This window comes from Enhydra lutris, unplaced genomic scaffold (genome assembly GCF_002288905.1).
Source record: "Enhydra lutris kenyoni isolate GAN:26980312 unplaced genomic scaffold, ASM228890v2 scaffoldscaffold14, whole genome shotgun sequence".
In the NCBI taxonomy this organism is placed as follows: Eukaryota; Metazoa; Chordata; class Mammalia; order Carnivora; family Mustelidae; genus Enhydra; species Enhydra lutris.
The window spans coordinates 17,315,709-17,459,887 of record NW_019154098.1 but is presented as its reverse complement, the minus strand read 5'-3'; the positions used below and the strand labels follow the sequence as shown (position 1 = coordinate 17,459,887).

The 144,179-nt window shown below is 39.5% G+C and overlaps 3 protein-coding genes and 1 pseudogene across 6 annotated transcripts in view; all 4 read right to left on the bottom strand.

Annotated features, from left to right (window-relative positions):
• The window catches only part of LOC111146552 (chromosome unknown C8orf76 homolog), a 19,822-nt gene extending 2,578 nt beyond the window's left edge, over positions 1-17,244 (bottom strand). Inside the window, exons 1-5 of the mRNA XM_022502138.1 lie at positions 17,110-17,244; positions 13,932-14,027; positions 13,003-13,146; positions 7,834-8,291; positions 3,501-3,633 (exon numbers count right to left, since the gene is read on the bottom strand). Coding sequence (XP_022357846.1) covers positions 3,501-3,633; positions 7,834-8,291; positions 13,003-13,146; positions 13,932-14,027; positions 17,110-17,226 — 948 coding nt within the window. The 5' untranslated portion in view covers positions 17,227-17,244. The remainder of the gene's footprint in view (positions 1-3,500; positions 3,634-7,833; positions 8,292-13,002; positions 13,147-13,931; positions 14,028-17,109) is intronic.
• Positions 17,245-26,674: 9,430 nt separating this feature from the next.
• LOC111146770 (zinc fingers and homeoboxes 1) lies at positions 26,675-50,692 on the bottom strand. 3 transcript variants are annotated; one of them, XM_022502451.1, is made up of 4 exons: positions 50,641-50,692; positions 43,711-43,823; positions 30,981-33,827; positions 26,675-28,275 (listed from the first exon to the last, which is right to left on the bottom strand). In XM_022502451.1, the coding sequence occupies exon 3, from the start codon at positions 33,600-33,602 to the stop codon at positions 30,984-30,986; it is 2,619 nt and encodes an 872-aa protein (XP_022358159.1). In that variant the 5' UTR covers positions 33,603-33,827; positions 43,711-43,823; positions 50,641-50,692; the 3' UTR covers positions 26,675-28,275; positions 30,981-30,983. The 3 variants fall into 3 exon arrangements, with proteins under 3 accessions (XP_022358159.1, XP_022358158.1, XP_022358160.1); XM_022502450.1 differs by having other exon boundaries at positions 50,554-50,680; XM_022502452.1 differs by lacking the exon at positions 50,641-50,692 and adding an exon at positions 49,587-49,639.
• A 17,623-nt stretch (positions 50,693-68,315) lies between these two features.
• On the bottom strand, positions 68,316-136,869 carry LOC111146629 (ATPase family, AAA domain containing 2). Of its 2 annotated transcripts, XM_022502263.1 has the most exons (28): positions 136,462-136,869; positions 123,463-123,611; positions 118,245-118,294; positions 116,810-116,975; positions 116,148-116,250; positions 115,668-115,755; positions 114,623-114,808; positions 113,874-113,991; positions 108,078-108,185; positions 105,846-105,954; positions 105,474-105,589; positions 99,140-99,314; positions 98,179-98,267; positions 92,067-92,226; positions 90,588-90,678; positions 89,596-89,910; positions 88,874-89,006; positions 88,342-88,528; positions 87,285-87,470; positions 81,313-81,448; positions 79,934-80,130; positions 79,206-79,365; positions 76,360-76,482; positions 76,090-76,233; positions 74,120-74,512; positions 71,365-71,498; positions 69,956-70,084; positions 68,316-69,122 (listed from the first exon to the last, which is right to left on the bottom strand). In XM_022502263.1, exons 1-28 carry the CDS (start codon positions 136,627-136,629, stop codon positions 69,078-69,080), a joined length of 4,158 nt encoding a protein of 1,385 aa, XP_022357971.1. In that variant the 5' UTR covers positions 136,630-136,869; the 3' UTR covers positions 68,316-69,077. The 2 variants fall into 2 exon arrangements, 1 of the variants encoding a protein (XP_022357971.1); XR_002640547.1 differs by lacking the exon at positions 68,316-69,122 and having other exon boundaries at positions 69,989-70,084; positions 74,120-74,507.
• Positions 101,495-101,903, bottom strand: LOC111146630 (annotated as a pseudogene).
• Positions 136,870-144,179: the final 7,310 nt, after the last annotated feature.

Here is a 144,179-nt window from a genome sequence, read left to right as displayed (position 1 = left end):
TCTAAAATAAATAAATAAATCTTTTTAAAAAGTAAAGATACAGGGTCATGATCATATCACAGTATTAGGTAAAAATAACAAGAGTATAAAGTGAAATGTACAGTTTGGCAATTCCTCACAAAGTTAAACAGAATCACCATAGGACCCAGCAAATTCCACTCTCAGGGACACATCCAGGAGAATTTAAATCAGGAACTCAAACAGATACTTGTATGCCGGAGTTCACAGCAGCATTCTTCACAATAGCCAAAAGGTGGAAACGATCCAAGTGCCAATCAACAGATGGATGGATAAAATGCATTGAGTATGTACGGACAGTGGAATATTATTCACCATAAAAAGGAACAAAGTTTGGACACATGCTACAATATGGATGAACCTTGAAAACATTAGGTTAAGTGAAAGAAGCCAGACATAAAAGGGCATATATTATAGAATTCTACCATTTGAAGTCCTAGTATAGGTAAATTCATAGCCATAGAAGGTAGATTAGAAGTTGCTAGCGGTTGGGAGGGAGGGCGGAATGGGAATTATTGCTTAATGGTTACAGAGTTGGTTTGGGATGATGAAAAAATTTTGGAAATAGTGCTGATGGTTGCACAAGACTGTGCACGTAATTAATGCACTATACACTAAACCATGATTAAGATGGCAAATTTATGTTATACATATTTTTTTTATCTTAAGAAAAGGGGAACTATTATAGAATAAAAGAGATGTAAGAGACAGAAGAACCAAATACAGTCTGTGGATCTTATATGGATCCTTTAATTTTTTTTTTTTTTTTTTAATTTAAATAGGCTCTACACCCTACATGGGTCTTGAACTCACGACCGGGAAATCAAGAGTTGGATGCTCTACCAGGTGCCCCTGGATCCTAATTCCAATAAAACAATGATTGAAAAAAAAAAAAAAGAAAGTATGCAAGCAAAGGAAATTTAAGGACACAGAGTCACGCTCGTGTCACAAAGTAAGGTTAACAGAGCACAAAATGAAATGTACACTGTAATCCCAATGAGGGCCCAGACATCTTTTTAAAAAAAGCTCCACAGGTACTTCACGAGCATTGTCCAGGTGGAGAACTACTATTCCACACAGTCCACAGATCTGCTGCACATGGGAAGGAGTATGAAGATGTTCGAGACATCTTGTAAGGATGTCTTCTTTGTAACGATAAACTTGCTTTATTATAAGGAAACCTAAAATCTAGTTGAAAAGATAAGACATACTCTTGTATTTTGGGGCGGGGGGGCAAAGTGCTATCCATTCAAGCAGTGACTGTCCCTGAGCTCAGAGGAGGGAGCCAGTGCCGGACGGGGACATTCGGGGAAAGCTTCCTAGAGGATGCGGGACCTTGGTAGGCTCTGAGGAGGAAAACAGTAAGCGGGTGGAGATGAGAAACCCAGGACAAGTTTGTCAGACACGGCAGAGGAGTCTAGAAGGATGCAAAAGATTTGCGTCAGGGAATTACATGGTCGTAAGTTCGGGGCTACTCTCTGGAAGGCCTTGGATATCACGTGGAGGCACATGCACTAGAGCTGACCTCCAAGGTGACAGTGACATGCTTGGTTTCTGAGCACGTAGATAACAAGCTCAAAGCAATGTCGTGAGATACACCCAGCAGCAGCAGGGTTTCCCACGACCTGAAGGGAGAGAGCAAGGAAGCGAGGAGAGCCGAGCCAGGAGGTCACTGGGAGCCGAGCACGAGGTCGTAAGGACGGGGGTGCTGCTGGTGCGAGAGAAACGGAAGGTGGGCCCGAAGGGAGGGTGGCTGCCTGCCTGCTGGAGGGGAGACTGGAGCGGAGACGGCTCACAGCGAGCGAGGTCCCAGCTCTGGAAAGAAGAATGACAGACGGGACTGATGAAAAAAACGAAGTCTAGAATGAAGAGATACTGCCAGATACTGACAGAAGGTTGACTGGAAAGTGTTCTGAGGAGCAGCTCCATTTTGTACCAGAAGAGACAGGAGGATCATCAATCAGCGCTTCGGATGTGTCGCTTAGGAGGTTACTAGTCTGAGACGTGAGACAAGTGTTTCAGAGATGGCGCTAGAGATACCGGTTAGAGGGTCATCGACCCAGACGTGACAGCTGAAGCCATGAGTGTGGGTATGATTTCTGCGGGAGGTGGCGGAGAGAACGGGAAGCTAAGTGGAACCTCAGGGAATGCCATGACTTAAGAGACAGAGGAAACAAGGAAATTCCAAGGGAAAGGAATATTAATAATACAGGAGAAAATCAGACTGCTGGGGTCCCTCGGAAGTAAAGGGAAGAGGAAACAAAAAGGGGGTGGCTGACAGCTATGAACACCAGGAAGATGAAGGGAAACAAAGCCTAAGGAAAGGCTACGGCAAACTTAGAGGAGAGACAGGCCATCCGCTGCGCTTGTCTGTGGGATCAAAGGAAAGGCTGAAAAAGGCTCACAAAGAAGAGACAGGAGAACACAGTCCCATAAGGGGGAAAAGGGGTCCAAGTGGGTGCTTAGTTTAGAGAAGGAAGAAAGGTGCCTGGCAATTTAGATGTGCCGGAAGTATTTCTTAAAACTGAGTGACGTGGGGCGCCTGGGTGGCTCAGTGGGTTAAAGCCTCTGCCTTCGGCTCAGGTCATGATCCCGGGATCCTCGGATCGAGCCCCGCATTGGGCTCTCTGCTCAGCCCGGAGCCTGCTTCCTCCTCTCTCTCTCTGCCTGCCTCTCTGCCTATTTGTGATCTCTGTCTGTCAGATAAATTTTAAAAAGAAAAAAAAAAAACAAAAAACTGAGTGACGTTAGGGTAGATAGGGTTATATAGACTTATTTCACGGGAGAAGTACCTCAATGATCAAGTTTCCATGACATACTAACAGGAACTAGTGTGAGTAACTTAAATACAAACACAGATCATCTCCAAATGCTATCTTAAGTAATTTCAACATCACTTTTTTAAAAAAGCTAATGAAGGTTAAAAACAAAAACAAAATACAAAACCCTGACATCTGAATTTCTCCGCAACCACCAAGCTAGTGGAAAGGCTTAGCAGAAAGAAAACGGACTTGCAGTGGGCGGGGCTCAGTTTGGCTCCGCTGCTCGAAATCCGGCCCGAGGCAGGTTCCAACCTGTGCGAGCCTCGCTCCCAGCTGCACCGGTCCCAAAGGCTGTTCTGAGCGTTATGGAGACAAATGGAGGAAAAACGTACAGAAGCGCCGCAAGAACGTCAACATTCACTCATTCGTTCAATCAGCTCTCGGAAAGCAACGATCGGACATTTAGGATGTGCAAGCAGACGGGGACTCACAAGCACTGACCGGAAAATGAAACAGAGCCCCTGACCGCAGCACTCTGCGGGAGAAAGATGACGACGACGCTGCTCTCGCGGATTAAGTGATCAAAAGCCACGTCAGGCAGAGAAAAAGTCCCTTAGCAGAAGAGAGTTGGTTGTTTTCTAAAAAACGGTACCGGAGCCAGGAAAAATACCTCTGATGCCTCGGTTCACATAAACCGCCAGGGTTCACGTGAACACTCACCTCGGCTATCAACAGCAAAGTGTCTTCTTTGAAGCTGAACCCTTTCATTTTATCTTCAATTTCCTGCTGAGTCCTTAAGTTCCTCTCCAAAGCAAACGACGTTTGCTGAGCCTGGGTGAGCTGAAGCAAGAGCCTGAAAAACAGCAAGTCCCAACGCGTGGGCGACAGGGAAGGGAAAGCCGAGGAAGGGTTCGCAGGGGTACTCGGCTGGGTGGGAGTCCTACGCGGCTAGGGGAGGGGACTCACCTTCATTTGAATCCCTAAAAAGCTTCCCACTTGAGCAAACTGAGCAAACTGTGCTGGAGAGTCATCTTTTCTAAAGTTCCTAGACCAATGCTTGGCAAAGAGATCTTTAGGGAGCAAAACCTCCACAGGGCTTCCTGTAGAAGTCAAGTGATTGAAAGCACAAACAATCCGGAGTGAAAGGAACAAGCTTCCTAATCAAAGGCTCCTCCTCCAAAATGCTGGGACGTGCTTCTCTGAAGTCTGTGTTCTGCGACCCTTTATATCCCCCAAACCTAGAGTCCCTCGACCTCAAGGACTAGTCAGAGCCTCCAGCAGACTTCCATTACCCAAAGCCGGGTCAGGTCTTTGACGAGCCTCTGGTGGCCCACCTTGCAACTGCCTCACCACGAACTTCCCGTCACGAGCATAGCCTGGTCTTCTCCTTCCGGCTTGCTCCTGTCCTGGGCACACGGCTCCTTCTCCTCCCTGTCGAAGTGCTGAATGTGGGGGCTCTTCGGTGGCCCCGTCTGCCGGGCGGCCAACTCTTGACTGCTGCTTAGATCATGATCTTGGGATGGTGAGATCGAGCCCCAGGCTGGCTGTGCACACAGCAGGGACTCTGCTTGAGATTCTCTTTCCTTTCCCTCTGCCCCCTCCAGACTACTGTGTACTCCAATGTCACATTCTATCTCTTTCAAAAAAATAGATATTTTTTAAATATATTGAATGTGTCGATTTTCCAGGTTCCCTCAGGACTCACTGGTCCCTATTTCTATTCCCACAAGCACTCAGCTCTCCTGTTCACTCATTTCATGTCTTGAATGAACCACCCACTACTCTAACCACTGGGAGATCCTGGCAGGCAAAACAGGTTTCTGCTCCATGGAACAGAGGGAGAGCGATCACAAGGAAGAAGACTTCAGGGAGTGAGGAGTGTTATGCAAAAAAGCAATCGATCACTCAATCAGTCCAAGCAGGGTGGCTAAGTACCCGCTGTTTAGGTGAACAGTGAAGGAGGACTTTTCCGAGTCATCGCTCAAGCTAAGAGCCAACGGTGAGATGGCTGCCAGAGTATCTGGGGGAAGGGGACGCTGACACATGAATTAGCTTGATGTGTTTGAAAATCGTGACGATCACTATGGCTGGAGCAGAGAGAAAAAAAACCCCATAGTAAACGAGGAGAAGGGAAAGGCAAAGTCAACGTCTCACAGGCCCCGGAAAGCAGGGCATTTATGTAAGGGTAACGGGAAGTCACCGGAGAGTCTGGAAGGAAAGCGTGCTCTGACCCACACTCCCCTGACTCACTCAAAACAGCTTATGCTACTACCTGGCCTCTGGAAGCATGTACATTTGTGACCCCTTTTCTCTCTGATGTCCTTGCTGTCCCCTCTTGCTCCTGAAAGGACTTGAAAATACAGCTTAGGGGTCCCTGGGTGGCTCAGTTGGCTAAACTTCTGCCTTTGGCTCAGGTCATGATCCTGGGGAGCCCCCCGTCTGGCTCCCTGCTCAGTGGGGATTCTGCTTCTCCCTCTCCCTCTGCCCTTGCTCATGCTCTCTCTCTAATAAATAAAATAAAATTTTTTAAAAAGGCAAAGAAAATAGAGCTTACACTTGCTTCTACCGTCTCATGTTCTCTCAGCCCTCTGCCCTGTGTCTTGTCACTCATCACTACTCAAACTGCCTTCTCAGAGGCTGCAAACGACCTCCTCACTGTCAAGTCCCCCCCTCAGATCTGATCCTACCTGACTTCTCACTATCATCTGGTTGCTGCTCTCCTTCCTGAAACTCCTTCATCTCCAGGTTCCTTCTTCTGAGCTCAACTCCTCCGAGGGAAAAGCTCCAACTGATGTCCTGTAGGTCCTTGAATCTCAGCACATCCAACCAAAATCTTTACTTTCACCGTAAGTCTGCTCTGCTCCTCCTCCCACGTGTCCTGTCTCTCAAAAGGTGCCACCATCCACCCACACACCCAAGGAAGACTCTTGTCTTGGACTCCTCTGCTCCCCTCCCCCATCCCTGTCTTTCCCACACCCTCCTTTCCTGACCGCTGCACGATCCTAGGTCAGGTCCTCACCGCCGCCCACCGATGACTCCACAGCACCTTCACTGGTGACGCACGATCCCCACTCCTTCCTCCCAAATCTCCTCCCAGCCACCAGATCTCTCTTGAAATCACAGCTCTTGTCACCCTGCTTGGACACTTAAAACTTTCAAATACTATTCTGGCCTTCAGCGTAAGGACCAAATTCTTCAAGATGACATTTAGCATCTTCTGTTAGCGGAAGTACGCCCCTTACCGAAGGCTTCCCACACACTGTGCGCTACACTCAGACGCCAGGATCCTAACCACCCCAGGAGGAAGGCCTTTCCCGTTTTCTCTGTGAAGATGAACATGAAGGAACTGGAGAGCAGAGAGTTTACGTAATTTGTACAAGGTCAGACCGCTAGGGAGCGGAGGAGTCCACACTTGCTCGCTCAGTATCAATTTATTAGATCCTTACAATGAGATCTGACTCCCAAACCCCTCCGACCCCTCACGATGTCATCCTGGCCCGCGGTCTGCCACCCACCTCTCCGGCTCCACCACCCACGCTGCTGTCACTGCAGCAGACTGTGTGACGACACCGCATGATGCGGGTCCCGTGCTTTCTTCCTCTTTACCTAGCCTGCCTCTTCTCATCTGGGGAACATTCCAGGGTCAGCAAGATACCCCAGAAAGAACTCAAGCTGTGGAATCAAAGGCCTGGGGTCCGGATCATGGCAGCATTTCAGAGCTGTGCCACTTTGGGCATAACGCTAAGTTCGTTTCCTAGTCTCTACGATGGCATCCCAACATCCACCCCAGGGAGGGGTGAGGATTAAAATGAAATAGTGCATGCAAAGCTCTAGTACACACTTCTCTCTCTGTAGCTGAGGAAGGTGCCCAGAAACACTGGGCAGAAGCGTCACTCCCCGGTAAAGTGTTCTTCCGGCTACACTGAACAGCTCCCGTTTCCTGTCCCCGTAGGGCTGCCACTACTAATACGCCGTTAGCGCCTGTGCCGCCTGTCACCGACTACACATCCAGTGTCCTCAACACCCTGCGTGCTGTAAAGGAAAGGGCCTTTAAAAAAAAAAAGATTTCCTTATTTTTAGAGAGAGAGCGAATGAGCACAAGCAAGGGGAGGGGCAGAGGGAGAGAGAATCCTCAAGCAAACTCCCAGCCTGACTCGGGGCTTGATCCCATGACCCACAGGTCATAACCCAAGCTGAAACCAAGAGTCAAATGCTCAACCAACCGAGTCCCCCAGCCGCCCCTAAAAGGGCCTCTTTTGAAAATCCTTATGATCCCAGCACCCAGCATGTGCCCGGCACATACCACTGGCTCAGGTACTTCCGAAGCAAAGTAACATAGTCAATGCGAAACATCTGCTGAATAAAGTTTACAATTTGCTTCACAGATACCACTTCTCGGAAAGCCTCACTGTTAATGTTTCTAGAATTCTCCAGAGTTAAAAACAACAGCAATAACAACAACAACACACTTTTGGCATCATTTGGGACCCAAGAGAATCTGTTTCTCTCATAAATTATAGAATTTGGTCAAGTGTATGCTCCCTTTTCCCTTAAACCTTTTTCTTTTTTACCCTTAAACTCTTACTAATATGGATTTAAAGTATCTGGAGTCCCTAAACCATGGGGATTCTCTGTAGAATGAGGTAAACATTGTTTATTCATATTATTAATAGTGATTCAAACACAAGAGCAAATTTTTGTCCTTAGTAGATTTCTGTGGAACCTGAGTGAAAAATACCTTGTTTATAAAATCTCTTCCCCTTCGTCAATGTTTTATACATTTAATTTTCTTTTCCTAATTTTAATGGTTTCCAATTTTAACATTTTATCTTGAGTAATGACACAAATAATATTCTTGAGCAAATACAGTTATGTTTCTAAATCTTACATACTAAAAGGACATGTTCAAAGGAGTCCATCTAGACTATAGGGAAAAAAAACCTCAAAAACATATCAAATTCTATCCTAGGACTTTTTGAAGATTAAAATCAGAAAAATAACACCTTTATCCTTGGCCTAGTACTGTGTGTTGTTTAATCCTTTCTTCATTTACCTGGTTCGTATAAAGGAGGCACATGCTTTCATCTGAGTCTCTAGCAACACTGCTTCTCTCTTTTCTGCCACACAGTTTGGAATATTTTTCAGAACTTTCTCATTCTTCCGGTTATTACCGCTGCTTGCTTCCACAGAAAACACAGAGCTCTCAGGCAGTGTTTCAGGAAAACACAAAAGACAGTCTTTTCCTGAGTGTGGAAAGGAGGATTTGGCAGTTTCGTCACTGGAGGTGAAATCTTTCTGTTTTTGAGATGATGCACACGATGCTGACAGAGCTGGCCCCAGATTCAGGTATGCCTCTGCCAATTTGCCCCAGTTCCAAGGATCAAAGGGATGCAAAGAAATTAGTTTCTGTAGGCAGAGAATTGTTTTCTCCAAGTTTGGCAGACTTGGACAAATACCCAACTGGAGGTAGAGCACAGCGGTTAAATGGTCTGTGTTTGTTGCTTTCTTTTCCTAAGGAGGAAAAAAAAAGTTAAAAACCTTATTTTTTTAAGATTCTATTTTTAAGCAATCTCTATGCTCAATGCAGGGCCTGAACCCACAACCCTGAGATCAACACCTGTACCCCACCCACTCAGCTAGCCAGGTGCGCAAGAGTTAAAAACTTTAACCTGCAGAACGTTTTCCATGTAAAAACGGATATGCCTAAAAACCCAAGTTGTGTATGTTGGAAATGAGAGATATCTTTCAATAGCTACAAGTAGAGAGAACTGCTTGAAGCTGTAAACCTAGAGAAATACACACGCCCTACCGAAATAACCACCAGACACTCCCAAACATCCTGTCATAACCGAAGCATAATTCATATGACAGCGGCCTGACGAATTTCAGCACCAGAATCATAAATGTCAGTTTATCTTCAAGTTTTAGTGTAATCTTTACTGTTTTAGCCAAACAGCTGAAAGACCCAAGCCAACTTTTCTTTACCCTGGGCTAATGGTCCATTTTAATATTCAAGGCTTTCTAAAAATCCAAATGGTAATTTCCTTGAGGATTCAAATGGACTCCATTTCCAAATGTGACTTGGCTTAGACATCTTCAACAGGATGGCCCTGAAGCTCTCAGCGCTTCATGCGGCGCCATAACTGAATCCAAATGCCGTCCCTGCTAACCATTACCAAGGCCAATTATTTTTGGCCAGAAGGGATTGCTTGGTTTCCTTCTGATCAGAAAATGCTTTTCAAGTCTCTTTAACCAGAGCCACCACCTCTTGCCTAACTTGCCATATGGCAAAAGCGCTGTGGGTTAGGGAAGACAAGGTTTCTTTTTCTACGTTAGTCTGTGGAGAGCAGATGGCCGACTAAAAATTACCTTTCAGTTAATTTTAAGTCTAAAGAAAACCTGGCCTACTAATATCCAGACCAGGCTCCTGCACACAGCTACAATGGGCAGGAAGTACAAGTAAAACTCCCCAGTGTGCAGCCTAAAGAAACAGGCCAGCGAGCGAAAGCTTGGGGAATATTCTACATATCTATATATTAAGTGAGAATACAGAAAATAAAGCTCCATTCGACCTATCTGGTGATACTGCACCTTCCCAGTGACAGAACAGATCTGGTTTTATTAATATTATTGTTCTGCACTCTGTCCTTCCTAACAGACCATTAGGTTCCAAAGGGGTTTTTTGGTTTTACTTTTTAAAAGTCATTTATTTCAACCTCATTCAGTTCTGACATAAAATTCTACGAAGTTTTCCCTTCAGAAAACTTCTACAATTTTTTCTTTTTAAGTTCTGTTTTAATTCCAGTTAGCTAACACACAGTGCTGTTAGTTTCAGGAATACAACAGAATGATTCCACACTTCCATACGTCACCCTCTCCTGAACAAAAGTACACTCCCCTAATCCCCATCACCTATTTCACCAGTCTCCCCACCCCTACTCTCCTCCCCTCTGGTAACCATCAGTTTGTTCTCTATTGTTAAGAATCTGCTTCTTGGGGCATCTGGGTGGCTCAGTGGGTTAAGCCTCTGCCTCCGGCTCAGGTCATGATCTCAGGATCCTGGGATGGAGCCCCACATCGGGCTCTCTGCTCAGCGGGGAGCCTGCTTCCCCCTCTCTCTTTCTGCCTGCCTCTCTGCCTACTTGTGATCTTTCTCTCTGTCAAATAAATAAATAAAAATCTTAAAAAAAAAAAAAAAAGAACCCGTTTCTTGCCTTTGCACTTCTCTTTTTTTTTGCTCAAAGATTTTTTTTTTTTTAATTCAATGCTGAATTCCTAGCAGAGAGCATAGCACCTTGGACATAACAGATGTTCAGTAACTAAGGAATACATCTTCATGTCCTTTATTTGTAAGGAGAACAGCATATACAGACTTTAGGAAATGCTACCTTCCTTCTACAACCAGGCAATAGTGCTTTATGATGTATAGTTAACATTTCATATTGAGAATGTATGTTGAGGTAGAGGCTGTTACATATAAACCATGATTTTGATGGGAGGGTTTTTATAGCATAAATAGTAAATAACTCTCTGGAAATTAAATTCCATTTAAGTGACTTTGTGAGATTTTCCAGAATAATGCAACTCCTTCTGAAATGCAATAATGATGATAAGAGTTAGTATTTATTCAGTGCGAACAGAAGCCAGGCACTAGTCTAAGCACTTTACTCATTTAATCCTCATGACAGTCTTTTAAAATAGATTCCATCATTACCCCCATTTTCATAGAAGAGGGAACTGAGTCACAACAGAGAAGTTAGAGAACTTGCCTGAAGTCACACAGCTCGTAAGTAGCAGAGCTACAGTCAATCACACGAGAAGGCACAGGATGGAGGGTACTTTGGAATGGCTGACGCATGTTAGCTGGCTTAGGGTTCTCCCTCCCGTTGAACAGTGTGTGTGTAGGCTATGGACATGAGTCTATCACCTTAGCACTGAACCCAGAATCGGGTACGTGGTGGGGCTGAAATCAATGTTTGTAGAGTGCACGCATTTAAAAGAGTCATTTACCATCAGAAGCAATGTCCTTAACCACAACTTATCACATGGGCATATCAGTTACGGTAAGATGTTTAATTATTTAAATAAGAAATAAAATATAAATAAGTTCTTTTTTTTTTTTTAAGATTTTATTTATTTATTTGACAGAGAGACACAGTGAGAAAAGAAACATAAGCAGGGGGAATGGGAGAGGGAGAAGCAGGCTTCCTGGTGAGCAGGGAGCCTGATGTGGGGCTCAATCCCGGGACCCTAGGATCATGACCTGAGCCAGAGGCAGGCACTTAACGACTGAGCCACCCAGGTGCCCCATATAAGTTCTTTTTTTTTTTTTTTTAAGATTTTATTTATTTATTTGACAGACATTGATCACAAGGAGACAGAGAGACAAGCGGAGAGAGAAGGGGAAGCAGGCTCCCTGCTCAGCAGAGAGCCCGATGTGGGGCTCGATCCCAGGATGCTGGGATCATGACCTGAGCTGAAGGCAGAGATTTTAACCCACTGAGCCACCCAGGCACTCCCATAAATAAGCTCTATTACAAAATTTTGTCCAAAAATCATTAAGAAGAGAGATGAATTAGAAGCTGTGAACATAAAGTGTTCATATCCCGACAGGCACTCCTGGAGGAGCTATTTTGTTCAGCGCTGTATACCGAACTGTCCCCTACAGAACACGAAAGGACAACAACTACCGAGACAAAAACAGAAAGAGGCCACAGCTAATAACGAAAGAGAAAGGTCTGTAAGTAGGGAAGAAATTTAAAAAACAAAACAAAACACAGGGTACCAGGCAATGAAAAACTATGCAAATCGGCGGGCTCCACTGAGATCATGTGAAGAGACCCAAAGAAAGGGGGAGACCCACTGGCCTACACTGCTGGTTCCTTCCCCAAAAGGATGCCTAAAAGCCTGATGGACGGTTTTCAGTCCTGGCAGGGGAGCTTAAGGTCTTCTGACTGGTCCTTCCTCCTGTTTCATAACATCCCAAGCTCTGGACACCTGGCACCTGCTGGCGGGCAACAGATGTTTCTCTGAGCCACAGAAACAGACGTCCTCAGCTAGAAGGAAGCACAGGAATTCTCCAGACACTGACGCCGCTGCCACTACGCCACTGATGAGTAGGTCAGGCAGGGAAGAGCAGAGCGGGGACATGTAAGAGATGCCAGGAAGAGGGAGGGGACAGGAGAGCACAGAACAGGAACGAAGGGCAGGTGCCTGATGCCTAGAAAAAGGTACCAAAAGGCCCAACGCTGCTGCTAATTTGCAGACCTGGGAGACTGAGAATGAACGCTGTCAAATCCCGCCAAGTTCACTGTGCCGTGGGCTTCCTGAACAAGGTACTCTCATCTTCCGGCTTAAGAATTAACGCACATTTATCAGAGGGGAGAAAAAGAAGAGCCAGACACAGCTGTTTTCCACATTCTAAAGACAATTTCCAAGGTTTCTTCTCACTGCAAGAGGCTGAGGTCCTAGGCAATGAACCCCACCGGCAAGTAAATTTAGGGATTTTTCTTAGTTAATGAGATGGAGGAGGACAGCTCAATTGCATGCATTCTTCAGGCTGACCTCTGGTCAACCTGATCCGCAGGGTTCACGATCAGTGTCTGGGCGCCTCATGAATTCCCTCTGAGGAAGAAAACGGGTCATCTATAAACTAAGCTTGGTCAACTTAGATCAATCCTCAAATAAAATTTACACACAGAAAAGCCAGAAATAAATAAAAAATGCCTTCATCTGAAAACAAAAACAAGCAGAATCTAGAATTGCAAATAACAGCTTTTCTTTATCCCTTAAAAAGGATTGTGCGAATTCCATTTAAGAATTAAAAAAGGCCGTTAAGCTTGGCTCAGTATGATATTTAGGATTTTTTTTGATAAAGTTCATTACAGAAATTTTGGAAAATAGAATCTAAAAAAAAAAAATTAAAGAAAAAAATTACTGATGATCCTCCTACTCTGAATGTTTACTCCTAACAAGAGTAAAAAAAAATTTTTTTTACAAGATTTTCAGGTAATGGAAGAATTTTAAGAAAAAATATTACAAGAAAATGACTGTCTAGAGCTCCAAACTGTTTATCATTAAAAGTTCTTACACCACTGATGATTTTCTACTTATCCAAACCCACAGATTTTCCTGCTAGCAAGTAGTTTTGTTTAGTTTTAGAAAATAAATTATTCAATGATCCCAGGAAAGCAAAAGGAACACAAGCAATGAAACCACTTACCAAGTTTGTAGCAATCTCCAATGCTTCTGTGTGCCTTCCCAGGTGAACCAGACACCGAGCCTGGCCTTCCTGGACATCCCTTTTCATGGCAAAATTTGTAGATGGCAATTTTTCAGAGATACTGGAATACTCTTGAAGTGCTTTCTGCCAATTATTTGTTAAATAAAGGAAATGAAGAGAAGGGATAAAAAGAGACGAATATATAGTAGAGAAAAGGATTCAGTTATAGGTATCATTTTTTTCTTGGCAGAGGCATTATTCTAACTGACTCCACAATGAACTATGGAAGGCCTGAGTATTTGTCAGTACCATTTTTCTAAAAGGTAGAAAAGAAATGGCTGGAAAATATAACCGCTACTACCACGGAAATTATCACCATATGATAGGAAGAGCATTTTGGAGCCAAAGAGACCGGGATTTGAATACTGGTTTTGCCACAAACTTGCTACACAACCTTCCTTCTCTGATCAGCAAAACAACAGTAAGACTCTTGTGAAGAAGAAATGAAATTTTCTATGTAAAGCAACCTGATATCTACTTGTTCTTCCTTTTGCTTACACATTTCGGGGTGCTCTGCTCCTGTGACTCCATGAGGCATCTGTGCTAGAGGCTCCCGCAGAATGGGGAGATATAGAACCTGGGGAAACAGACCTGCAAGGATCCCAAAAAGATCCCTATATTGTACACACAGGAAACAAAGTAAGTGATATAGAGCCATGGAGAAAAGGATAGAAACTAGGGATTCTGAGATTATAAACACTTACCAGAGAAGATTAAATTCACCCTCACAAATAACATGTTCATAACTAATGTGCTATAACTGATAGCATTGCTTATTACTGATTACCTGTTTATAACTGATTATTTGTAACTGTTTATAACTGATTGCCAGTTTCAAGTAGAGTAAGCTTATATACGCTGAACTCTACCTGATACTCTTGCCGTCTGTAGGCGAGGTCCCCCTTGAATTTCTTCAGTGTTAGAGCTTCAACATCATCACCGCTCTCTGTTTCTTCATAGAACCACTAGAAATTGTGAAAATAGCACATCACAGAGAATTAACTTACACTTTTCCCCCTCATACTCAAGTGGAAGCAATTTCCCATACGTAACTGATGAAATCTCAAACACTGACCTACTTCTTTAGGATGAGACACACAGGAAAACATCCAACAAGAAGAAAGTCAATTTTAGCAGCGATGGCTCAGTTTTCATTAAAGTCATCGTGAGTAATAAACATATCAATAGTGAGAAACGTCTCAACTGAAAAAGCAACTTAGGCCTATATGGTTCTACGCAGAGCATTTCAAGATGGGATCGTGGTGTCCGGGAAGCTGGATTTTAACTAGCACAGTTCCCACTGCTCCTTTAGCCTGAGACAGGTGTCCCTGTAGAGACGTTTTCAGAGTGGTTAGAACAGGGATTGACAATTCATTATGAAAAGGACAAAGGAAAGAGGAATTACCTTTACTTATTACGCTTTTATGAAAATGTCGTAAAAACAAAAAGTAGAATCTAACCAAATAGATTGAAATTAAGGCTGAAAGGAGGTTTCCATGCAATCAAATGCCAAAGACTTGTAGAAGAAAAGTTTGGGGTGCCTGGGTGGCTCAGTGGGTTAAAGCCTCTGTCTTAGGCTCAGGTCATGATTCCTGAGGTGGAACCTGAGGGGTCCCGAGATGGAGCCCCCACCCCTCTGCTCAGCGGGGAGCCTGCTTCCCCACCCCCCTGCCTGCCTCTCTGCCTACTTGTGATCTCTGTCGAATAAATAAAATCTTAAAAAAAAAAAAAGAAAAAGAAAAGTTTGGGGAAATGCCCATCTGGAATATTTTATTCACTTCTGTACTGATAGAAAGGAAAGTGAGACTGGGATTTCTTGGTTAGTGAGTAAAGAACATTAAGATGAGAAAACAGGTCTAACAAAAAGCAGTCTGTGTGCCAGTTTTTTCAGCCTCAAAGTAGTAGCTCAATCTCCCTTTTACTCACAATAAAACACAGTGAGGCTGACTGTGGTCTGTCCCCAGGTAAATGCTATGAAAACGCCACCGTGTTTGTGGTGATTCCACAATCGCGTCAAAATTGCTTGGTTCTATTTCTGCAAGTGTTGCCTGGGTATCATTTCCCTCCTATTATCTCAGTAAAATAGTTTCTCTCCTTCATCTGATCCATCACAGCGAAGAAAGCTGGTAACTGCTGTTTTTCTGTTGTCCCTCAAACACCGAGTAAGTCAAAAGTCCACATAATTTTCCTTCGTGCTCTACTGCTTGCCAGTCACAATGCCAGTCCCAACCTGCGGAACAACCACCGCCCAACTACAAATCTTCATCCAGTTTTCACGATCCCATGGGGAAGTGATTAAGAAAAACTGGCTTCTAAATGATTGTTTCTATTCTCCCACGTAACCTGCAGGCCTGCAACCATTTAGACGGGGACGGCTCCCAATCTCCCTTTCTGGTAAGAGGAAGGAGGGAAGATGTGAGCAAGGGCGGAATGAAGAGGTGAGGGGATGGATAACGCCGACCTCTGTCCCCCAGAGGATCTATGCAGGGACAACAGAAATCTTCCGACCCAAGCTCCTGGTTTTACCCTCACGGAAATCAACGTGATGTGAACAAGGCCTCTTTGAGTTTATGAGCAGCATCACACACCAAACAAATCCTAAAGACAAGTGATTTTTGGATTTTACTTTGTAAGCGCACAACACATCACACCTGACCAAGTATCTCACCCATTTCACTCCACAACAACCCCGTGAGCCAGCAAATCTTATTTTTCCCAAATTACACATAAGACTCTGACACTTTAATAAGGCAAGTGCTAAAGTGAAGGCTGCAATGCGGGGTCCTCTCTCATAACCATGGCTTTTACTGCTGCACCACATGCCTTCCCAGGTCCATTCCTGTTCTCAGTGTACCTGAGCAACCACTACAGGTAACTCTGAAAGACCGTATGTGGAGGAAAGGTAAGTTAAATAAAACAAACATAATTCACCAATTACTGAGCACCTGACATATTTAAGTACTTTTTTTTTTAATATTTTACTTATTTATTTGACAGAGAGAGGGCACAAGCAGGGGGGAGTGGCAGGCGGAGGGAGAAGCAGGCTCCCCGCTGAGCCGGGCGCTGAGGATCCTGGGATCAGGACCTCAGCGATGGCAGCTTCCCAACTCACTGAGCCACACAGGCGCCCCCTAAGTACAACGGTTTTAAGGAAAAATAAAGACAATATAGGTAGAGGAACTTAGCACGGTGCCTGAAACAGGTTAAGTTTCTAATATATAGTGCTGTAGTTCTTATATGTGAGATGAGATTTACATATATGCAGTAAAACCAAGTAATATTCTACCAATTCAAACTATTCACGGAGTTCCTGTTACGAAGAAAAACTGCCAGACACCGGAAGACACAAGGTTAAGCCCCCACTCTCCTGTGGTCATTTAGCACTCCGGGTCGAAGAGCTCTGCGTTACTGACAAGGGCTGTAAAGCAAACTGAATGGAGGAGAGGCACTCAAACACAAACACGTTGGCTTGGAAGGAGGAATCAGAAAAGACTTCCTGGAGGCGGTGCCAGTCAAGCTGCGCTCTAAGAAATGGATATAGTTGAGCGATCTGACCGTGCGAGCGGGGGTGACGGGGGCTGGGAGAATTCACTGAGCAAGGGCAGGCCGGTGGGTGGGACGAAGCCTTTTGGGGAGCAGACAAGTTTTGGAAAGTGGGCGGTGGCCGGATTTCTGGGGCCCCTGACCCCCCGGCTGCAGACTCAGTGAGGGCGAACGGAGTTACTGAAGATTCCAGGATAGGGAGCCTGAGGGACACCCGCCAAACGCCCTGTGCGAGTTAATGCCCACAGCTCCGGGCCCGGTGGGTCGGCCCACGGGGTGGTGCTCCGGAAACGCCCCCGCCACGTCGGGGAGGGAGTAAACAAGGGAAGGGAAGCCTGCGGGGGCGCAGGGTCGTCCGGGCGAGACGGCGGGCACCCGTACCGCGAAGACTGGGTTCCGTGGGCGGCGGCGCGGGAACAGGGCGTCCGAGGTGCTCCCCGCCCGGGACCCGCGGAGGCCGAGGCCGGGGGATCAGAGACAGGCCACCATGTCCCGCTCTCTCACCTGCGGCTCGCAGCGTTTGGCGCGGTAGGACGCCGGCGGTCCAGGCCGCCGCTCCGGCCTCTGTTCGAACACCGAGTCCTCGAACTCGCCTCCCAGCAACCAGCACCCGGTCTCCATGGCGTGCCCACCGCCGGGGCACCGGGAGGGGGCGGTGCCTGGAACAGCGCCCACGTGCCGCCCGACGCGGAAAGGGCGGGGCCGCCACGGCAGGAGCGCGGCATGCTGGGACTTGTAGTTTCGTGCGGGGGGGGGCAAACCTGGATTTGGCCCGCTGCTGGCTTGGAGTTGTGGTGTAACTTAGATTTTTATCTGACTCACACACTTACCGAAGCCGGGGACGGAGTGTTTGACTGTTCCGTTTCAGGAGATGGACAGAGAGACATGCATCAAACATGCATGCATCAAAAACACTGCCTCCAGGGTAGCATTTTAAAACTCGTACGTGGCACTGGGTTAAGCACATTTTTTGCACTTTGTATCCTCTCCCAACAATTTATGAAAGGCACAGTGATTCTCTCTTTGCAAATGAAGCTATTGGGGTTTAGAGAGAGGTTAAGTAACTTGCTTGGGATCAATTTTTACGTGGCTAAGAGCTGGGAAATACAGAAATCAATCATTAGTCCCCTCATCTCCGGAAAAGAGACATCACCACCAACAACAAAGACCAGAGAACTCACACATTTATAGAGCGGAAGACAGAAATTTACTCTGGATGCTCCTCCAAAGACTATTAATTCTACCTGTAGAAAAACACCAAATTCCAGAAATCTAGAACTAACATTTACTAGAGTTCTTATACATTCAAGATATTCTTTGAGACTGAACATTAAAATTACTGACAAAATACAGGCCAATATTGCACAGCACAGTTCCTGAGACATATTACACAGCAGATTTTCCCTGGCTTTCCTCCTATTTTTCCTCACTCACCGGTTCCTTTTCCACCGTTTGTCTTACAAGTTTCTTTCTTTAACCTAATCTTCTATTCCACAAAATCACCCTGGGAGACCCTAATTCATTCCCCAAGGTTTCAAAATCCATCTCTCTGCTGATCACTCCTCAAATCTAGAACCAACCCATACATCCAACAGGCTTGAATGGAAGACTTTGCCAGGACAGCCTGCAGACTGTAGCTACTGATGCATTCATCCATGGAAGCCAGCGTTGAGGGGGCAGGAGGGGGAGGGAGGAAGATTAGGGTAGGAGGAGGGGAGGGGGAGGGAGTGGAGGAGGAAAAGGAGAAGGAAAAATTTGTTTTCCAAAGATGTAATAGTCTTAATTAGGAAAAATTCAGAAATTACAGAAAAATAGGAGAAAAGGAAGTATCCATAATATCATCATCCAGAAGTAATGGAGTCTAAGGAGGGTAGAGATATTTGCCCTAATCCTAGTATGTCCTGTTCTAGCAGAAAAGGCAATTTAGCATAGTGCTGAAAGAGCCTTAAGCACCAGATTTGTCTGGGTTCATGACCCTGGTTCAGTTATTCACTAGTCGTGTGACTCACTTTGTGAAATGGGCATTGATTAAAATAATGCGCGTAAAGTGCCCGCCAGATAGCAAGTGAGTAATATGTGTTCATTCAAACTTCCTGTTTCAGGTGCAAAGTAAGAACAAGCAAAGGCAAGCAGAGAGAACCTTTTTTCAGTTTTTTCTTTTTAAAGGCTCTTTAGGAAAAAAAAAAAAAAAGTCTCCTGGTTTTGGAAAGCCCACTCTCCTGGGTCCTGTGCCCCCCACCTCCCACACCCCACCCCACCCCACCGCAGCCTCCTCCTGGCCCAGCTATCTGAGGCAAGCATTCCACAGCAGTGGTCAAGAAGACACAGAAAGACAGCTTATGAGTAAGAGAGAGAGAGTTCTTTGCCCTTTGAACTCAGGATTCCTGACCTCAGGGGTTTCTTTTACCACTAAGGACCCTTTCAGTTATTTTCCCCCCAAAGTTGTGCAGGATTTGTGCACACAATAAAACTGCATCAATTAACTTATAACTACTTCATTTTCCTTTAAAAAATTGAATCCAAGTCCTATATAACAGCCAATACAAGCTTCTGCCCAGCCAGAGCCTACCAGCATTGCCTCAGTGTGTGTTAGGGTTTTAGTTGAAAACAAAGAGGTAGCTGTTAGGGACCCCAGGGAGCCTGGGGTAAAGGTTAAACGTGATTAACATCGGGCCTTTGGCAATAATGAAAACAGCTCAAAGGACCTTATCAGTATTGAGGACCTGGCATTCAGATCCCAAGTTTTATTTTTCTTATTTTTAAAGATTTTATTTATTTATTTGACAGACAGAGATCACAAGTAGGCAGCTAGGCAGGCAGAGAGGAGGAAGCAGGCTCCCCGAAGAACAGAGAGCCCGATGTGGGGCTCGATCCCAAGAACCTGGGATCATGACCCGAGCCGAAGGCTTTAACCCATTGAGCCACCCAGGCCCCCCTAGGATCCCAAGTTTTAAATCACTGCCTCATTTGATAGAGAGGCTTTAGGATAATGTCATTTTATTTTTTAAGATTTTATTTATTTATTTATTTGTTAGAGAGAGAGAGCACAAGCAGGGGATGTTGCAGGCAGAGGGAAAAACAGACTTCCCCATGAGCAGGGAGCGGCCGGACTCAATCCCAGTGAGAGCATGACCTGAACCAAAGGCAGACACTTAACCTGATACTTAACGGACTGAGCCACCCAGGCGTCCCGCTAATGTCATTTTTTTAAAAGAGAGGGGCACAGGTGTGCCTGGGGGGCTCAGTAGGTTAAGCGTCTGCCTTCAGCTTGGGTCATGATCCCAGGGTCCTGGGATTGAGCCCCATGTCAGGCTCCCTGCTCAGTTGGGAGCCTGCTTCTCCCTCTACCACTCCCCTTGCTTGTGTTCCCTCTCTTGCTGTCTCTCTGTCTGCAAATAAATAAATAAATAAAATCTTTAAAATGTAAATAAAAAGAGGCGAGCAAACCAATAAAAGAGAAGGGTACTTAGTAACTATTAAATACAACTTAAATACTTGGGGAAAACTATATGTTGGGCACTGTTAGGGAGTAAAAGGGAATTTTTTTTTTTTAAGATTTTATTTATTTGAGAGAGAGAGAGAGAGAGAGACAAGCAGGGGCAGAGGGAGAGGGAGAAGCAGGCTTCCCAATGATTAGGGAGCCTGATGCGGGGCTCAATCCCAGGATCCTGGGATCATGACCCAAGCTGAAGGCAGGCACTTAACGACTGAACTCCCAGGTGCCCTGTAAAAGGGAATTCTTTTTTTTTTTTTTTAAGATTTTATTTATTTATTTGGTAGAAGACACAGAGAGAGAGGGAAGACAAGCAGGAGGAAGTGGGAGAGGGAGAAGCAGGCTTCCCACAGAGCAGGAAGCTGATGTGGGGCTCGATCCCAACACCCTGCGATCATGACCTGAGCTGAAGGCAGCCACTTAACAACTGAGCCACCCAGGCACCCCTAAAAGGGAATTCTGCAAGTGTTTAAGATTGTGTCATTTTGATAAAAATCCATTTTTATAGATTTTTGTTTGTAAGATTCTGATTTTTGAATGAGGGGTGTGATTGAATTCCCCACTGCAAGATATCACCCCCTACAGGCAGCCCTCCTTCCTCTTTCCTCTAATTCTTCCATGTTTTTATCCATTGTGGCATTTATCACACTGTGGACTCTTGGAAATTAGAGATGGTGTCTTTCTCACTCTTGGAAACTCAGCCCTCAGACAGACCTTGACCCAGAGCGGCTCAATCAATGCTTGTTGAATGGACAGAAAGTAGCAGAAGGAGCAGACAGGAGCACTTCTCAATTCTAAGTCACACGTTGAGGTCCTTTCTGAGAAGGAGGGGAGGAACCAACATTTATTGAGCATCTATTATGTAGTACAGTTGTGCTGTGGACACCCTATTAACTTCATTTTAACTAATTCTCACAATACCTCCTTCCGAATTAGTCATTATTATTTCCATTTTTTGCAGAGGAAATAGGATCTGAGAGGTAACTTGCCCAGGGTCCCAGGTAGTGAGTAAAAGAAAACAGACTCAACATCAACTTTATCTGATATCAAAGTCTATGTTCTTAACTATACCCCAAAACCAAAATGGCAGGGTTTCATGAAGACATGGAGAACTAAACCTGAGGCTGGCTCTCCCTGCCTCATGTTCTGGAGGCTTAGGGGCTCTGATTTCTTCTTTCTGTGTCTCTGCAGGATGGCTTTTTCTGCCTTGCTTGCACAAATTCCAAGATGGCCTCTGACACCCAGGCAATTCAAGCATCCCGAAGAAAATTACAAGCATCACTCTTGTCTCCATTCCAGGTCATTGGCCAAGGGAGTCTACTGGGCAAAGAGTGAGATGCCCTTGCCATTTCAAAGAGCTGAAGGCTGAAGGTTCTGGTGGTCTCCTGGTGGCTCAGGGGTAGCTGCGGAACTGGGAGGTGGCAGGAAGCCAAGTAGACATATATATGTGATCTATGGAATTTGCAGTCACTGCGCCAGACAGATTGCTGGGGTCTTTGCTTTGGCCTTGACTGGAAGCCCCTGAGCTAGACCCCAGTCTCCTGGGTACAACATTCCACAGCCCCAGGGGTGCTTCCAGCATACAAGACTGTTCTCACTAGCCTTAGAAATTACATATCTCCACACCCCTCCCAGTCTTGAGACCTGCTCAGTTTCTATTTCTGCCTCTCAAAGATACTCCCTTCTAGAACACCAAAATATTATCTTTGACCATAGGGGTTTTTTTTTATTTTTTTTAATTTTATTTTTTATAAACATATAATATATTTTTATCCCCAGGGGTACAGGTCTGTGAATCGCCAGGTTTACACACTTCACAGCACTCACCATTGACCATAGGTTTTAACCAAAGGTGGAAACGCTGGTTGTTTTCAAATTGATTTTGTAATTATCCAGAAATACAGACATTCTATGAAGCAAGAGGAAGTTTTATTCAGCCCTCAAAGACGGATGTCTGAGGTTACTACTTCCCTTCCTGGCCCAAGGGAGATGCTAGAGGTACTTTGAAAGTCTGACACCTGTCTAACTGTACATTCCTCAGTCAGGCATTCAAAGCCATCTACAGTCTGTTACCAAACTAGCTCATACTGTCTTATTATTTGTTTTTTTTTTTTTTTAGTGTTCTTGTTTTATACCTTCACTGTTATAAATTGACAAGTAACTGTACATACTTAAAACGAATTTTGACATAGGTATATATCTGTGAAACCTCCCTACCCCCACTCAAGATGATGAACATATCCATCCCCTCTAAAGGTTTTATCCCTTCCCTACCTCATTTCTTTAACTGAATCCTGCTCTGCAGCCAGGCTGATCCTCTCCAGAATGGGCCCCCCAATTGCCCCCACCCCCAATCCCCAAGTCCTTCCTTCATCTTGCAACCTTCCCTGACCTTACCAGGTCCCAGCTCACCATTTCCTTCGTCAGCCCCTCCCAGTGCCCTCTCACCATAACCAAGTGGGATTTGTCTTAGGAATACAAGAGTGATTCAACACCAAAAAAATTAATATAATACATCATATTAATAGAATGAAGAGGGGGAACCTACCATTATCTCAACTGAGGCCAGAAAGGGCACTTGACAAAAATCCAGCACCCTTTCATGATGAAACCTGTCAGAACACTAAGACTAGATGGGTGGCTCAGTGGGTTAAGCCTCTGCCTTCGGCTCAGGTCATGATCTCAGGGTCCTGGGACTGTGCCCCACATCGGGCTCTCTGCTCAGTGGGGAGCCTGCTTTCCCCCACCCCCACTCTCTGCCTGCCTCTCTGCCTATTTGTGATCTATGTCAAATAAATAAGATAAAATCTTTAAAAAAAACTACTAAGACTAGAGCTTCCTCAACATGATAAGGGGCATTCATGAAAAACCTATAGAAAATGATCTTTGATAGCAAAACTGAAAGCTTTCTTTTATGATCAGGAACAAGACAAGGATGCCCTCTTTTACCAGTGCTATTCAGCATAGTATTAGAAGTTCTAGCCAGAACAATTAGATGAGAAAAAGAATAATAGGTACCCAGATTGGAAAAGAGTAAAACGACATCTATTGAAGGAGGACACGATCCTACATATAAAAAAAATCCTAAAAAAATTTCACAAGAAAACTACTAGAGCTAACAAATGAATTTGGCAAAACTGCAGGTTACAAAATCAAACAACAAAAATTAGCTGTTTCTATACACTAGCAATAAACAATCTGAAGAACAAATTAAGACAGAATTCCAGTAACAATAGCATCTAAAAGAATATCCATGAGTAAAATATAATCAAGGAGGTCAAAGACTTGTACGCTGAAAACTACAAAACTTGCTGAAAGACATTAAGACCTAAATAAATGAAAAGGCATCTTGTACTCATAGATAGGAACACTAAATGTTAAGATGTCAGCACTGCCCAAAGCAATCTAAAGATTCAACATAATTGCTTCCATAGTTCATAATTCAAATTTCCCATAACTTTTTTTTTTCAGAAATGGAAAAGCCAATCCTCAAATTTATATAGAACTGCAGGGAACCCCAAGAAAACAAAATAATCTTGAAAAAGAAGTTAAGGACTCATACTCCTGATTTGGAAACTTATCATAAACCTAAAATAATCAAAACGGTGTGGTGATGGCAAAAGGATAGATACATAGACCAAAGGAATGGAAGTGAGTCCAGAAGTAAACTTTGACATATACAACAAACAGATTTTCGACAAGGGCGCTAAGGCTATTCAGTGAGAGAAAGATAGTTGCTTCAACAGATGGTGCTGGGAAAACCAGATTTTCACAAGCGAAAGAATGAAGCTGGACTTCTACCTCACACCATATACAAAAATTTACTCAAAAATGCTTTAATGACCTAAATATAAGAACTTTATGTAACCATAAAGCTCTTAGAAGAAAATGTAGGGGTAAATCTTCATGATCTCGGATTTGCCAACAGATTTTTTTCTTATTAGGTAATCTCTAGGCCCAATATGGAGCTTGAACTCACAACCCAGAGATCAAGGGTCCATGCTCTACCAACTGAGCCAGCCAGGTACCCCCTGGCAATGGATTCTTACATATGACATCAAAAACATGAGTAACAACAACAATAACAAAAATAGATAAATTGAACTTCATCACAACTGAAAACTTTTTTGTGCATTAAATAACAATATCAAGAAAATGAAGGGGCTCCTGAGTGGTTCAGCCGTTAAGTGTCTGCCTTCGGCTCGGGTCATGATCTCAGGGTCCTGGGATTGAGCCCCTCCTCTGGCTCCCTGTTCAACGGGGAGTCTGCTTGTCCCTCTCCCACTCCCCCTGCTTGTATTCCCTCTCTCGCTGTCTCTCTGTCAAATAAATAAATAAAACCTTAATTAAAAAAAAGAAAATGAAAATACAATATACAAAAGGGAGAAAACATAGTCAATTCTCGTTCCCCTCAATAGTTACATTCTATAAAATCACCATGAACACTGAATTAGTGAATACTGAACACATGCTCCTAGGGTTAAGATCCTGGGAGCTTTTGATGATAACATTTTCATAAACAGATCAACACATAACCTCTGTTCTATGTGTTTTCGTTTAAAGATACCTTATTTAATATACACTGTTGATTGATTAACATTGAACTCTCAGCCAACAGCACTGTAACTCATGCCTGAAAGAAGATTGTCCAACATGTGTTTTCTCCATAAGGCATCTCACAGCCTTCTTGCATTTACGAACACTAGACAGCACTCCAGCACTACACTTGGGAGTCATATTAAATAGCAAAATCACCAATAAAAGACACAAAAATACTTAAAAAGTGGCACTACCAGACTATGGAAAGGATGTTTTCTAGAATCTGAGAGCTGAAATAAGAGACAAAGCACCATTTTTTTTTTTTTTTTTTACTTCATCTGGGAACATGCAGATTGGCAAGTGAAATGTTTTGCCACCATTCACATGTGCGTGGATGAGCACAGAAGTGCCATGAATATTTATTTGGGGATTACAAATACATTTTAGTGAGAATTCAAATTTCTATAAACAGAATCTGTGGAAGATGAGAATTGACTGTATTTGCAAATCATATATCTGATAAAGGTGTCATATGAAATATACAAAGAACCCCTAAAACTGAAAAACAAAAGGTCACCCAATTACAACTTGGCAAAAGACTTGAACACACTTAACTTCTCCAAAGAAAATATACAAATGGTCAGTAAGCAGATAAAAGATGCAGAACAGCATAAGTCATTAGGGAAAGGCAAATCAAAACCATGAGATACCATTTCATACCTATTAGGATAGTTCCAATAACACCTTTTAAAACTGAAAACAAAAGGTGTTGGTGAAGGTACAGAGAAACTGGATAATAGCAAAATGGATACAGACACTGTGGAAAACATTTTATCACTGTGGAAAAGTTTGATGGTTCCTCAAAAAATTAGAAATAGAGTTACTGTTTGATTCAGCAATTCCACTTCTAGATATATATCAGAAAGAACTGAAAACAGAGACTCAAACAGATACTTAGATGCCCATGTTTACTGCAGCATTTTTCCAGCCAAAAGGTAAAAACAACCCAAGTGCCCATCACAGCAGAATAGGTAAGCAGAAGAATGGATAACAGAAGAATCAACAGAAGGATAAACAAAATGCACAAATGGGGTTGTTTAATCACTATGTCGTATACCTGAAACTACTGTAACACTGTGTGGCAACTACATTCAAACAAAACAAAAAACAAAAACAAAACACAGATACACTCTGTAATATTATTCAGCCATAGAAAGGGACAGGGGCACCTGGGTGGCTCAGTTGGTTAAGCATCCAACTCTTGATCTTGGCTCAGGTCTCGATCTCAGGGTTGTGAGTTCAAGCCCCACACTGGGCCCCACACTGAGCCCCATGCTGGGCATGAAGCCTACTTAAAAAAAAAAAAGAAAAAGAACAAAGTTCTGATATATAGTACAACATGAATGTATCCTGAAAACATGATAAATGTCAGGTATAAAAGGAAAAGTAGTGTGTGATTCTACTTACTTGAAATATCAAGAATAGGCAACTTCATAGAAACAGAAAGTAGATTAAATGTTACCAGGGCAGGAGGGGGAAGGGGAAATGCAGAGTTATTGCTTAATGGCTATGGAGTTTCTGTTTGGGATGATGAAAACGTTTGATAGTTGCCCAACATTGTGACCATATTTAATGCCATTGAATCATACACCTAAAAACAGATATAGTAGCAAATTTTGTTGTGTTTTACCACATTTTTTTAACTCAGTTAATAAAATGGAAAAAAAATCACTCAAAACTACTAATTGCTGCTAACTTTTATTCTGTATTCAAGGACATAATCAACTGGGAGAAGAGGAGTTTTGCTCTGTCAAATAAATATATTTAAAAGCTAGCAAACATCAGAGCAGAATGAAGTGCCAAGTTTATAAAAGAGACAGAGGGGGAAATTATTACTAGTTATTTATGGCTATACAAAGTGGACACATTGCAAGGGAAACATGATATAAATGTATTATTCAAAGGCTGATTTCCAATACTTGACATTTCAAATTTGAAAATACGAAAATTGTCAAACAAAACTCAGACCACATTAGCAATGGTTTAAAAAAGGGAGCAATTTAATCATTATAATACAGAGTGCTTTAAGAAGTTTTTAAATGTGTAAAAGAAAGAACAGTTTAGTGCATTAAATTGTTACAGTCTTTACATTGCTTCTTCTTAAAAAAGTTAACAGTAGTATGAAAAAGCCGCCCACCAAGCCAGCTGTCTGAGTGAAGAAGTCAGCTAAATTGCAGCATTTTGGAATTACTAATAAAGCTATAGTTAAAAAATAAAAAGTTTATAAAAATGAAAGCAGCATGCATATTCAAGGCTTTTTCATAACATTTCATTAGCTGACAAACATTTAGGTAAAAACAAGAGCTTAATATTATTCATTAAATTAGACAAAAGAAACTGGCCGAGCCCACTACATCCGGTCATTCAGAAAAACATTTTAAAATCCAGAGCTAATTAAACTGAACATTTTCTCTATGAAGAAAGCACATTTTGAAAAACAATCCTATAGTCACAAAAAAAGGGTCCTTCTCAACATGAATGAACAGCACCGGACTTTACAAAGTTTATAAGTTAGTATGAACTTTCAGTCTCCTGATATGGCAAGAGTTAACAGTTAACACTCCCATGATTCATAAGTCAAAAGCTAACCTTTAACTCATTATGATCAGTTCAGAATTTTTTTCCTCTCTTCACTGAAATTGCTACATAAAGTAGAATTTCCCTGAAAGACAATTCTCGAAAATTCTGATCTGATAACTGTACAAACATTTCTGATTTCTATATGATTGTAAGAAAACACTAAGTATATATTTACTATATGGTTCTTCTTCACATTTTTGGTAAAATATTTATTTCAGAGTTTCACCCTATCCAAATTCTTATGCCATTTTCATTTCCTTCTTCAGTATTGATTATCTTTAATTTAATACAAAGCAAATTCGGCCTCTAATGAAAAAAATGAACAGAGTATTACAGAGTAATAGTGGTATCCATGAATGTGTTCAATTAAAGATCCAATCATTAAGGGCCACTGTTATCACAAAATTTTATGTTTCAACATGTGTCAATAGGCTGTTTTTTTGTCACTTACATTGAAATTGTACAAGCCCATGCACAAATTTAAATCTTAGTGCAGGGCCTGATAAATAAGACATAGAAATAAATCAGGTTCTTCTTTTTCCTGTTTCTAACAATTTTTACTCTGTAAAATGTTTGGTCACTCAAAGCTATAAGCTTAATCACATATCAAAGAATATAGGCAATAAGGCCCATCTCACTAGACATACAGTATTAAGCTGGACAAAATATGAGGACAAGTTCTAGTGGTCATTAAACCCCCTAAGAAAGTCTAAGAATCAGAACATCTCCATCGTATCAGAATAAAAATGTACTATATTAAAATTCGAATTTTTACAAGTTGTTTAATTAGTGTTCTATTTACATTGCAGAACTTCCGCCAAATGCAGTAGTTTAACTTTGGCACAACATTAAGTTCCATTTCTTTTGGGTATTGGATCCTATTTTTTGAGAATGTGTATGCCCCAAAATGTTTTCAGTGTCATCAAAGATTGGGCCCATTCACAGTAAATCAGACATCTTGCGTTGAAGAATTGATTCTCCTCCAACATTTTAGGCAGCTATAAAAGAAAACATAATAAAATACTAAAATTTTAAAGAAAACCATATTTTTAATGTTTACCACTTTCAAAACAAAATTTATACAAATTAGCCACGAAAATACATCCTCTGTATTTGCTTATTAACACTGAAATCACTTGCTATATACATCTTACATAAAGCACTAGGGTTTGTGTGCAAGTCCTACGTATACGTTCTGCATATAGACATTTTCACCTATATGTAATAATTTATAAAAACAATTATTCATAGGAAGTATCTATTTCACTGTCAGTTTTTGTAATAAACAGACTGAAATCTAAAGGCTTTTGTATTTTATATACAAGTCTGGCTTGTGCAAAAGAGATATATGTATTTCACTTTTTGCAATAACTATTTTGGAAAAGTTTTGGTTACCTATTTTTGGCAAACTGAACCATATTTAAGTGAAGAAATAACCATTAAGAGGGAACTTACGGTGAATCCTTTTATAAGATGAAATATTTTGTTCAGCCGACAGTAAGTTGCTAATTAATGTATTTTATAATTTCAGACTTTTGAATATTTTAAAAGGCATGGCTGAATACATGAAGGTGTATGTCTAACATATATGATACAATGTTTTAAAAACTGTGGCTTTATATGATTTTTTTTGTTCATAGTATCCGTAAGAGTATCAGTATAGAACATGAGAATTATCCACACAAACTTAAAGTCAAAAACTGTACCAAAAAGTTCCCGTTATTTTTAGGCTGCAGCTCCCTGCAGAATCACTGATGAGGTTACTACAACCACAGGGACAATTCACTACAGCAACACATTTGTTGATTTAATCTTGGCCGAGTGAGAATTCTTGTGTTTAGCAATAAAAAAAAAAAAAAAATGCTTGTTAAAAATATTTTATGCATCTGGGTCAGGAGAAAGCCTGTCCTGAAAATTTCTGACATTAGGAAACAGAGGGCTGTACTTTAGGATAAAGCTGCACAAAACTTTAACTTCCTGTGACTTTCGTTATGCTCCATACCTGCAGTGAGATTTACTCTAAAATAGGTGTATTTTTAGTTTCATCTGTTTTTCTCCTTGAAAAAAAGTGTTAATGAAAAGAAAGTCTGGAAAGGGCATGGAAAGCCTGGAAAACTGCTAGACAATAAGAGAAATGCCTGGTACATATTAAGCTCTCTATAAATAATTGTTTAGCAAAATAAATAAAACCAGTGAGGAAGACATGGAGGAGTTAAGGAAATACTGTGTCGAATAACAGAGCATAAATTAGAAGATAGATAGGGATGCAAACAGCTACGGAAGTAAGTAAATATGCACATATGATCACGAGGATCTATGTTTCGTTTCCTTCTTTACTGTTCGAGAACACCTCAGTAGTTTTGATAATTAAATGCTTTTGGACTACTGATAGATGTAGACAAACATTTCATGAGAAGTGCGTTATTCTCAATAGAGTATAGTTTTATTCTAGAACACTCTAAAACAGAGAGTAGAGAAGAATGGAACTATGCTATTAAATTCCAAAAGTATTAAGAACTGAAGTCCTAACTTTAAATAAGGTATCTGATTTGCAGCTACAGTGAAATTTTAATTAATTCAATCTATGAAAGAATTAAAATGTAAGGAACATGCCAAACCTTTCAGATTTAAAGCATATTTACTTGCACTTTTATAGCAAGAGATACATTTTTAACCAAATACAGTGTTTCTGCTGGTAGCAGGTTTGTTTTCTATCAAAGAATGAAAAGACACTTTAGGCAACTGAGTTAATTTAATATCAAATTTGTTATTTACCTTTTGATCTCTAAGACAGAAATAATTTATATCACAGTTTTCAAAAACAGATGCCATCTAAGCAAATATGAATTTACACAGAGCCTAAAACAGACCTTTGGCTTTCAACAAAAATCACTGAATAATTTTAACACATAAAGCATTTTAAACTCTAGTTAAAAACCTAATAGTTTGGGACGCCTGGGTGGCTCAGTTGGTTAAGCAGCTGCCTTCGGCTCAGGTCATGATCCCAGCGTCCTGGGATCGAGTCCCACATCGGGCTCCTTGCTCATCAGGGAGCCTGCTTCTCCCTCTGCCTCTGCCTGCCATTCTGCCTGCCTGTGCTTGCTCTCTCTCCCTCTCTCTCTCTGACAAATAATTAAATAAAGTCTTAAAAAAAAAAAAAACCTAATAGTTTGGGGGCAATACAATGAATTAAAAAAGATACCCATTTTTCAGCTAGTTTCCTAAAACTGAGCAATCCTCGCCCCTGTGGTAAGTCTGTCCTTCGGTAACTTTTCCCCTTCTTTTTAGTTTTCATTTTTGAATTCTTTCCTTAAATAGGCAAAAAATGAAGCTTTAGTGAAGGAGGGTTGGAAGCAATACATTTTAGTTACCTTTAGTATCCATGAATTCCGCCCCCCCCCCATCAGTCTCCCTTCTATGAGAATGGGTAACCTTCCCTTAAAACAAAGTGAAAAAACATTTTATTTTAAAAAACTAAATAATTAAAGCAGAATTAAATTCTACATAATAAATGTAATAGTTGTAATAGTCAGACCACACATAATAATCATGTCTCGTGGTCACAGTCAAGGTCCCTAGTCTTCTTATTAGCTAAAAGAAAAAAACCATTTTAGAAAAACTGTCAAAAGTGAAGGGGTCAGATACCAGATGACTATTCTAAATGTATGTGGTTGATGAATATACACGCAGATTAAAAACTTACATTTCAGTCATCTGATTTAGAAAGCTTCCGTTTCACATGTCGTGGGGGTTCCCAAGTATCACTATCATCTGTCTCTTCTTCGTCCTCTTCCTGATCATCAATAACTTCATCTTCCTCCTCATTTTCCTCAAATAATTCTATCCCTAACTCTGATCTCCTCTGTCTTTCTGCAAACCACTCTCTGACCTGCTCATAACCCATATGTGATTTGTTCACAAGTTCGTCAAGGTCTTGCTCATTAAGAAATTTGTGCTTCAGGTAATAATCCTTAAGTATTGCAGTTCCAGTTTTAAATTTTATGAGTGATGGCCCCCTGTCCCAGTTGTTCGTTCTCTTGCTTCCTCTTGGCCGCCCACGTGGTCTTCCTCTTCCCCTTCCTTTGGGTCTCCCTCTCCCCCTTTTCCGAAGTGAGGACAAACCATTCATACTACTCGAATTGGCGCTTTGATAATAGTAGTACCATTTTAGATTTCCATTTTTCCAAGCATAACGAGTGTCGCCAAACCAACTGACGATGTCTGTTCTAGCAAGCCCGCTTTCTTCAGCCAACTTGTCATACTCTTCCGGTGATGGCCACTGTGTTCGGACAAAAGCACTCTTCAGCATGTGTAACTGCTCGGGTGTTTTTTTACAGATCTTGCCTGTGCTCCCTGGCTTAGGTGCACCAGAGTCATCTCTGGGAGAAGTTTCTCCAGCTTCTTCTTTGGAACTACCTGCATTATTTTCGTCTATTTCTACCTTCTCTTCCTTTAAAGCTTTTGATTTCTTCTTTTCTGTAAACCAAGCATCAATTTCCCTTCTGGTAAGTTTGGTTTGCGCTCTTAACCTATTTAATTCTTCATCGGTGAGTACGGAACTGTTGAGAAAACTCGCCTGAAGGGCACGAAGCTGCTCTGTGGTCTTCTCTTTAAACTTCTGGGGAGTGAAGTCAGGAAAAGGATTCCAGGATTGTTTCGGCTGTGAAGTAACCACAGTGGGGGACTCCGTGGTTTCATCGCTGGAGTCTATAAGAATAGTGGTGGAGGAGTCGTTGTTGAGATGTAAGCACTGATTACTCTTTGAATTTCTCTGGTTGTACCTTGTGTCACTAAACCATTTTTTAATCTCTCCTTTAGTCAGGCCTGTGATTTTCATAAGTCTGATGATTTCTGAATCGTGGGGAAACTGGTTTTTAAGGTAGCTGACTTTTAATTCAGCCAGTTGCTCTTTAGTCTTTTTGGCCCGAATGCCAAAGGAATCAGGGTTTGCCGCTGCGGTTTCATGTTTGATGAGCGGAGAGGGTGGGATGGCTGCTGTGGCTGGCTTTGTCTCTGCATTCGGCTGAGCAGCAGGCGCCTGACTTTTTTGTACATTTGTTTGACTTGGAACCCCTGCCACGGTCAAGGCTATAGGTGCTGTTACAGGCAAGGTGTTCGCTCCAGCTACTTGTGTAAGGACCAGACCTGGCTGACCAACTATTTGGCATGTCTGTAAAATGGATGGTAAACCATTACTCCCCGTGGAAATGTGTGTAGGAATAACAGTTATGGTCTGAGGTACAGTGTGTACTGTTCCATTGAATTGTTTTCTTCTGGCCTCCTCTACCTCCTCGGGAGTCCAGCTGACACCATGTTTTAGGCGTTGGGCTGAAAACCAGATCTTGATCTGTTCCTCTGTGTATTTTGCTTGAGCGGAAAGAACAGTAATTTCTGACATTGTTGGGTAAGGGAATTTGTTGTAGGTGTTGAGCAAAAGGGGGTTGTTATCCAATGCAGCATTGTAGGTGGGAATGCTATTAACAGGGATTAAGACTTTGGGAATCAAACTGGAATTCTGCTGAGCTGATACAGCAGTTATCACCTGAGCTAACCCAGGGAGAACTGCTGCGGGGGTCACCAGCGTGCTGGTAGTATTCGGATGTATTCTGTTTACAATGGAAGTACTTGTATTAGATTCAGAAGCCGAAGAACTTGGGTTTTCCACAGTTTCTTCACGGTCTGGTTTGATTTCATTCTCTTTGTCTTCGGGAACGTCCTCAGCTGAGTTGTGGTGAACTGTAATCCGTTTGTTCTCCACTTTATTTTTCATCATTTTCATGATCGGAGTTTTACTGATAGATATTCCTGAAGACGCAACTTCTGCAGGTTCAGCTTGCTCTGAATTCTCCTCTTTAACAAAACTACCATCAAAAGTCAGATCATTTATTGTCTGCTCAAAGATTGTCTGGTTATTTCGTTTCACCATAGTCAACTTAAAATTCTCTTCTCCTGGGTGATGTTTCAGATTATGCTCAGAAAGTGCATCATACCTTTTGGTAAGAAAATTGCATTCAACACAGACATAGGATGAATTTAGCACGACGTTGGGATGTTCTGAATCCACATGGAAAGTAAACATATTTAGATCTGGGGTTTGAAAAGTACAATATTTACATTCATAGCCACCTTCAACTTTTTTATTTTGCTGATTGTCGGAGTCCACAGATTCATGAACTTCATCACTTGAGACGCTCTCTGCTCTGGTGTTTTCTACCGGTGTCAGTACAGGAGGGCCTTCATCCAAGTCTGATATCAACTCGAGGTCTGGATCCTGTTCACTGGCAAGGACCATGCAGGGGGTTGTGGATTTTCGCCTGCTTGCCATTCTGATGTTATGAGGAAGATCTCAGCGGTGATTAAAAAGCATTGAGGCTTAAAACTGTTCAGTATTCTTCATTTGAAAACAATGGCTTTTGGTTCTTCAAGTCCATTTTTGTGTTCAACAAGTTTCATTAGCAGCTTTTTCATGGTGCAGTCAAGTAAAGAGCTTATTCTTGGCAGGTAAGATACTGTTGAACTGCTGAAATGTTTGAAGCCCAACTCCAAACACCTATATTAAAATAAAATTAAAAATGTTTTTAACGCATGATTTTGATCTTGTAAACAAACTGCAGTTATATTTCACTTACCTGAAGTTGTTGGACAGCTCAGTTATAAAGATCTAGAATAAGACCAGAACCAGGAAAAAAGTCCTCTAGGAGCAAAATACGTATCTCCAAACCAAATCACTGAAGGTCACGTACTATACTCACAGTCAGCCCCCAGGCCTGCTTACTTGGATTTTCAGCCAGCCCTGTATTGACAGGGAAGTGGGAGAAGGGTCGGCTTTGGCAAGCACACTATTATCATTGTGAAACGATAATGTGATAACAAGGGAGGAAATGTAAAACTATAAAAGGCAGTCACAGGTACTCAGAGACTATGGCCATTAAGTGTATATGCCCTCTTCCTCCTGCTGGTCTGTTTTATCATTCCAGTAGCATAGCCAAGTACGACAGGAGCAGCAAAGACGGATATGAATGATCGAAGTTTTAGAAACATTATTCTTAAATCATTTTTCATGGTGTTATCAGGATTTATAAGACATATCTGATCCTAAGAGTCTCCTGACTTAAAGTTTCCCCAGTACTGGAAGAATGAAGCCCAAACTCCTCGAGCCATAAGCAGTTCTTTTCATACCTGCCCTCAACCTCAACTTCCTGACATCTTTCTCCTGACTCTTATTTCTTATGCTTTGGGCACAGCAGACCCAGTTGTTGTTCCAGGAGCACACAACGGGGCTGTTCCCTGTGCTAGGAGCCTTGTTTGGGCATGCGCTATGATGATCTTTGTTTGCCCTATAGATCACCTCCTCCCTTTAACTTGGATCCGACCTCCTCCTCCTCAGTTCATCTTTTATTCTAGTACTTACCGTATTGTGCCAGAGGAGTATTACATTTCTGTCCCACAGCCTATCCATACTCCTGGTCTCCTTACTATAGGTGAATCTCATTCTTCCAAGGACCTTTGTATCTTCAGTCTAATGCTCTTTTAGCTCAACTATCCTGGCTGACTTCTCATTCATTTCTGTATCCTCTCTGCATACAAAAAGCCTAGAATAAGGGACTCACTAAATATTTATTAACTTGAACTAGAATGAATAGGAAAACAGTCCTATGAAACTCAACATGCCCTGCCAAATTATGGAAAGAGCCCAAATGTCCACCAGCTGATGAATGGATAAAGAAGATGTGGTATATATATATAATGGAATATTACTCAGCTGTCAAAGAGAATGAAATCTTGCCATCTGCAGCAATGTGGATGGAGCTAGAGCTATTATGCTAAGCGAAATAAGTCAGTCAGAGAAAGACAAATACCATACGATTTCACTCATATATGGAATTTAAGAAACAAAACAGATGAACACAGGGGATGGGGGGGCAAAGAGAGGGAAGCAAACCATAAGAACTCTTTTTTTTACTTTTTAAGATGTTATCTATTTATTTGACAGAGATCACAAGTAGGCAGAGAAAGAAGGGGTAAGCAGGCTCCCAAGCCCAATGCAGGGCTCGATCCCAGGACCCTGGGACTGTGACCTGAGCCAAAGGCAGAGGCTTTAACCCACTGGGCCACCCAGGTGCCCCCAAAACATAAGAACTCTTAACAATACTGAAGGTTGGTGGAAGGAGGTGTGGGGCACATGGGCTGGAATGGGTGATGGGGATTAAGGAGGGCACTTGTTGTGATGAGCACTGGGTGTTATATTTAAGTGATGAATCACTACATTCTACCCCTGAAACTAATATTACCATATACATTAACTATTTACATAAAAAAATTGAAATAAAGAAAAGAAACTCAATAAGCCCTGAGAGCATCACAATAGAGAACCATAGCTGAAATTCACAAGAATGACTGTGACTTATCAAGAAAAAGTGAATTATGCTCATATACACACATTTTAATAATTTTGCACCCAAATACTTATGCTACACCAATGAAAGGTATTGTGCTTCTGAAGTCTAAACCAAAGGAAAATGAATTAAATGAGTTAAGTGATTTATTCTCTATCACAAATTAGAACTATTTTCATTTATTTGTATAATCCTTGTCCTAGCTGAACTGAGGAGAAAAAGTTTACTTCAAATATTATAAAGCAAAACCCGGTCTGTATGAGATGTACTGACTTTAGGAAAAGGACAAACATTTTTAGGAAACAGAACTGTCCAAAGAGAGAGTGCCCTGTCTTTGAAAGGGGCAAGATCCTCTTCACTGGGATTATTTAAATATATACTATATATCCATTTGATGGATCCAAGTGACAGATGGGAAATTGGCCTAAATGTCCCCCACTCCCTGATTTCCCATATTATAAAGCAAAACGCATCAGATTAGTAATAAGAATATCCAATTTTCAAAGAATCCCTGTTCTCGAAGGTGATTTTCCACCCCCCTCACCCTGGAAAAAGCCTTTGATTTCTAAGGGGATATGAAGAAATCACTGATATTTAAAACTGATATTTAAAACTAAGGGGATATGAAGAAATCACTGATATTTAAAACTATTTCTTAACTGAGTATTTTACACAAAGCTAATGCCATCTCTCCCATTCAATTCAGTAGGATTTTAACTATTTCATTCAAGTGCTAGTGCAGCTGTTTGATCATTTCTTTGTCATTAGAAACAGGGAATTCCTCAAATAGCTTGAAGTAAGGAAGAGTAACAAATGAGCAGCACCCACATTTTTGGCAGTGAAGGAGAATTGTTGAAAGGCAGGGGAGTAAGCTATTTTATAACTGTTATTCTCCTAGAATCTCAGATTATATTTAATTGGGAGTATACTATAGTTAGAAATCAAAGGTAGAAGGTTTTTCTTTTTTTTCCTGAAACTACCTTTCCTTAGTGATGGTTTTCAAAACTTTTTGTTGTAAGCAGCAGAGCCCCTTCTTCAAACAAAATTCTATGAGAAGCCTTGGGGCAAAACAGATAAAAGAATAGCTGTCTGGCTGGAGAAGGAGAGAGGCTAAACTACTTCCTGATCCCATCCCATGGATCCTACAAACCCTACTTCTACCTTTGAAGGGTTCTGAGATGTGTCTGAAAGCCTGTGCCTTAAAAATTACTTTCAAGACAATGTACCAATGTCACCAAAAATCCTTCTCAGTTTATCACTACTGAGACATGAAATTTGAAAACTAACCTAAACTGAATTTAATGTGTCCTTCAGGTTGTTTCACTGTAGAAGGCAGGGCTTGGACACCTAGGGGTAGAACAGAGTAGCCAGGACTAATAAGAGATACAGAAGAAAAACTTGAGGAGCTAAGATCCCTTTATTATTTTGGCTCTCTAGGTCTTATGTTAAACTGCTTACTTTTCATTTTGTCTTGCTTAAAAATAGGAATTTGCTAAATTATTATTTTTATTTCTCTTCCTTATAGCTTACTAGCTCAGAAAGGTCAGTTCATAAGAACTTACGCAGATATAAACAAATTTTAAAAGCTTAAATATTTTTTGCTAAAGTCATAAAAAATTACAAAATATTCATAGGTTATTTTACAATCTAATGATGTTATGCACCATGGTGTGTTCTCCTTTGGAAGCACTGGTTTTGGCAATATAAACTTAAAACAAGCTACTTAAATGAAACTTTTAAAAAATAAGTCTTCAATAATGCAAAAGACTCAAATCTGATTATCTTGGTATTAAACACAGCCTCAAGCTCAGGTGACTGCTACACTCAAATACACAAAAAACACTCTGTCCACTTTACTCCTGATACTGTTTACATTTACCTAACAAAACCAGAGTCACTGTACTGTCTAACATATTTCTAAAGGGAGACTGAGAATTCCCAAAAGAACCTCAAGGTTTGGGCCAGTGGCTCAGTTCTACTATAATGTATATAGTTCAAAAACAGACCAAAGCACAAATAAAAGCATCTTCAGGGTCCTGATTATACAAATTCATGATCTGGGGGGAAGCAGGGAACTCAGGACAAATACCCCGTTTTTCTGGCAGAAGAAACCAAGGCCCAGAGGAACACATTCACAGAGGCACTGTGATATAGGATCAAACCACAGTTTCTGGAGTCTCCTCTGTCACTCAGTGGTCCAGTGACTGTAAAAGTTACTCAGTATTGACCTCAATTTTCTCACCTATAAAACTGGCATTCTTCAATTCAATAAATTCACACAACTATTTGTTGACTGTCGACCATGGGCCAGGCACTGTGTTAGGCACTACCGTAAGGCTATGACTGCAACAGATTGCCTCAGGTCTGTCAGGTACTGGCAGTTGAACAAGAAAAACAGGCAGTAAACAATCACTTAAAATAGCTGTGATCAATGCTATGAGAGGAAGCATCAGGAACTCTACGAGCACACTGCAGGAGGTTTCTAGAAAGGAAGCAGAACCAGTTGCCCTGGAGAAAATAAGAAGGGTGCTATCCACCTCAGAGGCTGATCAAATAAAAATGCTTCACACACTGTGATACACAGGAGATGCCTAATTAGTGTTATTTTCTAGTCTCTGAAAAATTCTTTTGGGAGATGAAGAAATACCACTTATCTAGTATTATTGTCTCTCTCTCTTTCTCTCAACTTAATCAGCTGATAAGGCACACAAATTGAATGAAAAAGCAGAAAGGGTAAAAAGAATAAGAATGTCTTTGGTGTAGGTCCAATTTATCTCCTTTTATCATTAAAGTGCAATGGGGCTGAGATAGGAAAATTGCCATACAGAAATCGCTATTAGCTGACAGCATCTCATCCTCTACTTGAAGGTCAACTAAAAACAGAGCTCAAAATCAAAAGCTCAAAATTTGGGGAACCTGGCACTACTTACCTGTACAAAGGGGGTAGAGTTCAGTTGCACAACTGACTAGTTAATTAGCTAGGTGGTTTTGCAATTAAAACACAAAGTGAAGACGGCCAATAAGATAAAAAGTTATGGGGGCGCTTGGGTGGCTCAGCCTGTTAAGTGTCTGCCTTTGGCTTGGGTCATGATCCCAGAGTCCTGGGATCAAGCCTCACATCAGGCTCCTTGCTCAGCAGGGAGCCTGTTTCTCCCCTGCCTGATGCTCCCCCTGCTTGTGCTTGCTCTGTGTCTCTCTAGCTCACTCTATGTCAAATAAGGTCTTTTAAAAAAAAAAAAAGATTAAAAAATTATGCTCTAAATGCATCCAGCACTGTAAATATAATTATATTTGAAAGCTATTTCAGTTAACTTTTCGGTAGAAAAATGGAAACAAAACAAAACAAAACAATCCGACCTGATCAACTAACTGTTATATGATCATTAAAAAATGGTAATCAAGAGTAATTAAAGAATATGGAAAAAAATAGCTTCTCAGCCTTTTGGCTAAGATCAAGTGTAGGAATATGAAAAAAATATTTATTCATTTACTGTTAAATTTAAAAAATCAGAACATGGGGCGCCTGGGTGGCTCAGTGGGTTAGGCCACTGCCTTCGGCTCGGGTCGTGATCTCAGGGTCCTGGGATCGAGCCCCGCATCGGGCTCTCTGCTCTGCGGGGAGCCTGCTTCCTCCTCTCTCTCTGCCTGACTCTCTGCCTGCTTGTGATCTCTGTCTGTCAAATAAATAAATTTAAAAAAAATTAAAAAAAAAAATCAGAACAAAATTTACATATTAATTACAAAATAACTATGGGAAAATATGTAGGCATATGGGAAAAAACTAGATGAGAATATAAAGAAATGAAATTTTCACATGAGATTATGGGTGAAATTTTTAAGAGTGCTATTTACAAATTTTCTTTAATATTATTATAATATTGCTTTATTATAAAATACAACAAGCAATTTCAAGGCCTTAAAATTGCAAATAGACTAGAATATTCTTTTTTTTTTTTTAAGATTTTATTTATTTATTTGACAGAGAGAGAGACCACAAGTAGGCAGAGAGGCAGACAGAGAGAGAGAGGAGGAAGCAGGCTCCCCGCAGAACAGAGAGCCCGATTCGGGGCTGGATCCCAGGACCCTGGGATCACGACCTGACCCGAAGGCAGAGGCTTTAACCCACTGAGCCACCCAGGCACCCCTAGACTAGAATATTCTGATGGTCATTTGGAGCTGGAAACAATATTTACTTTCTATTTTTAAGGCAAAAACATGTGCTACATAAAGGTTTTTTTCAGGGGAAGCAGAAATCCCTGAGTATGTAAAACATTCAAGTGTATTCCACACATTTTTGGGAGCTGCTCCATGGTCTGAGAAGTCAAACTAGTTCTATGAACCCTCAAGAGTACTCAGAATCTGCAGTGTACGGATCTAGGTCAGGCCAATTTCCATAGTTCTCTCTGCATCTTGGCTCTTCTCCTGAGGGTAGGATACCCCTTAAACAATTCATGATTCTTAATTCATCAAAATAATTACAACAAAGTTTCCCTACAGAAAAGCATTTCATGAAAGCAAAATTCGTTTTATCACAATATAAAAATTGGGGACAATTCTAACAGCAGTTCTTACGTGAAAGAATGTCTACTTAGCTCTCTACTATAGATCCCCAGTGCCCAACACATGGCCTATCAAGGCCTCATTAATACTTGCAGGAAAAAGAAACCCTTTAAAATTGTGTATTATAATATTTTACTTCATTAAACACTTATTTATAGAGGAGTTATAAAGAACAACTGTGTTTACTTTATAGTGGATTACTTCCAATGGTAAAATCCTTACTAATAAAATTACCTTAGTCATTAGAATATTAAAACATCTTTATTTATAGAACTTTCTATTTATTAAAATATAGCAATGAATATGCAACAAATATTTACCAACATTTATAATTCTGTTGTAACAAATCAGCTTTATATATGAGTAGTATATGCTTAAATTTGTGGATTGTTTAAGAATGAAACAAGGGAGATAAATTCATTCACAGAATTAGTCCTGCAGTGAAATTCAGGAGAAAATTGTTCCTGTAAAAACAGCAAATGCAAATCTCAACTTAGAATCATTATTTTTCTGTTCCTGGAGAAAACTATACTCTAATGGTGTTCTACATTTTTAAAGAGATTAAAAAATAAGTTCTCAATGTAATACACTATAATAGTACATTGTTTCAAATTCTATACTTAGGGCTACAAAAAGTCTAAAATTTTTTATAGTTAAGTAGAGCTATAACTATACTGAATTTCTATGCCTCTGTTTCTTTGGCTGTCTTATACTTCAAATTAAATGCTTAACAGACAACAATTTGCCTCGTTAGCCACAAAAGCATATTATATTGGTAAGACTTTATGTGAATAAAAACAACTTTCATACCATTCTTAGTCAACTATGAACACATAAAATAACTATAATTTTTAAGGATTATGTTAGTTTTGAGACGGTACCAGCTAAAAACTGTTCTCAGGGTAGCTAAAACATAAACTGAGAATCCTTTGGCATATGTATTCATACCTATACTGAGAATTCTTAGAACTCTGTATCCTATATAGTTTCACTTCTTATTCTCTGAGTCAGAGTTCTGTTTAACCTGAAAATAACTTATTTTAATATGTTTGTATTCAAACTAAAAGTTACAAATCCACCAAAATTACAGAATGCATGAAATAATAATAGAAATAAAGAATAACAGGGTCAAATTAAAATAAAGAATATTCACCATGTTAAAGAAAAAAGTGTCTAAGTAGACGCTTTCTTTAATTAAAAAAGGCCATTTTCAGGCCATTTTCAAAGCCAAAATGTAAAAATACTTAGAAACAATGGTCAAGTTCCTTAGAAAATTAAATGAGAAATGTGACAACCTAAATTTGTACCCACAGCGAATGTTTTTAAGAATTATGGTAGCCTAGAATCATTACCTAAGAGATAAATCTCAAGAAAACTGACAAAATGATCTCAAGACAATCAAAATTTGAGTATGAAGGTGTATATAGACAGGAGTAAATGTGATAAAAATGAAAGCATCGAAGAAACTGTGGCCAAAAATCATCTAATTTCAGAAGATCCTTTTGCTAATGCTAAACTAAACTTTAAGGGTGTAGAAATTCTATCCTCTACCTGTTTTTTTCCACCTGAGAAAGCCAACCTTAATACTGCTAAAGATTAAGAGAAGAATCCAAGTCAGACAGATTTCTCCTGATAAGCACTGATCCTAGATTTGAGGAGTGAAATGTCTTTTTGAAGTGTCTCTACAACACTAACATCCTGTTTTTCTGCCTTCTGCTGGCATGTAAGTACGTATGTAAATCCTGAGAGTGATACATAAATAAGTACTATAATGAAATCTCCTATCTTTGTTATTAAAGTTTGTAGTATTACCCCAAAGTAATTTTTTGCTGGAAATAGTTTTCCCCTACTTTTCTCAAGGAGGTATGTTAAATCTTGTGTAAGACAGTCTTACACGAGAACACTATGCTTGATTACAAGTGAGATTATCATTAAGAGGCTGAAAAATCATTTATCTGTTTGTTACCTTCCCTACTTATAAAATAACTGTTATATGTTTCACTCAAGATATAATCATTCAATTACTAAAAAATACTTTGAAAGATAATTATGCCAGCTTGTAAGGACTCTAATAATTTTTTAAAAAATGAAAGTTGAACCACCACATTAATAGCTATGGAATCCAGGGCTCCTTGGTAGCTCAGTCCATTAAGCGTCCAGCTGTTGGTTTCGGCTCAGGTCATGATCTCGGAGTGGTGGGATCAAGCCCCGGTTTGGGCTCCACACTCAGCGGGGAGTCTGCTTGAAGATTCTTTCCCTTTGCACCCACCCCCTGCCACTTGTGTGTGCACATGCATGAGAGAGAGTTCTTTCTCTCTCTCTCAAAAATACAAAAATAAACCTTTTTAAAAAAAATCTTTCCTTTGGGACGCCTGGGTGGCTCAGTGGGTTAAGCTGCTGCCTTAGGCTCAGGTCATGATCCCAGCGTCCTGGGATCGAGTCCCACATCGGGCTCCTTGCTCAGCAGGGAGCCTGCTTCTCCCTCTGCCTCTGCCTGCCACTCTATCTGCTTGTGCTCACTCTCGCGCTCTCTCTCTCTCTCTCTCTGACAAATAAATAAATAAAATCTTTAAAAAAAAAAAAAATCTTTCCTAGTATGTTCTGGAATTAACTAAAATAAAATAACAACTGGACCAGGGATGCCTGGGTGGCTCAGTCGGTTAAGCGTCTGCCTTTGGCTCGAGTCATGATCTCAGGGTCCTGGGATCAATTCCCACATTGGGCTCCTTGCTCCCCGGGAAGTCTGCTTCTCCCTCTGTCTGTTCTGCCTGCTCTGCCTGCTGCTCCCGATGCTTGTGCTCTCTCCCTCTCTCTCTGACAACCAGATAAATAAAAAGAAATAAAATAAAATAACAATTGGACTAAAGTGTGACTATTTCAACACTACAGCATGTGATCTAATGCTTCTTATAAAAGCCAAGTTATGTCAGTTAACTAAAATATAAAATCATATGCTTAACCTAAAACAAAGTACTTAATCATCAATATCCTAATTTTTAGAATTATAATTAACTATTATTAGTAGACTATATATTGGAAATATATTTTCAGAAATTGTTCTTTTAAGTCTTGAAGAATTTTTCTGGATACAGGTGAAAAAAAAAAAGTAAAATTTCTAGATCAATTACCCCACAAAAGTTCTCTGCCTTCATGACCTTCATTTGTCTTATTTACCACTGTTACCACACCACCAGTACAGTGCCTGACACACAGAGTATTTCAGCACATATTAATTGAAAAATCAATTATTAATATATCCACAGATTTATCATGAATTGTGATGCTGCTTCCTTTGTCATTAAAGCAGACAATACTCCTATATTTTAAAGTTTAAAAGTATATTTCTTAACAAAGCATCAAGACTAAGTGCTGCTTTTTAAAGGAAAGCTTTTAAGACGTTAGCCAAATATAGTATCATGGGATCTAAAGTGAGCATATTCAGAATCTGAGTTTCACCATATCCTATGAAACACATACTTGCCATAGCTTCTTCAGCATTCTGTTCTTTGACATGGAGGGTGTCCCTTCAAATTAGGTCTTTAGCTCAGGCCATCATTACCAACAGGTCTGAAGTACCTATCTGCCATATCCTACAAAAAAAAAAAAAAAAAAAAAATCACTTGAATACACTTGAATATCCTGGATATAATTCAGTCTTAGAACTTTAAAGTTTATGCCTTAGCTTTTTAAAAGGAAAGTAGTTTTGAAAAAAAAAATGTAATTTCCTCATAAAATTATAAAAGAATCATTTAAATGCCAGACTCAATATTAATAAAAAACACAAAATTTAAAACTCTCAAAAATTCTATTTATAGTATATAAAACAACCAAACCCTATTTTCACTATTGTATTATTTTCAGTAAAAATTATCAAAATGTGAATATATGCAGACTCTAGTATAAAAGTTGAGATAAAGAAATTGGGAATTGTAAATATTAAGTACACAAAAGTTATGAAAGACAACTTAGTTAAACTAAGAGGTGGGAGGAAATATATGTTCCGTATGTTTATACATAAACTCACTGATATTTGTATCCTGGTTTACAATGCATTAATTGGAATGGAGTAGATTATTAATGCTGGCAACAAGCCAATACAACTTAAAGAAACTGGTGGTACTCTACCCCAAAACATGTGGTATCTAATAGAATGACTTGTGTTTATTTCATTTTTGCAAGAAGGCTACTACCAAATGGCATTTCAATTGGTGTGTTGAGAAGCAGAGATTGTACAAACAAACGAAAATCATTCTCCAAAAATTGAGATACAAGTCCAAAAATGTGGCGTATTATTCAGAGTACTTAAACCAATCAGGAAAATTTAATGAAAACTATGATTGCTTCTCTTAGTAAATAACAGTAAATAGTGCATTTGAAGGGTTGAAGCATTTTAGCTGTTGTTCTTTAAACACTGAAACTGTAGACAAAATGAATAAATATTAAGGAAGATGATTTCTTCCAAATACCTTATCCTGTGATTCTGCCTGTTATTATACACACGCTCATGAAGAGGCTCTTAAGAAATAATGTAAATACCCCAAGCCTTTAGTAAAATACTTCTAGGTTAAGTTAAAGCTTGGGCTGAATGGCTACAGTATTTTCATGAAAAGGAAAAGAGCGTTTTCCCAGTAGGCTCCGTGGAGCATCCTGTGATCTGCAGCCTGGGATTCTACAGTTTCATTTCCTGGTATCTCCTTGTTTGGAAACTCCTTTGCTATCCATCTACAGGATGTGGACTAGAAGAGAAGATAAAAAACAGCTGCTAAGGAGGGGAAGTTATTTTCCAAAATGAATTATTAATACTATAGGAAATTGGTAACCTATTTGAATCCATTCTTGAATCACACTGTAATTGCAAGATGTTTTATGGAACGAGAGTCTCTTGAGAAGAGCAGCTGAGACAAGTAAGGGCACAAGGCAACTAGAGGAGCAACAAATGAGCTCCTTGATACTTCTGGATGGAAAGCATACTTGCCTGATGTTATTTCAGCTCTGGATACTGGCATTATTTTAAAATACTTCTCTCTAACTGAAAGTATCTTTTTAAATTTTAAGATTAGAATGAACTTCAAAAATTAAAGAATTCATCTCAGCTATATACATTGCATAATAAAACAGATGAGTTGTTTTGGCAGAAGATGGACTGTAAATAAAGATGAAGAGCTTGGGTTTGGGAACCAGACCGCAGGGATTCAAATCTCAGATCTGTCACTTACTAGCTCTGTGGTCTTTGACAAGCGACTTGCCCTGTCTATGTCATCGCCCCCTCATCTAAAATGGGGCTCTACTATGATGTGTTTAAACTAACTCAATGTAAAGTGTCTGGAATATTTTCTGGCACTAGTAAGCCCACAGTTAGATTTCCCTGACTTTTATTTAAGGTATTTAAGTTATACAATGAAGGAAGTCTTCACATAAACTTTGTACAAAAAAAATTTTAAAGCTCTGGGCAACAATCAATCAATTTTATTTTCCATTTCATACCTTTGAATATATTAAGAAATGCTAGAACAAGTTGGCTTCAACAGGTAGACATTAATCAATCATAATTTATACCCCCACCCCAATATACACATACTTCCTCTGACCTTAGCTTCAAGGAGAATCATTAATGTACAACACATTTGAAAAGGTGTTTCATAGTATTAATGACGTTCTGACATAAATCATCTTCTTGTAGTCATGAAGAGAAATTGTTCTCTTCTCACCATGCCCTCACTTTCAAATACAGTCCATGCCCAGCAAAGTTTTCTTTCTTTTTTTCTTTTTTTTTAAAGATTTTATTCATTTATTTGACAGAGAGAGACAGTGAGAGAGGGAACACAAGCAGGGAGATTGGGAGAGGGAGAAACAGCCTCCCCGCTAAGCAGGGAGCCTGATGTGGGGCTCACGTCTTGAGCCACAGGCAGACCTTGAGCCACAGGCAGACACTTAACTGACTGAGCCACCCAGGGCCCATACCCAGCAAAGTTTTAAACAAGCTTCTTTTTGACAATATTTGAAGGTAAAAAGGAACAGACTTAGCATAGAAGAAAAACACAGTTATGAAAGAAGTACTTAGAAATATCAAAATCTGGGGCGCCTGGGTGGCTCAGTGGGTTAAGCCTCTGTCTTTGGCTCTGATCATGATCTCGGGGTCCTGGGATCGAACCCCACATAGGGCTCTCTGTTCAGTGGAGAGCCTCCTCCTACCTCTCTCTCTGCCTGCCTCTCTGCCTACTTGTGATCTCTCTCTCTCTGTCAAATAAATAAATAAAATCTTAAAACAAAATCAAAATCTTTCTATCTCCTTTCATTCCTCATAATAACCAAAAAAAGAGAAAGAAAGACCTTCAGGAAGGGGGAAAAAAGAGTCAGAAATTCTATGGGAAATATGAAATCACTAAAATTTAACAAAAACAAAATTCTTTTATTTAAAATAATATGCATATGTCAACTAATTTTTTATTTTTTCAGATAGGCTTTGAGAACACTATTTTTTAAAAATCGAAATCTAAAAACTGAAAACAAAATCCTGCATAAAAATTTTGATACATTGGGTGCCTGGGGTGGCTCAGTTGGTTGAACGAGACATACTCTTGGTCTAGGCTCAGATCTTGATCTCAGAGTTGTGACTTTAAGCCCTGTGTTGGGCTCCACACTTAAGAAAGTCTTCTTTAAAAAAAAAAAAAAAAAAAGGTTAAAAAATACTGACTGTCTTGAATAAATGTCATTCTTAACCTGCTCATAAAAACTCCTTTTCCGAAGTCTATCATCATATTTTTATTTAGATCAAAGGTATAAAAGACCATCTTACTACCTCTTGAGTACATCATAGAATACTGATTGTATAAACTGCAAAGATTAAATGTCCTTTAAGGTCAAAACCTGGCAACTATAGAAACATTTACATAAATATTTACTGTAAAAATTAACTCTATGGAATACAGATCTCCAACATGTAAACTCAAATGTATATCCTGATCAGTAATCTAAATCAGCAGCTTCAGCCATTCAAATTTGGTTACTCACAACCACAAATATATCAGAGCAACAAGGATATAATAATATAAGATCAGTAATATTATGGAAACATTGGCTATTATTCAAAGGATAGCATCACGGTTTATCCCCCCTTCAATTAAATGTAATTTAAATTACTTTTGAGATTACATAGGATGATTTAGAAGGATTTTAAGTTAGAAGAAATTTAGAAGTAAAAGTATGTGTTACACTGGCTACAGTACAATAGATATTTCCAAACACCTCCCTAAATTAATGAATATGATATTAGATTAAAACCTAGGTTAGGGAGGGGTGCCTGGGTGGCTCAGTGGGTTGAGGCCTCTGCCTTTGGCTCAGGTCATGATCCCAGGACCCTGGGATCGAGCCCCACATCGGGCCCTCTGCTCAGCAGGGAGCCTGTTTCCTCCTCTCCTTCTACCTGCCTCTCCCCCTACTTGTGATCTCTGCCTGTCAAATAAATAAATAAAATCTTAAAAAAAAAAAACAAAAAAAACCTAGGTTAGGCACTGGAGTTTTAACACTGCTAATATTTAAATAAGTAGAGTCTCTTGAGCCCAAATCCACGATGATGCAATGTACATAAAAAGGTTATTTGCTAAGCTAAATTTATAATCATTTTAGTAATTTTAATAGTATTTCCATTTAAATATAAAGCCATGATTTACAGCAAATTAAGTTCCAAATAACCCATTTCTGTGCCCAATTAACATTATAAGAAAGAAAATATAAATGCATGATAACATCACCTTTCAGCCTTAATGTAAAATATAATACAAAAAAGAGAAAATCTCCAACATGAACCACCTCACCTATGCTATTAAGTTCATTAATAAAATAACTGTAAAACTTTATTCACATTTAATGAAAAAAAAAAAAACCCTCACAAGTATCACGAGAAGTGAAATAATTGCGACATCATTCACGAACTGTACTCCCAATCCAGTGAAATACTAAGCTCGCTATAAGCGAAAGACATTTACTATTAATGAGTACAAGCACAGCACAAGCACATTTATGTTTTCAGCCTGAGCATATTTTCAAACCATCTGGCATCAGTGCCACTCTGGTTCATCCAGCCTGATCTGTTCAGAATTGAATACAGAACTAGAGCTACATGCACTTTGGGGAAACCAAAGAATAGCTCATATGTATAATAATACTCCAAATGCGCGGCCCTCAACTAGTTTATACTTGAAATGTGTTTGAGAAGACATTTCCATGAAAGACATGAGAGCTCTTTTTAAAAATACTAGAATGGTTCAAGAAATCTGTATGAATCATAGCTGTCATCAGGTACCCAAGTCTTACTTTCTTTTTTTTTTCTCATTGTAATCCTGATCATTAAATGAGCATTTGAAGAGGTACTTCTACAAAAAGATTCACTAAGGGAAATGCTATCATTTCTATATTGAAACAACCCAAGAATTTACATTTTATTTTGCATGAAGATTAGTCAGCTTTGCCCTAAAATGCTTAGATTAAGGAGAGACGGATTAAGAGGAAAAAATATTCATGAGGGCCCTTTTCATCTTGTTAGTATTACTGGCTTTGGCAGCGCCCACATTTCTTTAGCTTGAAATCAGGAGTCAGAATTGCTACTTAAGAAATTTTTAAAAATCTATATCCTTGTTAAAACCAGTTCCCGTTCATCCTCACTAATGGAATAAAAACAAACGACTTTGTTTTTGTATAATTTTTCAGAAACGAAGATAATTCATGTAACACCATAAAGCACAAGTTAAAGCTTTCAGACAAAGACTGAGATACAATGACCAATACCAACGACTCTAAAGGTGCGCTTAGGTAGGGGGTACACACATACACTGCAAACCCACAAACAGACACTCTTCTTGGAGGGCAAGCTGCTGCTTCCTCCCTGGGAACCCTGTATCTCCCAGTCCTGTCATTCCTCTCCTTTTCTGTTATCCTCTTAATATCCAAGGCAATTGCTTTTTCAAGTTACGTGGAATCCCAACCTAGTCCCATCACAAATTATCAGCTTTTTCTTTCCTTTTTTTTTTCTTTCTTTCCATGTCCCCTCCAGAAAGATTAGCTCCTTCTCATGCTTTTCCTATGGGGAGTGATGACAGAGGAGCGCTGTGGAATTCCCACTCTGCCCCATCTCTCCCCTGGATTCCTTCTCGATCCCCCTCTTTCTCCGCTTCCTACTTCCCCTGCCCTGAGTCTCTCATTGAATCCCGGCCAGAGCTTGCTGCTCCGTTAATCTAAACTAAGGATATCAAGCGGAACCTTTTCTTTCTCTGGGGTTTTGCTCTTTCTTTACAGTTACCTACAGAGGGGAGAGGTGGAGGCAGATGCAGGAAACAAAGAATTTCAAGTTCCTTTACCTAGAACTTTGGTGTAAATCCACAGGGAAAGGGCATCCGCCAGGGCGCTTCCTCGCTGCCGGGAGAGCCCGCTCCCTGGGCCGTCACACCTCCTTCCCAGCCCTCCATCCCCGCCACGAGCAGGACAGTGCTCCCGTTAGGCCCCACGGCCCGGAGGAGTCCGCGGTCGGCCTCCCTTGTCTCCCTTCTGGAAGGGACGGACAACGTTTCCATTCTCCTTAATTAACTTCTAAGTCCCAGTCTTCCTCAAAACGCAATACAGTTCTTAAGGACTCAATTCGGAGTCTTGCCCCGAAGTGGGGGAACGGCCTGGCCCCGAAGTGGGTGCTTAGCCTTCTCTGCAGTGGGGTACAGCCCCCCCCCCCCGCGAAGGTTTCCCGGGGCTCCAACCCCAATGCCAATGCGTTCAGCTCTAGCAGGAGGATGTCTCCTTCCCGTCCGGGAGGCAGTCCCCACGAGGCCACGCGCCCCCTCAGGGCAGGCCTTCCGACCTCCTCCAGGACCCTCAGCATCGCTGGGCTCCTCCGTCCCTGCGGCGCCCCCCCCAACCCCCGGAGGCCCCGTCTTCACTCCCCTCAACAGTCCCAAGTTGCTCAGTGCTCTTCCTAAAGACGGGGGCTGAGATTTTTCCCTCACGGAGTCCACCCCCAGCTCTTTCCACCGCCGCAGACACCCCGAAAGAGCGAAGGAGCCTCAGGGGCCCTCCCTCGGTGGCGACTCCCCGGGTGCAGCCAGGCCGGGTCCCTCCCCCTCGGACGCCCCGCGCCGCGGCCGCCTCGCCACCCCGCCGCCGCCGGCGCGCTAAGTCCCCGGGGTCTTTGCCCTGGGGCCGCCCTCCTCCGGCCGGCCCGCGAGCCACTAGCCTGGCCCGGCCAGCGCTCCGCTCGCGGGCTCAGCGCTGCCGGTTCCCCCGCGCAGTCCCCCGGCGTCCCGGCCCACTCGTCCCGGAGCCGGCTCGCGCCGCTACCTGCAGGGGCCGCCGCGCCTCTCAGCGCCCCGCCGCCGCCATCTTGCATTTCAAACCGGCTGCACTTTTCAGGGAGTCAACTCTGACCTGTGAACCCTACACCCGGAACCGCTCGGCGGGCCGGCACACGGCCTCAGCAGCTCGGCGGGGCCCGCGGAGCGTGGAGGGTCGGGGGTGGGGGTGCGAGGCGAGGCGCGCTCCCCAGCGGCCGACCGGGGCGGGGAGGGAGGGAAGGAGCCGGCCGAGGCGGGGCCCTCCCGCGCGCGCGCCGTCCGCGCGCCCCCACCCCACTCCGCGCCAGGCTCTCCACTCCCGGACCCCGCTGCTCCCTTGGGGTTCGACCCGGGCCTCTACCCTCTGGATTGGCCCGCGACGAGGTAGGGAGCCGCCCCGCCCCTCTGTCAACAGAAGCCCCGCCCCGGCCCGCGATAGCCCCGCCCTCTATCAGCAGAAGCCCCGCCTTCCCCAGGTCTGGAAGCGGCCCCGCCCGTTGCGGGAGGTAGCTCCCAGAGCAGGCTCTTCTATACTCGGATCAATCCCCGCCTTCTGTCATTTGTGGCCCTGCCCTCTGGGCGCTCCGCCTTGCTAATGTCACCACGGGATCGCAAGAAACGCCCCTTGTCATCCTAAGCCCCATCTCTTGGTGGCAGTCCACCCGAGCCCCGCCCCTTCCTCCGAATCCCCGCCCACTGTCAAAAAAAGCCCCGCCTCTCCGAGACCGGTCTGGATTCAAGCCCGAAGCCCCACCTTCTGTCAACCGCCGCTCCGCCTCTTCTCGCCTTCGGGTCTCTACTCCAACCCAAACCGCAGCTCCACCCGCTAACCCCGAAAGTTCAGTTCAGCCTCACTAAGAGCTGCCGTTGAAGATGGAGCCACCCTTTGCTCCCCGAAAGCCCTCCTTTCCCTCCTTGCGAGCCACTCTGCTCAAGGGCTTTCTTTTCAAGCCATGGTCTTCAAATTTGGACAGCTTCCATGGGAACTAGTCCCGCAGAGGGGGCCCGCCAAGGACCCAGGCTTTGGGGAAAACAGAACGGCGTCACCGCCCCTCCTCACCCTCCCCTCACTTTCAAAATTATGAAACTTGCAAACCAAAGCGCAGAGAAACGTCTCTGCACAGATCCTCCAAGCTACTCTGCACAGATTCATGGGCCTGGACGCTGGACCCTCTGTGCTTTGACAGCAATGCTCCCCTAAGCCACGTTAACCCTAAAACGTGCTGTTGCTTAAAGTGAAAGCCTGATTGTTGAAATCCATGTACACCAGCTTCTTTATTTGTATGTTTCACTTTAGAATCCTAGAACTTGGGGAAGCAGAAGCAAGCTAAGCTTAACGATCCTATAAAGAGAGGTATTCAACCCTACTATACTAAACATCCCTTATTTACAACACGAATGTAACACCACCACTTTACTCTCCTGGAATTAAATTCACAGATGGTGTAAACTACGCAAATAAGTTAAATAAACCAGTGTAACGTTATAAAGGTGGGAAAAGGGAAAGTCGTTTATTCTAAAATACTAATATCAATAAGAATAATAAAATACGTTTTTCACTATGTAACTACTCTGGCCCCAATATGAGAACTACAGAACAAAAACTGCCCCCACCAAATTTCAGGACGCCCCCTAGGGGGCAGTACTGTGCCCACTGAGACACTGCTTAGGACTTTTTCTGAGGAAATGCTTCACATACAGAAATGGATTCTTTTGTTCATGCATTTAACAGCCAGGTTTTGAGCACCACCGTTCGCCAGGCACTTTGGGAAATGCAAAGCTGATTCAGGCAATATTTCTGTCTTCAAGGAGGCTACAGTCGAGTAACCAAGTGAAAAACATTAGCATAAAAACATCAGTCAAGGTGAGAGGGGAGAAGAGATCATGATGGAATCCAAAAAGAAATCCCTTTTAAGGGTATATTCTGATGAATGTAAATCTCACTCTCTCTCTGCCTTTTCCCTCTCCTTCCGTTCGTTTTTTCCTTCTTTTCCTCCTCCTCTTCATCTTCTTTAGCACCAGTTAATAGAGTCACCTCCTTCTCACTATAAGCTGTCTGCCTGGTTCATTGCCCAGTGCCGGCAGCCCAGAGTCCTCCCAGTTTAGGGCCATGCCCACAGGGCAATTCTGTCCAGGAAAACAACTTCAATAGCACAGTGCTTAGAACAGTGTCCTTGGCTGAGTTGCTGCCAATTATTTGGTATCCTTGTACAAAGCAAGACTGTTATCACCCTTAAAAAAAAAAAAAAAAAACTGCTTGCAGACCCAAGCAATATGAATATATGTTTAGCATAGCAGATTGTGCTAGCCCACATAAATCTGTTTAGAGATCATGCTCACAGAGTAACTTGTTTTTATTAAAATAAACTCATTTGTAAAAATTGTAAATATGACTGATTTCAACAGCTGTGTGGCTCCAGAAGTAAGTTTTGCGCCATGGATTGGCACAATTAGAAGAGTCTAGATTTTTTATGCATATGTTTTGCAGTTTGTCATACACAGTCTGGTATGGCAAAACTTCAGTGCTGCTAGAGATGAAAAGTTGTCCAGCAGGTTTTTAAAAAGCACAGCACTTTTGCTATTCAGAGTTTCTTCCGTATTTGGAACAGTGAAAAAAAAATATTTGTAGGAAATGAAGAGCTTTGAATTAAAAGTTCTAAGCTCTGGTGTCCTCTGAAGAGGAATAGGCTTCCAACAGGCCTTTTTTGTAGTAGTTCCTTCTGTTGTTATTTTTCCTTTTTCTACTTTTGGTGACAAAGTCTAAAAAACATGATACTGTGAAAACAGATCAGCCAAGAAGCCGTCAAACGAAGACACTTTACACTTTTAATTAAAGGTAGGTGAACTCAAGAATTTAGCCGGAGTGAAATACGCCCACAGTTCTCTCCAATGGCTAGTTCCAAAGGTAAACAAAAACGTTCTGGCTGAAGCTGGTTCAGACTGAACAAACTTTCAAAGTCAGTTTAGGGTCAAGTCATTTCCTATTCCTCTGAATGCTTGCTTTGTGAAAATAGGAATGTTGTTAATAATAACAACAGTAAAAACAAGGTAATATTCTTAGTAATGCTCTCCCCAGTCCCCTCCTCCCCTGTTTCTACATCTAACGTAAGATTATACATACAGGACTATGGGATACAGATGCAAAACAAGAAAAACAGGAAAAACTGATTTCCCAGTATTTATTCAAGGAGTAACATGTTGGTACACTTTTTTTTTTTTTTAATCATGACATCATCTGGGTTGGTTCAATCCTTGCTATGTATTCTATTTTCACCAAAAAGTTAGTGGTTATGTCAGCACTACCTCTGGAAAAAAAAAAATGGTGCCAGTATTATCTTTTTTGACCTAAAATCATAGGACATAAGTAATCCTAGAGGAACACCCAACTAAAAAGCAACTAAAAATGAGAAGATGAAACATTTCACTGTATTTCAACGTCTTAGCAGAGAAGTCTAGGGCAGTGGCTCTTAAACGTTAATGTGCGTGAATATTACTGGGAACTTCGTTTAAGATGTAGATTCTCAGACTCTACTCCTGGAAGAGTCTAATTCTGTAGGTCTGGGATGAGGCCATGAATCTGCCAGGCAGCTGGTGACACTCAGGTAAGTGACCTGTAGGCTTCACTTTGAGAAATCGTGATCTAGAAAAATGCTTATAATTGAGGAAAAGTTATTGCATTCTTGTAGAACTAAAGGTTACAAGCCATCAAAGGTCTTTATCTCAGAGACATCCGTTCCTACACCTGTCAGGTGGTTGGACATCAACACTGAAAGCGGAATCCTACTTCAGTCCTCAAGAACTTTTAGACCCATTGCAGACGTCCATCTTCCAGGAAAACACACGCGGCACACTAAACCCTGGGCCTTTTAGATATACTATCTCATTTTACCTTCCTGGTGTCTCTGCAAAGTAGTTGCTATTGCTTGAAGGTAACATAATGAGAATGCCAAGGCTTGGAGAGGTTAAGCTGCTGGGCAGTTGCCCAGTTACCTACAAGGTAAGTGGTTTTGAACCCACCGTGACCAATCCTACAATCTAATGAAGATGCTACATGCAATCCTTGTTAGAAGGGGGGGAAGGGGGGCGCCTGGGTGGCTCAGTGGGTTAAGCCTCTGCCTTCCACTCAGATCATGATCCCAGGGTCCTGGGATGGAGCCCCGCATCCGGCTCTCTGCTCAGCAGGGAGCCTGCTTCCCTCTCTCTCTCTCTCTGTCTGCCTCTCTGCCTCCTTGTGATCTCTCTCTGTCGAATAAATAAAATTTAAAAAAAAGAAGGGGGGGAAGGTATTGCCTTAGCCCGGCTACAGTGTGCACAGGATTTGAGAGCATTCCCGGGTGTTGAAGTCAGACAGTGTTCCGTTCAAGTCCCAGATCTTTTGCATCAGCAGCTGTCGCTTCATCCCAAACCTATAAAACCTTAGTGGCTTGAAAGCTCAAGCAGTTAATTTAGCTCATAAGTCTGTAGGTCAGCTGGGTGGTTCTGCTGATCTGGGCCAGGTTTGGTTGATCTTGGCTGGACTCACTCATGCGCCGTGGTCAGCAGATGGGTCATCCAGAGGCTGCCTGGTCCAGGATAGATTCGTTCGTGTAGCTGGCAGTTGGCTGATGGTCAGTGGTTCATCTAGGTGCTGGCTCATGTAGGATGGCATCGGTCATGGGTCACCTGTTTCTCATCTTCCAGTAGAATGTAGCCTGGACTCCTTTGTGTGCACAGCGTTCAAAGCAATTGAGAAGCGGTGTTTAAGACTTCTTATGGCTAGCCTCAGAATGGATACACGGTCATTCCTGCCACATTCTACTAGTCATAGCAAGTCACAGGACTTGCCCAGATGCCACCTCTTTTATTATTATTATTTTTTAATTTTTACTAGTTTATTTGACAGAGAGCGATCACAAGTAGGCAGAGAGGCAGGCAGAGAGAGTGGGGGAAACAGGCTCCCCACTGAGCAGAGAGCCCGATGCGGGACTTGATTCCAGAACCCGAGATCATGACCTGAGCTGAAGGCAGAGGCTTAACCCACTGAGACACCCAGGTGCCCCAGATGCCGCCTCTTGATGGGAACAGCTGCAAAGTCACACTTCAAAGGAGGAGGCTACAGGAGGGGTAAACGATTGTGGCTGCTTTTTGTAATCGACTTTCCACAATGAACTACATGACTCAAGGCAAGTTTCTTAACTTCTATTTCTACTCATCTTCAAAATGGAGATATTACAATTGTTACCTTAATTTTTCAGAAAATATTGGCCAAGATAATGCTGACACTGCCCTCTAGGGTCTTCCTAGCCTGAAAGTCTTGTGAATCTGCATGGCAGAGAGAGAGAGAGTAGGCGGATTTTTTTGGTGACCTCTTAGGGCAAGACCTTGGCCCTGATTTTCTCTGTTGATTTCATGCTGTTCCACTTAGTACTCATCAGGCTGTGGTACAGAAACCCATTCAAGATAGTTCAATAAAAGAAGCCAAAGCTACTGTTTGTTCCTCCATGTTCACGCCATCCTCTCCTCCCTTGACTCTCCTTTTAAGACTCCTCTAGAACATGCCCCAGCCAAGTGGCCTGAGCCCTGGAGTCTAATATGACTGTTCAGCTTTGTTCATTAGAGCTAAATGGCCTGGTTCTCAGTGTCCCAATTCCAAAATCTACAGAGAGAATCTGCTTGGTCCAGCACATCTCTTCTTAAAAGGTCAGTTCAGTCTAATCCGCCATGGCGGGAGGGGTGGGCAGTCTTGGGGGGAAGGGGCAGCTTTATGTGGGCAACAGAGACTGTTAGCAAAAGCAGTTCCTTCAGGAGATGGCTCTGAACCAGCAGACACAATGATTCACATTTCCTGGACCCAGGCAGCCTTCTCTAATATTTTAAATTACCTTCCTATCAAACAGTCGAAGTACACAAGTTCAAGGACTCTATAAAAATCCATCTCCTTTCTGAACATCTCTAAATGAAGTGGACATGGGTGGCTGTTTCTCCCACCCACTCACCAAAAACCCATCACAAGCTTTCGCTGTAAGCCTATGTGTATTCGTTTGCTAGGGCTGCCATCACGAGTACCAGAGACCACAAAGGACACTGTCGTGGCTTACACAACAGAAATATATTTTTCTCACAGTTGCGGAGGCTACATATCCGGAGGTCAAGGCAGGATTACTTCCTTCTGAGGGTTGTGAGAGAGATCTGTTCCAAGTTTCTCTCTTTGACTTGTGGATGGCTGTCCTCTTCCCGGGTCTTCACATCATCTTCCCTCTGTACTTTTCTGTGTTCACATTCCTCTCTTATAAGGACAACAATCATATAGGACGAGGGGTCCACCTTAATGCCCCCATTTTATCTAATTCCCTCTGCACAGACCCTATCTCCAAATACAGTCACATTCTGACTAGGTTAGAACTTCCAACACATGAGTTCTGAGGAAGACACAGTAATTCAGCCCATTTCAGCCTGTTCTTTCCATTGCAACATCACTGCACGTATCTATGGTTCTACTTATCGGAATGCCCTTCAGTCCCTGAGAGCATCCAGTAACTACTGACTGACTCTTTTCATCTGTCCTTTATAAATAAGCCTTCTTTAAAGCTCCAACTCTGTGAAAAAGCGGCCATACAATGTACTTTTTGAAGGCACTTTTGAAAAAATTCTGTTATCAAACAGCATTTTGCTTATACATTGCCTAAGAAAATGGTTCTCAACCTGGGGTAGACAGTAGAATCATCTGTTGCTTTTAAAAAACAGCCCCCTTCAACCATTCCTACCTCTAAAGATTCTGGTTATTTGGTTTAGGTTGGGATATAAGCACTGATTTTTTTTTTTTTTTTTGAAGCTTACCAAATGATTCTAAAGTAAAGTGAGTGTTGAGAACCAGTGGCTTCAGATAAAACATAGGGGAGGAAAACAACTCTTATAAAAGCACCTCAACCTGCCAGGCCCTGAGCTAAGGTGCTTTGCTATGTAGTTTAATTTTCAAAACAATCCTGTAAATATTAGTACTATGTCCTCTATTTTCCCACACAAGAAAACTGAGGTTCGAGAAGGTTACCTTACTCAAGTCCCATGAGCTGTAGAAGCAGAAGGTTTAAATGCTGGGTCATAGAAGCCTGGCTAGAGCAGGAGGTTGGTTAGGCCTTTTCCATTGCAGAGACAATCAGCACAAAAAAACACAATTTTTGGCCATTTAAAAAACCACACACACAGATCTGGGGTCGCCTGGATGGCTCAGTCAGCATCTGCCTTCAGCCCAAGTCATGATCTCAGGGTCTTGGAATCAAGCCCCGCATGGAGGGGGGGTGGTCCCTGCTCAGCAGGGAGTCTGCTTCTCCCTCTCCCTCTGCCCCTCCCCCCACTTGTGCACTCTCTCTCTCAAATAAATTAAAAAAAAAAAAAACAGATCTGTCTTACTTTCACACTGATTTTTCCATGGCAAGACTCAACCACCATCAAAGGAATATATTCTATTTGTCAGAACAGACAAAGCTATGCTGCTGTAACAAATGCATGCAAATCTTGGTTTAACATATCGTGATTTATTTCTCATTCATCAAGTTTCCTTATAGCTCTCAGTACCTCTCTGGATCAGTTCCTACCAAACGGTTACTCGGGGTTCTAGGCTGCTCCCTCTTTCTGGCTATATCTTTTGGAATACTTGTCTTCTAGGTTGCTCAGGCGGGAGGTGGGAGAGGGTGGGTATGAGATTTCTTTTCCTTTTCTTTTTTTTTAAAAGATTTTATTTATTTATTTGACAGAGATCACAAGTAGGCAGAGAGAGAGGAGGAAGCAGGCTCCCCACTGAGCAGAGATCCCGATGTGGGGCTCGATCCCAGGACCCTGGGATCATGACCTGAGCCGAAGGCAGAGGCTTTAACCCACTGAGCCACCCAGGCGCCCCAGGTAGGAGATTTCTACGAGCTATCAGATATTTCGGTTTACAAGTGACACATGGCCCTTCTGCGTAGAGCTCTTTGATTAGCCCTGATCACAGGAAATTTGGGGGGAGCATGTGGACATTTTGGTGAGCAGCAAATGTCTCTGTGATGTTACCTTAACAAAAGGCATCTTTTTTTTGGAGAACATGTTCAAGAAGATTGAAACCCATGTTTGACCCCACAAGCCTTCCTTCTCCATTCCACAGCGCAGCCTATGATCCATTCTTCTGTGAAGGCCTAAATTCTTAACTGAGGTCTCAGGCACTTTAGGTGTGTTAACATGTAATTTTACCTTATTATACATTTCTTAGGGGGCAGAGATCATATCTCATTTTTCTCTCTTCTAATGCACACAGTAGGTCCTCAATAATCATATGTATGTGCACATATACATAAATTCAGCAAATGTTAATTGGGCAAGACAGACATAGTCTCTGCCTTCATGACTACAATGAAAATATCCTAATAATAACATACTGGTTTTGTGTCTGTCATGAGTAAAGTGCTTTATACCATTATCTCATTTTAATTATGAATGTCATAAATTAAAAATATAGACCAATTAGCTTGGGCTTCTCATTAATTTCTCAGCTGTTTTGTCAGATATTTTATTACCTACCTCCATTTCTTTCCTTCCTGTTTCATGCTGGATGAGAGGTATGTCGTTTATAGCCGACAAGGTGATATAATGCTATGCTTATGTTATGCATGTTACACGCCTCTTTTCTGATCATGCAGAGATATGTAGGCTCTTAATAACTTTTTTGAGATATACTTGCCCAAAGACAGTTGAGGGACAATATAAAAATAGAAGAAATACATAATTTTTCAGTTTAGATACACAAGGGTTTTTTATTTTTGCCTGCCTTTAGATAGCTCACATTTCATAATTAAGAATTATAGCTTAAAAGCAACTTTAAAATTTTTATATTTTCAAAACAAAAAAAAAACAACAAAAAAAAATTTTATATTTTCATTACCAAAGGAATATAATCACTTTCAGAAACTTAAAAAACAAAAACAGAGGTAAGAACCCATCTACAGTTCCCCTAACCACTATTAGCATTTTGGTGTATTTCCAGATTAGCTATTTTTAGATGAAAGAAAATACGTTATCTTTGTTTTTTCTCCTGCAAGGTTATTTCATGTAAGAAATTAGAAAACTGTCATTTTGGATAGACATTTTCATTTAGCTTGTATTTTAGTGATTATTATTTCATGCAACAGCTGTGAGGTGAAGTTTCAGAAGAAACCAGGCAATTCATTTGAGTGATGATGGTAAATTACATTTTCTCCCTAGTGGGGTGCGGAAGGAGACTTAGGAAAAATTTGCGGAAGACACAGAAGAGAGACATATGCTGTGGTCCTAAATATAAAACATGTAAATTGAATGAAAAAAATAATTACAGAACATAAGATTGGGGTAACTTATTTTTCTTCCTAAATAATTAAGGCAAAAGCTTGTGTCTTTTTTTAAGACCCTGATTTTCCTCAATGTTCACCATGGTAAATAGCTGCAATTAAGATTCATCACACGTAATCAGTTTCCAAATTATTTCATGAATACATTATCTACAGCAACAGGCCCCCCCTTTTCTCCCCCAAGTCAATCTTTAAGCAAGTTGAAGTTTCACAATGGTCTTTTAAACCAGTATTTGTAGCTCACAATGTCTGCATGTCCAGGGTGCCCATGTTTGGCACTCTTTGATCCAGTAACTGTTTTAGTCCCATATATTTTGGATGTTTAAATCACTTTGATTTGGCATGCGGTCTGAAGGTAGTGGTATTCCAAGAGCCCTCTCACTGCATGTTAAGTGCTGTTCTCTGACTCTCAGCCAGAGCTCAGATGTTGGCAGGGTTGACTGCTCAAATGTAGTGATTTCATTTCCAACCTTTGCATACTAAAATTACATAGCCCAAACATGAAGCTTCCAGATTTTTCCTCTTGAAAACAGAATAGAGACATAATTTAACATTGCTACAAAATAATTAAGACAATCTGTGAAATGGGAATGCATTTGAAAATTGTTAAGCTGTCACAATACTGAGGAAATTAATGCTGGTTTGTGAGGTTCGATACTAGCTGAGAAACAAACAAACAAAAAAAAAAACAGAAAAAAATTAGGGAATTTCATATTTTTCTACTTTTCTACTTTATAAAGGGAGTGTCATAGATTTAGTTCTCCCTAAGGTAGACCCTGAATAAAGGATGCAAGAGCAAGTGCTTATTTGGGATGTGGTGCCAAGAAGTACGGACGGGGGAGAGAAGCAAGACAGGGAAGGAAGCCACTAGTAGAGACTGTGGTTTCAAGATCTAGGGCCCAAGCCCAGTGGAGACTAGCGACAAAGTGCAAGGGAGCTAGGGTGTTATTATTCATCAGCCTCTCTGGCTATTCCCAGGGATGTTGTACTTTCTGTCACCCCCAGCCTACATCCAGCACGGCCCGTGAAGACACCTTCAGGTGGGGTCACAGGTGTTGGCAGGAGGTTACCAATGGCACACACCAGAATGTTGAGTGCCAAGACCGTATGAATAGGGCACCACAGCGTCTGGTTAGGGGAGGTGCTTAAATAGGTTTCAATCACACACACCTAGTAGGGTCCTGCTTTTGCCACGTGTGTGTGAAATTGAGTAGATTACCTCATCTATCCATTTCATTTGTAAAATAAAAATAATACAGATTTTTACCTCCTAGGGTCTTTGTAAGGATTAAATCAGATACTGGGTATATACTACATACAACATGAAAGTTCACCATATGTATCAAAGGATGGACCCAAACACAGATTAGAAATTATGTCAGTAAATTGTGACTTTGTTAACCTGTATGACAGACAACTCTTGGGGGTGCCTTCTGGTTTTGCCCTTCCTTATAACGGTGATTTTAACAATGTTGGAATCATGTGGCCCTGGCCTCTGGCCATAGCTAGGGGGAATATCAAAACCAATTTAATTCTTTGATGGGGGGCACTTTGAAATCTGAAATGGAATTGAGGCGCCTGGGTGGCTCAGTCAGTGGAGCATCAGACTCCTGATTTTGGCTCAGGTCAGGATCTCGGGGTTATGGAACTGAGCCCCTACCCCCTTTTCTTGGCTCTGCACTCAGCCGGGAGTCTGCTTCTCCCGCTGTTTCCACCCCTCCCCCTGTTCGTGTTCTCCCCCTTTCTAAAAAATAAGTCCTTAAAAAAATCAAATGGAATCAGTAAGCATGGTGTCTTTGTTGTGTTACATTAATTAATAACGACTATTTTAAGAACTCCTGCAAAAGCTTGGAGCAGCCATGATTCTCTCCACTGACTTTTGGTTGTTCTGACCATCCGTGAGGTAACTTAAAACATTTTAAAAATATGCCTTTTTGCTAAAGTTAGCCAGAATTTCTGTTGCTTGCAACCAAAACAATCTCAGCCAGTAAAATCCATCTGTTCTTAATTCAAAACTTTGATCCTGCTCTCTCATCAACATTTATATATAAACATAATTTTAAAATACACATGAAACAATTTAATTACATATAAATGATATCTTTTCATGCATGAATATAACTTTTATTAAATATGTAAATTTTTTTATATATGTAAATACTCCAGAGCTAGTGAAAAACAAAAAATGAAAAACCCCACAGCCTTCCAGTCGCTCCACAGTCATTGTGCTGATGACCTGGACACCGGTTGCAAAGCTGAGATACAGTCCTTAGATGGGTTTCAGTTTCATGAGAATGCCCGCTCTGTGGACAATGAACTGTTAGCACATTGAAGTGAAAATCTCTTTTCACTTTTTAAGATTTATTTATTCATTTAAGAGAGAGAGAGAGAACATGGGCAAGCGACTGGGGTGGGGGGTGCAGAGAGAGAATGAGAGAGAATCCTCAAGCACGCTCCTCACCCAGTGCAGAGCCCAATGCGGGCTTGATCCCATGACCTTGAGATCATGACCTGAGCCAAAACCAGGAGTTGGGATGCTCAACCAACTGAGCCACCTAGGTGCCCCCAAATCTGTTCTTTTACAGTCCTGGAGCTGTATAAATCTAAGAGAAGCAGCTTCTAAAAATATAATCAAGAAGATTTTGTATCTTTTAAAAACTTAGATGCTGTTAGCTAGACCCTACTTTTTCTGAGGTATGGGGTTCCCTTCACTGTAACCCCCACGGGCCTCCATTTTCTGTCAACTTCAGATCTTCCTATTCTGCTCCTTATCTCCAGATTTCCTTTTCCATCACCCAGGCATTTGGTCAACTCAACTGATATTTATTTAGTGTCAGCTGTGCACATTATGTAAGTGCTGGATCTATGATCATGAAACAAAATAGGGGCGCCTGGTGGCTCAGTCAATTAAGTGTCTGCCTTTGACTTGGGTCATGATCACAGGATCCTGGGATCGAGTCCTGCATCGGGTTCCATTCTCAGTAGGGTGTCTGCTTCTCCCTTTCCCTCTCTGCTGCTGCTGCTCTCTCTCTGTTAAATAAATAAATACTATCTTAAAAAAAATATATATATATACACACATAAAAAATCATAAAACAAAACAAATAGTTCTTGACTTAAAAAGCCTATAATCTCACGGTGAGACAAATGTTAAGTAAACACTGTAAAATATATAGTTACAAATTGTGAAAAATGTCATGTACGAATATTGGGGATTAAAAATGGAAGATTAAAATAGGAAATCTCATTTACATTGAAGGAGCATCAGAAAAACTTCTCTAAGATGATGACTTTTATGCTGAGAAATGGAGGATAGGAGTAGGAGTTAGACATGCAGTGGTGGAGGGAAGGGCATTCTAGACAAACGGAATAGCATATGAAAAAGCCCAGAGGTGGGAAAAAATAACTGAAAAAAGGCTAAGGGTGGCTGGAGTATTGTAGACCAAAAGAGTGGGGAGATGAAGCAGAGAGGTAGGCAGGGGCCATAAGGAACTGCGATGGAAAGCCCTAATGAGTAGGAGCAAATGATATCCCAGATCTACGATCCTTAAAAGAACATTTGGACTACTGAATGGAGAATGGCTGGTAGGGGCAAGAAGAGAAGCAGGGCCAACCAAGAAGCTCTTGTAGTAGCATCGTCACATGACTATGAGTTGAGAGAGCTAGTGGAAGAAACAGAACTGAGAGGTATGTGGGAGGCAGAAAATCAGGACTTGGTGATGGACTGGAAACTGAAGAAGGAAGCTTTAGGTGTCTGGCTTTAGCATTTGGAAGGATGGTAGTGGCATTTTATTGATAATGGGAATTCTGAAGGAACAGTGGATTTCAGGGAAAGATCAAGGTATGTTGTTAGTCTATAGTTCAGGAAAGTGATTATGGACTGGAGATACACACTTGGGAGTTGTTGAAATACAGGTAGTATTTAAAGCCTTAAGAGCCGGGAAGGAGTGTAGAGTGAGAAGGGAGCTGAGGACCAAGCTCTGGAGAACAATATGGAGGTCAAGGATAGAGAAGGGTCATCAAAAAGGCAAAAGGCAAAATAAATAAAAAAGCAGTCCTGGAATTTGGAGGGAAAACCATATGAGTGTAGTGTTACATAGCAGGCAGGAAAAACAAAAACAAAAACTGTTTCAGGAAAGATGTGCTCTGTGGCATGGGATGGTGCCGAGATGACAAAGAAATCCATATGTGATTCAGTGAAATGGCAATCATTGGTCCCCTCATTTAAGAGTAAAGTATTTTTGCAACCTGCTATGTATGCCCTATTCCAAACGTGCCCTAACCCCTGACCAAAACCCAAAAAGAAGCAGAAACTATTCTTTTTGCTTTGAAACTTACAGCACTCCTCCAAGGCGAGATTGATAAAATTGATTCAGAACCCTTCTTCTTTCCTTCGCCATCTTACTCTCATATGACCAACTTATTTCCTGAGGAAAACTCATCTCAAGGAAATAGGTTCTCACCATCATTCCTTATAGACAATCACATCACCCCTCCAATTCTGAAGGCCAGAAATCCAAAATCAGGATCACCAGGCTCAAATCAAAGTGTTGGCAGGGCTGCATTCCTCTGAAGGAACGAGTGGACAATCTGCTCCTTGCTTCTTCCAGCTCCTGGTGGTGGGTGGGCTGTCAGCATTTTCTTGGCTTGTGGCCGCATGATGCCAGTCTTTGACTTGATGGTCACATCTTCTAAGATCTTCTAAATTCTCCCTCTGTTCTCCCTTCCATAAAGATACATGATTGCATTTAAGGTTCAACACAAATAATCCAGGACAATCTCCCCATCTCAAGATCCTTAATTACATCTAAGACCCTCTCTTTTTAGTTTCAGAGAAGGAAACATGTACAGATTCCAGGGATTAGGGTGAAGATGTCTTTTGAGTGGCTGCTTTTCACAGAAGTTATGTGACAAGCAGGGACTATAAAGGCTGTATTCCTTTCTGCCTCCTGGCATCCCTATATTACCTGAAAACCAAGTTATTTCCTACTGTATTCAACTCATCCCTAAAACTGACAACTCTTATTACTGTAAAAAAATCCCCTGGGAGTTCATCTTTACAACTATGGAATTATCTTTAATGTGTGCCCTATTACCAAATAAGGCCTAAGACTTCTCTTGCCTCTGAGAGCTTCTTTTAGACCCTCTTGCCTCTAGCCCGTCACTTTTCTAGATCATCTAAGAAAATCTTTCAAGTTCATTTGATCATGCCACCTGTGTACTCAAGGACTCACTGGCTCTATGTTTTTAGCTTTCACTTCCTATGAGCAGCAAGTCCTGAATAAGACCTTTCAAGACCTTAAGCATCGAAAATATTAATGTCCCTGCTTCTTTATGTATCCTATATGCCTTTGCTGGCTAAGAATTGCATTCTGTTATCAATAATAGAGACCCACCTAACAGCAGTTTAAACAAGAAAGTGTCTTTCAATTAAGAAGTCCAGATATAGTTAAGCACTTGAATCACAATCCCCTGAAGTTATTATAAGCCAGGTTCTTTCTTCGTATACTTTTATGAAGTAGGGCATGGGTTCCATCTTTAAGGTCACCTCATAGTCCAAGACAGCTTCTGGAGTTCTAGCCATTATATATATATACACACACACACACACACACACACACACATACACACACACACACACACACACACTAGGCAGCAGGTAAAAGAAAGCACAGAAAGATGGAAAGTGTTCTCACCCCCTTCCTTCTCAGCAGGAAGTGCACACTTCCCTTTGTATCTCCTGTGGTCTCATAGCCACATTTTGCTGCAATGGAAGAAAATCTAATTTTCCAGCAGGACAGGTTGCTGAGGGTATTGCTCTAAGGAATGAGAGAATGGATATTAGGAGCCAACTGACTATCTTTGCCTCCATGTCCTAATACAGAGTGAGTTTTTAGCCCCACAATATCCTTTGGCAAGAAGTGGGACTCAATTGCAAAGAAGTACTGTGTATGTGTGGTTGAGAGGGTAGTGGGGAAAAAAGTAAATCTGATATACCCTCAATTAATCCCACAGTGTATACCTATCAGGATCCCTGATAAAATCAGATTTTAAAAAAGGCAGAAGGGGGAGCAGAAGAGCTTCCCCATGCTTATGAGTAGGCTGTGCACAGTGATCTTCCAGAGTGTGGTACTGAGACGGAAGGAAAAGCGATTTTACAGTGGCGAAACCGGAGAAAAACTAGTTCTGCCAGGTGATCAAGGGCAGTCAACAGCCATAAATCACATTGGCAGTATGCGACCTGATAGAACTTCAGTTCTGTCAAAACTTCCTCCCCCAAACCCAAAATCCCACTCGAATCATGAGAAAAACAGACTAATTTCAACAGAGAGGTGTCTTCCAAATACCTCAAAATTGTTAAGTCATCAAAAACAACCCTATTACTGAGTTACCTTTTGGTTGTTGAGCTTTAACAGTCCTTTGACAGTATTTATAAAAAAGAAAAGAGGGCTTTTCATTTTGATGAAGTCTTATCTACTTTTCCTTTTCTTGCTAGTGGGTTTGTTTTTTTTTTTTTTTTGCCACATTTAAGAAATCATTGCCAAATTCAAAGTCAGAAAGATTTGTTTTCTTCTAAAGATTTTATAGTTTTAGCTCTTAAATCTAGGTCTTTGATCCGTTTGTGTTCATTTTTGTATATGGTGTGAGGCAGAGGTCCAACGGCATTCTTTTGTGTGTGGCTAGCCAGCTTACCCAGCACACCGTTTGTTGAAGAAGCTATTCTTCTCCCATTGAATGGTCTTGGACATTATTTTAAAAAATCAATTGACCATAGATTAATGGATTTATTTCTGGACTCTCAATTCTATTGATCTTGTATCTATCCTCTATGCCAATACAACACTGTTTTATTGATGTAACTTGTGTAACTTTTAGAATTGGGAAGTATGAGTCTACTAACTTTCTCTTCTTTTTCAGGATTGTTTTGGCTATTCAGGGTCCCTTGCAATTCCATTATGCTACTGACTTTTCCAAATCTGCAAAAAAAAGCCACTGCGATTTTGATAGGTATTACATTGAATCTGCAGATTGCTTTGGTGGATATTACCATTGGGACAACATTAAGTCTTCTAATACATGAATACAGGATGTCTTTTCATTTCTTGAGGTCTTAATTTCATTCAGCAACACTTGGTACCATTAGTGTACAAGTCTTAGACTTCCTTGGTTAAATTTACTCTAAGATGTTTTATCATCTTAGATGCTATTGTAAAAGGAATTACTCTCTAAATTTTCTTTTTGGATTGTTTATTGCTATTGTACAGAAATACAATGGATTTTTATGCTGATCTTATATCCTGCCACGTTATTGAATTTATTAGTTCTAACAGATATTTTGTGAATTCTTTGGGATTTTGTACACATAAAATCATGCCATTCATGAATAGCTTTACTTCATTCTTTCCAATTTGGATGCCTTTTATTTCTTTTTCTTGCCTTAAGTACTACAGACTGATTGCACTTTTATGCAAAAAATGTTAAACATTCTCAGCCTGCAATTTCAGCATGATTTTTAAAGTCTACATAGGAAATGTATACATACTACCTTCCATGTCTGTAGATAGTACATCATGAAAAGTACAGGAGCACACTCGTCTTTGTAGCTAATGAACATACACATATGAACATTCCAGTGTCAACAGCATTTTAAACTATGCACAGTAACAAAACAGATTTTGTATTTGTTTTGCACTGGGTTATCTTTGGGATATTTTAAAATAATGAAGAAATAGAAACAAGTTTGAGGGAACCTGAGTGGCTCAGTGGGTTAAGCCACTGCCTTTGGCTCAGGTCGTGATCTCAGGGTCCTGGGATCGAGGCCTGAATTGGGCTTTCTCCTCGGTGGGGAGCCTGCATCCCTCCCTATCTATCTGCCTGCCTCTCTGCCTACTTGTGATCTCTCTGTCAAATAAATTTAAAAATCTTAAAAAAAAAAAAAAAAGTTTGAGAAGCAATTCTCACTTTTAAAATTTATTACAGAAGCTGTACATACAAAATAAAAGCCTAGTTACAAAAGATGTATCTGGAGTTATAATCTTCAATAAAAATGAGTATGTGTGTATACATAAGTACAGAAATACACACTTTAAGGTTTTATAGTGCTCCATTGCTTCATGCATTATGTAAGAGGATATCTATTAATTAAGGTATCTAAATTACTAGGTTCTATAAGGCTTTAAATACAATATCCAGATAAACAACAAAAGGCAGCTCAACTCTGAAACAGTGTTAGAATCCAGAATCTCTCATAGGAGATCATTATCTCCTATTCCCTTTGAAGGAAGTTTCCAACTATTTTACAAACTAATATTAGAATATCTCTGTGAAAAAACAAAACAACAGAATATGCATGGCAGTGAATGACTTTATTGCTTTAAGAAAGAAATGTATTTTTGGTATCATTAATACAAAATTTAAAATATTTATATTTATATAATTATATATAAAAGCTATCTATAGAATATAACCTAAACACAAATTTAGAAAGATATAATTTTCAAATATAAAACCTTTGTGCTATTAAAAAGATATTTAACAAAATAGTTATTAATACATTTGCTGCATGTATAATCACAAAAATAAACCAAAAAATATTTAAAATCTTTATTAACCCAAATTAGAAGCATAAAAATTTTTATCTAAATTTTGACATTCAAGTACACAAGTTGTTCAGGGGCCTTCCCAAAGATGACTTGAACCCTGGCTTTTAAGTAAATGGGGAAAGTAAAAGCAAATGGAAGATGGACACTGAAAAAAAGGACAAAAGGTTGGCAAAGACACAAAGACACGATACTTCAGTCAGTTTTTAGTCTGATACAAGACAATATTTTTAGGAAGGAAAAACCTTAAAAGTGCTTAAAACAAAAAAATGTCAATGTCACTAATTACTCTTAAGTGCCATAAAATATCAGTTAGCAAAATAACTTTTATTAAGAGCTGGCCATACATTTCAACTACCAATAAGCTACAGAATTACTATTACTACAGTGCCTTGTTTAATCAAACTTACAATATTTATCAGCTATAGCTGTATTATATCTTACACATGTACATAAATACCAGGAAAATTTAAATATTTTTATTTACTATTTTAATCTTTTCCTTAAAGATGCAGGATTTCATCTTCCATCAGTTATACGGACATGACAACGGTGACTTAAATAGCAACTGAATATAGAGAATATTCAATACCAGGACATCATGATCTGGAACAACTGAAGTTTTCTACCTCCTGCTCCATTTTCTGGATAAAGGGTAAAAAGGAAAAACAGTAACTTTCAGTATGAAAAAAGTTAAAGAAACATTACTCTATTGCTTTTTTTTTTTTTTTTTTTTTTACATTAACAACCTCAAGAATATTAACCCATGTATATATCTGAGAGTTAAAATAGAAATTTAGGTCAGTATTTATGACTATCACATAAACTAGTATCACCAATGGGACTTGATTATTTAAATCCCTTTGAAATAAGTCTGAGATGCATTCATCTTAAGTTCAAATAGTTATAATCAAGGCACTAGTGTATTTCTAGATACTAATATTTTGTATTTATAGGTGTTAATATTACATACCTATTGTACCATGTAGGTTCCACAGTATACTTAGTAGGTATACTAACTACTATGTATATACTAGTAGGTACATTAGTAGGTACCTACTAATACATTATACTATAGTATCATAGTAAACATATTATAGATATATGTTTATATGTTAATATATAGATACATTGTTACAGATATATTATATTATACTGTTATTATCCAATATCTGCTTTTAAAAATTAGTATTAATGCCCAATACAAAGCAAGATTAAATGAAGAGACGTAGGTCTGTCTTAAGTCTATCCTGAAAAAGAGGTGTGTATCTTCATTAACACACACACAAAACAGATTTTTTCATAGTCTACTGATACGATAGTTCCAATGTTTATTGAAGAAACATAACATAGTGAAGTGCTAGATTTTAAAAAGTACAGAACTTAGTCGTATCTAGAAATAATCCATAGTTCATATATTAAAAAATGGTCTTTACAAATTCCAATAATTTTATAATTTCTTCCAGAGCTCACTTACCTGGGTCAGTGTCGTTTTGTCATAGTCCGCGCGATGCTGGTAAATACACTGGCTGATAACTGCGTATAAATTTTCCAACTGAAAAATATTGTATTCTTGACTTTTTTTCACAACGGTCTTCAAAAGATTCTAAAAGAAAACATGAGTGTTTACACATGTGAGAGATAAATTCCACGAGATATTTTAATTTTGAAGATCTGGGCAACTTTTAGCATATAAACCAGAGAGAGGGCAGACCATTTATTTGATGAGACACGGTGACCTCTGACACTTAGCAGTAGCTAACTCAACCATCATCCTGTGGTCCTGATCTCTGCCCTAGGTAACTCCCACCTAAAGACTATAGCCGAGGAGGTAGCCAATCTCAATTTTAGCCATAAATCTCTAGAGACAAATTAAAATATAAGCTCAAACTAGATTAATAAGAAAAAAAAGCAACATTTTTGCAGGGTATTTTATGGCAATGCAATTACATTATAATGTGAAACAAAGGAGATAGTACATAAATGATGAGCCACCTTATTACTCCTTTTTTTTTTTTAAGGACTTATTTATCTATTTTAGAGAAAGAGAGAGCAAGAGAGAATGAATGAGTGAGTGAGGGGCACAAGGGAAGGGAGAGAGACCTAAGTAGACTCGCTGCTGAATGCGGAGCCCAAGGTGGGGCTTGACATGGGGCTCTATCTCAGGACCCGAAGATCATGTCCTAAGCCAAAACTCAGAGTGGACACTTAGCAGACTGTGCCACGCAGGCATCCTGGTTCTTTTTCTTATAAAGAACCATCTTTATAAGAACTTTATAAAACTCCATCTGCTCAGTGTTTAAGGACTGAAATGGACTCACTAGATTTCTGTGATTCCTTAAGTCTGGGCCTACAAGGATATGCCATTACCTCTCAGTTAACAAAAACAAAACAAAACAAAACAAAAGCCATTATGATTGAGTAAAAACCAGCTAAATCGTCACTGGTGATGGTAAAAAAACAATGCATATGGGCACTTGGGTGGCTCAGTTGGTTGGGCATCTGACTCCTGTTTTGGCTCAGGTCAGGTTCTCACAGACTGTGAGAAGGAGCCCTGCGATGGGCTCCATGCTCAGTGGGGAGTCTTCCTGAGATTCTCTCCCTCTCCCCACCCACCATGCTCACCCTCTGTCTCTAAAGAAATTAATTTAAAAAAGTGTACAGGATCAGTAATGCAGATAAGTATGTTAAAAACCAGAATATCAACACATCAGACATCTCCAAACACTGCTTTTATGAAAATGATTCTATACCAAGTTCATCCTTTTATTAAAGATCATTATTTACTACATGTCAGATTGATAAAACGTTCTATCCCAAATTCATTTTTGGTGGGTTCTGTTATTAATCTGCACAATGAAAGCATTACAATTTCAATTTACATACTTTTAGTCGTTCATGGTCCACAACAAGTGAGGGTGTAGGCTGGGAAAGAATTGCCAAAGCCTTTTCAACACTGATGAGCTGCTGCTGTTCTACTTGGGAACGTCTGGCTCGAGTCATTCGCAGAACACACATTTCTAGAATGAAAAGTTTAGTAACTATTACATGGTTCACAGACATTATGTTTAAAATACACATTAGGCAGGACATATTTACTAAAACATAATCACCAACTCTGGTTTATTGGCTCTGCTGTAAGATGAAGATGCTACCACTTCTACTCTCAAAAAAAAAAAAAAAAAAAAAAGAATTACTTTTCAAATGGAGTATTTCAAAGGATCCTCAGCAGGATCCTTTGCACTAAATTAGTTTGGCACAACAGTCCTAGAATGTAAAAGCTGGAAGGGACCTCAGTAATCTGGGAGTTGCAAACTGCCACGGATAGGCCCAATCTGCCCTATGGGTAAAAAATCTAGTTAGAACACAACCATGCCCATTGTACATGTGTGTCAATGTGGCTTTTCTAACAGGGTTGAGTAGCTGGGACAGAGACTGTTATCACTAAATATTTACCATCTGTCCCTTTACAGAAAAAGTTTGTCTAGCTCTGAGCTAGAATAATTTACTCACTGATAGTAAGGAAAATGAAGCCAAGAGAGGTGAAGGAATTTTTAAAAATATCAACGTATCTAATTATTATAAGAGCCAGAACAAGAACCCAAATCTGCTGATATGTAAACGAGTACCTGTCCCGCTTTAGTGCCCTTTAAAAAAAAATAATGATAGAAGAAAAATAAAACAATTCCGAACCCAAACAAAACATACTAACAGCTAGAGGATTAAGATTTAAAATATCCACATTGACGGGACGCCTGGGTGGCTCAGTTGGTTAAGCAGCTGCCTTCGGCTCAGGTCATGATCCCAGCGTCCTGGGATCGAGTCCCGCATTGGGCTCCTTGCTCGGCAGGGAGCCTGCTTCTCCCTCTGCCTGCCATTCTGTCTGCCTGTGCTCGCTCTCTCTCCCTCTCTCTCTGACAAATAAATAAAATCTTTAAAAAACAAAAAAAACAAAAATAAAATATCCACATTGAGGGGCGCCTGGGTGGCTCAGTGGGTTAAAGCCTCTGCCTTCGGCTCAGGTCATGATCCCAGGGTCCTGGGATGGAGCCCCGCATCGGGCTCTCTGCTCAGCAGGAAGCCTGCTTCCCTTCCTCTCTCTCTGCCTGCCTCTCTGCCTACTTGTGATCTCTGTCAAATGAATAAATAAAATCTTAAAAAAAAGTAAAAAAGTAAAATAAAATAAAATATCCACATTGAAAAGGCTATACTCTATGTCTATTCTGCTATGATTACTCAAACACACTAGAACTCATTTCAAGGAAGTCCTTGAAAAAGAACTGCCCATAATTATTAAGCCACTGAAAAAACACCAGTCTCATCATCAATACTTGTTTCTGACCAAAATAAATTTTTTTCTTTTTTTTTAAAATATTTTATTTATTTATTTGACAGAGAGAGATCACAAGTAGGCAGAGAGGCAGGCAGAAAGCAGGCTCCCCGCTGAGCAGAGAGCCCGACGCGGGGCTCGATCCCAGGACCCTGAGACCACGACCCGAGCCGAAGGCAGAGGCTTCAACCCACTGAGCCACCCAGGCACCCCATCTGACCAAAATACATTTTTAACTGTTACTCTTCTTTTTGCTTTTTACTTGTTTGACTTTTCCAAAATCCAAACAAATCTACCGCTAAGGATCCAAGAAGATCCAGACAGAAGACAATTCTAAATGAAAACCTTTGGTGGAAGGATTAGAACAAGTATAAATAATCTTGGACTTAACCTACAATAGAAATAGAGCAATGATGGGGGTGAGTAACATTTGTTCTATATCACTCAGCCAGAACTACAGAAAACTGCTGATTTTGCTTAAAAAGAAGAGGCTATCCTGCCAGTTTTTGAAAACTGTATAGTCAAGCACTTTGCTACATGCTTTAGATGGATTATTTTATTCAAGTTTCAAAATATTTCATTACCTGACCACTATCTACCCAAATTTTACAGAAGAGAAAACCGATAGTGATTGGTCAAAACCTTGTCCAAGGTCACAAGTTACTAAGAAGAGGACTAGGGCTCAAATCCAGGTCTATTTGATGCCACCTTGTGCTTTTAACGACAGTGATTTACAAGCTCTATAGTTATCAAGTAAGGAAATTGCTATTTTTCCTAATTAACACCTGCATTCTGAAAGACAAGGAAAAATAATAAACTGAGATGGTAATTAGTCATTTAAAAACTTTGAGTGAATTTTTTTTTTTTTAATTTATGTATTTATTTGAGAGAGAGAGGGAGAATATGAGCAGGAGGGGCAGAGGCAGAGAGAATCCCAAGCAGAATGAGCTGAGTGCAGAGCCACCTCACGAACCTCAGACTGCCACCTCGGGCTGAAACCAAGAGTCAGACACCCAGCAGACTGTGCCACCCAGGTGCCCCAAAACATCTTTTAAAATTAAAAATAGGGGACTCCTGGGTGGCTCAGTCGGTTAAGCGGCTGCCTTCGGCTCAGGTCATGATCCCAGGGTCCTGGGATCAAGTCCCGCGTCGGGCTCCTTGCTCCGCAGGGAGCCTGCTTCTCCCTCTACCACTCTGACTGCCTGTGCTCACTCTCTCTCTCTCTGACAAATAAATAAATAAAATCTTAAAAAAAAAAAAAAATAGGATAAAATAAAATTAAAAATAGTAAGTTGCTTGAGAAAGACTTACCTTTTGCTTCATTTTCATCAGAAATATCTATTATCTGAGAACCAGAAGCCTCTCCATTGCAAACAATTTTATTCCTCACTTCTGTGCATGCTGTGGTCTTCCCAGATTCTTCAAGTTCGTTCTCAATACCACAGATACTTGAATTATTATTCCCCAATTCTATTTTGCTTTCAGAGGCATTTTGGTTTTTCTCATTTTCTTCCACAGAGGACTCTCCTGTGTTTCCAGTCTCATTGTGGTCTACACTTGTATCTTGATTTTCCTCTGTATCACTCTCAATTTTGTCGTCTGTGACATTCTGGCTCTCATCTTTCACCTGTGAAATCCTCCTTCGTTTTGTTATGGTGCCCAAGTACCACTTTGACTTTTTGCGGATTTTTCTCTTCAGCTGAGCTTCAAAGAATTTGAAGAAAAAGGATAAAAGAACATTGGACAATTGGACAAGTTCCTAAGGTGTAAGCAAGTGGGGGGGGGTGGGAAATACCTCCTGCAATCTAAGAAGGTAGAGAATTTGAGACACTGCCGTAGTTTTTTTAATAGTTGGAACACAGCAAGAAGGGTAGCAAGTACTGTGAGAAGGCAGGCGATACCATGTGGCAATACCGTGTCATTCTAAGGAGTGTGGATTTTATCCAGAATAATTTTAAGGAGGGCAAGGATACCAACTCTCTGACGACTCTATTACAACAATCGCTGTGGCGGGAGTATGAGGAAGGAACTGGAGGAACGGCAAGACTAAAACTGGCCTACACTTGTGTAGGACCACGTAGTGGGGACTCTTCTAAGCTCTTTATGCGAGTACCGACCCCCTGAAATTTCACTTTCACCTGGTTGGGTTTGCTGCCATTATCAACACTGTTTCACAGATGAAGAAAATGAAGTTGAAACATTCCGCCTGGACCAGATACAGAGTAACTACACTGTAATATTCTGTTTGGGAGATTCACCCACACTGTTGCATGTGCTCGCATTTGAGTCATTCTCACTGTCATATAATAAATCCATATTTCCCCATTCTATCGTTGATGAACATTTGGGTTGGTCCCAATTTGGGGCTATTATAAATACTGGTTCTAAGCACATTCTCATACATGTCTTTCAGCGAACATAATGTATGCAGTCCTGCTGGGTATACAGCTAGGGATGGACTGTTTTAAAGGAGACCATTTCCATGTGCTCAATTTCCATATATATATATATATACTTGCTCAAGGCTGATTTGACCAAGAGTATCTGGTAGTACAGGCCTCTTGCTCCTTTGCCCTTCTCATTCTCCCTTTCTCAGCTGCCAACTCCCATTTTATAAAAGGGCTTACTCCACCAATCTCAAACCACTTATCCCAGGATGGACAAGCATGCGATACGTAATGTTCCAACCACAGCAACACACACACACACACGCACATGCACACGCATATGTGCGCGCACACACACACACACACACACACACACACACACACACACACAGAATTTTAAAAATTGTATTTAAAAGCACCTGAGATTTAACAAGGCACTGAGGAATTATGATACAGAATCTGGAAAAACAAATGAGTAACTGAGAGTCTAAGTTGCTGAGGAGAGTTGGGGCATTCACAGGCTTAAAGAACCGAAACTGGAATTAAGAGCCTGCCAAGGCAGGCAGGCCTTGGGAAAAACCATGGGCTCTGGGTTAGTACCCTCTGGAGTTATACCCTAAGAATAAGGAGGAAGAGGAAATAGACTAGAATTTATAGAAATGAAAATCAATTTCAAATCAGTCAATCTGCAGTTAGGTGATGGTGACTGGGACTGCAAGTGGTGTATCATATAAACCTGGATTTATTTCAAGACTGCAAAGTTGCCTTAACATTAACAAAATCAAGGTAATTTATTGCATCGATATAAATAGAGGAAACTAAGGAGAAAGTAAATGGCATCAGCAGAAAATAAAGGCTAGTTTCATTAAGGAAAAGCTACCCGAGGGCACTTACCAGGAGTACTGCAAGCCACAGGAGTACTGGTTGTCTTGAGTTTTTCATTCTGCTCTGGATCTGATCTTTTATCACCGGCAGAGGTGGAATTTTGCTTTGGCATCACATGATAGTAAGATGGGGCATACTTGGAGGAGCTACAACCTTATAAATAAACATGGGATATCAAGTCAAATGTCTAGATTTCAAAATTATCTGAAGGGTTAATGTAAAGGACTCAATACACTACATCAGAAGCATCTTTTTTCTGATGCCACATCATTTTCCTACCTCTCTTCTTCCTAGACTCCTGAATTTCTTCACAAAGCTGCTCAAAGTCTTCATCAAGTTCTTCTTTAATTATTGCATAGGCAGTATCTCTTAAAGCACAGGCTCTATGCCTAATAAGACGATCTGAGAAATGAATAAAGAATTCAACTCTAAAATCACTTTTAATAATTCACCAAAAATAAACTCAACATGTTGAGCTAAGATTATAGTCACTAAAATTCCTTTTTTACTTTTACCATGAATTGTGTTACTGCAATTGTATCATTCTGTTTTTACTGTTACTCTAATGTTCTGGAAATCTGATTCAATATAGCAGACTAAACCTGAATGATTTTATTGCTCTGTCCTATCTAGCTCCCCTTGAAATATCATAAAAAAAAAAAATCAATCAACAGCGAGACTATACAACAACATGATGACAACAAAAACAGCAAGGAAGGCTACTGGTGTCATTACTGAGCTAGAGATGTCAAGGAATTTTAGAAGATTGGATGCTACTGCACTGACAGAGAAACTAAACAGACAACGGAACAGCAACCTGACACAGGAAACACTGGGAACGCCCCTCTACTCAAGAGCCCAAGCACTGTGAACCGAACATGCTTTGAGGCTGAGGACAGGTAATGGGTGAGTGTAAAATTGCTTGAACAACTGGACCGGCGCCCTCCCAGGGCAGCACGCTGCACTGTTCTCACCCAGCTTAGCCTGGCAGCAACAGCTGTCACATCAGAAGGATTCTTCAGGGGATTTCGAACATCGCATTTGGGCCTGAAGAAAGGCACAGGCCCTGGTTCCCCAGGTGTGGCAGCATCAGCGTCACGTGGAAACTTGTCAGAAAGGTCAATTCTCCCGTTCTACCCTACATCTACAGAATCAGACACAATGGGGATGAGGCCTTGCAAGCTGCATCCTAACAGGCCTGTAAGGAGATGCTGACTGTTGCTACAGGCACTCCACTGGTCTCAAGTAATTTTAGATTGTCACACGGACAGGAGACGTGGCAGCAGCATGACTGCCGTGATACAGCCTCCAGCATAAATGCTTCCTTCTTTCTACAATTAAGGGGTGTTCTCAGGTTGGTAGCCTGCTCCCCAGCATGAACCTACAGAACCCTGAACTGTAGGGAAAAGCCTAGGGGAGGTGAGGGCAGGGGCCCCGGAGCAGAACAGTGAGCTTTTCAAGTGTCAAAGAAACTTTCAGTAGGTCCCTATGCTAATTGGTCTAATTTATAAACACTACCAACTAGAAAAACAGAAAGCCAATGTACTCGGGGAGGGAGTTAACACAGCAAACAGGACTATTAAAGAATTATCCACTGAGAGTGTTAAGGACACTATCCATAAAACAAAAATAGTAAGCTAGGAAAAAGAAATTTTCTAAGAAATATTTTGGGGCGCCTGGGTGGCTCAGTGGGTTAAAGCCTCTGCCTTCGGCTCAGGTCGTGATCCCAGAGTCCTGGGTTCGAGTCCTGCATTGGGCTCTCTGCTCAGCAGGGAGCCTGCTTCCCCCCTGCCCCCACCTGCCTCTCTGACTACTTGTGATCTCTGTCAAATAAATAAACAAAATCTAAAAAAAAAGAAATATTTTAGAAAAATTTAAAATTTTATTTATATTATTATATTATATATTAATATAGTTATAAGTATAAATACATTCAATATTTACCTATCCATATTTAATATTTAAAGAAATATTTTAAGAAAAATATTTTTTGATATGAATAAGTTTATATCAAATATATAGTTGACTATATCATTATATATATGAACAAATAAATCATTAAAAATCCCTTACTTTATAAGTTTTATTTTTTTAATAGATTGCATAGGAGAGGACAGAATAGGTATAGGTATAGAAAAGGTCTAAAAAGATATCCCCAAACTTAACAGTGTCCACCTTTGGAGAGAGGAAATGAGGGACTTATGAAGTATAGATGACTTACAATATTATATTAGTTTCAAGTGTACAACACAGTGATTCGACATTTATATACATTATGAAGTGATCACCATAATAAATCTAGAGGGTTTAGTTTTTAAAACATTAGCACGTTGGGGCGTCGGGGTGGCTTAGTGAAGTGTCCAACTTGGTTCTGGCTCAGGTCATGATCTCACGGTCCCAAGACGGAGCCCCACATCAGGCTCCATGCAGCGTCTACTTGAGACTCTGCCCTTCTCACTGCTCTCTCTCTCTAAAATAAATCTTAAAAAAAAAATTGGCAAGTATCCTATATTACTTCTGTAATAAAAATCACAGTGGTCTTAACTAAGAAAATTCTTTTAAACCTTTTTTATTGCAGAGTGTTTATTTTCCACTTGGACAAAGAGCGCTGATAAACAAAGGAAAGAAGTGAAGTTGTGCAATTTTGTGTCATTAGAAGGTAGGCCACAGAATTGTAAATACGGGTATTCTGTAGTCAAAGAAACCTGCATTCAAATTCTGCCTCTGCCACTTCCTGGCAGTGTGACCCTAAGTTTGTTTGTTTGTTTGTTTTTTTTTTTCTTAAAGATTTCATTTACTTATTTGACAGAGATCACCAGTAGGCAGAGCAGCAGGCAGAGAGAGAGGAGGAAGCAGGCTCCCTGCTAAGCAGAGAGCCCAATGCGGGGCTCAATCCCAGGACCCTGAGATCATGACCTGAGCCGAAGGCAGAGGCTTTAACCCACTGAGCCACCCAGGTGCCCCCTGAGTAAGTTTTTTAACTTCATTTTCATCAACTGTAAAGTGAGAATAATGTTGTATTGAACGGCACTGTGAATGTAAAATGTTTATAATATGTCAACTCACTACGTGTTAGCGGTCCCTGTTCCACCCCCCCCAGGGGGAAAAAACCCACTAATGCTCACCTCCAGGATCTCTATCTGGATTGTATTCTAAAGCATTACTACAGATTAGATCAATATCACTCAAATAGTCTTTCACAGTCAGATACTTGTGGAGATCAATTTTACTGATTACAGATGAAAGGTCCATTGGTTGCTTTATCACAGTGACATAATCAGGAACCTAAAATTCAAGCAAATGACCAAATCACTAAGTTAACTCTAAACATAAAAAAACATCTGAGTCCAGTTGCTCTGCCAGGCAATACAGGGGAGAGAGAACAAATACATAAGAAATAACAATAATGTATTAATATGAAACCTTTGACTCTATTTAAAGCTGGTTTTGTTTTGTATTTACTTCTGTTCTTAGGCACTTATATCTCCAGTAATATCTTATTCCTCTTTCCTTATCCAAATGTCACCCATCCTTCAATGTCAACTTATGACTTCAGCTTCACTCTCTAGCTCACTCCAAACCATGTAGGTCACAATAATATTATGTACCATTAAGTCAATCTTAAATCACGTCTAGAACGTTTGGGTTGGCAGACAAAGTTAACTGACTACTCTTTAGAGGAAAGAAAAATGCATTACGCATAGCTTTGAAGCCTCCACGTGGTTAGGACACTACTCAGTATATTCTACATAAAATAAGCTCAGAGAGTAGACAGGGAACCACATAAACAATTCAAATATTCTCTAGTTCATTATAGTTTAGAACACATTCGAGCCAAAGATTAAAGCAATACCTCATCAGGGTCAACAGGTTTAGTAAATACTCGGAATCGCTTGTCAATAGCAAGCCTATGTGTAACATTCCTCAAGAAAATCCTCAGTTCTCTAAAGGTATCTTCTTCTTGTTCTTCTAGTCGTTTCACTTCTTCTGCTGTCAGCGGTCTTGGCTCAGGTGGTGGTGCTACAGGGAGTACCTCCAAGGCCTGCAAAACTTCACGCGAATGCAAGATTTTAGTTACTACGCTCCCATCACAACAAGAGTGACAAATGATTCAGTGGCCAGGCTTCAGGGGCTATCCTCCTTACACCTGCCTGGATTTAGAGGATTTGAAATACTCAAGTGCTACCATAATCTCTATCCCTAGCTCCCCTCCAGCAACAACTGGTAATTTGTAATTTTTTTTTTTTTAAAGATTTTTTATTTATTTGACAGATCACAAGTAGGCAGAGAGGCAGGCAGAGAGAGAGAGGAGGAGGAGGCAAGCTCCCTGCTGAGCAGAAAGCCCGACGTGAGGCTCCATCCCAGGACCCTGAGATCATGACCTGAGCCGAAGGCAGAGGCTTTAACCACTGAGCCACCCAGGCGCCCCGGTAATTTGTAATTTTTAATGTTAATTCCTAGGTCATTACCTCTTTTCCATTTTAAGATCATTTAAGAGGCTATTAAAACTTTGAAAATGCATTATTTCCAGCACAAGAAGATTCTATTAAAAAAGCTTTTTACTAGTTAATTTCTGAACTAAGAAGAAATTGTGGTATGTTTCCAATGTAATAAGTTTAATTTTGTTTAAACAGACATGCACTGAATAATCAGGATAAAAGAAGGCATATGAGAATGCTGCCCCAACAAATTGACAATCTATAAGGGGGTAAGACAATGATCACATCACTAATGTCATATCAGTAGGATGAAAAAAGTACAATGGGTCATAATGGTAGAAAATTAATTTTGCCTAGCTCTGTGAAGGAGGAAAAAATGAGTTATAGTAGAAGGACAAGTGGTTCCTTAGGCAGAGATAGGGAAGAAGGATAGAAGCATTGATGGTAGAGAGCAAGCATAAATGAAATTACAAAAAGACAAGAATATGTTGCATGTAGTGTAAAGACGGAGTGTTTTGCGAAGAAAGAGATGGAGGAAGGTGGGGAGAACAAATGTGCCAAAAATGGGCTTGGGAAGACAGGCTGGAGCTTTACTATGAATTCTAGCTCAAATTCTCCATGGACTAGGACTACACTAGGAAAGGCCTTGTACACTTAAATGGGAAGCTTAGAGACATGTAAGCAAACCTAATGACTGAAGTTCTGAGTTTGAGTTATTAGAAGATGATGATGCCATTAATATTTTATTCCCACTTTCTCAAAATTATTATATGCCAAACTTTGATAAACTAACCTGCTTTCTTCTTTGATAAAGGAGGCTTAGCAGCTTGCTTTAGAATTAGATCTTCAAAAAATTTTGTTCGTTCTTCTTTACCAGGTAACTGGACATTGAAAATTTCTCCATAATCACGGATAAACAATTCTTGAACCTTAAAAGAGAAAATATATGCATTACATATGTGTATACACAATACTATGTAAATATCATTCAATGCAACAGTAGGTTATTACACATTTTTTTATAAGATTTTATTTATTTATTTGACAGAGATCACAAGTAGGCAGAGAGGCAGGCAGAGAGAGAGGGGGAAGCAGGCTCCCTGCTGAGCAGAGAGCCCAATGCGAGGCTCGATCCCAGGACCCTGAGATCACGACCTGAGCCGAAGGCAGAGGCTTTAACCCACTGAGCCACCCAGGCGCCCCTACACACATATTTTTAATGACCTGAACTGTGTAAGAAAGAGATGTTTTTAAAACACAGATCTTTTATATATGCTGGAGTTACACATAAATGACAGATTAGGAACAGATTAGGAACTAAAATATATGGGATCTTCTTTAAAATTCAAGACTCCAACATATAATTCATGTGGCAACTGACATGGCAATATTTAATTTGAAGGGCTTTTGTGAGATCAGCTGATTCACTTTCATAGCCCCAGTGAGATACCCTGGCTGGCTCAGTTGGTAGACCATGCAGCTCTTGATCTTGCGGTTATGAGTTTTGAGCCCTACCATGGGTGTAGAAATTACTTAAAAATGAAATCTTTAAAAAGAAATTAAAAAAAAAAAATAGTAAAGGCTAGAAAATAACAAGTGCTGGTGAGGATGTAGAGAAATTAGAACCCCTGAGCTAATGGAATGTTAAAATGGTGCAGCCTCTGTGGAAAACATAGAATTACCATGCAATCCAGTATACAGATATGAAGAGCTGAAAAACAAAAAACAAAAAACAAAAAACCAAATAACCCACCAAACCCACCACTCAAACACATACTTGTATACTAATGATCACAGCAGGATTATTCATAGTAGGCAAGAGGCAGAGACAATCCCAATGTTCATCACCAGATGAATATAAAAAATGTGACATATACATAAAATGGAGTATTATTCAACCTTAAGGAGGAGTGGAATTGTAGTGCATGCTACAACGTGGATGAATTTTGAAAACATGCTAAGTGAAATAAGCCAGTCACAAGAGGCCAAATACCATAGGATTCCACTTATACAAGGTATGTAAAAATTCAGAGAGAAATTTATTATAACAGAGGTTACTAGGGGTTAAAGAAAGGAGGGAATGGGGAGTAACTGGTTAATGGGTATAAAGTTTCTGTTTGGGATGATGAAAATTTCTGGAAAAGATAGTGGTGATGGCTGCACAACACTGTGAATGTACTCAATGCAATGTATTTGGGGTCACTGAATTATACACTTAAAAATGGTTAAAATGGTAAATTTTATGTTATGCATATTTTACTGCCAAAAGAAAGGCAAAAAAAATCCCAAAAGGATGTTTCTAAACAACTCTTGACCTTTTCCAGTAGTTTTTACAAAGGTTTTATTTACTTGACAGAGAGAGAAGAGAGAAAGTGCAAGGACACAAGCTGGGGGAGGGACAGGGGGTGAGGGAGAAGCAGGCTCTCTGCCGAGCAGGGAGCCAGATATGGGGCGATCCCAGGACCCTGAGATCAAGACCAGAGCCAAAAGCAGACACTTAACTGACACTTAACAACCCAGGTGCCCCCCCCTTTTATTCATTATTACTATTAGAGGAAAATAATGTTTATTTCTTGTGTGATGCTTATGTACTTTGTTTTGGGTATCTCTGACATACAGAAGTTTACATTCATAGCTTTTGCATTACCTCATTTACAGGATCTTCCATGCTCCCGTATAAGAAAATGTTCCTGGTATGTTATATGAAGCTTTTTGTCCTATCATCTCCACATCATTTATGAAATATCTCTATTTTTGCTAATTCATTTACTCAACTTTTTTGTAAACAAGAGTCTCATGGATTTTATTATGTTAAATTCTCTAAGCCAGCCCAAATTCCACAATTTTAATTTCTAATTTTGAGGTATGCTTTAGTATTTGGTGGGCCAAGAACCTCATTGCTTTTTCAATATTTTCTTGGAAATTCAAGCACTTTTTTTCCTTCAACACTGAATTTTAGGATCCTAGCTATTTTGCTGGGATATTTATTGGAATTTGTGTCTCTTCCCCCTTTCTGGTGGCCTGAATGTTATATGCTCTATTTCTACTCTTTTATTACTCTAAGTTTTAACAGATGAAGTTAAACTTTTTCTAGCAAACTGTAAGGTTAATATCTACATATCACACAAAAATCTGAATGTGCTTTTACTTCCTTATTCTCCTCCACTATGCTCTTCCTGGCATTATCAAATTCAGACTAAGATCAACTTAGTTTCATATTCCTTAAACATTTTTTTCTATCACAATTTTGTGACAGTAAGTTTTACTGTTTTCTTTGTTCACTGCTTATTTCTAAAAAATAAAGATCCAAGAGAAATTTCTAATCCTTTAATAATTAATTCTTTCAGTCAAGGGTTTATAAGTAATAGATTCCTAGGCATTAAATGTTCAAAAATGTCTTTTGGGGCATCTGGGTGGCTCAGGTGGTTAGGCATATGACTCCGGATTTCATCTCATCATCTCAGGGTTGTGAGTTTGAGTCCTGCATCAGACTCTGCGCTGGGCACAGAGCCTACTTAGGATTCCCTCTTTCCCTCTCCCCTAGCCTATCTCTCTAAAAATCTTAGCTTTGTTCTCTCTCTCAAATGCTAACTTTGTTGAAAAGAAAACTATTTTCCTTCAAAACTATGGAAATAAATATTGCTCACTTGTCTCCTTAGTAGCTAGTGTTACGAATGAGAAGGTAGAAGCAATCTGATTTTCAGTTCTTCCTAGTAATATTTTCTCTCTTGGTAGATTTTTAAATTTTCCTCTGTACTTCTGAAATCCTGAAAGTTTATCTAGATGTGGGCCTTTTAATATCCACCAGTTAGAACACAGAAACTCTTACATCTGAATTTAAGGTATTCCTTAACTCTATAAAATGTTCTAGTATGTGAATATTTTCTCTTCTACTTTATTTTTTCTTCTCATAAGGCCCAATAAATGGGTGTTAGACACGAATTGATTGCCTTTATTTTAGCTTTTCTTCCTCCCTTTTCAAATCCCTGTCCTTTTGTATCATACACCATAAGAATTCCTGGTCCCGTGATGTTCCATTTCAATAATTGATTCTTCATCTGTGTTTGCTCCTTTTCAAAAGCTTCATCAAATTTTTTTTATTTGTGGGGGGGGGGAGTTATTTCATGCATAATTATCTCCAATTGGTTCTTTTCTACAACAGTCTGTTGGTGATGCACGGATATGATTATTCATTGAACTGTCTTTCTCAAACACTTATTTATAGCTCATCTTTGCCTTTGAATTCTTAACTACCCATAGATGATGCTTCTGTTTATTCTAGCTTCTACTTCCAGTGATTAGGAAGAAGCCTGTCTATACTGGAAATAGAATGTACCTGTAATTTGTTTTCTGGGCAACAGGGTCTCCCCATTCTTCCTGATATTGGCAGCCATAGATAGTCCCTGCTCTAACATGGTAGTCTTCGGGCCCACCCTCACCGCTCTAGCTAAGGACGAACAACTCTGGTGACTGCTGCTTGGCATGGCAGAAGTGAGGTGGAATGAAAGCAAGTTGGAAAGCCACGTGATGAAAAGGGGAAAGCTCTCCCAGCCCAAGTGTGTGGAACGACTACATGGGGGAGGATAGACCTGAATGTAGTCATCTGCGTATAGTTAAGTGAACGAGAAATAAATTTCTGTTGCATTAATAACACTAAGGAATATACCCTATCACAGAAGAAATGTTTAGTGTGAAGAAGCCTGGGTCAGATTGGGAAGATACAAATAAACAGAGTAATCATATATACAAAGAGTTTTCATGATGAAAAGAGATTTAACAGGTTCTATATAGTACCCGGAAAACAGAGATTAAGATAAGAAAATCTTTCAAAATAAGCTGATTTTTTTAGAAGTCAGTGCTAACAAACCGAACAGTGAGGAAAGTGTCTCAACAAAGCTAAAATATCCATATGAAGAAGCCAATCTAAAGGAAGTGTCCAGAATCAGATTAACTAAACTAGAAGCTTTTGAGTCTATAACATACACATGCTTATTTCCTGGATTATTCAATTTTCAGTTGAATAACTCACAATCAACTATTAGAACAGAGGTAACAGGGACAACATCTTGTCCTCCGATAACCTGAGCTCATTTCCTTCATTCTGCTCTTCACTCACTGCTCTGGCCACCCTGGTCTTGCTGTTTCTTCCAACACACCAAACACACTTTTGCTTCAGGGTCTTTGCACTTCCTTTTCTTCTGCCAGAAACCCTTGTCCCTCAGATGCCCAACTGGGTTACTCACTGCCTTACTTTTTTCAGGTCTTTCCTCAAAAGTCATCTTCTTAGTGAGGTCTTACCTAAGACTGTTTAACATTGTGACCCATCACACTCTTTTGGTATTGCTTAGCTAAATTTTCCTCCATAGCAAGAGGTTAATATTATATATTTTATTTCTTTTTCTCTCCCCCTACAATTAAAATGTAAGCCCTAGGAAGATAGAAATTTTTGTCTCTATTTTTCAATGCCATATTCCCAGTATCTAGAACTATGCGTAACAAAGAATAAGTACTCAATGAATATTTCTTTAATAAAATATCTGAATTTATCTTCCTACCCACAGTCTTAAAAAAATGCAAACCAATTTTGTCAAAGGTATGGAAAAACTTATTCACACATAGAAGCCTACAATATGCCTATTATGTACTCTGATAATTGAAAGATGGGGGGGGGAGTCTTACTTCATGTATTTTACATTCTGCTAGGAGACAGAAAGGCAAACAAATATTTAATGGCAGGCAGTGACAAAAACAAAGTAGAGTAAGGGAAAAGAGAGTGATAGAAAAATTAGCTAATCACTCTAACTGAGAAACTGATCAGGGAAGGCCTCTCTGAGGTGACACCTGGCAGAGACCTGAGAAAAATAAAGGGTCATGCCAGGCAAATATCTAGAAGAGTATTCCAGGCAGAAAAAGCATGAACTTCTGTCACTGGTAGTTGTCTAGATGGGCAAAAACTCGAAAGACAGTAATTTGGTGCCATCAAAAATTTTAAATGAGGATACTCTTTACTAAGCTACAATTATTACACTTTTAGGAATGGACGCTAGAAAAATACACAGTAATGTTCATATAAAATAAAACCCAATAGCCCAGTTGGGCAGTTCAACAGAAAAAAACTAAAAAAACACAAAAACATCTATGAACAGGAATCTGGATAATTTTTGGTACATCAAAAAAAATGGAAAAAGCTATGCAGCTTATCAAGATAATGGAAAAAGCCATGTTGCTTTTAAAAGGAATGAGACGGGGCGCCTGGGTGGCTCAGTGGGTTGGGCCGCTGCCTTCGGCTCAGGTCATGATCTCAGGGTCCTGGGATAGAGCCCCGCATCGGGCTCTCTGCTCGGCAGGGAGCCTGCTTCCTCCTCTCTCTCTGCCTGCCTCTCTGCCTGCTTGTGATCTCTCTCTGTCAAATAAATAAATAAAATCTTTAAAAAAAAATAAAAAAATAAAAGGAATGAGACTGTGTCCTGAAAAATACATTTTATATAGATACACACATAAAGCAAATTGCAAAATAGTATACAACAAATAACTCCTATTTTTGTAAGAGAAAAAAAATTTATAATGTAGCCCTACTCTACACATACACACACATACATAACATCCTACCCAACAAGTCTATATACCAGATAGTTAACGTGACATTTCCGATAAAAAAAACTTTTCCATATCCTATTATTCACCTCTGTAAACTTGAAATTTTTACAATAAATTTTTAATAAGTCTCTTTTCAAAGTCTAGTGATTTCCCCCCCCCTCAGATTACCTCTTCCGGCAGAGCAGAATGGGGTTTGTCAGAAGTTGCAAGTAGTAAAACTGGAGCGAATGAAGGAATGTTCTGTAACAATGTAGTGAATGTGGCTTTGAGTGTTGGTCCAACTATTTCCCACCACAAGTGGATATGAGGAACATATACTATACTTGGTGCTGTTCTCTTAGCTTCACGAATCATCTAGTAGAGGGAAAAAAAATTATATTTAGTTAAAGTCAGTATATTAGTAATGCTTGCTTTATTAGTCTGGAGCAATGTTTAACTTCCTAGAATTATCATATAAAACACTCAAGTTTTTAAAATGCTTCCCTAGTCTCATAATCTTATGTTTAAAATGTTTTGTACAAGTCTCATTTTTAGGAAAACAGGGTTGCTTCAAGCAATTAGAAAGAAAACATCTCAATCAGTCTAGAAGACTTGTGTTAAATATAAAAACAGTAAAACTTCTACATTTAAAAAATTTTAAAAGGAAAATAACAAAAACAGAAGCAGTGGAAAATCTGAGTACACACCACATAGTAGTTACTGTTTTAAGTACTTTATTCACTTAATTCTCACATCAGCCACACAAGGGTACTATCATTACCTCCAGTTTGTACAAGGGGAAAACAAGGCAGAGATCCAACAGCTTCCCTAAGGTTACACAGACATTAAATGGTGGAAATGTGATTTAAATCCATACTCTTTGATGAGTAGGCCATTACCTACAGTTCTTTTTCTTTTTTTTTTTTTAAAGATTTTATTTATTTGACAGATCACAAGTAAGCAGAGAGGCAGGCAGAGAGAGAGGGAGAGGGAGATTAGGCTCCCTGCTGAGCAGAGCGCGCCTGATGTGGGGCTCGATCTCGGGACCCTAAGACAATGATCCAAGCCGAAGGCAGAGGCTTAACCCACTGAGCCACCCAGGTGCCCCTACAGTTCTATTTCATAAACCTGGAGGCAGAAATCAGAACGACAAGAAAACCCAGTTCAAAAAGGGTAAAGCAATTCTAGATTGTGTCTCTAGAAGACTGTTCTTCCAGGTTATTTGTCTGGGCAACGATGAATTTACCTGAGCACACGTTTCTTCAGGAGATGTAGCACTGACTCCAAAAAGAACAGGAATGTCTAATGTATATACTGCAAATTTTTCCAAAGCATGGATGACAGCTGGTGCCAAATGAGAACCTTGCCCAAAGCCTGGTTCTCCCACTATCAATATTCTCGGTCGAAAAGACATAGGTTGATAACACGCATTTCTGAAAGAAAGTAGCTGTATTTTAGAAAAAGCAAAAATTTAAATTTTTCCTCCCAAATTAACCATTTTTAACTCTCTTAAGGTAAAAATTTTTTGACTATGCAACTTGTTAATCCAAAACAACATGGTTCACATGGTTTCTGGAAAATTAATTAACCTTCACAGATTTAGAATTACTTTATTCAGTGAAATTTCTACTACAGTGACAACTGTAATGATAAAAATGTTTGATATTTTTACTTAAAAAAAGATCAGTTAGTATCTCTTATTCAATCACCATCTTTTAGTTTTAGGGAACTTATACACCAAAAAAAGCTATATACATTCATTTGCAGGGGAAATATACCTATTCAAATGAAGAAAATTAAAATTTTCTTTTGCCTTATTTAAGGATTTTTGAGAAAGGCCATTCTCATATACAGATGGAACTTCATCATCACTGTATGCCAAGTCACTTTCTAGCAGAGGACATGAAATATCTATAAAACAAAAGAATTGTGCATTAGTAACTTTCCTGGATTACAAAGCAAATGTTTATGTAATGCTTCAGTTATTAACAAATCAATATACAGGAAATGTATAATAAAATTTTTTAAGAATATAAAATATCTGTATAGACATGAATAAGAAATAAATATAAAAATGCCATTTCAAACTTAAAACAGATTTAATTGAGGGCAATCTGTGAAGTAAATTTCCTTCAACTACCCAGGCTAAACATGACTAAATTCCTTTCAAGAGGCTCTTTTTATTATTATTTTTAAAAGATTTATTTACTTATTTTGAGAGGGAGGAAAAAAAGAGAGCATGTGTGTGAGCAGGGGGTAGGCGCAGAGGGAGAAACTCAAACTGACTCCGTGCTGAGTGCGCAGAGCCCGATACAGGCCTTGATCACAAGTCCCACGGCAAGATCGGACCTCAGCTGCAACCAATAGTCGGACGCTCAACTGACCGTGTCACGCAGGCACCCTGAAGAGGCTCTTTTGTGAGGAAATACTTCGGGTGTATAAGACATTTAGCTTGACTGATTATGAAAGCTAACTTTAAACGGTCAATCAAGTTGCATACCTGAGTCCAGTGCTTTATTTGCTTTGATTTCTGCATGTGGAAATACTCTGTGCAGAGCTTCTAAGATCTTGTGAACGGTGCTTTGCAGGAGTGGTTTCACAACAGTGGACAGTGCCTGCCCAGGTGACGTCACAGCTCTCTGGGCAGCTGGTATCATCTTTTGCATGGCTACCTCAAAGTCCTTAGCGGAGATGTTAATTGACGAGAGATCCAACTGTAGTTTCTCACTAGTAGTATAGATCTGCGGGTAGCGTCGACGCAGAGCACATAAGGCAGCCTCAGAGCATATTGACTTAATATCTGCACCGCAGTATCCTATCCAAGGCAACCAAAAAAAATTTTAAATGTAAATCATCACCCTATTAGCATGACCATGGTTAAAAGAAGATTAAAACTCCACCTAGCAATATACTAGAAAAATACTTAGAATAAGGCTAACATTTCTCTTTCCCCCAGTGAACTTACAATGGTAGTAATAATTACGTCAACAAATCTAGCAACTTTTGCAAGTGTAATGTACAAACACTAAATACACAAAGCATTCAAGAACAAGTTTTAGAATCAGACAGACTAGGGTGAAATTCCAGTTTATCACTTACTACACGTATGATCTTTGGAGGAACATTTATGCTCTCTCAGCCATTTCTACATCTACATAGGGATAATGCTACCTACTTCGCTGGACCGATGTGAGAATTTCTTGAAATAATATATGTAGAATGCCAAACAGAATGACTAGAGAAATGTGACGAGCAAAAGATGGCTGTTATTATTATTATTATTGTCTAACTTGGCTTTCAAATTCCGCAACAGCCAATTCATCAAATATCTCTAATTAATATCCAGGATTTTTTAAGAAGAAAACATGCCACAAATAGAGATTAGAAACAAACATAACCTGTATTTCTTTAAACATAACGATGCAAGGCTACAACTTGTTTCATCTCTGAAACGCATGCATTTTATCTTTTAATGCGTAAAGCAATGTTTACCAACACAGTTTTCTGCTAGTTCTTCTAGAAATATGTCCAGTGGTTTAGGATTCCAATCCCTCGTGTGAATCTTAAGAATTTCTTTTCGAGCCTACGAAGAAGAACAATTTAACTTTTTAAATAATAAGGTGCTATTCAGATCTGAATAACTTCAGTTTAAAATAATTTTATCTAAAATCGTAAAGAAATCAATACCTATTATAATAAAAAATATGAAACACTAAAAATGAAAAGAAGATGATGTTATTTGTAAGCATTTAAGGAGTTTATGTTAAATAATATTTCCATTTATAGTGCTCAAGTTCTAGTCACCATAAATGTGTATGAGACAAATTAAATAATGATGGGACTAGTCTTCATTCTGGTACGCATTAAAAATTGTGTTTTTTTAAAGATTTACTTATTTATTCCAGAGAGAGAGAGAGAGAGAGAGCACCCACCTGTGGGGAGAGGGGCAGAGGGAGAGAAGCAGACTCCCCGCTGAGGGCAGAGCCTGATCTCATGACCTGAGCTGAAACTGAGTTGGATGCTTAACCAGCCGAGCTACCCAGGTGCCCCGAGAATTGTTCTTTAAAGCACTGGCAGCTCTACTCATATTTTCCTGCTTGGTTCTCAAAAGACTAAGCAGCTTTTTTTTTTTTTTTTTTTTTTAAAGATTTTATTTATTTATTTATTTGAGAGAGAGAGAGAGAGAGAGAGAGATCGAGCATGAGAAGAGAGAGGTCAGTGGGAGAAGCAGAGTCCCTGTCTAGCAGGGAACCCGATGTGGAACTCAATCCCGGGACTCCAGGATCATGACCTGAGCCAAAGGCAGTCGCTTAACCAACTGAGCCACCCAGGCACCCGAAATATTAAGCAGCTTTAAAATAACTGCATAGGATCATATGGTAGTACCCATGAAAAAGCCAATGCTAATAAACTGGCTGAGGACTGACTGTTCATTAGGCCACATGTTCTAAAGCAAAATAAAGTTGTATGGTAACAATCAAAGGCCACAATCAAATTGAGAAACTTTTTTTAAAAGACTGGTTCATTGATTTGAGAAAGAGCGAGAGCCCATGAGTAGGGGAAGGGGCAGAGGGAAAGGGGACGGGAGAATCTCAAGCTGACTCTGCCCTGAGCATGAAATGCACTGCAGGGCTCGATCTCGCAACCCTGAGATCATGACCTGAGCCGAAATCAAGAGTTAGATGCTTCGCTGACTGAGCCACCCAGGTGCCCCGCAAACTGAGAAAATTTTTTTGGGAAGGCATTACTTTATTTAAAAAAAAAAAAGAATTAAAAAAAAATCCAAGTTCTTTTCTTTAAATAAAATAATGCCTTCCTAAAAAACACACACATATATATTTGGATGTTAATCACATAGGACTTTTGCTTCAGAACATACAAAACTCAATTTTCAAATTTTTACTGTGCCAAGATTTGTCCATGATATGGACAACACATTCTGTCAAAATCTGAATAATGTTAAATTCCTACATCTTTGTCAGGTAGGCTGAAAAGGAATTCTCTGTCAAAGCGACCAGGCCTTCGCAAAGCAGGATCGATGGAATCCAGTCTGTTGGTTGCACCAATGACCACAATTTCCCCTCTGCTGTCCAATCCATCCATAAGTGCTAGCAGGGTGGAAACAATGGAACTAAATGTAAAAATAAGAGAGAAGAGATTAAACATATGATGCTGAATATGTTATTTCTTCTTTTGCTAAGATTTAATAGATAAAACATGTGAACACATTTTCTCAGAGCATGCCATTACTTCCAATAGATTAAAAACTGTAAAATAACACACTAAATGGCATACAGAGATTACAATCAATGAAAAACATAAATGGCCTTTAGAATGCCACAATGGTTCTGGAAGACATTTTGTGAAGCATAACTTCACATAGGAACATGAAAGTCGCCCAAAAAGGATACAATATAAAAAAAAAAATACTGGACAAACTTTATGTAAAAAAATGCTCCATTGTGTATACATTATCAAAGAACGCCCAAATAAAATGAAATATACACAAATCATAAAAATAGAACTTCAATTACATTTTAATTATGGATAGACAATAAAACAACCTCCACATCTTCATCATCCACTTTCTCCCCCCCTCCCTTTTTTTAAGATTTTACTTATTTGACAGACAGAGATCACAAGTAGGCAGAGAGGCAGGCAGAGATAGAGTGGGTAAGTAGGTTCCCCGCTGAGCAGAGAGCCTGATGTGGGGCTCGATCCCAAGACCCTGGGACCATGACCTGAGCCAAAGGCTGAGGTTTTAACCCACTGAGTCACCCAGGAGCCCATCCTTTTTTTTTTTTTTTAAGTTTTTTTAAATCTCTACACCCAACATGGGGCTCGAACTTATGACTCCGAAATCAAGAGTCATGTGCTCTTCCAACTCAGCCAGCTAGGCACCCCTTCATCACCCACTTTCAACAATTATCAGTGTCTTTTTTTTTCTGATGTAATCCAATAGTTCTTTGAGGAAGAAAACCCCAAAACTTCACACACATCATTTAATCCGTACATATTTCATATTAAATAATGTATTTATTTCTGAAATAAGGACTACAGAACTCCACAGTTACTAGGATACCAATGGAAATGACAATAATCCCTTAACATCACCTAATATTTAATTTTCCTGATCGTTTCAGAATATCTTTTCACATTCGATTTTTTTAAGCCAAGACCCATATACTACACTTGGTCAAATGTCCCTCAAATCAAGAGTTTCCATTGGATCTTCCTTTTTATTCCTTTATGCCATGTATTTGTTGAAGAAATTGGGTCATTTGCCTTTTAAAATTTCCTTCCCATATTCTGGATTGGTCTGCTTGCCTCCTAATAGGGTCATTTTACCTGTCCTCTATCTTTCATATTTTCTATGAACTGGCAATTAGATCTAGAAGCTTAACAGATGCAGGCTGAACTACTTGGGATAGCATATATCATAGGAACATACTGTGTACTTGCTATGATATATGCAGGAGGCACATAATGCCAGTTTTCCCTTTAAGATCAGCGAACTGGGTTTAAGTGAGGTGTTACCAGTTTACAACATTCACCATAAACTTCACTATCAACCTTATTACCTGTTTTTATAGCCGCTGATTGCTTAGATTAGGGTTTCTTAATCTGGGCACATATTAACATTTGGGTTAGGTAACTCTTTGTTGTACAGAGCTGTCCTCTGCACTGCAGGATGTTTAGCAGCGCCTGTGGTCCTTACCCACCTCCTCTAATTTGTGACAATTAAAAATGTCTCCAGACATTTGACCCATGTAGGGGGAAGAGGCAAAATCCACTACCAGCTAAAAACCACAGGCCTAGATCCACTATTTGCGAAAGGGCAATTTTCTATTTCAATAATTTTCCTTGCATTTACAAACTGTGATTTTCCTATAAAGAATAATGTTACTCCATTAATTATTAAATTACTCTGAATCATGGTCTGAATCATAGTTACAGGATAGGAAAAAGAAATGCTTGATTCATCTTCTTTATCAATTTTCAGAGTAGTGAGTCACTATTTTAAGCATCCTCTGGAGTGACCAATAAGGTTTTTATTTTTAAAAAATCATTAAAAACGGACAGTTTTTATGTATTTGATGCTATTCACTCTGTTTTAGTCATTCTTTTTGATGCTCAAATTATCCCATCTTGGTTCATGGAAACTCCTTCAAAATTTTTTGACTATGTCATTCTGATGTGACCCCGGCAGTTTTTGATTGCCTCCTTGCTTCCAGGTATTACATGATATTCCAGGCTTGTCTTATTTCCAGACTTATTTCCATTATCTACCATCCCTCCTAAGAGCTGTAGTATTTAGAAACCACATTTTGGGTACTAGGGGTACGAATTGTTACTGGATTGTAAAAGCTTCTAGGCCTTTTAAAGTGTCCAGAGCTAGAAATTATTTTTTCTTAAAAAAATTCATTGTGAGTTCATACTGATACTCCCAATTCAAAGTAAAGATTTTAAGGTTTTAATTTAACTTATTTTATATTTAATCCTCCTTTTCTTAGGCTAAAAATCATATATTCTAAGGCATTCACAAGCTTGCTTATTTGCATTATCTGACTGGTATTATTACTAACAAAAAATACAATTTAATCATGTAACGCTTATTTACTTATTTATTTATTGTAAAGATTTTATTTATTGGACACAGAGAGAAAGAGATCACAAGTAGGCAGAGAGGCAGACAGAGAGGGGGAAGCAGGTTCCCCTCAGAGCAGAGAGCCCGATGTGGGGCTTGATCCCAGGACCGAGAACATGATCTGAGCCCAAGACAGAGGCCCAACACGCCAAGCCACCCAGGCGCCCCTAATCATGTAACTTTTAAAAATGCTTATTTAACAAAAATGTTTATGCTCAGATTGTTTAAGTCTTCAGTTAAAAAAAAACAAAACCAGGTGCCTGGGTAGTTCAGTTGGTTATGTGACTGCTTTTGGCTCAGGTCATGAGTACTGGGATCATGTCCCACATTGGGCTCCCTGCTCAGTGGGGAGTCTGCTTCTCCATCTGACTCTCCCCTCTCTCACCCTCTTTCTCAAATAAATAAATAAAATCTTAAAAAAACAAACAACCCCCCCCCAAACTTGCACACTAAATTTCCCATACATATATATATATATTTCCCATAAATAAATTATATGTATACACACACACACACACACACACACACACACACACACACATATAAAATGTAGCCACCAGGTGCCTCATTAGTGCAGTAGGTAGCACTCAGCCTCATAAAACGTAGCCACCTGGTTTTCCCAATACCATTTATGGAAGAGACTGTCTATCCTATAGTCTTACACACAATGTCCCCACTGCATATTCCTGCCTCATTTGTCACAGATTAATTGACCCTATAGCACGGATTTACTTCTGGGCTCTCTATCCTGTTCCTTTCATCTATTTTTGTGCCAGTGCCATACTGTTCTGATTACCACAGCTTTGTAGCATATTTTGAAATCTGGGACTGTGCTCTATACAAGAGCAAAATCTTTGCTCTTTCTCAGGACTGCTTTGGCAATCTTTGAAATCGGACCACTTTCTTACACCATTCACAAAAATAAACTCAAAATGGAATAAAGACCTAAATATGAGACCAGAAAGCATAAAACTCCTTAAAGAAAACATAGGAAGTAAATATCTTGGATGTCAGCCTTTGCAACATTTTTCTAGATGTGTCTTCTTAGGCAAAAGAAACCAAAGCCAATTTAAACTTCTGGGAATACACCGAAATAAAATGCCTTTGCAAAGCAAAGGAAGCTATCAACAAAAGAAAAAGGCAACCTACTGAATAGAAGATATTTCCAAATGATATATCCGAAATGTTGTTAATACCAAAAATATATAAAGAACTTCTACAACACAACACAAAAAAACCCCAAATAATCTGATTAAAAAAATGGGAAGAGCACATTCTTTGAAAGGACATTTTCCCAAAGAAGCCATACAGATAGCCACACAGGAAAAGATAGTCAACATCACTATTAATCAGGGAAATGCAAATCAAAACCACAATGAGATATCATTTTATACCTGTCAGAATGGCTAATATCAAAAGACAAGAAATATTAACTGTTGGCAATGATGTGGAGAAAATAAAACCCTTTGGGAATGTAAATTGGTACAGCCACTATGGAAAATAGTACAGAGGTTCCTCAAAAAGTTAAAAAATAAAAATACCAATCCCCCCATTTAATCCAATAATTCCACTATTGGTTATTTACTGCCCCCCCAAAAAACCCCCACTAGTTCAAAAATGTACATGTACCTCTGTTTAATAAAGCATTGTTTACAACAGCCAAGATATGGAAGCAACCTAGCTGTCCATCAATAGGTGACGGATAGGTAAAGATGTGTTATACAGGTCTACAAGGGAATATTACTCGGCCACAAATAATGGGATCTTGCCATTTGCAACAACATAGATTGACCAAGGGGATGTTATACTAAGAGAAATGTCAGGTAAAGACAAATACCACATGATTTCAGTTATATGTAGAATCTAAAAACAAAACAAACAAACAAAAAACCACAGAAACGAAACCATAAACACAGAACAAACTGGTAATTGCCAGAGGGAAGGGAGCTGGATGATGAGCAAAATGGGTGAAGAAGATCAAATGGCACAAACTTACAGTTATAAAATGCGTCACGAAGGTGAAAAGTACAGCATGGGGAATATAGTCAATACTGTAATAGTGTTGTATGGTGACAGATGGTAACTACACTTATCCTGGTATGAGCATAGCTTAATGTATAGAATTGCGGAATCACTATGTTTTACACCTTAAACTAACAACATTGTCAACTATCCTTCAATTAAAAAACATATGTATGTACTTGAGATACATGTGATGTATCTCACATCACATGTGCTGTGAGATGGCATGTGAGATGACATGTGCTTCCCAAACTGCGCTATAATTTTTGTTGCTAAAATTTCTCCAATTCCTTACAGAACTGTTGCAGAACACGGTAAGCACTCAATTAATTCAACACAATGAATCCAGTATGGCTGATGACGACATGTGCCATGTATAAAAAGTCTGTATGATTACTGGTAGGGTATTACAGACACAACAATTTTTATCATAGTATTTAACATTTTAATTTACTGACTGCAACAAATGAAACCGTGTAGCGTCAAGTCAAAGAAGGCTATCAGGCTACAGTAAATATTGTTAGGTATTAGAAAAATAAAAACCTATCTATCATTCACATCGCTATGTCTTGCTCCTTTTTATATTATTTACAATAAAAAGACAATGCAATACTGGTATATATGAAGGCATGCAAACATTTGCTTTAGGGCATCCCAAATTAATTAAGCAATTACAGATAATACATGAGACCAGCTAAAAAGATGTTCTGAAAAACTGAAGATGAACTAGGATTAAAAGTAGTTTAGATTCAAGATGAGGCTGGGGCGCTAAGGACAAGTGCCCCACTTGGGCAGTCAGCTTATCACAGGGGAGGTGCAATTTTCCCATCCTAAAAATGAAAAAGTTGACCCAATCTGTGAATCTCCAACTAGTAGTCATGCGCAAAGACATATTTTGTTTGGCTAAGGCAGTGTCTTAAAAAACCTTAATTAGCTGGCAACATTTAAAAGATACTTAACACAAAAATTTGAACTAACATTTAAGAAAGAGAACAAATTAATTTTTCAAGTCTGAGTCAGCTTCTGCACTTCAGTTAACAGGTTGGAGCTAAAAATGACTTATGATTAGATGCTCGGCTACATTCTCAGCCGTGGCCCAACTCTCACTATTGGTCTGTCTCACTTATTTCCATTTGCTTTACACCTCACTGGTCCATGGGCTTTTAAGTTTGTATCATGAATTAAACCTGCATCATGAACTAAATGAATATTTTTATACTGTGCTTGTGAAAACCTTGCCATGCAGAAATGGTCTATTTTATCTTTTTGTACTATATATTAAGGTTCTACCAAAATAAGGAAACTATTGCTTTGTAAAGTATCTTTCACTGTTTAACATTCTATTCCTCATGCAACATCAATATAGCTCAGAAAACAGGAAGAAAGGCAGAGGTGCCATCAAGCAAAGTTTACCTGTGAATTTGATCTTGCCTGCTTGATCGTACTGGAGCCAGACCATCGATTTCATCAAAAAAAATAATGGATGGGCGCATCTGATAAGCCTAAAAAACAGGTCCAGTGGTTGCATGTTATCATGAATAACTTCAAATATATAGACTTAATATGAGCCATTTTAATACACTTTCATTCCAACTTGCTTATAGAATTTATTTATAATTCATAAATCTAAATGTAAATCCCAGAACCAGATTTTAAGGATCCAAACTAAAATATAATATATATAATTTAATTTTACTTGCATTCTCAATTGGAGATATTCAAAATACATACTCCCCTGACCACATACCTCAGGTTTCATATAGCTATAGTTATTGGGACACATAAAATTATCTATTCAAGACCAAGTTAAAACAAGACAAAGACCAGAAGACAATGACATAGCCTTCTTCCAGGTCAGGATGGTAAAACATTAAGCAAGATGCCATTGTTGTCTTTTTTAAAAGTCTGCTTCAATAAAGTCGAAGAAACTCAGTGAGCTATATAAAGAGATTTAAGAGCATTTGCAGCAATATGCCTCAATAGATCAGAATGTATTATCTCACAATGTGCTATCGATACAATCTGGGATATGAAATTGAAAGTCTCTAGGGCAGAACTAATCTTCAGCTCACATACTGAGACATCTCACTATGCTAAGTATGAGAGTTTCAGTCTCTCTCTAGATATGAGACTTAAGACTCCAAAGAACTTAAGATTCAATCATTTCTTTGTCTTTTTCCTATAGAACTGTTCATCATAGGTCAGTATTATCTTGACATACAAAAGAAAATAATCCATAGAGTATATATTTGGTCTAATTCTTCTGAGTTTATTTCTATGAAATATGATGAAATACAAGACTTATCTAATCCTCCCATACTTACATTTACATTGATTATAGGTCTACATAGGTAAATAAATTTTAATATCATACCTGATCAAATAATAATCGTAGCTGTCTTTCAGACTCTCCTACCCATTTACTCAGACAATCAGCACCTTTCCTCATGAAGAATGCTACTCTCTTATCCCCTTGACTGCACTCATTGGCAAGTGCTCTAGCAACCAGAGTTTTTCCAGTTCCAGGTGGACCATAAAACAAACAACCTCTATAATAGAATAAGCATTATTTTAGTATTACATTAGAAAGTAGACTATTTAAAGAAAATTAGAAATCAATTTCACAAATGCAGTTAGTGAATAAAAAAGTAAGACAAATGAAATATTGTTTCAATCCATAGAGCACAATTTAAAACCTGAAAATATCAATACTACAAAATTGAAATTAATAACACCCTTTATTTGAATCATGTTTTCTTTTATTCACTCACCATGCTCATCATATTATTTACCTTGCACAGAAGTCAGGCTTAGACAGGCTTGATAGTTTACTTTTGTAACATTATCAGGGGAAAGAATAGCAGATTTCACCTACAACCCTTGGTTTCAGTGCCAGTAACATAGTACCAAAAGTTTTGTATGAAAACATGATGGGAATGAATAGAAAAGAAAGATAAAAGAAGAGAGCTTAAAGAAATAATAGGTGGGGACACCTGGGTGGCTCAGTGGGTTAAGCCTCTGCCTTCGGCTCAGGTCATGATCTCAGGGTCCTGGGATCCAGTCCCACTTTGGGCTCCCTGCTGAGCAGGGAGCCTGCTTCCTCCTGTCCCTCTGCTGCTCCCCCTGCTTGTGTGCTCTCTCCTCTCTCACTGTCAAATAAATAAATTCTTAAAAAAAAAAAAATAGGTGTTTCAGTGCCAGGGACTAGGACAATGTAAATAATTTGGAATCATTCTTGGTGATATCACTGTAATGGGGTAATCTATAATTTTTCACATATTTCCAAAGTTATTCATTGCTCTTTGGATAGAATTCCCCCCAAAATGGATTGTACTCATAATTCTTATTAGAAATGTAAAAAGGATATAGAAATAGAACATGTCAGGGATTAAGTGCTACTAAAGTAACATAAAATAATCAATTTCAGATCATCATATAACTGCTCCTGAAAAATAACATTAAGATTCCAGAAAAGCAAAAATGACAAAATAAGAATTGTGAGGGAAAATTCACACGTAATAGATGAAATCTATTAAAAGAGTGATATATAAAAAAAAAATAAGAAATGGATATAATCACAGATAGAGAAAAATAAAACTTAAAAAACACACCATATGGGGGCGCCTGGGTGGCTCAGTGGGTTAAAGCCTCTGCCTTCGGCTTAGGTCATGATCCCAGGGTCCTGGGATCAAGTACCGTACGGGCTCTCTGCTCAGTGGGGAGCCTGCTTCCCCCTCTCTCTCTGCCTGCCTCTCTGCCTACTTGTGATCTCTGTCAAATAAATAAATAAAATCTTTAAAAAAAAAAAAACAACACACCATATGAAAACAGTAGGTTAACACAATTACATATTTGATATTATAAGGGGAAATATATGTTACAAGGACAGGGAAATGAGAAAAAATTAGAAGAGATGTTTCTTTTTAAATCTGCTAATTACTTTTTTTTTATAGTATTGCAGTATTTTATTCTGTCCATTAATAACTAAAATTTGAGAACATTTATAATATTAATGGAACTTTAAGAGAAGTTCAACTTTTTTTTTTTTAAAGATTTTATTTATTTATTTGACAGAGAGAGAGATCAGAAGTAGGCAGAGAGGCAGGCAGAGACAAGGGGAAGCAGGTTCCCCGCCGAGCAGAGAGCCCAACTCGGGGCTTGATCCCAGGATCCTGAGACCATGACCTGAGCAGAGGCCTAATCCACCGAGCCACCCAGGCACCCCAGTTCAATTTTTTTTTTACACTTCAATATTGGGTATTGTAAATGAGTCAAAATACAGGGCTGTCTTGGTGGCGCATTTGGTTGAGTGTTTTGGCTCATGTTTTGGTCTCAGGGTTGTAAGACTGAGCCCTGTGTCAGGCTCCATGCTCAGGGTGGAGTCTGCTTAAGACTCTCCCTCCCTCTGCCCCTCCCTCCCGCTCTCACTCTCTCTCCCTCAAATAAAAAAATTTCTAAAAAACAAAAACAAGGGGTGGGTGGGTGGCTCAGTCAGTTGGGCATCTGCCTTCGGCTCAGGTCATGATCCCAGCATCCTGGGATTGAGCCCCACATCAGACTCTGCTCCCAGGAAGCCTGCTTCGCCCTCTGCCCGTCACTCCACCTGCTTGTGCTCTCTCTCTCCAATGAATAAACAGAATCTTTAAAACAAACATACAAACAAAAACAAAATGTGGCCAAATTACATCAAAAACTTATAACAAATGCTTGGTATTAGTCTACATACTATTCAGTTTTTGGCATAAAGTTCTTTGGCTGCAAGGAAGAACATCTGGTTTACTTCACTAATAGGAATAGCTCTGTTTAATGCTGGAATGGCCTCTTCTTGGTATTTCTTCTGCTGTTGTTTTTAGCATAATTACCAGTGATTGTATGAATGGACTTGAGTGGACAGAGGTACTCGTTACGTTTATTCCAAATGAAGGTAAATAACCAGTCATTACAGTAATGAGGAGACAGACAGGCAATGCAACTGCCCTATATTTTTAAGGCCAATAGGGTTAGCCTAAGGAGGTTAGCCAAGATTCAGGAATAAAAGCCCACACAAAATGTAGTATGAAGCCAGACTTGGAGCTTAAGAAAAGAACAAAGCCATAAATTGCTCTCTGTGGCAATGGGGACAGTAAATTTTCCACCATTTTCCTTGGCTTTAGACAGTCTTGGGTCCTTGAAATGCCCACTCATGCTCCTCCTGACAGCTCTGCCACCTCAGAGGCAAAACACAGTAGGGGCAGAGAGGGAAAACTGAGGGAAAGGCTGGGTCATAATGGGTCTCCCCTCCTCAGACCCAATTTACTAAATTAACTAGGTACTTCCAATACTTCTTATAAGCAGCAAGTGCTGTTATTTAATATTAATATCTTTCTAATTAAAAACAGGTTTAATTCACCAATGTTTAACTGTGTATGGGAAAGGGGAAAAAAGCTTACTAATTTAAAAAAGTTTACTTAAATCAATGTTTCCATACAGGATGATTCAGGAAGAAAAGTTTCATAAGGAAAAAAGAATCAGGGGCTAGGGTTTAAAAATGGGTTAATAATGTATGAAAACTAGAAGAAAGAGGAAAAAGACTAAGTGTGGTGATATGAAAACTAAAATAAAATAGCTCCCAATAAGAAAGCTAATTTGTGAGGCGCCTGGGTGGCTCAGTGGGTTAAGCCGCTGCCTTCGGCTCAGGTCATGATCTCAGAGTCCTGGGATGGAGCCCCGCATCGGGCTCTCGGCTCAGCGGGGAGCCTGCTTCCTCCTCTCTCTCTGCCTGCCTCTCCGCCTGCTTGTGATCTGTCAAGTAAATAAATAAAAATCTTAAAAAAAAAAAAAAAAAAAGAAAGCTAATTTGTGGGGTGCCTGGGTGTCTCAGTCAGTTAAGCATCTATCTGACTCTTGATTTTGGCTCAGGTCATGATCTCAGGGTAGTGAGAATGATGGTGTCGGGCTCCATGCTAGGCAAGGAGACTGCTTAAGATTCTCTTCCTCTCCCTCTGTATTGCAACTTCCGTAGCCCTCCCTCTCTCTTAAAAAAACAAACAAACAGGGCGCCTGAGTGGCTCAGTGGGTTAAAGCCTCTACCTTTGGCTCAGGTCATGATCCCAGGGTCCTGGGATCGAGCCCCGCATCAGGCTCTCTGCTCAGCAGGGAGCCTGCTTCCTCCTCTCTCTCTGCCTGCCTCTCTGCCTACTTGTGATCTTTGTCTGTCAAATAAATAAATAAATAAAAATCTAAAAGAAAACAAACAAACAAAAAACAACAAAAAAATTAATTTGCAAAATACCTCTTGAAATTTAGAGGTAATATTATCTCCAGGCAGGAGAGAAGGGTTGGGCTGAAGTTTGAGGAGGATGGAATAAGACATTATTATTAAAAACTGGTGAGACCCCCCCCCCCCACTTTCTTTTACTACTCTGTGCAGGCAAATTGCTTGGCTAATTTACTTGCCCGTACGAGAAAAGATGAGATGCTGCAGAAAGTAAGTTAAGAACTCCATGCTGAACAGTGTAGACTACTAACCCTTTCCCAGGCCTACTGCTAAAATGCTGGCAGCCAGACTCATAAGTTTCAAACAGAAAACTGCAAGATTTGTCTCTGGTGGGGAAAAACAAGCCTAGATACTGACTTTGAGGACTTCTGGTAAAAGAATCACCACCCAACCATCATCCTAAGGTAAGGCCTAGAAATTAACAAGCTCTACAAGTGAGCTTTTAAAAACATGCTCCATTCTGGGGGTGCCTGAGTGGCTCAGTCAGTTGAGAGACAGACTCTTGATTTCTGCTCGGTCATCGTCTCAGGATTGTAAGATTAAGCTCCATGGGGGTGCTCAGCAGTCTGCTGGAGATCCTCTCCCTCTGTCCCTATACATGCTGGCATACGCACTTTTGGTCTCAAATAAATAAATCTTAAAAAAAAAAAAAGCTTCACCCTTAAATATTAACAAAGAGCCAAGGATCACTATACACTTAAAAGGAAATCCCCACTAGACACTTAAGGAAAAAAGATCAAAAGAGATGGAAACAAGAAAAAAAGTAGATTAATCTAGAAAGTCCAACATTCAGTTGACATGAATTGAGGGAAAAGAAAAAATGGAGTGGAAAAATTACTGAAGAAGTGATACAAAAAAACTTGCCTAGAAATCAAAGGACACTTTTCCGTACTGTAGAGGCACAGCACAATGAAAGCAGGAGGGGAAAAAAGACACATCAACAGACTGTGGCTCCAAGACCATTCTCAAAAAGAAAATAAAAATAACCTCTCTTCCATTCTTTTTTTCAGGATATTGCTGGAATGTACCCCATCAAAACACAGCTGTAAAAAACGGCCTTAGGAGAAGAGTAAATGAAACAAGATGGGATTGGGAGGGAGACAAACCATAAGTGACCCTAATCTCACAAAACAAACTGAGGGTTGATGGGGGGAGGGGATTCGGGTGAGGGGGGGGGGGATTATGGACATTGGGGAGGGTATGTGCTATGGTGAGTGCTGTGAAGTGTGTAAACCTGGTGATTCACAGACCTGTACCCCTGGGGATAAAAATATATTATGTGTTTATAAAAAATAAAATTAAAAAAAAAAAAAAAAAGGCCTTAGGGGCACCTTGCTGGCTCAGTCAGTGGAGGGTGAGACTCTTCATCTTGGGGCTGTGAGTTCAAGCTCCATGTTAGAGGTGAAGATTACTTAAAAATTAAGAAAAAAAAAATCTTAAAAAAAAAGGTCTTAGTTGATTCCAGGAAGCAGGGAATCCTGAAAGATAAAGGAAATCCCACTGATTGTGACGAGAAGTCCCAAAGCTTAGCTGTGCTTCAAGACTAAGAATAACCAGTCTGGATGGAATCAAGAGAACAAAGCTCCAAGATGTGTCTAGAAAAATGAGGAGTCAATAAATTATTTGTTATGTTTAACTGTACTGAAGAGTTTTATCACTAGCATAAACTGAAAAGTACATATAAAACTAATTACAAAAACCCTAAAGAACAACAACAAAAAAAAACCCCACCCACAGGCAAACAATATTAAAGCTGATGGGAAAGAGCAGAGTTGGAAAAGAGAGAAAATGTAGTCATAATATACTATATATGGTTCAGCTGTAAGAAATATTTACATAATCATAAAGAACACACTTAAAATTGACTCAACAATTTTACATGTGCATAAAGAAGCTACCAGGAGCATATGAGGACGGGAAAAAATGTATATGTATGGAGATAAGGGAAACCAAAAGAGCCTGTTCATGTTACAAGTCAATAGATTCTAAAACAGACCAAAAATTACAGTATAAGCATATTATTTAAATATGTATTTAAAAAGATAAACAGGAATGAAAGTAGTTGGCTCTGGAAAGTGAGAGGAGGAAGAGTAGAGAAGGAAGTACTATCATTTTTTCCTTTGTAAGACTTTTAAAATTATGTATATGTATTACTTTGGCATAAATCTAAAACTAAAGTATAAAAGTGAAAGAACAAAGTAAAGAATACGTATGGGAAGAATTTCACTAAATGTATGAAAAGCCTTGAAAACTATTTTTCTTTTAATAGAGAATCAATTTTGAAACCATTTTTTTGAGTTAAACTGTAAGAAAGTAAAAATATTCAAAGTACCCAGGAAAGCATAATAGATTACTATAGGCCTAAAAAAATTCAACAGACAAGTGTTATCTTTCTGGACAATAGTAGCATAGCCCAGAATTTGGCTAAAATAAAATGTACAATTAAAATTACCTTGGAGGTTGAATTTTGAATTTTTCAAAGACTTCTGGATAAAGTAATGGAAACACCACCATCTCTTTCAGAGCTGCAATATGATTAGACAGGCCCCCGATGCTATCAAATCGTACCTGACAATGGAAGGGAAACACGGACATTCTCAGATTTGGAGTTACAGTTAAAATGCCATTCCATCCCTAAACTGTACTCAACCCATACACAGTCAAATGAGTAACAGCATTTTAGCTGTAGCCCGAAGATTTGAAAAAAAGAAAAAATGTCTGTAAAGTTTCTGATTTAAAGAAAATTGGTTTATTTAACTTTAAAACTAAACTGAGGCAAACAGTATGTGTGTTCAAGCATACAATTCAAGGTAGTATAACTCACTGAAGAATCCAGTTGCATTGGATCAACATCTGCAAGACTTGCTCCAATCTTCATTCTATCTTTATAAATTCCTTTTAATTCATCTTTCCGAAAATTCAGCGGGAGGCACCTATTTAGAAAAGATTAAAAAAACCCCACCCCATTAGTTCACTTTTCTCCCCCGAATTCCATGTTAAAATATGGACATTTTCCTCAAAATCTTTTAAAAAAGGTTAAATTTCAATCACAACCATTGTGAAACTATGTATTTCAACTTCCTCATTTTCTTTATATAGGGTGAGAACTTCAATGTTAGAAATATTTGTCCCTGAAGTTTTATCATTAAAGATATACAGTCAAATGAAATACCAGTGTTCAAGACACCACAGCAGCATAAAGTAAATTCGTGTTTCTATCAATATACTTCATATTGACTAGGCTTAACATATACAAAGTATTTACTATTTTCCAGGCTGTTTTAGGCGGCTTTACATGTAATAATTCATTAAGTCCTCACAACAGTCTTATGGAGTAGGCATTATTATTTCCCCTATTTTAAAAGAAAACTGAGGCATAGAAAGGTTAACTAAAATGCTCAAAGTCACACAAAGTGGCAGATCCAGGACTCAAACCGAAGCAGTGGGCCTCTAGTCCTGCAACAATTCTGCTACAATACCTCTCAGCGAAACAGTCTCACGGTCCACCAAGCATTTGGATCCACATCAATCCTCTCATGCAAGAATGAATCACTGCTTTCCTAACTACTTTCAGAAACAGTTATGGTAGATTACACAGAGCACACCTAGAAGAACCTGCTTGTTTTACAGATGGAGAATGCAAACTGCTCTTGCTAGAGACTGAGACACTTAGGTTGGAGCACCTAAGCAAAGAAAGATGCTGTGGCTGAACATTCGTGAAAGCACTCCAGCCCCACCTCGAGTGCCAGCTCCTGCTTAGCAGAGAGCCCGATGGGGGGCTCCATCCCAGGACCCTGAGATCATGACCTGAGCCAAAGGCAGCTGCTTAACACACTGAGCCTCCCAGGCACCCCTTAAAAGGTATTTCTTAAACAATCCTTAACAGAAGTGTAACTGCATGCTATAAAATCCACAGGATTCAATGCACATTTCTAGGAATGAAGCCAAAGAAAAATTCAAGTAGTCTAAATAATACAGGTTGTGGATGATTTAGTTCACTACTGCCAACGGAAATGAAAAACAAGTCAAAATGTAATTTAAAATTTTGTTCTACACACACTAAACAAAAAAGTAAAATTAACTTTAACAATATATTTTATTTATCTAAAACATACCATTTCAATGTGCAAAATAAATATTTACAAAATTGGGATATTTTACATTCTTTCTTGTACTAAGTCTTTGAAATCCAAGAGTATATTTTTTGCAAAAATTTATAGTATTTCTCAATTCAGATCAGCTACATCTCAAGTGCTGAAATAGCCACAGGTAACCAGTGACTACCACATTAGGGCAGATCTAATGTTACAAAAGAACAGAGCTTACGATACAAAGAATGGTTGGTCTGCATATCCCTTCAATTATTATGTTCTTTTTTTTTTTTTTTTTTTTTTTTTTTTAAGATTTTATTTATTTGTCAGAGAGAGAGAGGGAGAGAGAGCGAGCACAGGCAGACAGAGTGGCAGGCAGAGGCAGAGGGAGAAGCAGGCTCCCCGCCAAGCAAGGAGCCCGATGCGGGACTCGATCCCAGGACGCTGGGATCATGACCTGAGCCGAAGGCAGCTGCTCAACCAACTGAGCCACCCAGGCGTCCCCAATTACTATGTTCTAATTGTTTCATCCAACACTGTTTTCTACTCTATAAAAATATTATTTTATTAGGATACAAGCACTGCATTTTTCACTCACCCAGCCACATCTGTAAAATGGGAATAATCCTTGCTATGAACTTACAAATGCACTTACACTATAAAGAGTTATGAATAAAATAAAATAAAATAAAATAAAATAAAATAAAAAGTTTATTTCCTCAAATCAGTGCGTACCAAGCACCATTTTGAGTTATACCCTGGTTGTGTAAGAAAACATATGTTCTAATCTATTACTAGTTTCAAATACAGATATTTCAAAAAAAGATGGCATTTTAGTTTATACATTTACCTCTTATGTAATTCTTAAATTTGGTCAAGCTGTATATATTCCCAAATTATTCAGCCTTCTCACCACTTAAGAAAAAATAGCTTGTAGTTTTAAAAGGCATCAGTATGACACTTACCTGTTGATAGCTCTATTACGGCTCCTTTTTCTTCGCCTCTCGAAGTGCTGTTCATCTTCAGAAGAGGAAGATGAAGTAGAGTCACTACTGTGGATTGCATGCCTTCGCCTAAAGTAAAGAGGAAAACTGAAATCATGACGAAGGGGAGCAGGAAAAACAGAGGAGTAAGATGCAAACATCAGAAATACCTAATGATCCAAAAACATTTATCCTAAAACTAATACATTTGCTGAACCAATTAAGTAGGCTTTGTTGGTTGAATCTTTTGAGAAGAATACAAGTCCTGGATAACTGAGAGGAAGGGGAAAAAAAGATAGGCAGGAGGCTGGGGTAGAGCTGATAATCAAATGTTCATTATGATAGGAATGGTTCAGGCAGAATGACTTCTTAAGTCTTGATATAAATCAGTTATCCTCAAAGAGAAAGGTGGGAAAAAGAGGGTATTAGACTCTTTGGGACTAATTTCAGAAAGTATTTTCAATATTATACTATATATAATTTCGCATTTGGAAGGGAATTTTAAAATGTCAACCTCAAAAGGAGAACACGAGAGTTTTCATGTAAACCAGAAAGGATCAAGTTAAAAATGCTAGGAAACAGTGAGAAATACAATGTTCTTCATCTATAGCTATCACCGACTGTAAATTCCCAATAGCCACTTAACAGCTCTTAAGTGTAAAATGTGGATGAGCTACCTAACCCATATAAGCCTTAATTTTCTCACTTTCAAAAAAGGGATAAGAATATAATCAATTGATTACATTCAAATTCTTAGGCTAGTTGGTAGGATTAAATAAGATTCCAAGCGCTACAAATATTGAAAAAAATTTTAAATCACTTCTACCTTTGCATTGTTGCAAAGGACCCATAGGAAAGACAAAGAATCTAGCTGGGAAAACCTTTAATAATCATTCTATTGGTCAGAGTTTAGAGCTTTTCCTGAGTTAGAGTACCATCACAGTAAGTAGGTATTTCCAAAAATATAAAACGTTCACAATCTATTATCTGCATAATGGAGGGTCCAGAATCTTGTACTCGGAAAACAAGTTTTTCCACTATTCACGTACCAGAATCTGACATGTCATAAAGGCAATTCACAGTCACTATTTGTCCCACTTACTGTGATTATTCATATGTTCTGCTATAGAACACATGTGACTAGGCATTACTGGCCCAGACAGTCCTAGAAATGTTAATGTTGCACATTACCTTTGTGACTCCCCACCCTTTCCTCCATCCTGAATTCTGAAACACAAATGGCCCTTAGGACTTTAGATAGGTGTTATGGAAAAACAGATATAAATGAGAAAGTGATCCTCCACTCACCTCCCAAAGATGCCCACGACTATTTTTGTGATGAGCCTGAAACTAAAACTATCAAGCACAAGTCTGCAATTTTATATGAAAGACAAACTTGTTTAATATTCCCATTAATATTATGAAAAGATTAACTTGTAAACATATAATTCACATAACTGTGTGTGAATTCAGTATGTATTCACATAATTAAGACCAACTTCACAATTAATAAAAAGGACTAACAATTATTAAGTGCTCCTTGTACCAGACCAGTTAGTAGACATATTATTGCATTTAATCTTAAACTTAAACTTTGGACAAGTACATATGGCATGCTCACTTAGAGTGGGGCCAATGTGGCTGGCTCACAGCTTAAACAATTTGCTCAAAATGTAAGAATAAGATAATGATGGCATCAGAATTCAAACCACTGTCTTTCTATTCCAAAAATCCACATTATATATACACTGGTGATTCCCAGTTGTTGATTTCATGAGCCAAAAGAGTTATAAGCAAACAATAAAACCTGTGGACTGACATAAATTTTCCATTTGAGTTGCAAAGTAGGATTTTTAAGCATCAAAATACAGCCAAGATAACAAAAGCAAACAGCACTCAACATAAGCCTGATAGTATCTTAAATGCTTTACATGCATTAACTCATCTAATTTTCACAATACTATGAGATAAATAATATTGTCCTTTTCATTCTATGGGTCAGAAAACTGACACAAGAGAGGGTAAGTAACTTGTTGAAGGTCACTAATAAATGGAAAAGCTGGGCTTGCAACCTGGGCAGTCCTAGTCATGGGCCCAGGTTCTTTGTAATTACACTGTAGAAAGGCCATTATTTCACTTTTAAAAGGATTCTAAACACACATGTCCACATTCACTTATTTTTTTCCCAATTTGCTTTTTAAAAACAGCTGAACTTCTGACACGGATAAGCACTGGATCAGACTGTGAATCTAACCAGTGTCTAGAGCTGCCAGTTCTAGCACCTTGACAACAGGTATGGAATACTCTGGAATACTGGTGAAGCAACTGTACTCTTATGTTACCTTTGCGTTCAAAGGACTAGGCTTGTTCCAGAAACTGCAGATTGAAGCTAAAGAATAAAGCTTAAGTGAGTAGAGGTTTGTAATCATAAGAAAGAAAATCCTGCTTACAGGCAGCAGTCCTAAAGCTCGGCTGTAAGCATGCCAAAGACCCCTGTAAGATCCTGTCCTGTGGGTGCAAGGTTTCTGGACCATTTGCCATACTAAGAGCAACGTTCAGACAATTCTCTGAATGGGTGCTTTGTTTCCATGCCTAGGTAGGTGAAGTAGGACATGAACTACAAACAGAAGCTGGTCTCTTCAAGAAAAAGTAAAAAAGGCTGAGCAAAATCACCATTAAGGTTGTTAAAAGGGAAGAGATGTTTACACAGCCTTGGCTAGTGTTATAAAAAAAAAAAAAAAAAAAAGAAAAGAAAAAAAAGGCTTAAAGGGCTATATTCAAAAGGTCAGGTAATAGTAAGGGTTAGTTAAGATGTCAAGAAATTGGAACTCTCATACATTATTTGTGGGAATGTAAAATAAAGCAGCCATTCTGGAAAATCATCTGACAACTCCTGAAACAGTAAACAGAGTTAGCATTTGATTTAGCAATTCCACTTCTAGGTACATACTTAAGAGAAGTGAAAACACAAGTTCACACAAAAAGGTGTTCACAAATGTTCATGGTAGTATTCACAGGAGCCAAAAAAGTAGAAACAACCCAAATGTCCATCAACTGATAAATGGATAAACAAAACATGGTATATTTATACAATGGAATCTTACTTGGTAATAAAAAGAATGAAGTACTGGTACATGCTAAACATGGATGAACCTTGAAAATGTTGTACCAAGTGAAAGAAGCCACTCACAGAAGAGTGCACATAAATGAAATACCCAGAATAGGCAAATCTAGAGAGACAGAAAATAGATTACTGGTTGCTTAGGGCTGAGGGGGTGGGGGATGCAGGAATTGGAGAGAACTAAAGAGGACAGGGTTTCTTTCTGAGACAAGAAAAATGTTCTAAAATTGTGGTGATAGCTGCACAACTGTGAAAATACTGAAAGTCCTTGTACACTTTAAATGGGTGAGCTATATGGTATGTGAATTATATCTCGATAAAACTTATCAAAAAGTAAAAATCTTTACAAGGCTATCAGAACCAAAATCAAAATCATTTAAGTCAAATAATGTGACTTGGGTACAATTTAAATCTCTTAGTTCATACTTTAATTTAAATGGGTCAGAATGTATAAACAAACATAAAGCAAATCAGACCTATACAGAGAACTGATGGTTGCCAGACAGGGGGTTGTGAGGGGGGAATGGGCAAAATGGGTGACCAGGAGTGGGAGATACAGGCTTCCAATGATGGAAATGATTAAATTACAGGAATTAAAGGTACAGCATAGGGAATATTGTCAATAGTATTTCAATAGCGTTGTTATAGTGACAGATGGTAGCTATACTTGTGGTGACCATTGCATAACATACAGCTGCTGAATCACTATGCTGCATAATTGAAACTCATGTAACATCATGTGTTAGCTACACTCAAATAACAAATTAAATATATAAATAAAAAATAAATGTCAGAATCTTCCACTAGTCAATGCGACCCAAGGGCCGGAATCCTGACTTAGCCATTTTTATATCCATAGTGCTTAGCACGTGGTAGAACTCAAAACATTTGTTAATAATTGTAGCGGAAAAAAAAAAAAATCCTCTACCCAAAGAGCTATGAGACACTTTCCATAAAGGGTAGATTCTGCAAACCAGATATGAGAACTTGAGCACCAAACAGGCAAAAAAAAAAATTCCCACCTGCTCTAGAGTAACATTGTAGGTGGCGACTATAGAGGCAGTCAGTAATTAAGTGGGTTACTTCCAGAAACATATATCCGTTAAGAGTGAGAAAAGAAACTAAATCTCTAAGTGCCAGCCTTTCACTTCTGTTGGATCTAATAGAGGTTTGTCCTTTGAGTCAGGCAACCAAGACAGCTGCCCTGAGTCTTATGATTGGTGGCGATTCCAGGAAACACCACACCTTATGCTGCTTTTCTGTAGGTCATTAGATTTCACCACCAAAATATAGGTCTTTAACAATATTCTGTTGTGTGGACTCCTTTTAAGTGCAATTGATCATGGGCAACCCTGACAGTTTACCCTCCATCCTTCTGGGCTCTGGTTTTATGTAAAGAGATGACGAAACAGGAAATCTAGATATATACTTGTGATTTTTGACACTCAGAAAATGAAATTAAAAGACCCAGGGACACAAATCGTATTTCATATTTTTCCTAGAAGAATTTGTCAACAAAATTTGTCAACAAAAGTGTTGCTTTCCGTGATCAGATACTCTGTTTCAATGAGCAGACTTCCAAGAACTGTTTGAATAGTTGAGTCTTGTAGGATTTAAGTCTTACCTCTGAGCAAATTTATATTAGGAAAAAGAAGTACCATTTCCACATCAATGTCCTTTTTTGGGGAGGGGAGCTTCTTTAATCTTTACTAACTAGCTCTTTCATTCATGAACTACTATAATGTTACTATTACCCAAAAATTCTAATGAATCAGAAAACCTTTTATTACTTGGGAGAATGAAAAAATAAAAAGAATTACCCTTTTGGACTTAAAAATGACAACCAACAAATGTTAGGATGTAGAAGGGGAAAAAAACCTACAAATAATTTGAATGGTCAAAGAAAATCAATGTTTCCTACTATATGAGAGAAACAAATTTTTAAGAAGTGCAAGTAAAACTTGGAAAAAACCCCAGATCTATAAAAGGATAGTATCATGAAAAGTCTAGAAAGTTATGTAATCTAGAATGTCATAGTGAGAAAATAGGTCTGTGATACCATGTGAAGACAAGAGTACACCTACACTTGAACAATGTGAGGATTAAGTAAAACAGTCTATGTAAGATGCTTAACACAAGCCAGGAATACAGTAAACACTGAAGCAAAGGTAGCCTCTATTATTAAAGTGTGGAACAATGGAGTAAACTACCTTACCATGGTAGTTATTAAGAATTCCTATTAATGGGGCGCCTGGGTGGCTCAGTGGGTTAAAGCCTCTCTCTGCCTTCGGCTCAGGTCATGATCCCAGGGTTCTGGGATCGAGCCCCACGTCGGGTTCTCTGCTCCGCAGGGAGCCTGCTTCCTCCTCTCTCTCTCTCTCTGCCTGCCTCTCTGCCTACTTGTGATCTCTCTCTCTCAGTCAAATAAATAAAATCTTAAAAAAAAAAAAAAAAAGAATTCCTATTAATGCAAGCAAAAGCAAAAACCAGTCAGTGGTAGTAAGGGTAAGAGCACTATAGGCATAGAACCAACTCTCCCAAATATGTATGATTCTAGAATTCTATTTGGATACAAGCAATCCTAAGACTCTAGAATCCTACCCCTAACACAGCCATAATTATATTGTCATAAATCAATCACTACTTCAGAACCAAACCTGTTCATTCGTTTACAATAAGGACTTCTTGGTCCAGTAGAAGATAGTCTATATCTTGGTCTTGCAGGAGAAGCTGGGCCACTATAAAATATGTTGGGCTTTCTCTGGTGACGAGGTTCTAAAAAGAAGAATTATAGGTATGTGATATAGAAATATGTATGAAGATAATTTTGCTCTTCATCTAAATACTCACAAAGATGCTGCCTTCTGTGAAAATACTAGTACATATCTACAATAGACTGCTTCACTGTTCACGTTTTAAACCATTTACATCTGCAGCGTTGCTGCTGAAAATATGAATAGCACAAGACACCAACCAACCAAAACATACACTGGCCATAAACAACCATTATGATTATACTGATGCATAACAGCTGGTGATCAGCCCTGCATATATACGCTCACAAGTCCTGAGGCAGAACTTTAACATAAATGAAGAACAGTCCTATTTACACAAAGTGGCAAAATAAACTAAGAAAGCTGTGAAATCTAAATAAATAAATAACTCTAAAATAATTACAGACAGACATGAAATTTCAAAATAGTCCAATTATTTGCTTTGGTCAAGGCTAACATCTAACTTTCTTGAAGAAATGACTTCTTGTGCATTTAACATCGTTTATGAAAGACAACAGCCATGAGTATTCTGTACAATGAAAACATGAAAAATAAGAATGATAGAGAAAAGGCAGTAAAGACAAGTGTAATCTATTACAGCTTCTCCTAGAAAAATATACATAAGCACTTACTTTCCAGTGGAGCCTGGTAGTACACAGTAGCTTTTCTCTGTCGAAGATAATATCGTTTCTGATTATCTTCTTCCCCATCCTCTTCATCTTCATCCTCATCCTCATCCTCATCATCTTCATCATCATCTTCATCTTCATCTTCACCATCATCTTCATCTTCTTGGTCTTCACCCTCTTCAGATGATTCTACAGTTAAGAAACATTTACTTTCAAGACAGTCACCAAAATGTTAGCGATTTTTAACGCAGTGGAATTGAAATTTTTAGACAAGGGTCTAAAAATTTAGACTTAAAATTTTTTTTACTTCTAGATTGTTCATAAAAATGATCTAAAAGTCTTTTGCAGCATTAAATGAAGATTTTTAAAAATGAAGTAAAATGCAGAATTAAAAATAACCAGAGGAAGGAAAAAAGGAAGTAGGGAAAGAAGTTTAAAGGCTACTGTCATTAGTACTAAGCTAAAGTTTACGGTATTGCTGCTTATTTTATTAATATAAGTGACTATACTTAGGTTTCCAAGTTAATTTAACATGTTGACAAATTAGAGAATCCCCTTATCTAGTTTTTGCCTTTCATACTTAAGTTTTAAATTCCATCCAGCCCTTCTGGCTGTCACTGAGTTACATAGAGCGTAACTCAAATAATCTACTTATGAAAATGTGAAATACTCTCACCAAATATCTAAAATGCATTTGAGAAAACCGGTTTTCACTCAAGAGAAGTTCTAATAAATTACAGTAGCAACTTCTAAACAGAAGAGTGAAACTTAATCTTAATCACCTTTTAACAGGTAGAGACGTGTTGTCTGCAGATGTATTATATATGAAAACCAGGTTTGTTTGCTTTAGATTTGTTGATTTCAAGTACTTTCCCAAATAGGACCTATTATCTTTTAAAACACTCCCCTGCCCTCACTTTTCAATTATGACCAATCCTTCGACCTCTCACAAACTACCAGAAATGTCAGAACTTCTGAATAAAAAAGCTATCTCTTACTAAATAAAAAGTGCTGAAATTCAAAACCAGAAGTAGAACAAAAGACTAACCCACACTGCCTTCTTGATTGTCAGTCGTTTCCTCATCAGTTCTTTGAATACCTTTTTGTTTTCCTCTTGTGTACATATTAAGATTCCCCTAAAAATGTTTAAACAAAAGCCATTAACATTCAGTGTATTAAAAAATTCAGTAGGATCTTCCTATCCTGCTTAAAATGAAGGTATTTATATCTACAAACTCTTACAACTACAGCAATTAACTAGTGACTGATCAAACAAATGCTCGACAGTTTAAAAATGTTGAAAATGATGAATAATTTAACCAAAATATGGACAGGTATCATAGGAAAAAGGTTAAACTGGAGGTCATTAAATCATCCCCTAAATGGAAGGAGATATATATATATATATATCTATATATATATATATATAGATATATATATATATATATACACACATATTCTTTTTTATTGCAGTATAGTTGACACACAATGTTACACTAGTTTCAGGGCTGAGGAAGGATAGATTTACTTCTTCTGTTTCATTAAACACTCCCAAGTCTTCAAGTTCCCTCATTCGCTGTCTACGCATCTTCTTCATGTCATCCATTTTCTGAAGTACAGCTTCGGCAGTGCTTTAAGAAAATTGACATAATATGAGCTAAAACTGTTAAAGAGTAGTACATTTTAAAAAACTTTATTTGTCTTCCATTGTATTTTTTGAGTGCTGGGATTTTATTTTTATTTATTTATTTATTTTTATTTTTTTTTTATTTATTTATTTGACAGAGAGAGATCACAAGTAGACGGAGAGGCAGGCAGAGAGAGAGAAAGAGGAGGAAGCAGGCTTCTTGCTGAGCAGAGAGCCCGATGTGGGACTCGATCCCAGGACCCTGAGATCATGACCTGAGCCGAAGGCAGCGGCTTAACCCACTGAGCCACCCAGGCGCCCGAGTGCTGGGATTTTAAATATCTTTATACGAGGCACTAATTTACCTGCGTAAAAATATTCTAAAATTTCCTTCCGAGAATTTAAATACATATATAGAACTATTACAAAGCCCTCTAATAATCAGTCTCCCTTATGCTTTACACGGCTGAATATGCAAGCTAGTTTAAATTTAAATTTATGACCCCTCCCCAACAAAAAGTTTTTCCAGCTAAATCATCTTGATCTAAATAATTTTTACTTACTTCGTTATAAGTTTGTCAAACAGCACAGACTGGTTCACACTACTATAGCGGCTCCTAATCCTGCAACTGCGGCGAACTTCAACATCACCATTCTCTTCGTGCAAGTGTTCTTTAGTTTGAACAATGTTTCTAGTCCTCAGTGACCGAGTAACTGGAATCACTTTGTCTTCAAGATGTGTACATAAAATGGGAAGATTTTAAGTAATGGCATTTATAAACTGATTCTAAAATCAACAACTGAATAGCTACACTTTCATATAACAAATCACAAGATCTTGAACTTACTTTTCTTAAAAATAATAGAAAACAAAAATAAAGTCACAACATACACCTACCGTATGATCCAGTGTTCTGCTTTCCAGAGGAAAGGAAAGATATGTAATACAAAAATTTGTACACAAATGTTCAAATGTGATAGCCCCGAACTGGAAACAACTCAGTGTCCACCAAAAGAGTAATAAACTAATTACGGGAAAAAAATCCAAGTGTTCCTCAATGGATGAATGGATAAAGACGACGTAAAATATACACATTATACAACAGACTACCATTCAGCCACGAGAAAGAAGAATCCTGCCATTTGCAATAACATGGATGGACCTTGAGGGCAGGATGCTAAATTAAAGAAGTCAGAGAAAGACAAATACTGTGTAACATCATTTAAATGTGGAATCTAAAAAAAGCCAAACTCACAGAAACAGAGACTAAATCTTAGTTACCAAGGACTGGCAAGTGAGGGAGAAGGAGAGATGTTGGTCAGAATATAAATTTCCACCTATAAGACAAGTTGCTAAGAGAGCAGATCTTAAATGTTGTCACCACAAAAAAGAAATGGTAATTATGCAACATGATGCTAGTGTTAGCTAAAGCTATGATAGTAATCATTTTACAAGATATAAATGTACCAAAAGTCAACATTTACTGTATACCTTAAACATGCACAATGTTATGTGTCAATATATTACAATAAAACTGGGGGGAACCAAACTGTGGTATATCCATATAATGGAATACTTGGCAAGAAAATGCTACAATGTGGATGATACTCAAAGCAATTATGCTAAGAGAAAGAAAGCCAGACAAAAAGAATGTAACTGCATAATTTCATTTACATGCAAATGAAAATGAAATGAAAATGAAAATGAAAACTAAATTACAGTGATAGAGAGCAGACTGGTGATTGCTTAGGAATCTTGGTGTGTGGAAGGCCTGGACAGGAGTTGAGGGAGTGATTATAAAGAGGCCTGAGGAAGTTTTTGGCAGTGACATTCACTCCACTATCTTACTGTGGTGGTGGCTTCACGGCAGACACTTTTAACAAACCAACAAACTACACACTTTAAATATGTACAGTTTATTTTATGTACCTCAATATATCTGTAAACAAAATATGACTTACATGTTTTCAATCTGAAATGCCTTTAACATTACTTACCTTCTTTGCACTCTTCTTTTTTCTTATCAGCCTGCTGTCTGGCCAACTGCCTATATGAAAAAATATATTAAATAATTAAAAATAATTGACATAATTTTAAATCTTCTATTTCATAATACTACAAAGTAGGGTAAAAAGGTCTATCAGCTTAGAGAGTAAATACTCCTAGATACCTAAAAGCCTGAAAAACACCAAAAATTAAAAAGCTTTAGAGTATCCATGCTTATGTCAGTTAGGGCTAAACAAAATCTGAGAACCCTGTTGTGAAATGCAATGATATATATATTAATTCTTAAACAGAATTAATCAAATCAAAGTATCCAACTTAAAAAAAGAAATTATATCCTTAGCCTAAATAGGTTTAATTGAACTGTAAGTATTGAGCAAAAACAAGACAATGTATTTTATACCACAGGGATATAGTGATCCCACATCCTTGAGATATTTATAACTATAAACAGAACTAATATCCCTTAAAAATATGTTAATTTTCTTCTAAAAACATTTGCTGGCTACAATCTCTATATGACATGCATTATCTTTCATACGCAGAAACAATCCCATTTGTGAATCAGATATCTCACTTACAAACTGGCAGACAGTATCTACTGAAATAGGAAAGAAAACTTTCCAAGGTTTTAAAAAAACAATGATCTTCTCCTCATTTTTTACCAAAACCCACTGAGCAAACAAAACCGTTTATCTCATTAATTTATTTTTAGGGATTCAATTATCCATATTTGGATAGCTACATCTATTAAACAACCCATGTGTCAAGCTATTTAGAAGTGGGCTCATTATACACATGTGATTTCAAATGTGACACTTTAAAATAAAATGGAACCATCTTAGCCAGAAGAGTTAAATCATATATACTTACAGCAATGTAAGTCATCACTAATTCTCTTTTGGTAAGAACCAAGAACAAAATAAAAACATGTGAGCAATCCATCCACAGGTCAAGGCCTCGTCTGTTCATGGGCTCATAGACATTTCTCATAAAGGAGCCCCCTCCCTCCATACCATGTAGTTCTACACTTCTATAAACAAGGCCCCTATTAAATGCTAGGAACACAATGATTAAAGCAATGTTTGTTCTTTTTTTCTCTCGCTCCCTCTCTGTCCTTCTTTACTTCTTTCCCTTCCTCTCTTTCTTTCCTTCTTGCCTTTAGGGAAACAGGAGCACCTTTCCCCTTAAACAGCTGGATAGTAAATATTTAGGTTTGTGAGTCATACAGTCTCTTGTCATACAACAACTTTGACACTGAAGCAGGAAAACAGCCTTAGAACGAATGGGTATGGCTGTGTCCCAGTGAAACTGTTCATAGAAACAGGTGCCTGGACATTTGTTAACCTCTGTAAATCTGATAAAAGCTACAGATCTTTTCTACCTCGAAAACTATATACACACATACAAATTTATACATTATTTCAGAGGTTTCATCATGTGCCCCCTGAAAACTACAATTACTGGACCCTAGTTAGGAACTCCAGAACCAAAAAAATATAGATCCTGCCCTCAGGTACAGTTACTCAAATCTTTCTATATTATTCTAACAGTTTTGGTCTCCTGGTCTTTGAGCTTCAGACAGAAAACAAAACAGATGGAGGGACACAGAAAGGAAGTAAGTAGAGAGATTACTACAGTCAGGCAAACTAGCAACAGCAAAAAGGATCACCCTAATAAGCAGCAGGAAACTACATAAACCAAAATTCAATACTGAGGGCCAGTTTCTCTAAGTCTTATACAAACAGAGCCTAATGTTATCACTATGTAAAATAACAGTCTTTGTAATAAAGTCTGAATACACAGATTATTTTTTAAAATAGAAGTTCTTCTCCACAGAAGACATATAAATAGCCAATAAGCACATGAAAAGATATCCAATGCTATTAACCATCAAGGAAATGTAAATCAGAACCACAAAGATACTTTTACACTCACTAAAAATGGCTAGAGCCAAAGACTATGACAAGTGTTGATGAGGACTGGAGAAACTGGAACCCTCATTTGCTGCTAATGGGGATGGAAAATGGTACAGCTGCTTTAGCCAACTACTCAGCAGTTCCTCAATGTTAAAACAGTTGCCATTTGACCCAGCAATTCACTTCCAGGTATATACCTCCAATCAATCAAAACCCTATGTCCACACAAAATTTGAACACCAATGTTCACAATATCATTCAAAACAGCCACAAAGTAGAAACAATCCAAATGTTCATCAACTCATGAGTGGATAAACAAAACATGATGTATTTATGCAATGGAATCTTACTCAGCAAAAAAAGAATGAAGTGCTGAGAGGTACTACAGTAAAATAAACCTTCAAAACATCATACTGAGGGAAAGAAGCCAGACACAAAAGGCCATGAATATGATTCCATTTACATAAAATGTCCAGAATAGGCAAATTCATAAAGACAGAAAGTAGATTAGTGGCTTCCAAGGGGCCAGTGGGGAGGAGGGAGATGAGGGTGGGAGATATAGGGTTTCTTTCTGGGGTGATGAAAATGTTGCGAAACTGGACAGCAGCGATGACAGCACAATATTGTGAATCTTACGGTATGTCAATTACATCTCCATTAAGTTGTTATTCAAAAACAATTTTAGAGGTGCCTCGTTGGATCAATTGGTTAAGCATCCAACTACTGATTTCAGCTCAGGTCATGATCTCAGGGGTTATGAGATCGAGCCCCGGGTCAGGCTCCTCACTGGATGTGAAGTCTGCTTAAGATCCTCTTTCTCCCCCTCCCTCTTCTCTTCCCTCTCTAATAAAAATAAAAATAAAAAAATTTTAAAAGACAGCAATTCAATATATTTTAAAAGGAATCAAATTCCAAAATACCAAGTCACTCATCTTTAGATCTAGATCGAAAAAGCACTTATTTTAACACTCCTCTAATAGCGTTTGAGCATAAAGGCCAGGACAATGTTTCATAAACTTGAGTAAGGTACATATACTTTTAAAAGTAAAGACTTTTAAGGACTTCCAACATTACATTTTTAGCATTCTTTTTTTTTTTTAAAGATTGATTTATTAAAAAAAATTTTGATTTATTTGAGAGAGACAGTGCATGTGAGAGTGAGCAAGGGGAAGGGCAGAGGGAGAGAATCCTTAAGGAGACTCCCTGCTGACTGCAGAGCCTGACGCTGTGCTTAGATGCCAGAACCCCAGATCCTGACTTGAGCTGAAATCAAGAGTCTGATGCTTAACCGAATGAGCCACCAGGTACCCCCCCACATTAAATTTTTTATGACTATATACAAGCCAAACTAAAGAGAAATTCATTTATATCTTATACAAATAAAACCAATAAAACCACTAACAAAAATATTAACATATGAGGTTTTGCTGAAATAAAATAGCCCTTTGTTGTGTGAATGTGGTACAGACACACTGTAACTGTGGTACAGTTTCTCTTGAGTTTGGTATGTTGTACATCATGTTTGTTGTGTATCATGACTCAATTCATCCACTTCTCTTTATTTCAAGTGCTCCAAAATCTCATCTGAACAGCATGTCATGACATCAAATCCATGGCTTCCTCTTCAAAGTATCACTTATGTATCAAGGTCAGACTCAATTTTTACCTCATGAACCTGCGCTAACTCAAGCAGTACTAGGTGGTGCCTACTTAGTTGTAAACACCAATGTAGGGCCTGAAATTTTGACTATTCTCTAGAAGGTAGCAATTTAGATGATCCAGAATGTTTATTTTTTCTTCAAATCATGAAATAAAGTTTAAAATTCTCACAGAGAATCCATGGCCCACTTTCCTGACCCCCAAAAAACTTCAAGTTTCAGAAATACAGGGTAGCTTAAATTGTATTTCACCAGTTCTGTAAATCATACATTTCCCTCCATTTTTAACATCTCTGAAATTAGGATGTGTCTTAAAATTGATGAAATATCTTATTTTAACTTTCAGAGTTTTTTCTTTTTTACTGTCTCATAAAACAATGAGTGTTTCAATTCTGCTATCTTGGATCCTGTGAAATACAGTAGTAAACACACCATAAATAATGGATGAAATGGGGGTGCCTGGGTGGCTCAGTGGGTTAAGCGGGGAGCCTGCTTCCCCCTCTCTCTCTGCCTGCCTCTCTGCCTACTTGTGATCTCTCTCTCTGTCAAATAAAAAAAATTTTTTTTAAATCTTAAAAAAAATAAAATAAATGGATGAAATGATGCAAATTTATATAATGAGAGACTATTTAAATAATACTAACAAAAAGCAAAAGGCACGATGTCACTTATCTGGAAAATGTTACACAAAATAATCAAGGTTTTAATTAAGAATAGGAGCACCCTACGGGTGCTCGGCTGGCTTGGACAGTGGAGCATGTGACTCTTGATCTCAGAGTCATAAGCTTGAGTCCCACATTGGGTGTAGAAGATTATTTAATAAGTCTTTAAAAAAAAAAAAGTAGGAGGGTTCCAGTCTTGTGAATTACTATCAAAAATTTCTTTATGAGAAGAATTAATGTATAAAGCAATTATTTCATCAAAGAAATTTTATTCTAATTGGCACCCCTCACATTTATGTCAGGCCCACCAAAGTGGGAGGAAAAGTGAAGGTTTTTAGCTAATTAGATTTAAATCTGTCCCAAACCAAACAAATCCAAGTTCCCTGGATTACCTAACTACCTAATTCACTGAAAATAATTTCTTGAATATTAAAGTGGAATTCAGGCTATCTAGCTCAGGGTTCTTGAGAAATGAAATTTACGTATGTATAAATCATCTAGTCCCCTTAGACGAGTTAAAAAAAAAAAAGTTCCACTTCCTACGTGAAGACTGCTTTTAGAAATGCACCAACACACAAATTCATAAATGACTCAGAACTGATGAAATACTTGATAGCAAATGATGAGAAAAATAACTACTATTTTAAATAAAGACTTTGTATTAAGTATGAAGCAGAACCACATATCATAAGCAAGTTGAAATCACAAAGTCACACAGATACTCAAGTAATTATCAAGCAACTTTGTCAGCTGTGCTCACACATATCGCAAATATCGTCTTTGAACAAGAATATAAAAACAGCACATATTAAAATTTTAACTCAGTAATATTAATCTGTGGCAGTTTCATTTCAAAATATATTTTACAACCCTGGAGTCTTGATGATGGGGCAAGAATACACTTAAAAATTGATGCAAATCCTAAATTATTTTAAAACTGTTTTGAATTAGCATTCAACCATCTTGTTTTACCTTGTAAAATGCCTTCCATTAGCATGTTTCTCTGTTATTTCCAAATTCTTATCAAAACTAGAATCTGAAGAATTCTGGGCATTTTTTCTCAAAGATCTCAAAGCACGTGTCCGGCGGTAGGTCTCAACTTCTTTAACTGAAGACGCGTCCTATAAGAAAAATTGAGAAAGGGATCTAAGTTTTTCTTCAGTCAAAATCCCCAAGTTCAACTCCTTCTGAGAGTTTTCTTTGATTACAAGTTTGTAACAACTGCTTTTGGGGCAGCATCATTCTGCATCTCCCCAAGAAACTACAACAGTATTTAAACTAAATAATCATTTTTATGATAAACACGTATCAGCAATGTCTATGAAATGGCGAACAGAAGATTTATTGATGGCTTATAGTTCTGTTTCATAGCAAGCAGTCTAAAAAGGTTTTCCCCAACTGACAAAAAGTTGTAATGGCTCATGACACTAAATACGCCTTTATTTTAAGGCTACAGAAAGTAGAAAGATACGCAAACCATTGCCTGCCATGCAACCCACTGGCAGCAACCTTCGACTAGACCAGCAGAATTGTTAATTTGGCCTTGGATGATAAAAAGGAGTTAAGACCATCTATTTCAGGGGCGCCTGGGTGGCTCAGTGGGTTAAGCGCTGCCTTCGGCTCGGGTCATGATCCCAGGTCCTGGGTTCGAGCCCCACATCGGGCTTTCTGCTCAGCGGGGAGCCTGCTTCCTCCTCTCTCTCTGCCTGCCTCTCTGCTTACTTGTGATTTCTCTCTGTCAAATAAATAAATAAAATCTTTAAAAAAAAAAAAAAAAAAAAAAAAGACCATCTATTTCAGTTTCATCCCGATGATGCAACATCTGAATTCAAAGACTGTTTATGTATGGTTCATCTGCTGTAAAAGCCACAGTTCTCTATGTGACTTTATTATTGTTCAATAGACTAGCATTTCTCTTAGTGGCTACTTTATGAGCTATAGAGGTTCTGTCGGAAAGTATCCAAAAGTTCACACACATCTCTCTGAAATCATATAAAGGCTACTTTCTTTCTTTTTCTAAAGATTTATTTATTTATTTGTCAGAGACAGAGCATGAACAAGGGGAGCATCAAGCAGAGGAAGAAGCAGGTTCCCTGCTGAGCAAGGAGCCCAACGTGGGACTTGATTCCAGGACCCTGGGATCATGACCTGAGCCAAAGGCTGAATCAACCGACAGAGGCACCCAGGCAAGTGTCCCCATATAAATGCAACTTTCACATAAGAAGAGAAAGTAAAAGTACCTAACAACACTGATTACATGCTGTACTACTCTGAAAATTGATAATTAAAAAAAAAAACAGACAGTATTTTAAAAAACCTGCAATATTAGTATTACCCACCCCCCCCTTTAGGCTGGCTTTACATAGTCATTTCATTTTGTTTTATCAGGACATTTCGTCATTTAATTTTGCTTTGAGCAGAATATCTCACTGGTTCACAAGTAAAATAAGGATATTTAATCCACAAAGATTTGTGTTGATTAGACAGGTATTGGGGCACCTGGGTGGCTCAGTGGGTTAAGCCTCCGCCTTCGGCTCAGGTCATGATCTCAGGATCCTGGGATCGAGCCCCCCACATCGGGCTCTGCTCAGTAGGGAGCCTACTTCCCCCTCTCTCTCTGCCTGCTTCTCTGACTACTTGTGATCTCTCTTTCTCTCTGTCAAATAAATAAAATCTTAAAAAAAAATTAAACAGGTACTTCATAAAATATTAGTGATATGTATGGCTTTGTTACTTTTATCAGTGTACCTATATATAAAGATGTTTGAAAAAATACGTAAGGATGTTTTAAGTAGGTGTATTATTTTTAAAATGAACACCTACATCTTAGATGTAATATAACAAGACTTTCTAAGAAAAATTTTATGGGAATCTACTTCCAGATTCTTAACTTCCCTATGTACTTTTTCTTAAAACTGATCTGCCTGAGAAGGCATCTTCTTTCATTTACCTTTCTCTCACTTTACAAAAGAAAGTCACCTCACTCACTCATTCTGAATCTTACTATGATGGACTGCCTCAAGGCCCTAAAAATCTTCCTAAAGCCAAACAATGAAAAACACTAGTGTTAGGTGTTAAGAAACTGAATGACAGAGATCGGCAACAAATCCTTTCTTTTGTGAGGCAGTTTCTCATTCTCTGCTTTCAACAAAATTGAAAAGAGACCTAATCAAGCTAAAAGACCATAAAAAATAATTTTGGCAAGTGTTTTTGGTATATAAGCCAGAAAAACTGGGTGGCACTGCTAAACTCCTTTCATTACTGCCTACTTATTTATATGAACAATGTTTCCCGGTGCTTACACTTATAAGAACAATGGAACTGATGCCAAACACTGGCTTCAGCAGTAAGATTCTTCCACAGACATATGAACTAATTGCTGGGACTTCAATCACATGAAATCCCAATGAAATCTCACTTTCTGTTTCATCATTTTTAATCAAAGTAAGTATGCTTTTGTTGTTTGCATCAATTGAATATTATAAGCTGTATTTTCTTAGAGACTTGTGATCACAGAAAAGTATTAAAAAGTTTAAATTTTGTTTTACAAGCGTGAAAGGATACTTAATAAATTAGTTTTAAGTATAAAAATATATCAAGATAAAATGCTGTGGCTTGGGACGCCTGGGCGGCTCAGTTGGTTAAGCAGCTGCCTTCGGCTCAGGTCATGATCCCAGCGTCCTGGGATCGAGTCCCACATCGGGCTCCTTCCTCGTCAGGGAGCCTGCTTCTCCCTCTGCCTCTGCCTGCCATTCTGTCTGCCTGTGCTCGCTCTCTCTCCCTCTCTCTGACAAATAAATAAATAAAATCTTTAAAAAAAAAATGCTGTGGCTTCCATGAATTAGAAATACAAATTAAAGGAGGAAAAAAAAGAATCAAGATAACATTTCTGATTGCTAAAGAAGCATGCTTATGTATTATGTTTTTAATGTTCCAAGACAGGTATCACATAACTATGGTTTTCAAATTTCAATAGATAAAAAGACTGGTATAATAGTTTCATTTTTTAATGTCAACACTAAACAATGACTGAAATGATCTCCTTTCTAACTATTTAAACCAATGGGAATGGGGAACACCTTAGATAGCAAAAGCATTTTAAAGGAAACTAAAAATGTACAAGAGAGGGGTGCCTGGGTGGCTCCAGTGGGTTAAAGCCTCCGCCTTCGGGTCAGGTCATGATCTCAGCGTCCTGGGATTGAGCCCCACATCGGGCTCTCCACTCAGCAGGGAGCCTGCTTCCTTTCCTCTCTCTGCCTGCCTCTCTGCCTACTTGTGATCTCTGTCAAATAAAGAAGTAAAAACCCTTAAAAAAAATGTACAAGGGAATACGGAGCTAAAAATTTAGACATTCTTAGAAGAAAATACGGGAAAACTTTCATTACACTGGATTTGGCAAAGATTTCTTAGATGTGATACTGAAAGCACAGATAAGAAAAAATAGATAAGCTAGACTTCATCAAAATTACAAACTTTTGTGCCAAGGACACTATCCACAGAATGAAATGGAAACCCATGGACTAGAACATATTTACAAATCATGTATCTGACAAAGGATTGATATCCATAATATATAAAGAACTCCTATATTTAAACAACAACAACAAAAAAAACAAAAAATAGGCAGAAGACTTGAATTTCCCCAAGAAATTCATTTCCCCAAGAATATATACAAATGGCCAATAAACACATGAAAAGATGCCCAACATAACCAGTCATAGACAAATACAAAATCAAACCCACAAATGAGATGTCACTTCACATTTGTTAGGATTTTTTTTATAAAAAAGAGAAAATAAGTGTTGGCAAGGATGTGGAGAAACTGGAACCCTCGTACATTGCTGGTGGGAATGCAAAATAGTGCAGCCACTATGGAAAATAATATGGCAATTCCTCAAAAAATTAAACAGAGAATTACCATGTGATCCAGGAATCCTACTTCTGGGTATACTCAAAACAAATGAGAGCAGACATTTGTGTACTCCTATTCATAGGAGCGTTATTTGCAATGGCCAAAGGTAGATGCGATCTAAAAGTTCATTGATAGATGAATGGATTAAAAAATTGTGGTACTTACAGTAAAATATTATTCAGCCTTAAAAAGGAAGTAAATGTTAACATACTGATACAATAAGTATGAACCTGAAGACATTATGCTAAGGAAATAAGTCAGTAACAAAAGGACAAATACTGTATGTTTCCTCTAGGGTCCAGGGTAGTCAAATTCATAAAGACAGAAAGAAAGGTAGTTGTTAGGTGCTAGGAGGAAGGAAGAATGGGAGTTATTAAATGGGTACAGAGTTTTAGTTTGGAACATAACAATTCTGGAGGTGGACAGCGATGATGGTTGCAGAATGAATGAGTGTACTTAATGCTACTGAACTGTACACTTAAAAATGGTTAAAATGGCACATTTTATATTATCTACAATTATTACAATAAAAAAAGAAAGTAAATGTCACTCTATTCCTGGGAATAATAAAAAAGGTTTGTTTCCATAGGCAAAAAGGGGGGGGTGCTAACTACTGGGAAAAAAGATTCCCTGAAAAACTTGGAAGATTTAATTTTATAAGTGGTATAAGAGAATCTTTGACTTGCATAGTGAGTGGCTTCGTTCATACTCTCCAAACAAGTACTAGGCATCAAGAAAGGCTTTCCTTAACAGCATGAAAAAACAAATAAAACAGGCTCCTGGGGAATCACCTATATAGATGTACACACTGGGAAATTTTAAAATAATAACTTTCAAAAATATTTCTTAAAAAAGCAGTATAAAAATAAAAGCAAAACATGCCCATTATAATTGGGAAAAAAGAAGAAAAGCACAAAGATGAAAATGTCACTCTTAACTCTAGCTACCCATGATAATCACTGTTAATCTTCTGGTACAGAAGAACTATTCTCTTCTACGCAATCATATTCACATGACTTTTAAATTGGGATATTATTTATGTTTTGTAACTTTTTTCTAGTAATACAAAACATTTCCTCATGCCATCAAATATTATTCTAAAAATCTTTTTAAATGAATGACTAGGAGTGTCTGGGTGACTCCGTTAAGTGGCTGACTCGTTTTAGGCTCAGGTCATGATCTCAGGGTTGTGGGATCAAACTCTGCACTCAGCAGGGAGTCTACTGGGGACTCTCTCCCCCACTTTGCCTCACCCTGCTCATTCTCTCTCTCTCAAAATAAGGAAATAAATCTGAAAAAATAAAATAAAATGAATGACTAGTATTCCAGGTATTACATGAATCAATTTAACAAACTGCTTAATGTATATCTAAACTATCTGCAATTTTTTTGTGTTATAAATACCTCTAGATGAGCTATCCTGTACACGTAGCACAGTTATTAAACCAAAGTCACATTTTAATATGGCTTTTCAAAATAATTCTCAAGAGGGGAGTTAAATATCAACCGGTGACAGTAATTAACACTGGATGATAGAAATGAGGACTTTCACTTTCTATTTTTAACATTTTAGAACTTGCATTACTAGAAAGAATTATCCTATGAAGTAAAAAGCAAAAAGAAAACATACTTAATCTGAAAACTAAACCTGCAGATGTAGTGTCCTCATTGTTTTGCTAAAATCTACTTAAACACTGAGAGCACTAATAGTTCTTCCAAAGTGGAGTTTTAAAGGGGAAAAAATATATTTTGTTAGCTTTTTAAGTCTCTTATAATCTTGCAGAATCAGTAAGTTAGTAGACAAGAAGCAACTACAGTAACAAAATCTTTTCCCCAAAGTAGACACAATTGTATAATAGAAATATACTAAGTAATATGTTGTTTTCCCAAACAAGACCGCACTTATCCAAGCTTTAATTCATAACAAAAAATATATGGGTTAGTTGGCTGAATCAATTCAAATATCAACCCAACAAATGAGGTATAAACCTAATGTTTTAAATCACAGTTAAATAAGCATGCAGACATAGGGCTCCTTGAAAACTTCATCAGAATATTCTAACCCGGGCGCCTGGGTGGCTCAGTGGGTTAAAGCCTCTGCCCTCGGCTCAGGTCATGGTCCCAGGGTCCTGGGATCGAGGCCCGCATCGGGCTCTCCGCTCAGCAGAGAGCCTGCTTCCTCCTCTCTCTCTGCCTGCCTCTCTGCCTACTTGTCATCTCTCTCTCTGTCAAATAAATAAATGAAATCTTAAAAAAAAAAAAAAAAAAGAATATTCTAACCCAGTATAGCTGTGATATCCCTCCTTAGCTTCATCTTTAAACATAGACATGGTCAAGTCTTCACCACGGATCCATTCCAAAAGCTCCTGCAATTTGATTTCTACCTCTACAGCTCTTACAATAGCCCCAAAACAATTACCTGAAAGTTAAATCCAATGGCCTCTGCTCTACCTCACTGATTTCTACGCAGCTGATCACTCCCTTCTTTAAATGCTTTGACCCTGTGGTTCATATGATACTCTCTTAAAAACAATTCATCCTTTTCTCATCCTTAAAATAGAGCCATTACTTCAGATCTTCTTAAATATATTTGTGTTTTCTTTTTTTTTTTTTTTAAAGAATTTTTATTTATTTATTTGACAGAGAGAGATCACAAGCAGGCAGAGAGGCAGGCAGAGAGAGAGGAGGAAGCAGGCTCCCTGCTGAGCAGAGAGCCCGATGTGGGGCTCAATCCCAGGACCTGAGATCATGACCTGAGCTGAAGGCAGCGGCCTAACCCACTGAGCCACCCAGGCGCCCCTATATTTGTGTTTTCTATTCACCTTTAAGAACTCAACTACCAGTTTTATGTAGGTGACTCCCAAAGATATATAATCTTAACCTTTTTAAATTTTTTTTAAAGATTTTATTTATTTATTTGACAGACAGAGATCACAAGTAGGCAGAGAGGCAGGTGTGTGGAGGGGCAACAGGCTCCCTGATGAGCAGAGAGCCCAATGCGGGGCTCAATCCCAGAACCCTGAGATCATGACCTTAGCTGAAGGCAGGGGCTTTAATCCACTGAGCCACCCAGGCGCCCCTATTGCTCACCTCTTTAGAAACAACACTGCCTTCCCTATTTGTATCTAAACTCTCTGACCCCTTGCAGTATTATTTAGCATTTTTTTCTGTTCCTTCTAGTATCACCTTAATTTAGCTTCTAGTTTTCTATTCTTTGGACTATTGAGACAATAATGTATCAATTAAGAGCCCAAACTCTTAATGACAGATTGCCTTGGATTGATCCTTGGGATGTCACTTAGAACTGTACAATTTTGTCCAAGTTACATAAGGTCTCTGTGTCTTGACTTCCACATCTGCAATGGAGATAATAATAATAGTTACTTAATAAGGCAAATTTATGTGTGTATCTTAGGTACCATGCCTGGTATACAGCGACTACTATGTAGCTGATAGCTATTAATATTATAATCTTTTCATTGGTCTTCCAAACTCCATATTTGTTCACTATAATCCATCTTTTTTTTTTTTTTTTTTAAGATTTTATTTATTTGACAGAGAGATAGAGCACAAGTAGGCAGAGGGCAGGCAGAGGGAGAGGTGGAAGCAGGCTCTCTACTGAGCAGGGAACCCAATGCGGGTCTCAATTCCAGGACCCCGGGGAACACGACCTGACCCAAAGGCAGCCACTTAACTGACTGAGCCACCCAGGCACCCTCAGTATAATCCATCTTGAACAATATTTCATCAGATCTCTGTTCTAAAAGTTGTAACTTTTTTTTTTTAAGATTATTTATTTGGCAGAGAGAGCGAGCGAGCGTGAGAGAGCGAGCACACTCACAAGCAGGGGGAGCAGGAGAGGGAGACACAGGCTCCCCAACAAGCAGGGAGCTTGATGCAGGGCTTGATCCCAGGACTCTGGGATCATGACCTGAGCCGAAGGCAGATGCCCAACCGAGTGAGCCACCCAGGTGCCCCTAAAAATTGCAACTTCTAAGCATAAAATCAATGGCCAGTCTTTAATACAAACTGACAAAAATGGACTGCCTATCACTACATCAAACAAGTACACACTCTTGAATTCAGAGAGCCATGTCACTCAACTTCAGGATGCAACAGTCATAGCAACATGTCAAAATATTCCTATTTATGCTTTGTGATAATTCACTAAACTGTACACTTTTCATTTTTCTGTGTTGTGTTATATACCAAGTTTTTTTTTTTTTTAATTTTTAAAAAGATTTTATTTATTTATTTGACAGAGACAGAGATCACAAGTAGGCAGAGAGGCAGGCAGAGAGAGGGGGGAAGCAGGCTCCCCGCTGAGCAGAGAGCCCGCCGCGGGGCACGATCCCACGTCCCTAAGATCACGACCCAAGCAGAAGACAGAGGCCCAACCCACTGAGCCACCCAGGCGCCCCTATATACCACGTTTTAAAGAATCTTCCAGGGACGCCTGGGTGGCTCAGTTGGTTAAGCAGCTGCCTTCGGCTCAGGTCATGATCCCAGTGTCCTGGGATCGAGTCCCACATCGGGCTCCTTGCTCAGCAGGGAGCCTGCTTCTCCCTCTGCCTCTGCCTGCCATTCTGTCTGCCTGTGCTTGCTCTCTCTCCCTCTCTCTCTCTCTGACAAATAAATAAATAAAATCTTTAAAAAAAAAAAAAAAAAGAATCTTCCATATGTTGTACATATGTGTCATTCATAGTACTTTTCAAACTTTTAAAATAAGACAACTTAAAAACTTCTACATACCACAGCATATTTTATTTTACCGAACATATAGAATAAAAAATGTACGTAAATACAACCTAATAAAAAATGTATGTAAATGCAACCTAAAAGTAATGCACTACTATTCCTTATGTATCCCCTACTACATGAGAACCCTAAATTTAATATGAATCAAAGAACCTCAGACCCGTGAAAGCACAGACATAGGCAATGCCTAGTCTGACTCTGGTAGAAAAAGAAACCACAGAAGGGGCGTCTGAATGGATGAAAATGCTAGATCTCATGATCCAATTAGGATGAAAATAAAAGTTTAAGAAAGAAAACAATTTAAACAAAACTTCAGGGAAACCATACAAGTAAGGACGAAAAAAAACCCCAAAACAAGCAAATCCTTAAGCCCACCTGATTAAGATCATATTCAAACTATAAAGGTAGAAAGAGGTTAATAAACAGGTGATTATAAGTACCTTCAGAAATTGAATATAAGGTCACCTTCTGAGCTGAGATAAAGGAAAATCCAAGTTAACAAATACGAATAAATTTAATCATCTTTAAAAGTAACTTAACCTAGGGCGCCTGGGTGGCTCAGTGGGTTAAGCCGCTGCCTTCGGCTCAGGTCATGATCTCAGGGAGCCTGCTTCCCTCTCTCTCTCTCTCTCTGCCTGCCTCTCCGTCTACTTGTGATCTCTCTCTGTCAAATAAATAAAATCTTTAAAAAAAAAAAAAAAGTAACTTAACCTAAAAAATGATCTGTCAATAGATATGTAGCTTCGCAGATAAGAATACCTAAACACAATCAGGGTGATCAGGAGTTAAGTTTCTGAAATGCATGACTGATGTAAAAAGCAAGCTGTAATTAAGTCAAATGAATTAAATGTAAGACCCCAAATTAGAAAATATTCCAATCACAAAGGTATGTTTCATTTTTGGTATTGGTAGGCTTTGACAGCATGAATACATTATCGATCAGGGCTAACCATTTCTTTTGATCCAATCCCATGCTAAGTAACCCTTTAATTATAATTTGGTCTATGGAGAATTTATAGAAGATAGAAGTACTATGTCTCAAAAAGGTATAATCCCTAATGGAAATTCTAGCCTGTGGGTAAATAAATCCCTTTCACCCTACAAAATCCATCTGAGTGCTAACTGCTCAGCCACCACATACCATTGATATGGCAAGAATGGCAAACAGTCTCTGTATATTGACGTGTTAGTTCTACTCTGCTAGACTAGCTCCTTTAGACCAAGGATAGTTAACAACGAATATTTATTATGCCTCTACTACACTCTAGGTTCTGTCCTAGGTCCTAGAAATATAATACTGAACAAAAGGTCAAACTCCAGAACTGTACAGTTACATTCTGACTTAGGGAGAGAGAAAATATTTTAAAAAGTAGGAAGTTAATAGAACATGTAAGAAGATGATAAGTAATAAGGAAACATAAAGCAGAGTAAAGAGGTATGTCAATGAGAGTGATCTGTAATTGTAAATAAGATGATTAGGGTAAGCATCACTGAAAAGGTAAAGTTTTAGCAAAACTTGAAAGAGACAGATTCCTAGGTTCTCCTAGGTAGAACCTGGAGCTCTATCACTTATTATAAAAGTAAATTCGCGCACGTTATTTAGGTCTCTGTGTCTTGGTTCTCTCACCTGCAAAACAAAGATGATCATATCTATTCTCACAAGGGTTGGAGGACTGAGTTCTTGGAAAATGTTAAATACTATGACTTCTGAGACTTTTTTTTTTTTAATTAAAAATAAAAGGAGAGCCTGGGTGGCTTAGTTCTTAAGTGTCAGCCTTTGGCTCAAATCATAATCCCAGGGTCCTGGGATGCAGTCCTGCATCGGGCTCCCTATTCAGCAGGAAACCTGTTTCTCCCTCTGCTGCTCCCCTTGCTTGTGTTCCCTCTCTCGCTGTCTCTCTGTCAAATAAATAAATAAATAAAATCTTTTAAAAAAATTATAAAAATGTAGAAGGTAAATTAGGAACAAATCATGCAGATATTCAGGAGAAGAGTATTCTCAACAGGGGAGAACAAGTACAAAGGCCCTGGTATTCAAGAAGCAGCTAGACCAATACAACGGGAATAGACTAGGTTTTGCAAAAGGCAAAAATGGAAGAGGATGTCATCATGAAGAAAAAGGGGTGTAGGGCTACTCCCAAACTTTTCAACTTTCACTCTTAGAGATTTTTGAGCAGAGGAATGATCAACTTTCTTTTATAAAGATCACTCTGGGAGCGCCTGGGTGGCTCAGTGGGTTAAAGCCTCTGCCTTTGGCTCAGGTCATGGTCTCAGGGTCCTGGGATCAAGCCCCACATCGGTCTGTCCTGCTCAGCTGGGAGCCAGCTCCCCCCGCACCCGCCCCGCGTCTCTACCTACATGTGATCTCTGTCAGTCAAATAAATAAATAATTTTTTAAAATCCTAAAAAAAAAAAATCACTCTGTAAGCTATACTGAGAACTGACAGTTGTGGAAGGCGATCATTATATACAAGGGTGGAAAACCAGGAGGCCAGTCAAAAATCCCTTTTAACAACCTAGGGAAGAGATAATGGCTTGGACCAACATGGCAACAACAGAGGATCTGAGAAGTGGTCAGATTCCATATATACTTTGAAAGTAGAACCAAAAGAATTTGTTAATATGAAATGAGAGCTGGGTCAGGGCAAATCTCAGGTTTTTGGCCCGAAGAACTGGAAAGATGGGTTTGGGCATTCAAATTAACAGTGGTCTTAGTTGCTGACAATAAATGAGTCCTAACTATATGCCAACTGTTCAGGTAATCTCCTTACATGCATGATCACATTTAATCCTCACTAGAAATGTGGTATCACCTTTTTTTATCAAGTGGAGATTATTGGTAAGCTGAGATTCAAAACAGTTGTTTTAAGTGTCTATATTACTTACTGCTCAATACATCATTACAGTCATAGGATCTAGCACTGTACAGAAGATAATATTCAATAAATATTTATTGAAATAATCAGATTTTCTGAACATACGTTAGTAAGTCAAGGGACCCCAGTACACTGCAGAAGTGTCTGGCCTCCTCAGATCTCAACATGTGATCAAGAAATGACCCTGAAAGTCAGGAAAATTTTTTTTTTCAATTCAGCATGACAACTGCAGAGATGAAACATACTTTTCCACTCCCTTCAGGAGAGGAGCAACCAGTACAGCTTGTCTTCAGAGGATACTGACAACTAATTTCATACAGTGGTCACTCTCTTAACTATGTTTTGTAGTGCTCTCTCTCCCTGGACCTCTCATTCTGACTTGCCACTTCCTAACCCTCTCTCCGGTCCTGTTTTTCTCAGCCCTTTGCCTACCCTCCCTCAAAGAGAACTAGACTACTTCCTGCTGCCTTAACTTTTCTAGTGCTGCTTCCTCAACTTCTCCAGCCTTTTGTTAACGGGGTCTTCTCCACCTGCGCCTCTTTGAGCAGCTGCCACAGGGAGGTGGAGGGACAGACTCTCCCTCCAGGCCTTACCTCTGCAATCAAAGATCCAATCTGTACTGCAGACCTAGAAAGAGAAGCAACTCTTTCAAGACTTCACTGCTCCACCCCCTTGGAAACATCCCCTATAGACATTGTTTATAACTGCAGCATGATATAATAGAGAAAGGTCTTGGAGGCAGAGGATCCAAGTTCCAATTTTAGATCTACCCGTCACTGGCTACTTTGAGTCCATTTTTTCGCCTGTAACATAGATATCATAACTATCCATTCTTATGGAGCTGTTTAACGAGGCTTAAGTGAGTAAGCTGTACGTGAAATGTTGGTCTCCATCGCTCCACATTATGCAACCTGGTACTATTCACGGCTATCTTATATCCGAACCTCTCTGGATCGCAAATGAAGGTCAGGAAACCTCAATTACAATCTTTCTAATCCCGTGGCCCCCAAAACATCTATCCTACATCCGGCAGGGAGTTAGTTAACGTGTGCTGCGCTCAACAGATGCGAACCTAGGACAGGGGCCCGGGCGCTAGGTTAGGGAGGTGTGTGAGATGGGGGTGGGGCAGCCCCACAAACCAAGATTCCGGAGGGCTTCGGTTTCCTCTTGCGTGAAATGAGGTAGTGACGAACTGCCTAGCCCTGTTCCAGACTGCCCGATCTCTTGCCCTGACCCACACCCCTTGGGGCTCCGATGTTCGGAAGCCTTCCATTTTACTTGTCCTCGACAACACTCCTCCCAGCCCCCTCCCCCCACCAACTGCCACCCGGACCGCGCCGCCCACCCCCAGGCCCCACCCGGCCAGCCGGCCGCAGGCAGTCGTACAGGCCCTGCCCGAGGGGCCCGCCCCAGGCCGGTACTCACGCCCGCGGCGGCCGCGGTGACGGCGGACTGTTCAGCGGCTCGGGCCGAACGGAGCCGCCTCCGACCGATCTGCTCCAGGCTGAGGAACTCGTTGGACAGGTCCAGAGGGTCCGTGGCCGAAGAGGCGGAGTGGCTGTGCAGCTCCAGGCTGCTGCGGAGGACCACCATCTTCCCTGTCTCCTCGCCCAGCGTCCGCGGCGGGAGACGGGTCCCAGTCGGACCGGCAGCCGCTCAGGCTCTTCCGCGCTCCGAATTCTGGCGCCACTAGCTCCGCGCCAGCGGCCGCAGCGCGCGCATCCGGAATCCCTCCGCCGCCTGTCCCGCCTACGCCGCGTCCCTGCAACGGCCGGCTCGAAACTTTTCGCCCTTCTGCCGGGCGAAGGACTTCAGGTTGAAGTTGAGGAGGGCCTGCACCGACAGTGACCAGGACCCGAGCGGAAAGTGGCGGGAGAACGCTGACTTCTTTTTCTTATATAGTTCCGGCTCGCTGAACTCGGCGGAGGGAGATGACGGGTAGCGGAGAGAGGTCCCGTTTGGAATTTTGGCGCGTGGCTGTCGGGGGTGGGGGGGGCAGGGAGGCTCCTGCCTGCTCTGATTGGCTAGAGAGGGCTTGGCGGCTCCGCCCAGCCCCGCCCGCCACCTAACGTCAGCTTCCCGCCACGCAGGTTTCAAAAGCAAAATGCTGAGTCTTTGACTGTAGCGGCATAAAGCACTGGGCGTTAGGCAGGTTTTGACTGTGATCCTTAAGAACTTTTTACGGATAGCTTAACTCAAACAATTTACCTATAAAAAGAAAACAGAAAGAGACCTGAAAATGACCCTGCAGAATACTGTAGTTAAGGGCGCAGGTTCTGTACCCATCACTGCCCTATCCGTGTGTATGATCTTGAGCAAATTACTCACCTTTCCCCGTCTTAATTTCCTCAGCTGTAAATTAACTGTAATAATAGTAATAATAATCCGAATACCAACGACTCTAAGATATAATACCTTAGAACCGTGTCTGCACCTAGTAAGAGCTCAATAAATGTTTGCTGCTGTTAAAGAATTACAGAAAACAGCTTCTCTAAGATACAGCAGTTACTCGACTACTTTGAAATAGACAGCATGCTGAATGATCAGAATGTGAGAGGAGTTCTCCTGAAACTGAAATAAGTTTTATTGATTTGGATAACTACATTTCCTTAATTTGACATTTGTTAAATATTTATTGAGCATCTATTATGTGCCAGGTAGTATTCTCAACACTGGGGATACAGCAGTGAATAAGTACAAAAGTGCCCTTATGGAGCTTCAATTCTTGCAGAAGGCAAGAGAAAATAAATGAAATAAATATTTATTATCATAAGTGCTGAAGAGAAATATAAAGCAGGGAGGGGGAGAGGGAAGCCTTCAATTTTAGAGAGGATGATTAGGGAAGGTTTCTCAGGTAAGTGTTAGCAAAGACCTAAAGAAGTTAGGTATATTTCGGATAAGAAAGATGCAAGCAGAGGAAAAGGGAGGACAGGGAGGCTAATGAGACTAAAAAGGAAAGAGCCTCCAGGAGTAGATCTTGCAGGGCTGTGGGCCCTAGCTTTAAGGTTTTCTGTTTAAAATTTATTTTAATTCAATTAATTAACATATAATGTACTATTAGTTTCAGAGGTAGAGTTTATTGAGTCATTAGTTACAAATCACGCCCAGTGCTCATTAATTGCCTTCCTGAATGCCCATTATCCAGTTACCCCATCCCCCCATCCGCCTCCCCTCCAGCAACCCTGTTTCCTATAGTTAAGTCTCTGATGGTTTGTCTCCCTCTCTGACTTCATCTTATTTTTTCTTTCCCTTCCCTTATGATCCTCTGTTTTGTTTCTTAAATTCCACATGTGAGTGAAATTATATGATAACTGTCTTTCTCTGATTTACTTATTTCACTTAGCATAATCCCCTCTAGTTCCATCCAGGCTATTGCAAATGGTTAAGATTTCCTTCTTTTTGATGGGTGAATAATATTCCATTATTCATTTATGTATATTTACCTATATATGGACATCAGGGCTCATGACATATTTTGGCTATTGTGGACACTCCTGCTATAATATAAACATTGGGGTGCAGGTGCCACTTCAAATTACTGTTTGTATCCTTTGGGTAAATACCTAGTAGTGCAATTGTTGGGTCATAGGGTAGCTCTATTTTTTTTTTTTTTAAAGATTTTATTTATTTATTTGTCAGAGAGAGAGAGGGAGAGAGAGCAAGCACAGGCAGACAGAATGGCAGGCAGAGGGAAAAGCAGGCTCCCTGAGGAGCAAGGAGCCGGATGTGGGACTCGATCCCAGGACGCTGGGATCATGACCTGAGCCGAAGGCAGCTGCTTAACCAACTGAGCCACCCAGGCGTCCCAGGGTAGCTCTACTTTTAACTTTTTGAGGAACCACCATACTGTTTTTCAGAGGGGATGTACCAGCTTCCATTTTCACCAGCAGTGTAATGGGGTTCCCCTTTGTCTTCATCCACATCTGTTGTTTCCTGACTTGTTAATTTCAGCCATTCTACTTTTTATTACAACTGAGGTGAAAAGACATTACAGTGTTTTGAATACAGGATTGACTTTTTCTGACTTCTTCAAAAAATCCCTCTGGCTGCTGCATGGAGAACACATTTGGGTTTCTATATACACTAAAAAATATCTTTTTATCCAAACTTCAATTTTACTGGGTATCTTGTATTTTTATTTGCTAAATTTGGCATCCCTAGTTAGGAAGCCACTGCAGTTGTTCAGGCAAGAGACGATGATGACATGGGCCAGGGTTAGATCAGGGGAGGAAATAAATGGTTGAATTCTGGATGTGTTTGGAAGAAAGAGCCAAGTGAATTTGCTGATTAATTGGATTTAGGTGTGAGAGAAAGCGAGGCATCAAGGATGACTCTATTTTATTTTTTGGCTTCAGCAAATGGAAATGGACACTACACTTAACTGGGATGGAAAAGGTTATGGCTACAGCAAATTTGGAGAGAATGTCAGGAATTCTCTTGATGCACATTTAAGACACACAAGTTTTTGTATATATGTTCTGTACTTGAAATTTGGCCTTTTAAGAAGTTTCAAACATGTTATGCAGCATAATACTTACCGCAGTGTTATTTATAATATCAAAAAAACTGAAAACAGGGGAGCCTGGGTGGCTCAGTGGGTTAAGCCTCTGCCTTCAGCTTGGGTCATGATCTCAGGGTACTGGAATCGAGCCCCACATCAGGCTCTCTGCTCAACGGGGAGCCTACTTCCCCCCTCTCTCTGCCTGCCTCTCTGCCTACTTGTGATCTCTCTGTCAAATAAATAAATAAAACCTTAAAAAAAAACCCTGCAAACAACTTGAATGTCCCTGAGTGAGACTTCACTTAAGAAGGATACTATATAGGGGTGCCTGGCTGGCTCATCGACAGAGCATGCAACTCTTGATCTCAGTTTGAGTCCCATGTTGGGTGTAGAGATTACTTTAAAAAATAAACTCTTAAAAGAAGGATGCTATACAGTCATTAAAAATTATGATGTAACTGTGTTAAGTATATTAAAAAATGGGCACAATGCATGGTAACTTGTTAAACTACAAAGAAGTAAGTATCATACTGTTCCATCTTTGTTTTGAAAAAGTACATGTGTATACTTGCATTGGAAAAAAACCAGAATAAACTATAACAAAATGTTAATGGTTAATTTCTGGATTGTAATACTATAGTTGTGTCATTTCTTTGTACTTCTCTCAATTTTTCTGATTTTTTTTGCACTAAATATGTGTCATGTTTACAAGAGGAAAAAAAAAAGCTTTAAAGTGATTGTTTACCTAATATAAGTGGAAGAGGAAAGAACAATATGTAGGGTAGCATAGTCTACCCTTATGATATGTGCACTTTTCTTTATGCATGTTATACTTCAAAAAAGTTATAAAAAGAACTTCTACCCAGAAAATGCATATGCATTTGAGATTTTGTTAGATATTACCAGATTGACCTCCACAGAAGTGGTAGTAGTCGTTTTAGTTCTTTTAAAATAAGACATAGAAATTTTAGAACACCAAGAGACAGAGTCAGCCAAAGGGTTTTCTTTGTCCCTTTATTTTCTCTCCAACAATATTAAGAATAAACACACTGACTTCAGCTTTTGGTTGGTATAATGGGTTGAACTGTGTACCCCGAAGGGATATGTTCAAGTCCCAAACTCTGACACCTGAAATGACCTTATTTGGAAACAGGGTCTTTGCAGGTATAATTAAGGACTTTAAATCATCCTGGATTTATGGTAGATCCTAAACGCAATGACTGGTGTCCATATAAGAGAAAGGAGAGGGGTGTTGGACACATAAAGAGATACAGAGAAGAAGGGAATGTGAAGATGAAGGCAGAAATTGGAATGATGCATCTCTAAGCCAATGAACTTGGCAACTTCTAGAAGCTAGGAGAGAGATACAGAACAGACTCGCTCAGAGCCTCTATAAGGAACCAACCCTGCTGACACCTTGATTTCAGACTTCTGAATTTATTCTGAGAATAAATTCCTGGGTTTTCTTTCTCTCTCTTTTTTATTTTTAAAGTCACTTAGTTTGCAAAAATTTTTATAGCAGCCTTAGGAAACTTACGGGTTGGTGTGGAATTGATCTTTAGCAGGTATTTCTTTCCTTTTAGTTTTAGCTATCGTAGATAATTACTTGATTTAGGATAAAAGGGGTAGTGGAAACTGAGGTTCTTTCCCATTGCCCCAGACTGCTTACAGAGAGGATCAAGTGCTTTTACCTCACATGTGACAGAAAAGAGGGCTGAGGTTAAGAGCTAAGCATAATTCCATTACCTCATTTGAAATGAGGTTATAGGTGGGTCCCCGTTTGTTCTTTGGTAACAAGGTTAGAAAGTAAACATCAACTTGGACAGCGATTTCTTTCAGGAATGTTGTAAATGTAACCTTAAATACCATAGCGAAATCTCATTGATTTCTGTCCAAAGGAAAAAACCATTTGTCACATGGAAGTTGGAGAGGTCATAGTTGCCATTTGCCATTTGTTAATTACTCTGAATTTAAACAGACATGTCTCCTATTTGAGAGATTTTCTTTTTGACTGGGTTTGGTTTAGGCTGGGTCCTACCTCCTTTGATGGAAATCCTGTAGGGACAGACTTCATTTCCCTGTTAACCTGGTAACCAGGGTTCAGGCACATGACCTCAGCTTCGTCAGTGGACTAAGTCATTGCCCCTGAAGAAGTGACCCAAAGACACAGGTGCAGATTATTCATGGAGGCAGCAGCAGACGGTATACAGAGGCGGTGACATTAATGGTGGCATTCTAGCCAGCTGATTCTTGGAATCTGGAGAATTAGATCAGTGGGACTAGGTTGTGCTTCCTTCCTCTCCTCCAAGCCCTGTCCAAACTTCCTATCCTTCCTATCCTTTCAGTAAATTTGATTTCCTGGTTAAGTTAGCCAGAGATGGTTTCAGTTGTTTGCAACCAGGCAGAATTCAGCCCGGTACAGAGGCTTCAGGTCAGAGGGAACATTTTACCGGCGGTTTCCTAGAATGGACGTTGACAAAAAGAACATCAGGAGACCATGTAAGACAGATACCCTTTTCAGATCAGGACGGAGGGCTGGGAGAGAGGGTATGTAGGCACAGAAAGTGAGCTGGGAAGAGATGCCATCATTTTGTGATGTGGTTTTCAGACTTTCCCTCTTTATCAGCCTCCCCTGAATTTACTTCAATTCCTCAGTTTTTCCATGTAAGGTATGGTACACAGCCCCCAGTCTAACACCACAGATAAGGGTTGGCCCACATAGAGGGCCCTGGGACTACTGCCTCCCTCCCACCCCATTCAAAGTAAGATGACTGATAACATTATTATATTCCAACCCAGCCCAGCTCCTCACCTCTAATGGCAAGGTGCTCCCCCACCCCCCCGACCCCTGCCAGCTCCCATTGTATATTGCTATCTTAGTACTTTATATAGAAATTATCCCTTTAGCTGTGCCTGGGTGGCTCAGTTGAGCGTCTGACTCTTGATTTCAACTCGGGTCATGACCTTAGGGGCCCCACATCGGGCTCCGGGCTCCCTCTGCCGTTCCCCCACACTCACATGTGCGCGCGCGCGCTCTCTCTCTCTCTCTCTCTCTCAAATAAATAAATAAATAAATCTTAAAAAAAAGTTATCCCTTTAACACAGGGAAGTAATGATCAGGTAAATGCAACTCAAAATAATAATGGGAATGCTAGGGTTTTTTTTTTTTTTTTTTGCCTGTTTGTTTTTTAATAAGAATACTCAATGTGATATTGAGGTATAGTCCCATTTCTTTTTTTTTTTTTAATATTTTATTTATTTATTTGACAGAGATCACAAGTAGGCAGAGAGGCAGGCAGAGAGAGGAGAAAGCAGGCTCCCCACAGAGCAGAGAGCCCAATGTGGGGCTCAATCCCAGGACCCTGGGACCATGACCTGAGCCGAAGGCAGAGGCTTTAACCCACTGAGCCATCCAGGTGCCCCGGTATAGTCCCATTTCTTAAAAAGCAATATAGCAATATGTATCAAAGACCTGGAAAATATTTAAAACCATTGGCCCAGGAATTCCACTTCTAGGACTCCACCCTAACTTAATAATCAGTGGCATGGGCCAAGATTTATATACAAAAATGTTAATTGCAGCTTTATTTATAATAGTAGGATCTGAAAACCAAATCTACAAAAGTAGGGGAAAAGTTAAGGGAACGATAGTCCGTTCATGCAGTTCTTTATAGTAATGTTAATAAATTTGATTTTTAAGAATTTTTTTTATTTAAAAAAATTTATTAGAAAGTAATACAGTTAACCCTCGAATAACATGGAGCTTAGGGGCACTAAGATCCATGCTGTGAAAAACCTGCATATAACTTTTGACTCCCCAAAAATATAACTATTAAAGTTTTTTTTTTTTTTTAAGATTTTTATTTGTTTGACAGAGAGAGACACAGTGAGAGAGGGAACACAAGCAGGGGGAGGGGGAGAGTGAAAGGGGGAAGCAGACTTCCCGCTGAGCAGGGAGCTTCATGCGGGGCTTGATCCCAGGACCTTGGGATCACGACCTGACCGAAGGCAGACACTTAATGACTGAGCCCCCCAGGCGTCCCTCCAAAAACATAACTATTAATAGCCTAGTATAGACCGGACGCTTTAATGATAACATAAATAGTCAATTAACACTTATTTTGTATGTTATATGTATTATATATCATATTCTTACAATAAAATAAGGTAGAGAAAAGAAAATGTTAAGAAAATCGTAAGAGAAAATAGATTTACAGAACTATACTGTAAAGACTGCGTGTAAGTGGACCCGCGCAGTGCAAACCTATGCTGTTCAAGGGTCCACTGTACATGTAAAAAAGTCAGGCAGTACAGAAACGTAAAAAGTAAAGGTACGAGTTGCTCTGTGAGATTGCTATGAGGAAAAGGGAGTTTTCTCTTTCCACTGGGGTTGCCAAGCCTGGAAACTATGAATATGGGGCTGCCGGCAGCGTCCTCCCCACAGCAGGAAGTGAAATCACCTGGGGATGAAGCCAAGCACTGAGAAGCAGTCTGAGAGCTGGGGAGAAAGAAGGTGGGGAAGAGGGCTCTGCTTCTGGTCCCTTGAGTATCTGCAGCTCGTCTTTTGACTCTGAGAGCCACTTCAGCGTCCTTCCCACTAAAGGAGCTAATAAACAGACTTTCTGCCTTGACTTCTAACTGA

Coding starts and splice junctions, on each gene's coding strand:
- LOC111146770 (XM_022502451.1), bottom strand. CDS start 33,602: ATGGCAAGCAGGCGAAAATCCACAACCCCCTGCATGGTCCTTGCCAGT.
- LOC111146629 (XM_022502263.1), bottom strand. CDS start 136,629: ATGGTGGTCCTCCGCAGCAGCCTGGAGCTGCACAGCCACTCCGCCTCT. Junction 105,590..105,845: donor CAATGCAACTGGATTCTTCA/GTGAGTTATACT, acceptor TTCCATTGTCAG/GTACGATTTGATAGCATCGG. Junction 87,471..88,341: donor CTGAAGAAACGTGTGCTCAG/GTAAATTCATCG, acceptor TCCCTCTACTAG/ATGATTCGTGAAGCTAAGAG.